We start from the raw sequence: 143194 nt of genomic DNA on the forward strand, positions 1-143194 counted from the left end.
GACCCACATCACCAAGAGCTCTCTTCCAGGCTCAGGGGCACCCTGGCAAACAGACTCACGCTGACCTTTGAAAAGAAAGCCTGTGCTGTAAGCTACGCCACATCTTGACCAGCGTTCCATCCGTCTGGGATCTTGCTGCTGGCGAACTTGCTGCTGGTGCTGAACGTGGGCGGCCCACGCGGGAGGCAGGGAGTTTCTGCTGTGAAAGTCATTGATCCTGATGACCACCATCTTCAGGGAATGCCCTTGTTAAAAAAGAGAACAGGAGTTTTCCAGATCTGCTGGATGATCTCCCTGAGTCTTGAACTGCCTCTCTTGTACCGCCTCGCCTCTGTCTGTCTCACTGTACTTGTGCAACACGCTGCAAGTTAGACTCAACCTCCCTAGATCTTCAACTTGCTTCGATCCGGGTGGGGTGGGGGCTGCTGCTCGTCAAGCTTTGTTACGTATGAGGGGGGAACCTGGATCTGGGGAGAGGAGGAACCACACTGCCCTCTGATCATGATTCGATAACGCCCATTCCGGTTTCTTTGCCTTGGAGCTACTTCTGGGGGTTGGAGCGATGGTCACCGCTGAAGAACTTCAGCACAAGGCTTCTTGCTCTTGGCATTCCCTGTTTCTATCTTCGAGGGGACCCATGCTGACCTTTGGGTGCCGAACAGCGCGCTCCTGGGCAGTGACACCCGTTTGTCATGTGTGAGATCACTCACCAGCTGCTCACGGTGGCCGCACCGTCCAGCCTTCCCTTCTGTGACCCCCAACCCCTCTAGCCAAAAACCACTCCATCTCATTAGAAAGCCTTTTCTCTCCTGCATAAGCCCAGGGGATGCCACAGGGTGGAGCCAAAGTCGCAATAGAATTAGCATCTCGAGGCCGGCCCTGTCCTTGGGCGCTCTTGTCTCCACACGGGCCAGAACCCAGAAGGTTCAGGACTCCCCCTACTCCCCTGGGACCATTTCTCCCCAGTGAGAAGAAGTGATGCATCATTTAGGCAAGGTCACACAAACGACCTTATCCAGGGTGTCTGAAGAAAGATGTGCTCTCTGTTGACCAGAAACGCTTTGTTCCAGAATACTTTCCACCCAGCCCTCCTCTGGCTGGCCACCTAGCAGAGCTTCCCCCAACCCAGTGAGGGCAACCACTTGACCTCTGGCAGGAGAGCTAGGCAGGACAAGAAATTGGTGATGCTGGGCACAGTGAGGGTGCACCCGCCCCACTCCCGTCCTGCAGGCTCTTGCCAGCGCTGCATGCCAAACAAAGGGAGTTGGTTGACACCCCCTCCCCGTGCTCACTACTTGGTCTTTTCGTTGTGTGCCCTGCAGCTGAACATCTATGTGTATGAACTCACTCTGCATACATATGCGCATAATATATATGCACATATATATATGCAACTTGAAGCAGACCATCTCGTGGGCCACTTGTCTCCCATCCACACACACACTGTGTCCCCCGAGTACAAAGTGGGATCACCTTGACGGATGTGGAGTGGGGCCATGTGCAGCACTACTCTCCATAGACCTGGACATTGACCACCCCCACAAACACACACCCTTTTGTCTAGCCCCGGGCCCTGGCTTCAGTCCGTCTTTGCCACAGGAGTCTACAACCAGCCCTCCAGTCCCTCGGCTGTCCTTTGTGTTGGCCTTGCCGCACAAGAAGGTGGCTGCTTCCTCCCTCCTTTTTCCGACACTGTAATTATTGTTTTACAATTGAGTGCCTTAATAATAGTTTACAAATACTGTGTATTTATGGGAAACTGGTAAGCTCACACCTTCTGTGACTGGGCCTTTGCCTTGGCGGTGGTGGTTGGCGTGAGGGCTGGAGCTTGCCCTACCCCGTGCTTGTGCTCATCTGCTGTGCAGTCCTATGCAGGGGGTGGAGGGGTCCTCCCCACCCTACCACTGTCCAAGGAGCATTGGCGGTTCCTGCAGGCGAGGCTGGCACTGGCTCACCGTGTGTCCCGCAGTAGCAAGGAAAGCACAGAATTTGGTTCGATAGCCAGCCAGGGGGTGGCACCGTCCCCCTTCCCCCTCATCGCACAATTGTGCTCTTTAAATAGAGATGTGTTACCACCTAGGCCTCCCTGTGTTTCCTCCTCTGCTGGTGTCCTGAGCTCACTGCCACCAAATGTGGGGACAGACACCAGCCCCTGCAAAATGAGGAGCTAAGATAAGTTCTTTGGTTTTCAGAAGCTGCCAGTGGGTTCCAGTGTGTTGCATTAAGATATTGATGATTTTTTTAATTCTATTTTTCTTCGTGTTTTTTTATATTATATATTTAAAAGGCAGTATCTTTTGTACTGTGAATTTGCAGTAGAAGATGCATAATGCACTTTTTTTTTAACTTCTGTTGGTGTGTACTGTAATAGTCTGTGTGCTTCTTGTGATGAAAATAAACTTGTTCTTTATAAACGTCTGACGGCGTGTGAACTCGTGCAAAAGGAAGCTGCTGCTTCAGTCGTTGCCAAGACAGTCAACATACCCGCGCCATCCTGACAGCCAGTCTTTACTGAGCACCTGCCTTGTGCTAAGCCCCATGGTATAAAAACCCAGATACATTAGACGGAAGAAAGAACAAAAGAAGCCAATGTTAACTCCTCCAGGAATGGTCTTGTTTTTCCTCCCAATTTGATGAGTAAGGAAGCAGGCCTGATTGTGGGTGGTCATTTGGATACCCAAAAAACCTGTCCCTGCCAGGGTGGGACTTGGGCTCTGGGTGGGCACCTCTTACACGAAAGCAGAAAGCTAGAGTGTGTTCAACACCACCGCCTGAGCTAGTCCAGCCACAGGTTGTGGGAGAGGAGACTGTGGAGGCTAATGATTCTGGAGGCCAAGGCAGGAATCCCAGGGACCCTCAGTTGCTGCCCACAACAAAGGCTTCTCTCGTGCCCAGGCCCCAGTGCACTGCAGGTCAGGACCTTTTGGGGACACTCCTCCTTTGGGGACTCACGAAGCTGAGCTACTCTCATTTTTCTGTTTTTTTTTTTTTAATTTTTATTTTTATTATTATTATTATTACTCCTACTCTCATTTTTAAACCCTGCTATCTTGGTGTTCTTTGCTCTGGCTGTGTAGTCGGGGGAAAGAGCATGGGGCCTCACGTTCACTCTTCACTGCCTTTAGATGTGATACATCTGTGTTTATGCTGTAATGGGCGAGACCTAGTCAATGTGGTCCCCGCACTCCCGGCTGCCAGGACCACTGGGAGATGTGAGGTACACACGTGCTTGGCGGGCACTGCTGTTGGCCACAAGTACCTTGGCATGACCACTCAATTCCAGTGCCTGTGGATCCAAGAAACCCTTTGTTGCATTCACCTCTGCTTGCTGTGTCTGTCACCTGGACTCACAGGAGACTGATGGATAAACCAGAATGCAAACGGATTACTTGAGAGCAAGACTTGAAGCTGTCAAGCAAGTCCCAAGTACTCTCACTTGCCAAAGAGCACACTGAGTCCTCGAGACAAATCAACATTTGAAGCCAAACTATGGTTAGGAATTGTTTATGGAGTATGAAATCAAAGCAAAAGGTTAAGGAAGGGGGTGATTCCTGTGGTTAGTGCCAGCTCGCTGCAGAGCAGTCCTTTCTGTAAGACGTTTGTGAAACCAAACCACTGAGGGTCATGGTTCAGGACAGTCTTCATCGTTGGCAAGGCTGGGGATGCCTCCTAAATTCTCTCCAGGCTCCAAACATGAATCAGAGCCTGGGGAGCGGGGCCCAGCGCTCCGTGCGCTCCTGATGGATTCCCTGGGAATTCTAACGGCCAAGCACAAAAACCATCAAAATAAGAGTGTGATGCAATGGGGCAGGCTTCCACTTTGCTAGCTATGCTCACATTCCACACATGCTTCCTCGAGACAACACCCACATCCCCCTAATGGAACCCGGGCGTTCCCAAAACTCATCAGATACTCCGCTTACCCAGGGCCCTAGGAGAACATTCCTCTCATTGGCTGATTTTACCCTGGTTTCATTCTCAGAGTAATGAGCCTGAGGTTGAGTGTAATCCCAGGTAGTTTTGTAGAGGAGGACTCCTTGCTTGCTTGTGTTGATGCCTGGAGAAGCCCCTTTTGGCGAGGCACTTTCGGGAAGCTCCAGAAGGCAGGGCTTGGAGAATGACCGGTGTTTCAGAAGGATTCACATCAGGGGTCCCGAGGCTCTTTTTAAAGATGTGTGCCAACAGCATCCTGAGTGAGCCCTGCCCAGAAAACAACAGCCACGCATCCTGTACCCTAGCCCGAGGGAGAAGATTCTAGCAGCCCTTCTGTGTACCTGGCACTTTCCATCAGGAATCCCAGAGTCCCTCCAGACAGCCCTGTTGGTGTGATCCGCAGCTCACGCTGAAGAAACAGGCCTGCCGAGGGCAAGTGGTTTGCACACGGTTACATCTGGGAAGTGGTGAAGCTTCCTCCCCACATAAAAACTTTCCCAGGGCTGTCCCCACCCCAGAAGTAGAAAAAGCAACCCAAAGGTGCATCTTGGTCTCCCTATAGGTATCAGCAAGAAAACACAGGAGTCAGGAATGAAGCCTCCAGCCCTGGAAACACCTGACCCATGTCATGCTCCAAAGGCTATTTGGACAACACAAAGTGTGCGCTCTCTTCCAAATCCTGTCCACCATTGTTTGCCTTCAAAGTGAAACCGCTTGTGCATCCTGGAGTATAGTTGTAAAGGGTCCCCTTTCAGCTCAAAAGTCTTCTTGTCATAAACTGATACAGCAAATAAAATGTTGGTGTTTACTGGAGCAGCCTCCCAGCATAGGAAAGGAGGCCTAGGGCCCTGATGCTAAGACACAGATTCTCCTGCAGGTGGTATGTTGGAGGTGGTGAGCTCTCTCTAGTTTGGAAGTCGGATATGAAAATAGGTTAAGAACAATGCTACCTACCTCGTGGAGCCAAGAATTTGAGAATTAGCTAATGTACGCAACCCCCTTCGGCCTGGCCCACCATCTGTGCTGTATCATGCTGGCCGTTCTTGGTACTAGCAGCAGGGAGGGAGGAGGGGGAGGCAGGAAGGAAGTCACCTATGCTGAGCATCTACTACTTTCAAGTGTTACACATATATTACCGAGTTGGTCCTCATAATGGGTTTGACCCCTTCCACAAACGAAGAGGTGGGAGCTCAGAGAGGTTAGGGAATGTGGGTCAGAGCCACATAGCCAGAAAGGGACAAAAATCCAGGGTACCTGACTTCAAATTCATATACTTTCTACCCTGCCATCCTCGCCCCAAAGAAAATAGCCCATAGTGTACTTAGGGCAATGCTGAGCACGTAGTAAGTGCTCAATAAATTTTTGATGATTGTGAATGAGTGAACAAATGAAGGAAATATGGTCCGAAAGCGAGTCCTAGTTCCATTCACCAAGGTCTGGAAAGTTTGGGGACACCCATGATTGCTTAAACCAACTCCCTCTCGGGCAGGGGGCAAAAAGCCTGTCACCTTCTGGACCCCAACAAGGGCTTGGCACATTGGACCAAACCTTAGGTCAGCACCGGGCATCACCTATGAATCTGAGAATCCCGAGTTTTTCAGAGTCTAGAAGGATCTGAAAGGCCACCCAAGCCCAGATCCCTTTATAACACCCATCCATTCCGGCATTCTCCACCCCCACCCCCATTCGTGGCTCCCCTGCCATGTGCCAGGCGTTGGGGACAAAGAGGAGGCCATCTGTCATCCCTGGGGGTCCTGACAGCAAGCCCTTCTGTAAAGGACAGGAAGAAAACACACCACCTGCTAAAAGAAATGGAGCCAGACAGGTAGGATTCCAGGTTTGTGTCTTCTCCTCCTCTTACCCATTTTCCAGCATCTCTGCAACAGGGTTCTGTAATGAAAAAGGAAAGTGTAAAGATTTAATGAAAGGATGCTTTTGTAACTGAGCTGAAATTTGCCCTGTAAGCTCCCGGGCTCATGGCTCTGGGGGACTCGACACAGCATTTTCCAGAAGGTCTTTGCTCCCCTCTGATGAGTAAGCATGGCTCCAGAACAGACAGAGTGCTCCCAGCCTGCAGTGGCTCCCTGTCCTGCTCTGTGAGCCTCTCTGGGCTGCTCAGGCCTGCCCTCTGAGCATCTGGGGGCTGGTGATGCAGCACCCAGGGTTGGTTTCACAGGGCGAAGACTTTGCGCGGGACTCTGCACTTACCAGGGTACTGCGATTGGTCTAATGCTCTGCTTGCCACTCTTTTGAAATCCCTAATAATTTTTTCTTTTTTAAGATTTTATTTATTTATTTGAGGAGGGGGGGAGAGGGAGAAGCAGGCTTCCAACCGAGTAGGGATGTGGGGGCTGATCCCAGGACCCCAGATCATGACCTGAGCCAAAGGCAGACGCTTAACCGAGCCACCCAAGCACCCCTAAATTTCAGTGTTATTTGTTACATAAAGTACTTAGAACAGGTCCTGGCACAAAGTAATCCTTTGTGAGTGGTTGCTGGAACAGTGGGGAAGACAAGTGGTTAGACCCACCCACAGATCAGACCCTGTTGATGGGCCGCTCCCCCCACCCCCCTACAGCCTTAGCATCTCTCTGAAGGGCCGAGGGAAGCAAACCCAAGCTGCCTGGAGAAGGGGGAGGAGGACTCCAATGCGTTGTGCGCACACATCGCCCCCAGCCCCTCCCTCTGAAGCCTCAGAGGACAGAGGGCCAGGGCTCTGCCTCTCTCAGGATACAAACATCGCCCGTCCCGCGACCTGGACCCGAGCGGTTCTTTGCAATAAGCCTTTGGGGAAGGGAACGGCGTGGGCGGCCTGGGAGCGTGGGCTTGTCCCTGCTTCGATCCAGAGGCACATCCTGTTCTGGCGTTGCCATGGCACAGCCAAACATCTGCCACAACAGACGGCTGGGGCCGGCGGCTGGCAGCGCGGCCGCTCGGGCACGGGAGGCCGGGGTGGAGCACACGCAGGACGGGGCAAGACTGGCGCTGGACACTGACTTGGGAAACCTCCTGGAAACCGCCCACCTCCCCGGGCGCATGCACGTGCACGCGCACACTGTGTCTGGAAGGCTTCCGGGACCGGCGCGTTTCCCATCGGGAACAGTTCCTGACTCCTGCTGTGCTTCCTGAAGGTCTCAGAAGATCCCAAGCGCACAGCCCTAGCAGGACTGTCCCTCCACCTCCAAATCTGAATTCTTATCCTGGTCTAACTCACAGCCAGCCTCCCAGAACTGCCCTAGGTGGCCCCATCTGGCTTCCAAAATGGAATTTGCTTTCCTGGTTGTTATTTTGTGATTAGAAAGTAAAACACAGTCATTGTATCAAAAGCACATGATGTCTACAGGGACAGTAGTGGCCCTCCTGGTGTATGAGCCCGCCGCTGGCTGTGCCACACACCTCTCCCGAGAAATATGCACGCATAAAGGGCTTAGAATGTTACCAGGCCTACGAACGTGCTATAAACGCATTTGTCAAATAAAATGATTGTTAATATCTGATTCCATACATCAGACTGGCAACACAGGTATGAATACATTTCCTACCGGAAGAAACAGAAGCTAAGATGAGTGACATCACCTGCCTAAGGTCACTAAGGCATGTCTGACCTGGATTTGAATCCAGGTGACACCGACACTAGAGCTTTAAGCCCAGAATCGTCCAACACCAACAACCCCTTCTGCTGCTTTTCTTCATTCTAGAATACCTCGCCAGGTCCCCTCCTCTCTTCAGGCCACATGCCTCCAGCTCTGACCTCATTCCTGCTGGAAGCCTCAAGGGGTCCAGCTGAGGTCACAGTTCTGGCCCTAGACTCATGGAGGCCACACCCTGTCTGGGGCCTTTGCGCTCTCCTCACCCATTTGCCTGTGTCCTGCCTTCCAAGGCTTTCAGCACTCTCTGCTTGTTGCCTCCCAGGGCCTAGACCTCAGTGACGTCACAGCTCTTCCCTCCTCCCACTTTCTCTGCCCCGCAGTGGAGGCTTGGTAAAGTTAGTTGTAACAGGTGACACTGCTGGCTTTGTTCAGATGAAGACTCAGAAGTTAAATGGCTTACCTAGGTCACCCAGCCAGAAAATGAACAGAATTCCAGACCCACCTCTTCCAGAAAACCATCCTAATAGCATGCCCCCAAGTCCAGAAGAGAGGGCTGTTTAGTCCGAGCACCCCATGGGCATGTATAAGACTATGAGTCCCTTAGGTTGAGCACTGGGTTGGGTTTATTGTGGCCCACCCTGTGCCGGACATAATAGGCACTCAATAAATACTTGTTCAATGAATGGTTACGTAAATAAAATGATGAATGATGGAGCTGACCTCTTTTCCCCTCTGGAGCCATGAGAGGTTGGGGGGAGTTAGGCAGACCTGGTTGAATCTTTCCTCTGCCACTTCCTGGCTGTGTGACCTTGGCCAGTTACCTAACCCCTCTGAGCCTCCACTTCCCTCTCTGTAAAATAGGGTTACAGTCTGTGGGGAGGGGTGGAGATGACTTACAATGACTGTACAGAGTAGATGTTCAGCAAACAGCACCGCAGAGAGGTGATTCAGGCCCGGAGTCAGGCTGCAAGGGTTCCCAGTGTGAGATCCAACACCGACTAGCTGTGTGGCCCCAGTGGCCTTAGTCATTTTCCTTCTCTGGATCTTTTTCCAGATCTGTCACTTGGGGATCATAACAGCACGGATCACTTGAGGTGGTGAGGATTAAAGGGGAGTCCACTTGGTAAGTCCCCCAAAACATGGGCTTCTGTGATTTGGGGTGAGTTCTCCCACTTCTTCTACTCAACCCGAGGGCCTTGCTCCATGCCAGGCACACAATAGGGGCTCAGATTGCTGGGGGAACTGAAACTCATTTCTGTGGCCCTTTGGCTTTGGATCCAGAGAACCGAAGCAGCTCCCAGAACACCCTTCCCACATGGGCAGGCTCTGGGGTGTTTTTCCATCAGACCTCCCGACTTGGTGGAGCCTTGGCCCTGTCACTACCTTTGTGTTGAGTTCAGTGGAGCTGGGATGGCAGCCGCTCCTCCAGGAGAGCCCCTCCTCACAGAGGCTGGAGAGGAGGTGGGGAAGGCTGGAGTGGGAATGGAAACCCCTCCAGAGTCGGCCTCACACCCCAAGGGGAGGAAGCTACTTGTACAGGAGAGCAGGCCTCAACCTAGCACCACTGCTCCTTACTGTGTGCCTGTGGACATGTCCCCCCACCTCTCTGAGCCTCAATTCCTGAACAATGGGCTGTCGATGACATGGGTGGCCCCTAGAATTATTGAGAAGTCGGTGAAGAGTGAAGCATACAGTAAGTGCTCCATAAATGTACAGGCACTGCTGTCTCAGCTTTTCCTGTAGAACTCTTGACTTCCACAGATGGGGAAACTGAGGCCCAGAGAGGGCCAGTGACTTGTCCAAGGTCACAGAGTCTGTATCTTGCTGGTTCCAGCTGTGGCTTTAACCATTCTCCCTGCTCAGTCCCAAAACAACAGCAGGGTTGGGCTTCTGGGTCGACCAGGCAGGGGTCTCCCTAGAGCAGAGGGGTTGGGTGGCAGGTGGTGGTGGAGAGCAATAGGAACAGCCCCCTTTACCCAGGGCCTTGTTCTCTCATTAAATCCTACAAACTCTATGAAAGTGCTATTGTCATCCCCATTTTACAGATGAGGAAACGGAGGCTCAGAGAGGTGACTGTCTCTTGCCCAAGCATACAGTGGAGTAGGAGGCTCTTGACCCCAGCCCCAGATCTGTTTGTTGAACGAAGGAAGTGACAGCCACCAGTCCAGGGACACACAGTGAGTTACGTGGTTTCAGGAGCTCAGTTGGCCTCCCACACCTGGGAAAGGGAAGTGAGAGGAACACACAAGGTCAGGCACCTCTGGGCTTAGTGGGTTATTAGCAGCTCCCGAAGGGCAGGTGGGAAGGGGCCCTATCACCCATTCCCCTTCCTCCCCCTGAGGGTCCAGAAGCCTCTCGGGGGTGCCCAAAGGGTGTCGGGATGGCTTCTGCAGCCCCAGGGGGCAGGGAGGGGTCACCCTGGGCCAGATGGGTAGACTCGGGGCAGCCCTGCCTTCTACCTGCCCCCCCCCCCACAGGATGCTCCCCTGCCAGCCGGCTCCACCTCCTCACAGACCGCTACACACGGACCCCAGGCACCACACCCCTTCTCCCTGCCTGGCCCTAGTATACAGTCTGGAGGAGAGTGGGCATGGTCCACACCTCCTGAGCCCTCCAGCCTCCAGGGCAAGGGTCCTAGCTGCAGGCTGTGTGTGCCTACCTGCCTCCAGGGGCACCATCTGTGGCAGGGTGGGGGGCATGGCCAAAGGCCAAGGCAAAGAGCAGGTGCACTTAATGCAGGCAGGTTCAACAGGCAGGGTCTGAGACCTGCTCGACAGTCTACACCAGATCCACCAGCTGGTCTCAGCATCCCAGTGGCACAGGCATGTCTTATGTATGCATCCGCACTTGAGAGATGAGAAGCCTGAGGTCTTAGTGGTTCAGCGTCTCCGAATTTCACAAAGGCTCCATCTAGGCCAGAAGGGCCTGCTCTGGCAGCCAGTCTTGTGAATCTGCAATAGTATGATCCTGACGACCATTTATTATGCTCTTACTGCATACCCTACACTTTGCTAAGCATTTAAATATGATCTCGTTAAACCTCACAGCAACCATGAGACGGACTAATGCCATTACTCTCTCCTTTTACTTTTTGTTTTTTGGTTTTGTTTTGGTTTTGTTTTAAGATTTATTTACTTATTTGAGAGAGAGAGAGCACACGGGTGAGGGTGAGCAGCAGAGGGGAAAGGAAGAAGACTCCCCACTGAACAGGGAGCTGAAGCAGGGCTCGATCCCAGGACCCTGGGATCAGGACTGAGCCTAAGGCAGATGCTTCACCCACTGAGCCACTCAGACGTCCGTAGTCTCTCCTTTTTTTTTTTTTTTTAAGATTTTATTTATTTATTTGACAGAGAAAGACACAGCGAGAGAGTGAACACAAGCAGGGGGAATGGGAGAAGGAGAAGCAGGCTTCCTGCTGGGCAGGGAGCCCAATGCCAGCCCAATCCCAGGACCCTGGGATCATGACCTGAGCCAAAGGCAGACGCCCAACGACTGAGCCATCCAGGCGCCCCTAATCTCTCCTAGTCTCTGAGCCATCCAGGCGCCCCTAGTGAGGAACTGGAGGCACAGAGAGGTAGAGTGACTTGCCCAAGGCCACACAACGTGTCTTTGGCAGAGATGGAAATCAAAACGGGGTCTGCTCATTTGCCAAAGCCTGTGCTCATTGCCAAACTGCTCCAATGGTGCTAAAATGACAGCAGAAAGTCTTGCTCTTTTTCTCGGTCACCTCTGGCTCCCCGACCAAGGAGGAGGAAGAGCTGGCATCCAGTTCTCTCACCCCATTAGCCTCTTCTCCCGGAGGGATGTCACTGTTCCAGGCCCTGGGAAAGTTCTCAGTTTACAGCTGCAAGGAGGCAGCCCCAAGCTGGAGACAGGGAAACTGTATTTGCATTCTTTTTTTTTTTAAATTTTATTTATTTGACAGACAGAGATCACAAGTAGGCAGAGAGGCAGGCAGAGACAGGAGAGAGGAGGAAGCAGGCTCCCCGCCGAGCAGAGAGTCCGAAGCGGGGCTCAATGCGGGGCTCGATGCGGGGCTTGATGCGGGACTCGATGCAGGGCTCGATCCCAGGACCCTGGATCATGAGCTGAGCTGAAGACAGAGGCTTTAACCCATTGAGCCATTCAGGTGCCCCTGTATTTTCATTTTCATCCTTTAAAAGCTGTTTGAGTCCTGGGAGCTTCAGGGAAATAGGGACAGAGGGGGCCATAGATTTCTTCCAGAAATGGTCTCCTTTTCTTTGCACTCCCTGGATAATTGTGTTGAGGGTCAAGAAAAATGACTGGTCTTTTCTCACTGAACTGGTGGAGGGGAGGGAAGGGGGACAAACGTCTGTTTCTAATTCATGGGACAAGGTAATATCTCTGTGGCTCTTGCTTGCCCTGGGTGCTCCAGAAGCCTCTTGGTGTCCTGATCGGTGTAGGGGACAAAGAAGCAATCCCTTCCTTGCCCCTTGCTGGGCCGTCTGCTACTTGGAACCAAACCCTAGAGGTAGCTGCTCAGCCTCTAGTTGGAAGACCACCGGGTTAAAGGGCTGTTTCAGAAACCAAAACGCTTAACTTCTGTTTTCTGGGAGTGTCGAGGAGCAGGCCGGCAGGATGAATTTATAAATGAGAAGCCAGCTTCCTTCCCTCAGTGGTCCTACATGCGGGCGTCCTGAGCCTCAATTTGCTACCTAGTCTGCTCCATTGCATGCCCACCCTCAGGAATAGCCAGAGCGGAGAGCAAATCATGATGGCGTCCTGACGATGTCTTCCCGGTTCTTTCTCTGGGCATAAGCATCAGATAATTGTTATTCCATTGTGTGGTTTCTCATATAGGAGGACACATAGAGGGGGAGGGCTCAGTCACTGAAGCGTCTGCCTTTGGGGGGGTCATGATGCCGGGGTCCTGGGATTGTGTCCCATATCAGGCTCCCTGCTCAGCGGGAAGTCTGCTTCTGCCTCTCCTGCCGCTCCCCTGCTCATGTGCATGCTCGCTCTCTCTCAAATAAATACATAAAATCTTTTAAAAAAGAAGAAGAAGAAGAAGAAGAAGGACGTGTGCATGGGTTGTTTCCAATTTCCTACTATTGTAAATAATGCTGCAGGGAACACCTTTCTGCCTAACGCCTCTGTGGCACCTGCCATCCTTCCCTTAGACCTGATTCTCGGAAATGGTAGCCTCCCTCCAACGGGGGCCCCACACTGCCTCATAGCCACGTCTTCAGGAAGTTGCCTGCCCTGTGGAATCACGGTTGGCCTGCACAGTGTGGGACTCTCAAAGCTAAATCATAAACAGCATCGCAGTCTCTGCCTTGGGCTTTTGAATCTCACCATCTGGGTAAGTCAGCTGCTGTGCCATGAGGATACTCCAGCAGCCTGAGGAGGTGCACATGTGATGGGAAACTGAGGCACCTTGCATCAGCAGCCACACCAGCTAACCAGCCATGTGGGTGAAGCAACTTGGAAGGGGTGTGGGATCTCAGTGAAGCCTTCCGCAGAATGCAGTCCTGGTTTCACCAGACCGCAATCTTTTTTTTTTTTTTTTTTAAGATTTATTTATTTGAGAGAGAGAGAGAGAGAGCAGGGACAGAGGAAGAGAATCTCAAGCAGACTCCCCATTGAGCACAGAACCTAACACAGGACTCAGTCTCACGACCCTGAGATCATGACTTGAGCCAAAACCCGGAGTCAGGTGCTTAACCACCTGAGCCACCCAGGCGCCCCCACCTCCAACCTTCTAAGAAGCCCTGACCCAGAACCACACAGCTATGCAGCTCCCAAATTCTCAACCTGCAAGAGCTGATAAATGATTTTGTTTTAAGCCAGTACAGTTTTGGGTGGTGGATTTTGCAGCCAGAGGTAACTAACAGACAAAGAGTTGAAGACCAGAGCACTTTTAAGAATCATGATGGAGAATGCCATTTCTCCTTTCCTCTTCATTCTGCTGGATTGTCAGCTCTGGCTCTGATGCGGAACTGGTCTGATGATCTAGAATGACCTCCCCATACGAGTTCCCATCAGCTCTGGGGACGCGGAGTATATTTGGGAAGCCCCAAACGTGACCAACAGCCATCTCCATGCTGTTCCCTCATGAAGACTGATTTCTGATTAGTGGCTGTGGGCATTTCCAGGGAGAGATGGTCACAGCCCGTTAATGTGCCAGCAAATGCATCAAATAGCCCAAGCCGGGCAGCAGAGAAAGCCCAGCCTATTATCAGTTAATTGCCCCTTTCTTTCTCTGGATTCTCAGAAACCTTTTAAGGAGGGTCAGCAAAACCATCTGGCTCATCAAAGAGTATTTCATCAGAAGTCATGCAGCCAGAATGAGGGTTATGGTGAGGAAGTCGGCTTCCATTCCTCAGGCTCACGTGCTTTTATCTAAAGCTTACCCCCGTGATGCACAGACCCAGGGAACCTGCTTGGGTACTTGGAGAAACGTTGAGGGTTCCATTCATTTAATCACTAGTATGTTTGGTTAATATTTATTTAGCATCACAGACACTCAACAACACTATGTTGAGAACATTCAAAGGCCTGAAAGTCATGGTCTTTGTGCCTGACGTTCACAGAGGCAGCAAATGAAGTACAAAGTCCGTAGGTGGTGGTGTTCATACCATGTTCCAGTCCCACCTATAACCACCTACAAGCTGTGTGACCCTGGACAGGTTTCTATACCTCTCTGAGCCTCGATTTTCTCTTCTAAAAAGGAGAAGATAATAATAGTATCTGTTTGCATGTTTTGAGGATTAAAGGAGATAGGCATGTGAAAGGATCATTATGGGCCCTAGAGCTTGGCATGGGTTTAACCACTGCGGAGAGTGTAATTGTTAATAGTAAAAAGTCCCACAGAGCCACAGACAAGCCCACATCACGAATAAAACAGACCCTGGGGCACCTGGGTGGCTCAGCTGGTTAAGCGTCCAGTTTTTTATTTCTGCTCAGGTCGTGATCTCAGGGTCCTGGGATGGAGCCCTGCATTGGGCTTCCTGCTCAGCAGGGAATGTCCTTGAGACTCTCTCCCTTTCCCTCTGCCCCTCTGCTTGCATTTTCTCTCTCTCTCTCTCAAATAAATAAATAAGTCTTAAAAAACAAAAAAAGACCCAAATTTGAATCCCAAATGTGTGCCATGGATCAAATGCCTTCACCCCTCTGAGTTTCGGTTTCTGTTTTCTTTTTTAAGATTTTATCTATTTATTTGAGAGGCAGAGAGTGAGCAAGTGAGGGAGAGAGTACAAGCTGAAGTAGGCAGGGGCAGAGGGAGAGGGAGAACCAGGCTCCCCACTGAGCAGGGAGCCCGAAGCGGGGCTTAATCCCAGGATCCTGGGACCATGACCTGAGCCAAAGGCAGACGCCTAACCGACTGAGCCACCAGGTGCCCCTCAGCCTTGGTTTCTTGATCCATACAAAAGGTCTAATCGATGCCCCTCACAGGGCTGTTGTGCAGATTAAGGAAGGCGGTGAGTGCATCTAGGTGTTCAGCACACAGGAGACCCACAGCACATGGAAGCTATTTCTATTAGCAAGGAAGATGGTCAGAAAAGAAAATCATTGCAATATAGTATGACAAATGCTGTAGAAAAGGCCTTTCAGTGGGTTTTGAGGCGTGGGTGTGGATTTCTGAGGAAGCAGCTGGCAGTCCGTTTGTGTACTAGGACCTTAAGGAACAAGTCCTCCTTTGAATTTGGGGCAGGAACTCTGGCTTCAGGGGCAGGACCCTGTGTGGCGAGCCCGTGCTCCTGGAAGCCCGGAGCAACCAGGTTGTTATTAAGAGTCTGTCAGGGGGTGCCTGGGTGGCTCAGTGGGTTAAGCTTCTGCCTTTGGAACAGGTCATGATCTCAGGGTCCTGGGATTGAGCCTCGAATTGAGCTCTCTGCTCAGCGGGGAGCCTGCTTCCCCCTCTCTCTATGCCTGCCTCTCTGCCTACTTGTGATCTCTCTGTGTCAAATAAATAAAATCTTTTAAAAAAAAAAAAGAGTCTGTCAGATCAGGGCGCCTGGGTGGCTCAGTTGGTTGGGCATCTGCCTTCGGAGAGGGTCATGATCTCGGGGACCCAGGAGGGAGCCCCATGTTGGGCTCCCTGCTCAGGGGGGAGTCTGCTTCTTCCTCTCCCTCTGCCCCAACCCACCCCGCCTGGCTCATTCTTTCTCTCTCACTCAAAAAAAAAAAAAAAAAAAAAGTCTGTCAGACCAGGGGAGCCTGGGTGGTACAGTCAGTTAAGCATCCGATTCTTGGTTTCTACTCAGGTCATGATCGCAGGTGAGATCGAGTCCCGCTCAGCACCTGCTGAGGTTTATTTATTTTTTTTAATTTTATTTGTTGGGGCACCTGGGTGGTTCAGTGGGTTAAGCATCTGCCTTCAGCTTGGGTCATGATCTTGGGGTCCTGAGATCAAGCCCCGGGTCAGGCTCTCTGCTCGGCAGGGAACCTGCTTCTCCCACCTCCTCTGTCTGCCGCTCTGCCTATTTGTGCTCTCCCTTTCTCTGTCAAATAAATAAAAATTTAGAAAAAGATTTTATTTATTTATTAGAGGGGGCAGAGAGAGCGAGAGAGAGAGAGGGGGAACACGTGAGTGAGCACGGGCGGGGGGAGAGGCCGAGGGAGAAGCAGACTCCCCACCGAGCTGGGAGCTTGACTGGGGCTCAATCCCTGGACCCCGAGATCATGACCTGAGCTGAAGGCAGATGCTTAACCGACTGAGCCACCCAAGCGCCCCTGCTGAGATTCTTTCCCTTCCTCCGTCACTCCCCTCATTAGTGCTCTCTCAAAAAAATAATCTTTAAAAAGAAAAAAAAAAGAGTCTGTCAGACCAAGGTCCAAAATTCAGCTCCACCCCTGCCTTAGCCAAATGAAATTAATCAATGCGGTTAAACCCATTTGCTTCTCAGTGTCTTCTTCTGTAAAATGATGCTGGCAATGGCGGTGGTATGTGCTGAGCGCCAGCCGTGTCGGACCTTGTTTTAAGTACTTTGTATTCACGAACGCACTGAGTCTTCATGACAGCCCCACGAAGAAGGTGCTATTATCATCTCCCCATTTGACAGATGGGCAAGTTGTGGCACAGGGAAGTTAAGTCACTTACCAGCAAGTGGCTAAGACTGGTTGTAAACCCAGGTCCTCGGGGTCCTCCACCAGTGCTCTGAACATTTTAACTCTGCAGCTTTCCACCCACATGACATGGTTTGGGAGAGGATAAAATCAGATGACACGCACATAAAATGCTAAATGCAGAGTCTACAATATATGTGTGGTGTGCCCTGGGAAGGGAGCTCCTGGCGTTTTCCGCCATTCTTTGCAAGCCTGTCTTGTCCAAGGAAGGTGTTTTTCCATCCCTACGTATTTTAGAAAGGTCATACATACCCCTTTCCCTTGCTGGCTGTCAGATATACAGAGCAGGACGCAAAGAGGATGGGTGAACATTTGAGGTCTCCCCCACCCAGTGAATCGTGAGTTCTCAAAGAGCCTGCATCCCCTAGCTTGCTGGGTGGGTCTTCCGGCCATGCTCCAGGCTGGACACATTTCCATGGAGCTTCTGAGCAGTCAATTATATGTCCACCAAGCTAGTGAGGCCAAGGGCATGGCCAGGGTCTCCCAGTAGACCACTGAACACAGGCCGTGAATACAGCCCTCACCTCATCAGCTGTCTTATTAATTATTGTTTCTGCTTTAGGGACTACAGATGGCAGACGGGGCCTCATTGCATGGTGTAGGAGAAAGAGACCAAGCCTTGACTTCATGGCCTTGGGCAAGCTTCTCCAAGCTTCCATTTCCCTGTCTGTAAAGTGGGAGGATAGGGGCTATGTATCAGTTAACTACTGCTGTGTAAAAAACCACCCCAAAGTGTTAGCGGCTTAAAGCAACATATATTATTTAGCTTGGTGGTGGGTTTGCTCTTGTGTCTGTGGTCAGTTGAAAGGTTGATCATGGCTGGATGGTCTAGGGTGTCCTCACTCAAATGTCTGCTATTGGTGGCTGCTGGCTGAGGGAGACAGGACGTGTCTGGGTCATAAGACTGTTATCATCCAGCAGGCTAGCTGCTTCTTCCTGGGCTTTTTCGGGGTGGCTGGGATCCAAGTACAGCAAGAGAGGGTAAGCTCCACACACAAACAATTTGCAAGTCATTGCATGTGTCATATTTGCTTGTGTCCCATTGGCCAAAGCCAGTCCCATGGTCAAGACCTGAGTCAGAGTGGAGAGCAACTGCAGGGACAGGGACGGGGCTGGATGGAAGAGAATAATTTGTAGCCATTTTTGCAGTCTTACCTCAGTGACCCTGCCAGGGATATCAGGAAGAACAAACGAAAAAGGATATAGTTCTCAGTAGTAACTAAGTTAACAGAAATCACTTACTGGCTTGGAGTAACAGCTCAAAACAGGTTGAATGAATAATCCTCACTTTCCAGGGGAGGGAACTGCTGTTCACAGAAGCTGATCATTTAACCAGGGTCACATAGCTAATTCTTGAAAACAATTGCACTCAGAACCCAGGGCTGTCTGATTCCAAAGGTCATAGCCGTCCGTGTGGCTGTTTTCCCCAGCACGTGCAATTCAGTTCAAACATTAATAGGAGCTAAGAGAAGCCTCTATCTGGGTTACAAACCCGGTTTCTCCTGTCCGACCATGAAGGTCTGGCCTCATTATTTGAAAGAAGCCAGCTGACTCCTGGTTGCTGTCTGTAGTCCAAAACTGGAGTACAGCTGAGCCTGGCACAAAGCAGAAACCAGGGAGCATTTGCTTGAATCCAAGAGAGTGACGCTTCTTCCCATAAGAAGTCGTGTTTGCACGCACATACCAAGGGAGAGCTGCTTTGGCTCCCAAGGGGCGAGTAATGCCTTCCTGCGACTGACAGTTCTGGGGGCAGGAGTCTCTCTGTTTCAGAGGGCTGTTCCCCCTTTTCAGCTTGCCTTTGGGAGAAATCATTTCCTCACCTCTCAGAAAGGGCCTTGGCACTTCCTTGGGGAGAAAACAGACGATCCTCTCTCTCGCTCTTCTGCTTGGGAAAGGCAACAGCTGCCAGGGGAGCTGTGATCAAAACCTGTAAAAGAAAAGGGAACATATTCCAAACCATCTGAGAAAGGAGCTCCTGTGCTCCCCCCGCCCCCACAAGGGCTCCAAGCCTACTGTGATTTACCCTGGTGTGTTCAGGAATTCTCCACCCTGTAGGAGAGCATCTGTAGGAGAGCATCCCATCCTGCAGGTCCCAAGTGTAGCTCTGACGCTGGAGAGTGTGAACATGTGGGCATGTTCGACTGGTTTCTTTGCTTTTGTTTCTATCTGGAAGTTTCCATAATTAAACAACAACAGCAACAAAACCCAAAAAACAGCAGTAACTCAGCAATTTGGAAGCAGAGGTTGCAGAGGGAGAAGGCAGGCACTGAAGTCAGAAACATGCAAGACAGAGCTGTATAATCTCAGTTCCTTCCTCTCCTAAAACCTCAGTTTCCCCTTCTGTAAAACAGGCATGATTGTAGGCCCTATCTGCTAGGATTGCCGTGAGGATCCCCTGAGATTTTTCCTGCAAAACCCCAAGCCCAGTAAGACGGTAAAGCTGCCCATGTCTGTGCTAGGGTCTCTCTGCCTTGCTGCTGTTGGCATCTGGGGCCTCATACTTTCTCGTTGTGGGGTGGGATGGAGGCTGTTCTGTACTTTGCTGACATTTGGCATCATTCCTGGCGATCTCATAGTTGTGGCCACCAAAAATGTGTCCAGATACCGTCTGATGTACCCTGGGGGCAGGGGTGGGGTGTGTAATTGCCCCAGCTGAGAACCAAGGTCCAAGCCTTTATCTTTGTTGCTAATTAACAGTAATCCCCTTACTGTGTGGAGGAACACCCGCCAAGGTAGACTCTAGGGTGTGTCGCTCATGCCCCAGTAAATGACAAAGGCAGCTGTAAAGTTTATTGCCCCCACGATGGGATTTACACAGGCGAGCGCCGTGGGTTTTTTGGGTACCCAGAGTCATCTCTGAATTTTGAAAAATCTTCAAGGAGCTTGGGGATCTTGACAGAACACCTTGAATATACAGCATTCTTTCACCCTCTTCGAGAAGGTAACATTTTAAAAATTTCAAACCATTAAATGCCCTTCACAGAGACGTGAGAAAATACAGAACAGGAAATAGAAACAGGAAACTCACTCATAACTTGAATGTTGTCGCTCAGAGAGAATTTCTATTACTGTGGTGGGGGTGTGTGTCCATAGAAATGGGACATAAATGCTTTCTGACCTGCCTTTTTCATTTAACAGCACATCTGGGGCAGCCTTCCGTATGGTCAAGCAACCAATCGTCTTCCACAAAATTCTTTTCTAGTTCCTGCGTAACCACCCATGGCTCCCCGTGGGCTGAGGGTTAGTCAGGCTTCACAGGGGAAAAGGTTGAGGTCATATTTGCAGCAAACCAGTCCTTTGTAGATGTTATCTGTGCAGGTGGGGGCCGGGGACCACAGACCTCGTGCAGGAGGAAGGCGGGATTGGATTCTGGGAAGTCCTGTTTGCCTCTAGGATGAGGAACAGACATTTTTGGCTGCTGTTCATTCTTTCCAGGGCCTGACCACAGCCTGTCTTTCTGGTCATACCCCCCATTAATTGCATTCTGTCCCATTACTGCACTGGAATGTATTTACCTATCCTCTGGTTTCCATCAAGGGTTGTTTCCTGAGCAAAGAGCAATAAATGTCCTGACCCATATATGCTTAATCCTCATTATTGGCGGACTCCATATTTGCAAATTCAACTACTTCTTAAAAATTTCTTTGCAGCCCCAAAAGCCACACCTGGTGTGCTGTTGGAGTCATTTATGGGCACATGCATGTGCAGAGTGGAGGAAACGTTGTCATCCAGCATGCCTGCCACTGGCTGAGGTCCAGCAAGGCAACAATGTTCGGCCCTCTTGTTTCAGCTCTCCTAATGTTAGCATGTGTCCTTTCACTGTACACTTAGTATTTGTGTGCATTTTTGGCATGGGTGTGCATTTAGGGCATGATCTGCTATTTAATATAGCCCCCAAGTGTAGGGCTCAAGTGTAGTCTAGGATTCCTAAGTGGCAAGGAGGCTGCAGTGTGCCTTAGGGAGAAAATGTTTGCATTAGATAAGCTTTGTTCAGACAAGAGTTACAGGGCTATTGGCTGTGAGTTCAATGTTAGTGAATCAACTATATAAATATATATTAAGGAACAATGTATGTATTAAATAAGGTGCCTTCAAACAGAAACACACATAAAACAAGGTTTTATATATATGTATAATATATACTATTATATATTATATTATCATATTTTATTAATATATTTTAATGAATTTAATAATACACTAATAAATCATTAATTATAAGTTGTATCATATTTATATATTATTTAATAATATATAAATATATAACATAAAATATAAAATATATAATTATATATAATATAATATAATAATATGAATAAATTGTATTGTTTGATATATTTGATTTTATTAAATTTAAATAAAAATCTATTATTCAATATTTAATATCATATAATATATTAGTATATTTAATATATAAAACATAATAATAAATTAAATAAGTCAACAAATTTTAATGATACATATTTTAATTATATAAGTATTATATAATATATATAATATTTTATATATAATACAATTATATATATAATATGTTTTTTATATATATTATGTTTTTAAAGATTTTATTTATTTATTTGTCAGAGAGAGAGAACACAAGCAGGCAGAGTGGCAGGCAGAGGCAGAGGGTGAAGCTGGCTCCCCGCTGAGCAAGGGGCCCAATTCAGGACTTGATCCCAGGACCCTGGGATCACGACCCAAGTGGAAGGCAGCCGCTTAACTGACTAAGCCACCCAGGTGTCCCAAAACAAGGTTATATATTGATTGGTTGATGAAAATGCCATGACCGCAGCCTACAGGAACCTAGCCCTGTATGTCCCCTAGGAGCAATGATTCAATATTCAGTAATGAAGTGTTTGTGGTGACTTTATTATAGAGTATGACAATAGTAAATAATGGGAATTGAGTGTATTGTTGCATCCAACCATGATTATGGCCTTAAGATAAATTTCTGAGAATGGAGTTACTGAGCTTAAGTAGAATAGCCCTACTGAGAGGTCTTTTGAGTTTGTATCAGTTAGCTCTGATTATGCAACAAACCTGTTTCCCCTGTAAAATGGAGATAAGAAAAACCATATTAATTTTCATCTGCTTAGGATGAATAGTTCTGGAGCTAGAGCCTGGCAAGTTGGTAACACTGGGCCTAGTGAGAAGTAAGTACATGCTTAATAAGTACCAATTCCTTTAGAGTATTTATTTGTATTCAGGATCTGGGGCAGGTGCTCTCACAAACATAATTTCAGGTTAGTTAGCATCACATTTTCTTGCCCAGTGAAGAGATAAGGAAACCGAGGCCCCAGGAAGTAATGTGATTCACCTAAGATCCCAGGGTCAGAAGGACCTGTAGCAAGGCCGGTCATTACACCAAGGCTTCCACCATCAGCTCAGTCGATCCTGGGGATCTTGCATGGACTCAGTGCTAGCATGGGCTGGGCCCTGTGCCAAGTGTGCAAACCATTTTCTCATGGATGCTCCCACATCATGAGGTGGTGTCAGAGGAAGCTGAGTAGGGAGTGGGGATGTTCATCCCTGCTGGGTGGTCATGAGGCTGTCCCCCCATTGGCATTGGTGGAGACCACAGGAGGAGTCTAGATTTCTATCCCCACCTGATGAGATGATGTGCATGTCTCTCTCCACTAGGGTGGCCTCAGAGGAGTCATAATAGAGAGGCAGGAGTTTTGCCACTATCTGATATAGTCCTCAATGTATGTAAAGAAAATCTTTAAGACAGTTGTATAACAAACAGAGCTGACATAAAGGGAAATACATTTGCTATACTTCACTTGGACTGGTAAAATGACACTGGTAGATGGGGAACACATCTATAGATATATAGAGATAGATACATAGATACAGGCTCATCCTATCTATCTACCACTGAAAAAAGCCCCACACAGAAATAAACTAAAAAATACTAGGGATAGATCAAAATGGAATTAAAAAAAAAAAAAGTTCAAGTAACCCACAAGAAAGCAGAAAAAAGAAAATAAGACAAATATAAAGTAGAACAATCACAAAACAAAATGTCAGATTAAGCTGTAATGTATCATTGCCTTAAATATAAATGGTCTAAATACATTAATTAAGAGATGGAGATTGGATAAAAAAATATGAACCAACAATATGCAACCTATAAGAAACTCACTTCAAATATATCAGTATAGGCAGGTTGAAAGTAAAAGGAAGGAAAAAAGATATACTATGGAAACAGTAATCAAAGGAATTCAGGGTGACCATGTTAATATCAGATAAAGTATATTTCAGAGCAAAGAAAACTACCAGGCAGAGAGGGACGCTCTATAATGATAAACGGGCAATCCCCCAAGAAGACCTAACAATCTTAAATGTGTGTACACCAAACAACAGGACTGCAGGACATGTGAAGCAAAAACTGATAGAATTGAAAGGAGAAATAGACAAATCCATCCTTATAGTTTAAGATTTCAACATGCCTCTCTCAACAATCAAAAGAACATCTTAACAAAAAAATCATCAAGGATACTATCAACTGACAGGCTCTGATTGGCATTTGTAGAACACTCTGTTGAAGCGCAACAGGACACACATTCTTTTCAAGTACCCACAGAACACATAGCAACACAGACTCGATCCTGGACCATTAAAAAGAAACTCAGGAGATGCCAAGTGGAGTGTGTGCATTTTTGATAACTATGTACATCTGTTGACTGTACAGTTTGAAATACTAGTTTTTTTTTTCCCATCAGGTTTTATAAAAATGCAAAAACAAAACAAATCTTTGGGGCACTTGGCTGGCTCATCGGGTAAAAGCATGCGACTCTTGATGTCAGGGTCGTGAGTTCAAGCCCCACGTTGGGTGTGAAGCCTACTTAATTAAGATTTAAAAAATTCTAAGAAAAGAAGCTTCAACAAATTTTAAAAGAATTAAACTGTACAGTGTGTCCTCTGATCATGATGCAACCAAATTAGAAGTAATACCAGAAAGATAACAGGATAATCTCCAAACACTTCAAAACTAAATAACACACTTATAAATAATTCATGAGTCAAAGAGGACGTCTTCAGGGCAATTTAAAAATACATTGAACTGAATGAAAATGACAATACAATATCAAAATGTGCGGCACACAGCTAAAGCAGTACTGAGAAGGAATCCTATAGTACTAAATGCATATCTTACAAATGAAGTACTAAATACATATAGTAGATAAAGTCTCATATCAATAATCTAAGCTCCTACTTCAAAAACCTAGAACAAGAAGAGCAAAATAAACCCAAAGTGAGCAGAAGGAAGGAAATAATAAAGAGTACCAATCAATGAGATGGAAAATAAAAAACAATAAGAAAATCAGTGAAATGAAGAGCAGTTCTTTGGAAGGATCAGTAAAATTGACAAATCTCTAAGACTAACTAAGAAAACAAGAAAAAAAGAAGACACGACTTACAAATATCAGGAATGAAACAGGAGCTATTACTACAGACCCTCTAGGCATCAAAAGATAATAAGGACGCTCTACAAACAACTCTATGCACATAAATTTGGCAATTTAAGTGCAGTGGGCCAATACCTTAAAAAACACAAACTACCATAAGTCACCCAATATGGAATAGATAATTTGAATAGCAAAAAAACTATTAAGGAAATTGAATTTGCAATTTAACTGCTCCCCCTTAAAAAAAAAAAAAAAGTCTAGATCCATATGGTTTCATTGGAAAAGCCTACCCAACATTTAAAGAATTAACAGCAATCTACACAATCTCTTCCAGAAAATAGAAGAGAAGATAAACACACCCCACCTCATTTTATTAAGGCAGTGTTACTCTGCCTTATCAAAACCAGGCAAAGAGTACTAAAAAGGGAAACTATAGATCAATATCCCTCATTAGTTTAAAAACAAACATGCTTAAAAACACATTAGCAAATAGAATTCAGCGACATGTAAAAAGAATTAAGCACCATGACCAAGTGGAATTTATTACAGGGATACAAGGCCAGGTCAGTATTCAAAAATCAATCAGTGTAACCTACCATGGTAATAGGCTAGAACAGAAAAATCATATGATCATATCATTTGATGTAAAGAAAACATTTGACAATATTCAAACCTATTCATCATAAGAACTCTTTCAAAAAGTAAGAATAAAGAGGGAACTTTATTATTATCGAAAATAAAACTTTATTATTAAAATACTAAACTAAACTTTCACAACTTGATGAAGTGTCTGTACAAAGAAAATCTATAGCTAATATCACAGTTCATGAAGGAAGACTAAATGCTTCTGCCCTGAAGTCAGGAATAAGGCAAGGATGTTTGCTCTTACTATTTAGTCAACATAGTACTAGAAGTTCTAGCCAGTGCAAGAAGGCAAGAAAGGGGAATAAAGGCATAAAGATCAGAGAAGAAAATAAAACTATCCCTCTTTATAGATGACATGATGGTCTGCATAGAAAATCCCAAGGAATCTACAAAACACTTCCTGGAACTAATAAGTGAGTTCAACAAAGTTGCAGGATACAAGTTAAACATACAAAAGAAAGAGTTGTATTTCAATACCCTACCAAGGAACTCATAGACACTGAAATTTAAAAATACAATGCTATTTATAATCATAAAAAAATAACTTAGGTGTAAATCTCACAAAACATGTACAGGATTTATATACTAAAACCACACAACACAATGAAAGAAATCATATGATATTATTGATTGAAAAAAAGTATAGTAAAGTTGCTGTCACTTCTTCCCAAATTGATATATGGGTTTAACAATTCCTATAAAATCTCAGATTTTTTGTGCAGATGTAAACAAGATTATTATAAAATTTATATGGAAAGGCAGTGAAATTAGAATAACTAAAACATTTCTTTAAAAAGTATAAAGCGGGGGGCGTCTGAGTGACTCAGTCAGTTAGGCATCTGCCTGTGGCTCAGGTCATGACCCCGGGGTTCTGGGATCAAGTCCCACGTTGGGCTCCGTGCTCGGTGGGGAGCCTGCTTCTCCCTTTCCCTCTGCTGCTCCCCCTGCTTGTGGTCTCTCACTCTCTCTGTCAAATAAATAAATAAAACCTTAAAAAAAATTTATTCAACAAAGTTATATTTGGCTGGCTCAGTTAGAAGGGCGTGTGACTCTTGATCTCTGGGTGGTGAGTTTGAGCCCTGCATTAGGTATAAGGATTACTAAAAATAACTTAATAAACTTAAAAAAAGAATAATTTGACATGGATCATGGAATTCTTAGATTTAATACCAAAAACGTGATCCAAAAAAGGAAAATCAACAAACTGAATATCAAAATTAAAAATATTTTCTCCACAAAAGACTACATTAAGGCGATGAAAAAAATACTACCTACTGGGAGAAAATTTTGGAAACCACATATTCAAAAGAGGATTAGTATGTAGAACATAAAAAGAATTCTTAAACTTTTTTTTTTTTAAGAACTCTTAAACTTAACAGTCAAAACACAAAAGTCTCAGTTAAAAAAATGGGCAAAAGACAAGAAGAGAGAAACAGATGGTAACTAAGCATATGAAAAGATTTCAGGGGTGCCTGGGTGGCTCAGTCAGCTAAGCATCCAGCTTGGTTTTGGCTCAGGTCATTATCTCAGAGTCATGAGATCAAACCCCACATCTGGCTCCATGCTCAGCAAGGAGTCTGTTTCTCTCCTTCTGCTACTCGTCCCCCCTCCTCTGTGCTTGCTCTTTCGCTTTCTCTCAAAATAAATAAATAAAATCTCGTGTGTGTGTGTGTGTGTGTGTGTGTGTGTGTGTGTGTGTTTAGATTTTATTTATTTATTTGACAGAGAGAGACACAGCAAGGGAGGGAACACAAACAGGGGAAGTGGGAGAGGGAGAAGCAGGCTCCCCGCTGAGCCGAGAGCCTAATGTGGGGCTCAATCCCAGGACGCTGGGATCAGGATCCAAGCTGAAGGCAGATGCTTAATGACTGAGCCACCCAGGGACCCCTCTTTTTTTTTTTTTTTTTTTTTAAATGAAAGATTTCAACATTGTTACCCACCGGAGAAATGCAAATTAAAACCACAATGAGATACCACTATATACCCATAAGAACGGCTAAAATAAATAATAATGACAACACCAAATGCTGGTGAAGATGAGAGAAACTGGATCGTGTATGGATTTCTGGTTTGTTTTTTTTTTTAAGATTTTATTTACTTACTTGACAGAGATAGAAAGTAGGCAGAGAGAAAGAGAGACAGAGAGGGAAGCAGGCTCCCTGCTGAGCAGAGCCTGATGTGGGGCTTGATCCCAGGACTCTGGGATCATGACCTGAGCCAAAGGCAGAGGCTTTAACCCACTGAGCCACCCAGGCGCCCCTGGATTTCTGTTTGATAGGGGTATAAAATGGTACAGCCACTCTAGGGAATAGTTCGGCAGTTTCTTAAAATACTAAACATACAATTATCATGCGACCCAACCATGGTACTATGTGGCAAATTTTTTTTTCATAGAGAAATAAAAATTTATGTTTACACAAAAACCTGAACAAATGTCTGTAGTGTTTATAGCAGCTTTTTGGGTAAGAATCTGCTCCAAACTGGAAACAACCCAGGTGTCCTTCACGTAACGAACAGTTAAACAGGGAAATAGCCATACCATGGAATACCACTCAGAAGGAATAACAAACAAAGTACTCATATGAGCAACAACCTAGGTACATCCCCAGGAATTTATACTGAGTGAAAACAACAACAACAACAACAACAGTCCCCAAAGGTTGCATACTATATCATTTCATTTGTCATTCTTGAAATGATGGAATTAGAGAAATTGGGAACAGAGGAGTGGTTGCTTGCCAGGAGTTAAGGAGGAGGTGGTTAGGCAGGAAGTGGGTGGGGCCATGAAATGGGGCTGTGATTTTGTGGTTTTGGTGATGTTCTGTATCTTGACTGTATCAGTGTCAACATCCGGGTTATACTGTACTATCATTTTATAAGACGTTACCACTGGGGGGAACTGGGTAAAGGGTACATAGGATCTCTTTGTATTATTTCTTACGCTTGCATGTGAATCTACAGTTATTTCAAAATAAAAAATTTAATTAAAAAAAAGGCAATCCGGGGGAACCTGGGTGGCTCAGTCCGCTGAATGTCTGCCTTTAGCTCTGGTTGTGGTCCTGGGGTCCTAGGATTGAGCCCCACGCTGGGCTCCTTGCTCAGTGGGAAGCATGCTTTTCTCTCTCCCTCTGCCTGCAGCTCCCCCTGCTGTGCTCGCTCGCTCTCTGTCAAATAAATAAAATCTTAAAAAATAAAATAAAATAAAAAAGGCAATCCATCTGTAGCCACTCATTTCCAGCTCCTAGTCTGCAGACAGGTACTCAAAGCAGGGAGAATTGAGATTTATTGATGTAGCGTGAATTTTAATATTCTCTGAGCTTTGTCCTCTTCTGTCACTCAATTAGGGGTCTTGCCTGCTGAGATTACTCTAGAGGTTTCTAGTCTCTCATGTATTTAATATTATTATTTGTTAATGCTTCCACTGGGCTAATTCACTCAGCTTCCAGGTTGCCTGGGCAACCCAAGACTAATGTCCCCATTTGGTACAAAGAGAAACCAGAAACACGAAGTGCTGAGGAGCTCCAAACGCAGGCTTCCTAATACTTTATTCTGCATACATGAGCGGGCGCACCTGTGGTGTGTAGCATTCGGAATCACTCTTATTTTTCCTGATCATTCAATTCCCCTTCATTTAGCACACATCTTAGGTCATTTCAGAAACTACTGGCAAAAGACTCTAAAACCCAGCATCTCACCTTGGACTGGAGTCCCTTCATTTAAGGGCCAGCTCAGGCAGAGCCAAGATTACCTTCAGACTCATAGCGGCTTTGCTGTGGATTCAAGAACAGGGAGATGCTGGGTTTTTTCCGGGCAAAGGGTTGCACAATCTTCCTGCTCTTTCTGGGAGTAGCAGCTCTCAGCTGACCACATCCAGGACAGGTGTGGGGTGGGGTGGTGAGATGGCCTTGTTTCTTGAGTAAGAATCACCACTCTCAACCTGGGGATAAAACTAGGAATTGAAACAGGCACCCGGAAGGCAAAGGCCTCAGGAACTTTCTTTCTCAGTGTAGTCCAGTCCTCTCTGGTACTGTCATCTGGGGGAAATTGGCGTCATGGAAAATTTTACTTCTGATTTCATCATTGAGAAAACTGGGCTAAGTGAATCAACAAGTTTTAAACATCTGCTGTGTGGCAGGCACTGTGCAGGATGCTTTGCTGTGCCTTAATTCACTGAATCTAGATCTTTCAATCTTTAAAACCCCACCCCGAAGTAAGCATTTGGATGAACCCCACCATATAGATAAAGAGAGTAAGGCCAGAGAGGGGAAAATGATTTGCCCAAGGTCATGAGGTGGGTACGTAGGGGAGCTTGAAGTTAAGGCCAAGGCCACCAGGATCCAAAGTCGCTGTTTTTTCTATTCTTTCTTGCTGCCATAGAGGCAGTTTAATGGAATGACTAACCCACAGTGGGTCCAGAGTTCTGCCATTAGAGGGATGTGGCTTTTATCTTTAGCTCTGCCTGGCTCAAGTTGTGTGAACTTGAGAAATTAATTTCTTATTTTCTTCACCTTTATAGATGGGGATTAAGAATCATTTCTGCAGGGACACCTTGGTGGCTCAGTCGGTTAGGCATCTGCCTTTGCCTCAGGTCCTGGTTTTGGGGTCCCTGGGATGTAGCCCTGAATCGTCGTCTACATGCTCAGTGGGGAGTCTGCTCAAATTAATAAATGAGTTCTTAAGAAAAAAGAATTGTTTTTGTAGCCATTGGATTGTTGGAGGAATTTCAGGAGATTTTGTGTTCAAAGCACTCATATAGTGCCTGGCAAATGTAAGTGATGTTCAATGTAAGCAATGATCTGTTCCCAAAGAGTAAGTTAGTTTGGTTCCCGGTTCCTTCGCAAAGCACTTGCATCAACCTTCATTTCCCCCCAAACCACTCAGAGCTCCGCTGCTAACAATGCCCTTGTTTCACTAAAAATAGGAATCATGATAACAGCCGATGGTTTCTGTGCATGACCAAATTGCCTGGGTGCTTCCCCAACTTCACCTCATTTAAATGACATGAGCAGCAACAGCTAGTAAGTTGCTGTGGAAGGGGTGCTCCTGTGAGTGGCTGCTTGAAGGCAAAAGAAAACTCCCCCCCCCCACCCCGCCCTTTGCCAAGGCCCTGCAGTGGCAGCATCATTTGCTGAGGACTCATCACAAGTTAGCCAGCCTGCTAAGTGCGTTACTGAGCTCACGGAATCCTTCCGGAAGTGGCTGCCACAATCCCTATGTTACTGATGAAGAAACTGAGGCCTAGAGAGGATCAGTAAGTTGCTGTTATACCTCTTTTGGTTTGGATGGACCATAATTTACCTAACACATATTTCTGAGGCTAATGCTTAGGATGAAAAATGCGAAGATGCTTGCTTTGGGAAGTAGCCACCCCTCGGCAGGCCTGCTTTGTTCATTCAGTTCCGAATTTCGGTAGTTCCGAACTTGGTTATTTCTGAAAGGGGCTCTGACGAATAACAGGACAAGTTTTCGCTAAAGATCAGGAAATTCTGGCCTGAAGAGGTGAAGGGAACTGACACAGGACACAGTCTGATAGCAGCAAAGTTTGGGACTCGAATCAGCTGCTCTTTGACCTGGGCGGCCCAGCTACTGAGCAAACGGGTGAGGGACTTTGGCCGGCAAAAGAAGGGAAGAACCTGTTCCTCACCTGCGAAATAGGGTCAAGACGGGACCTCCTTAGGGAGTGGTGTGGCCAAGCCCAGGGACAGCCACCCTGTGCTAGGAATGCGACCACGGAAAGCGGAGGGACGGGTGGAGTGCTAGCAGTCCCCAGAGGTGGTGGTGGGAGGAGGGTGTGATGGGAGAGGGGGCGGAACTTTGGCTCGCAAAGGTGGGAGTTGGAGAATTCGGGGCGGGGCTTGGAGATTCAAGGTTTAGATAGGCAGTGGGCGGGGCTTGTGATGCCGAGAATCGGGTTGGGTCCGTGGGTGGGGCTTCCAGCAGAGGGGCGGGGTTTTGTGGCGCCGTTGGGCCAGTTCGGACGCAGTGGGAGGGGAGGAAGGCTTAGAGAGCCAGGAGGCCTGCTAAGGGTTTGGATGGGGCAGTGGGCAGGCTCAGGGGAGCTGATGTTCCGGTTTTGAGGGGGTCTGGAAGCATCTTTGAGGATCCGGGGGATGTGGCCCTACAGAGCCGAGGCGGGCCAGTGGGCGGAGCTCCCGGTTCTGAGGAGCAGCGGGCGTGGCTAGGGAGCGCCCATGGGCGTGGCCCTCCGGCTTGACTAGTAGGCGGTGCGTGTGCTTGGGTACCGCCTTCCTCCGCAGCCCACCGGCATCCCTCGGCGCGACCAGAGGGGGCGCTAACGAGAGTGGGGCGTGTAACCAGGGGTGGGAAGTGGGCTTTCCCTCCCGGAAGTGGGCGTGACGGGCCGAGCCCTAGGGCCCTTTGGTTGGGCGCGGCGCGGGGCGGGGGCGGAGTCTGCGTGCGGCGGCGGTGGCGGCGGCGGCTGCCCGCGCCCCTCCCCCGCGCGGTGCTCAGTGCCAGGCGGGAGGCGGCAGCGGTTAGAGGCTTCGCTGGGCTTTGCAGCCGGGACTTCGGCGGCGGCGCCTCAGGCATCTCGGCCCTGGTGAGCAGCGCGCGCCTTGCGGGGCCGCTCGGGAGCGAGCTGGCGGGCCGACCGGTCCTCTCAGCATGTGCCGGCGCCGGCTGACAGGAGCCGGCGGGGCGTGGAGCAGGGCCCAGTGGAGGGGAGTGGGCTCTAGTGGGCGCGCGGGGCGCAGACCCTTGGGCCGCCCCCTCCTCCACGGCCGGTGTGCAGCGGGTTGGAGCAGGGGCTGCTGCCGGAGGTTCGGGACGGAACCGCTTGGCCTGGGGAGGGTGAACCGGGATCCCTGTGGGGAGGAGGCTGCCCAGGGGCGGCTTTCGGGGGTCCAGACGCCTCCCGGCCGGTGAACAACCCCGGGTCGGGTGGGGAGGAGCTGTCTGAGGAAGGGTTTTAGGGATTGGGGACCCGCCTGGCTGGGTGGGGTCTGGGGTGGGGAGGGGCTGTTCGGGGTTAGGGCGCCGAGTCGGGGGCGCCGGGCCTGGGGGCGGGGTTTGAGTTGCCCCAGGGAGCGAGTGGGTGGGGGGCCAGGGGACCGGCTCACGTGGGGCCAGGGCGAGCTGGGGCCCTGCGTGGGAGGGGCGAGGGCGGCGGTCTAGCCCGAGGGTGGCTGGCTGTGGGTGCGAGGCCGGCTCCGGGTCCTAAAGATCTAGCTCGGGGGTCGGGAAGGGCCGGGCTCGGCTAGAACTGGAGTAATGTGGTCGGGGGCGGCTTGGGAGAGCGAGGACCCGAGCGGTGGGGAGTGGCGGGCTGGGAGGGCCAGGGCTGGCGTGGGGGGGCGGGGGGAGAGCGGTTGTTGGGAGAGGAAGAGCGGAGCTGGAACGCGGCAGGGTTGGGGGACTGGAGCGTCGGAGTGAACCGGGTGATTCAGAGATGTGCTCCCCTAATAGCGGAGCAGCTGGCGAGGGACGCAGTCAAAAGGAGCGAGGTGCAGGTGGGGCTCCGCTGCGCCTAAATGACTGGTGATGAGGTCAGATGTAGAGGGTGGAAATGCAGGAACCCAGCTCTCCCTCCCGCCTGTCCCCACCGGCGCGCACACACCAGCTCTCTGTCTCTCAAATGATTTGAATGTGTTGGGGGAAGTGGCAGGCTGCTAGGGAGAGCCGAGAAGAAAGGGGCTTCCTCTTGGAGGGAGGCGCTGGCCCTGCCGTCCTTTTTTGGGAGTGTTCAAAGGGTTTTGATCGCTGGAAAAGGAAACGTAGGCTTTACTGCATCGTGGTTTAGAATCACATCCTATATTTGGCCTTAATGTAGGCTGCCCTTGTTTTGTGGCGTCTGAAGTACTTGCTCTACATGTTGCTAACGTGGGATTCAGGGTGAGAAGCAAATTGCAAGTTGTTCATCTCCCCCAGGGTAGAAAGATACAAAGGCCTTTCTTTCCTATAAGACATTTAAACAGAATTGGATGTAGTGAGTGTTTTTAAACTGGTACTGAGTGGCCAATGTCTTTACTTTTGGTAATAGTTATTACAAAATATTAGGCCCTTTTACCGCAGCCATTCTGCCTGGGATTACATTCTAAAACAGTACTTGTAGGGCTCTTAGTCACTCTATATAATAATGCATTTCATTGTCCTTATCTGGCAGAATTCTCTCCTAACACCAGGGCCTGGTAGAATAGACAAAAACATGATTATAAGCAGTTGCTTTGTACCGTCTGTTCATTTGTGAAGGCAAGTAGATATCTGTTTATATATCTTCACTTTCTGCATTCCCTATAAAACTGAAGAAATGGGAAAAATCTGTTTTGGCCTTGATTTTGTATATTTCAGAAAATTAACTTAAGGAAAGTCATTTTTTTATATTTTATTTTTATTTTTTTGAGTGGAGATACACTTAAGAGACAGTGTGTGGATGTGAAGTCTGGTTAGTAACCCTTAGGTCTGAGAGGTTGCATAACTACTTGGGGGGAAGTGAAATAAAACTGGGAATTCTGTTCAATGTTAGGCCTCCATGACATGCACTGTTTTGTGGTAGGTGATAGTCATGTGTACTGAGGATTGAACAAAGATTGGTATAAAGGTCGGGTACACACCTTTTTGACAAATGCAGAATGTGCCTTGTCCATACTTATTTTTGATTATTTGTGGAAGGTACAGTGAAGCCTGTTGAATTTTAATAGACACATAGCAGTGAGCTATCACACTGCTCACAGTATTGAATATTTCATGTTCATTTGTTACTTTGCCTGCAGATTGTGCTAATTAGCATTTATGTCTGTTACTTTACATAGTTCTGGATTAGGTTCAGGGTGGCACATAGTACTTTTTAAAACATTGTTGGATTTTTTGATTTACATTTTATGTTTAATGCACCTGTCACTTTTGGGACCTACTCCAACCATGAGGAAGAGAATCACACCAGTGTGTGAAATGGAATGTTCAAAAGGATGAATTATCAGCTCTCAGTTATGTAACTGGAATGACAAATTATTTAATACTTTGATTTGTCACAAACTGGTGCTTTAGAAACTTTTTTTTTTTTTAAGATTGTATTTATTTGTCAGAGAGAAAAAAGTGGGAGAGAGCGCACATGCAGGGGAAGCAGCAGGCAGAGGGTAAAGCAGGCTCCCCACAAAGCAGGAAACCAGACTTGGGGCCCAATCCCTGGATCCCCGGATCATGATCTGAGCCGAACGCAGACTTTCAACCGACTAAGCCACCAAGGTGCCCCTAGAAACAGATATTATAACTGGGCTGTTTCGCCTTTGACTTTCTCAGAGGTGGAACAGTAATAAATTTGGGTGCCTCTTTCCTATGCAGGGTACAAATCCATGTTTGTTTTCCATTTGGTGACTTCCCTGTGTTACTCTGTTTCTGAGTTACAAAAACTTTTTCGTACTTCTCTGTCTTTTTCAACTTAAATGTCTTTTCTGTATTAAAACATGGAAATCCTCATGAATATTTCAGTATGACCTAGTACCTAGAATCTTAAGTAATAGAATCTCTCTGGGTTTTCTTTGCCCTAGTTTGGATCCTTTAAAATGAGTGAACAAAGTTCTTTATTCCTTTTTGAGAGCTTATTTGTACTTCAGTAATACATAATAGAATCTTTTTTTGTTTTGTAACTTCTTTTTGAGATATAATTCACATACCATACAGTTCACCTGTCTAAATTGTACAATTCAGTGGTTTTTATTATAGTCACAGAATTGTGCAGTCATCACCGTAGTTTTAGAGCATGCTCATGAGTCCAAAAAGAAACCCCGTACCTATTAGTGGTCCTCCAGCCCTGCTGTTCTCCTCCCTCCCCCGTTCTAGGCAGCCACGAATCTATTTTCTGTCTCTGGATTTGCGTATTTTGGACATTTCATATAAATGGGATAATTCATATGGGGTCTTTTGTGTCTCTTATTAAGTATAAGGGTTTTCAAGGGTTATTTATGTTTTACCATGTATCTGTACTATATTTTTTTAATGGTCGAGTAATACTCCACTGTGTGGATATACCATATTTTGTTTATCCATTCATTAGTTGGTGGTTGTTTGGGTCTTTCCCCCTTTTGGCTGTTACGCATAATGCTACTATGAACATTCCTGTACAAGTTTCTATGTGGACTTGTTTTCATTTCTCTTGGGACTTGCTGGGTCATATTGGTTACTCTGTGTTTAACTGTTAGAGGAACTGCCAGACTGTTTTCCAAAGCAACTGCATCATTTTACAATTCCATCAGCATTGTATAAAGGTTTCAGTTTCTCCTCGTTCTTGTCAACAGTGTTACTCTCTTACTTTTTGACTCTAGCCATCCTAGTGGGTGTGAAGCAGTATATCATGGTGGTTTGATTTGCATTTCCCTGATGGCAAATGATGTCCTGCATCTTCTGAAGTAATTAGCAGACAATTGAATATTTTCTCTGGAGAAATCTTTATTTATATTTAGATGCTTTTCTTATTTTTAAATTGGATTATCCTCTTATTGTTATGAGTTATTTATATATTCCAGTTACGTAATATCTTATCAGATGTATGATTTGCAGAATTTTTCTCTGATTCTGTGAGATGCCGTTTTGCTTTCTTGAGGGTGTCCTTTGAAGCACAGAAGTTCTTAATTTTGGTAAAGTCCAATTTATGCATAATGGAGTCAGTTGATAACGGAGTTAGAAGTTAAACCTTGGGTCCCTGGCTGGCTCATTTGGTTAAGCATTTGCCTTTGGCTCAGGTCCTGATCTCAGGGTCCTGGGATTGAGCCCCTCATCAGGCTCCTGCTCTGTGGGGAGCCTGCTTCTCCACCCCCCACCCCCATCTCTCCCTCTGCTTGTGCTCTCTTGCTGTCTCTCAAATAAATCTTTTTTTTTTTTTTTTTTTTTTTAAGTTACTTGACCTTAAGTCACATCCCCACCAGTATTTTGGTTCTATAAATTAAAAACCAAATGTGAAAGTGTTAGGAAACGATTTAAATTAGTTCTGTATCATAAAGGGTTCATCAGGAACATGCCATTCCCCTGTTTAAATCCTCTGGTGGCCTTCCACGTCCTGTCTGTGGTTAAACTTCAAGACTTCTTCATGTGGCTGTGGATCAGGGTGTCTCTGATTTCGGCCTGCCTCACCTCTTGCTACTCTCCTTCCTATGTTTTCATCTCTGTTGCTGCTTCCTGAAACTTCTCAGGCTTCAGACCATCTTGTGATGAACTTACCCTCCGCCCCAATCTGCTGAATCCCTCTTGTCCTTTGGGATCCTTCATGAAACTTTCCTCATCCCTGTGGGCAGACATTGTCCATGTCCTCACACATCAAACGTTCATCACTACTGTCTGCTGCAGGGAACTAGACCTGAACTTGAGTTTACTGTCTGAAAGCGCCTTCCATAGAAGCCAGAATATGAGAGAGAGGTACCTGACACGTTATACCAAGATTCCCTTGCTCACAGCTTGGTCTCCGGTGCCTTTGGGTTATTTGCTGAATGAAGGATTATTGAAGTTAATTGGAAATATCTTGAGGTCAGTGAGTTTCTCTGATGATTATTTACATCTCTGTTGCCTGTGTAAAGTAACAAAGTACAGGGGTATTCCCCCCCTGTCTTTCTGGCACCCAAGTCCACCTCTTGCCAAAAAATTGCTCAGATGGAAAACCAAGCATTTGAAACATTTTCCTGAGGGCAGAACCTTCTCATCCAGGTTCTTTCCCCCTAATGAAAAGTGCCTTCTTAGTAGGACAGATGGCCGAGGAACATTTTTAGTTTAGTATAACTTAGCCACACCAAAGGCAGCAGGCCAGCCCTGATGGTACTGAGTCAGTCAGTACTGGAACCACCCCTGTGTACACCTGATGATGGGTGTAAACTAGGTTTTCAGGGCAAAAGCCTTCTTGCCTTTCATTCTTTTGTTCATGCTCTCTTGCTTCTCTCAGAGAAGAGAAAAAAAAATGTTTTGTGCTCCGATGTTCACTCTTAATAGTTTCATTGAAAATACTCTGCTTAGTATCTCTCTTTTTTTAAAGATGTATTTATTTATTTTAGAGAGAGTGTGTGTGTGCTGGGGTGGGAGGGAGAGGGAGAGAGAGAACCTCAAGCAGACAACATGCTGAGCGTGGATCCTGATGGTGGGGCTTGATCTCACGACTTCAAGATCATGACCTGAGCTGAAATCAAGAATCGGACGCTCAACTGACTGAGCTACTGAGACGCCCTGGCTAGTATCTTGAGAATTAGGAGAAACCAGCTGGCCATTTGGGAACATTGCTGCTGCTGCTGCTGCTGCTGCTGTTTTTCTTTTAAAGATTATTTATTTATTTATTGGACAGACAGAGATCACAAGCAGGCAGAGAGAGAGTGGAAGGGGGAAGCAGACTCACTGCTGTGCAGAGAGCCTGATGCGTGCCTCGATCCCAGGACCCCAAGATCACGACCCGAGCAGAAGACAGAGGCTTTAACCCACCGAGCCACCCAGGCACCAATGGCTCCACTTCTTAATAGCTGTGACTGCCCAGTTATCCCACCTCCCTGAGCCTGCTTTCTCTTCTGTGGTGAGGGATGCTAATGGTTCCTTACTGGACTAGCAAGTAGACCATGAATAAATTTGTATTCCCTCTGTCATCCCTCTTAACGTCTGTTAATGAATGGAACAGGGGAGAATCAAATAGAGTAAGTCTAATACATTTTACTTCTGAAATTAAGCTATTAATGTATGGATTCCCACTCCCACCTCGGCATTTTAGACTTTGAATCAAACTTGAATTACTGAAGAGGGGAAGACTGTCTAATTTTAGGTTAGGAAGGTAATTTTAAAGATGAGGCAAGGTTTTGTTTTCTTTTTGCCTCTGTCTGTATTAGAAATGTCTATTTAGACAAGGTTCTCTTATTCAGGGCTCCTTTGTATTCAGTCTGTCTATTTTAAGGAAAAATGTTTAGTTCCTGGAAAAGATTGATATCTTTTTAGGGTTTGGAAGGAGATTGCGCTGCAGTGCCTAAGACTCTCATCTGGTTATAATGTTAATGGCAGTGTTGTGATAAACTAACGTTCTGTGTGGGAAAGAGCCTCAGTAGCTACATGGGATGTTAAACTGGGCCTGTCATATGAATTTCACATTAGTAACAAAAATGGTTCCCCCTGTTTGCCACAATAAAGAGAAATCATGTCAAATTAATGCAAAGGTCAGAGTGAGAGAAAGTAGAATACAGATGGATATATTTTGTATGACTGAAGGCAATAATTTCATAATACATATCCTCCCCCTTTGGTCATGAAATTGCCTATATTAATTTTTTTAAAATTATGAACATGGATCATACAAAGCGCCAGTATCTTACTACCTTTTTTTTTCTTTTTTAAAAGATTTTATATATTTATTTGACACAAAGAGATCACAAGTAGGCAGAGGGAGGGGGTAAGCAGGCTCCCTGCTGAGCAGAGAGCCCAATGCAGGGCTCAATCCCAGGACCCTGAGATCATGACCTGAACTGAAGGCAGAAGCTTAACCCACTGAGCCGAAGGCAGAGGCTTAACCCACTGAGCCACCCAGGTGCCCCTCTTGCTGCCTTTCTAAGAATATATCATTTTAAGGTGTTTGGGAGATTATTTCTCGAGTCTAGAGGTCCTCATTCTTTTTTTTTTTTTTATTTTTTATTTTTTTTTTAAGATTTTTTTTGTGGGACTCCTGGATGGCTCAGGTGGTTAAATATCTTTCTTCAGCTCAGGTCGTGATCCCAGGGTCCTGGGATAGAGTCCTGCGTCGGGCTCCCTGCTCAGTGGGGAGCCTGCTTCTCCCCTTGCCTCTGCTGTTCCCCATGCTTGTGCTCTCTCTCTCTCTCTCTCTCTGACAAATAAACAAAATCTTTGAAAAAGAAAAAGATTGTACTTATTTGTCAGAGAGTGAGTGAGAGAGCAGAAGCGTGGGAAGCAGCAGGCAGATGGAGAGGGAGAAGCAGGCTCCCCACTAAGCAGAGAGCCTGATGTGATGTGGGGCTTGATCCCAGGGTCCTGGGATTGTGACCTGAGCCAAAGTCAGCCGCTTTACTGACTGAGCCACCCAGGCGCCCCCAGAGGTCCTCATTCTTGGCTATCCATGAGGATCATCTGTAGACCTTTATAAATACATCTGCCGGATCATCTGTAGACCTTTATAAATACATCTGCCTGGGCTTGTGCTCCCTGGTGATTCTGAATCACAGAGTGGAAAGTACCTTGTTGGTCAATTCCTCCTCTTAACGGTGGAAGGTACTATTGTCATAGGGGCATGAGAGACTTGCCCAATATCAGGAACTTAACTGTTCCATCCCTCTTCCCCCAACTGCCTTCCACCTCCTTCCATGTGTCTTGTGAAATTTATTTTTAGAGTTGGTTGTGTCGAATTATAGTGTCTTGTCAATTTTTTTTTTTAAAAACAGTGTGAACCTGATGTACTTTCTCTTCTCAGTCCTTGACCGAATGCACCAGTTCCCTCTTAACCTTACACCACGGTCTTTTGCCAGACCTCCTCAACAGAGTTTGCCTCTTCAGTTTATCATCGCTATCAGTAGTTTGTACCAATGTTTGTGTCTTTTTTCACATCTTTAGAATGTGCATGTATTTTATTTACCCTATCAGATTTGTCCAGATATTCAGGTCTTTTAAGATGCTTATCCAAGAGATTCCTTGGATCTCTTGGATAAGCCTTTGGTAGATTTGATTTCTTAGTTTTAATGTAAAAAAAATCCGTTTTTATTTCCTCAGTCTTATAATCTGACTGTTAGTAAACAGTCGTTGTAGGTATTTATCTCAAAAGTTTCAAAGACCAATTAATATTGCAAAGGTGCCTTTGCATTGTGTCTTGCCAGAATAATCGGCACCATTAGGCCATATGCATATGGAGACACTAATTTTGATAAGAGCAACACGCGGGTACTGGAACTACACAGATTGTAACAGGCATAGTGAAAACGCTTTAGGATCAGCAGAAGTTGATCACAGCTTTACAGTGTGGTTTTTCTGGCTCCATGGAACCAAGACAGACTGGGAATCTGGGCACAGACAGGGCTGTTTGGTGCAGGAGCCTTTTTTGCCCCATTGTGGAGTCAGATGTGTGTGCCTATATTCTGAGAGGTGCTGAGGTCTTCATGCTGCATGAACAGAGATGTAATTTTTCAGTTTTGTGAAAGGCTGTAAACACATATGGGAAAGGAAGTGAGGGGAGAGTGCTGCCTTTGGAGGGGGTGTTTTCCACTCTTGATACTGTAGGGGTTCTTGACAGAATTCACAAGCACCTACCTCCTCCTCAGGACAAATGTTTACTCACCCTTGTTTGCTTACTTCACATGAAAGATAATTAAATTCCTTTTCATAATGGTCAATCATTTTTTTCTAGTTAAAGATTGTAATTCCTTTCATTCTTAGGAGCTTAAAGAATTGAGCCTGACTTACAAATGCAAAAACTCAAATGCTGCGTGAGTGCTGCCGAGAAACACATGTAAACTTGAGCTGTCCTCTCCCTTAAGCGGAAGAATTTATTGGGAGACCCATCACTTTACAAGCTAGACGGTGAATTAATTTTGTGGTTAGTAGTGTCTTTAGCTAAACATTGTCATCCTGGTTTTTCTTGGCAAGCAAAAGAGGGGCCCCGGCCAGCAAGGGCCGGCCATAGCTCCTGTGGGTGGTATTCAGTAAGATGCATGTTGTCTGTTTTAGAAATAGAGTAACCTTGGACTTCCTTTCTTATCCAAGCTGTTGCTGCTTTACACTGCTACTATAGGTAAAGATAAGTTAGAAGTTTTTGGTTCTTTAGTACCCTGAGAGTTTCATTTTGTTCTTACACCACATAGAGATACCTTGCATGCACTGGGCTGAAATTGTCACGAGGAACAAATAATGGGTATCACCTGCAAAGGATGGTTGTGAACCATGCGGTTTTCTAAGACTGAATGGTTGAGAGCCCAGATGCAGTTTCTGTATTGCAGGCGCTGTGTTCATTCAGTCCTCAACCCGGAACTGGGTTGTGTTCCAAAGTTGATCTCAGCTATTTGGAACTCAGATGGCATTTATGGTATAGATTTAGAATTACAAGTGGTGGGCAAGTTCCCAGCCTAGACTGAAGAAATGTGTTTAATTCACAGCCACAGGTTTTTCACCTTTTCATGGTGATCGTGGAGTCCTGTAAAACAGAGGGGAGGAACCGTGTTCTACCCCGACCAGCCCGTGCTGGCATCTGGTAGCCTCCTGCCCTGGCAGCCCTCCACAGGCTTCATCCTCCTTTCTTCATTGGAAGCTTCTGCTCCCCTGTTAAGCTGTAAAGCATATGGTTCAAATTCATTTCTACTAATGTGTTCCTGGATTGCCACAGTCACTTCTAGGCTACCACTGTTAGTAGCCTAGTTGGTACCACTGTTGCTACCACTGTTGGTAGCCAGTGTTAGGATGACTATGGGCTTTAATTAGATTATTTTCCTCACATCTCTTTATCCTTTCAGAGGTACAATATTAATATTTTTATTGTTGTTAATTTCTTTTTTCTTTTTTTTTTTTTTTTTTTTAAGAGGAAATGCGGAGTGGGGAGAGGGAGAGAGAGTTCCACACTGAGCGCAGAGCCAGACTCGGGCTTGATCTCACAACCCTGAGATCATGACCTTAGCTGAAATCAAGAGTCAGACACTTAACCAGCTGAACCATCCAGGTGCCCCAATATTAATACTTTTAAAAAGGAATATTCCTGTTATAGATCATCTCTCTAAAATTTTGGCCTTCAGTCAGTGCAACAAGGTTTCAGGGGAAAAGTTGAGCTAAGGCGTGTGGGATCAGGGAGAGCCTATATAGAGAGGCTAGCTCTCATACCTGGAATCAGGAAGAAGCCTTGCCTGCTTTTGAAAGGTTCTTCCTGTTAACCTCTAAAACAGTTCGTTTGCTTTTTTTTTTTTTTTTCCCCCTGAAATACTCATGATCCCTTTTTTCCGTCCCTTTCCTTTTGGAAACCGCTCTGGAAAGGGTGTTAAGTTTTAGCAGTGACTTGGTTTCTGTGACCTTTGAGGAGTGGATCAGGGCAGGGTAATGGCTGTAAATTGGGTCGGCCTGTACTGGCCAGAGCTAGGCACTGATCTGTGTATTTCTGTTCCTTATCAACTCTTACCAAAAAGCCCCTTCAAACAATAAGAAATAATTCACCTCTTTTTATTTATTTATTTATTTATTTATTTATTTATTTTACAGATGGAGATCACAGGTAGGCAGAGAGGCAGGCAGAGAGAGAGAGAGAGGCGGAAGCAGGCTCCCTGCTGAGCAGAGAGCCCCATGCGGGGCTCGATCCCAGAACCCTGGGATCATGACCTGAGCCAAAGGCAGAGGCTTTAACCCACTGAGCCTCCCAGGCGCCCCTCACCTCTCTTTTTTCGTTGTTGCCTGAGAGGTTTGGATTGTCTGGTTTCCAAGAACTCATTCAAACATTTTTATGTATTAAGTATTTTACTTGCTTTTAAAATGTGTAATAGTTTAAAAAATATGTTACAGACTTCTTCTAGCCCTCAAGTGTATAATTCCTTTTTTTTTAAAGTAATATCTATGCCTAATGTGGGGTTCAAACTTAAAACCCTGAGATCAAGAGTCATGTCTCCACCGGCAGAGCCAGCCAGGTGCCCCTCAAGTATATATTTTTCAATACTGAATTCCATGTGGGACTGAGCTCCATGGGAGTTGAGAGGACAAGGTAGGTGTTGGAGAGTCAGCATCTATGGGACATGGAGTTGAGGCCCTAAGGATGTATAAATTAGCACTTGGCTGATTTGGAACAGGTGTAATAGAGGAGGAATAGTGTAAGATGGATAGAGGAAATGGCCCAGATTGTGGAAGTCATGATAATAGACTATATATTCTATGTATGTAAAATATAAATATAGCTTTGATATGGAGTTACAAAGGTAGATGAAAATGTAATTTGTGGATGTCACTAGTGTTAAGGATTCCTCTGAATTATATTTTGGGTTAAATGATTAGAAATTTAAAAATATCTGTATGGAATTACTTTTCAGTTTGTGAAAGTGAGACCTAATACCACTATCTTTCACATTCCTTGAAGGCAGAGAGTACTCTGCATTTTCTGTGTCTCCTTTCCCAGCATGCTGCCTGGCACACAGTAGGTGTCCAATAAATGTTAGTTGAATAATTGAATTTCATTTTTTTTTAAAGTTTTGTGTTTTTTTTAAGATTTTATTTATTTATTTGACAGAGAGAGAGATCACAAGTAGGCAGAGAGGCAGGCAGAGAGAGAGAGGAGGAAGCAGGTTCCCCGCCAAGCAGAGAACCCGATGCGGGGCTTGATACCAGGACCCTGGGACCACGACCTGAGCCAAAAACAGAGCCTTTAACCCACTGAGCCACCCAGGCGCCCCTTGAATTTCAGTTTTAATGTGATATGCTTGCGGTAGAGATGGTCAGTCTTCCCATTTTACTAGACGATGACTGTGTTGAAGGGGGCATTTTCTGTGGTGTGGAAGGATTACTAATTGTACACATTTACTTATTAAATTATTTAATGGTAATCCAACCCCATAATTTTCATTATAGATATGTAACCAAAGTGTGTATGTGTGTATGTACATGTTTGTTTATTAGAACATGTTTTATTTGTAAAGCACATTTTGGAGCTCTAATTATTTACAGCATGAATTTTGATGAAAAACAGGGTGACATTACATATTGGTGCTTCATTGCAAATTTACTTTACTGGCTTCTTGAATAAGTTAAAAATACTGGTAGTTTGGGGTTTTTAAGTCTTTTGTTTTGTGGTTTAGTTAGCAGCTTTGATTTTAGAAGCAATTGAAGTAACATCTCTGTGGAAGCATGCTTTCATCTGGTGAGTTTTTCTTAAAATAGCTATGAAAAGAACCATAATTTGTATCAAGATGAGGATTTGATAGTTAAGGTAGACATGGAGAAAATTGAGCTCTCTTTCCTTTCTCCTCTCAAGTTTCTTATCCTTTAATGCATTGACTGGCTGTTCAGTGTCCCTAGTGGGTCCTGAGGGCCCTCCAGGCCAGCCTGAGGGGAATCACAGAGCCCTTTTTAGAGGCTCCTGGGCTCCAAGGTTTTAATGTGTTTGCATTCGTCTGACTTGAGAAATGGACATAAACTGGGTAGGGCAAACTATGTAGTATTCCAACTGTTGAATCATTTGGGGGTTCATTTGTGCGTTTTTAAAAAAGATTTTTATTTATTTGACAGAGCGAGAGAGAGTGCACAAGAGGGGGGAGCATCAGAGGGAGAGGGAGAAGCAGGCTTACTCCTGAGCAGGGAACCTGATGTGGGACTCCATCCTAGGACCCTGGGATCATGACCTGAGTCTAAGGCAGACTCTTCACTGACTGAACCACCCAGGTGCCCTCATCTGTGCATTATTAAAGTTTGAAAAACCATGGGCTTTCGTTTATATTGTATTAGTGATGCGTGATCACAAAGAATTGTTTTGTAGTTGTAATAAGTGATCATAAGAATTGTTCTGTAGGGGCACCTGGGTGGCTCAGTTAGTAGAGCATATGACTCTCTCTCTCTCTTTTTTTCTTTTTTAGTAGAGTGAGAGTGAGAGAGGGCATTGCCCGCACAGGGAGGTGGGGAGGGAGAGAGAGAATCTTAAGCAGCTCCACGCCCAGCATGGAGCTGGCTGTGGTGGCTCAGTCTCACATCCCTGAGATCACGACCTGAACAGAAAGAGAGTCAGATGTTTAACTGATTGAGCCACCTAGGCGTCCAGAGCAGTCGACTCTTGTTCTCATAGTCATGAGTTCAAGCAGCATGTTGGGCATTGAGCCTACCTTAAAAAAAATCGTTTTGTAATTGCGTGTGTGCGTATGTGTGTATTTCTGGCAATTTTTAGAGATTACTACTAATTTTAAATTAGGTTGTTTTTTTTTTTTTTTTTTTTTTTTGCTTGTTTGTTATAAATGCAGTCTTTTAAAAGAGTATTAGGGATGGGAAGCCCCCTGATCTTTATGCTAGTCTTCTACTCAAAATACTTTAAAGAGGATTCTTCTGATTTTCTTTTTTTTTTTTTTTTAGATTTTATTTATTGATTTGACAGAGAGAGATCACAAGTAGACAGAGAGGCAGGCAGAGAGAGAGAGAGAGAGAAGCAGGCTCCCTGCTGAGCAGAGAGCCCGATGTGGGACTCGATCCCAGGACCCCGAGATCATGACCCGAGCCGAAGGCAGCGGCTTAACCCACTGAGCCACCCAGGCGCCCTCTTCTGACTTTCTTTTGAGGCATGTAGCAATTGTTTTTTTAGTTCTGTTATGCAGTCCAATTAATTTAACATAAAGAATTGGCTAATTTTCTTTTCAAATCTTCATTCAGTTTGGAAGGAAAGTAGAATTGGGGGTTGTGTTACATACAGATTTGCCAACTAGAAGCTTCTAGTAATAGAATATTCACTCTCAAAATACTTAGCCCAACTGTTTTCTCCTCAGAGAGGGCTTTATTTGTTTATCTCACTTCCCTCGAGGTATGTTCATTTTATTGGTGAAATGAAATGTATGATGTTTTTTCCTTAAGAACTGAGGTCTTTGGAAGGTAGTGGGTAGTGGGAAAGTATTTATTTGCTGTAACTGCATTTTCCTCAGTGAAGTTACATTCTTCCCATTTCTTATACTTTGTTGTAGATACTGATATTCTGTGGGGGTTTTTGTCCTCTACTCCTTTTGAAGAGAGGTGTGCAGATAACGAAATAATTTGTATTTTTACAAAAAGGATGAGACAAAATGATTTGCCCAAGGTGGTAAGATTTTAAGAGTTATACTTTCCTCTTTCTATAGGATGTCTGAAAATTCTGAGACATAGATTTATATTTAAACAGTATTAATTTCATTTTGAAATCACAAGCTCAGTATGTTTACCTTCAAGCTCTGGGTATGTCTGTGGGCAGAGTACCTTAATTTTAAGCCATGACTCCAGTTATTAATCTGAAAAGGAATGATACATAATTTGAATTTTTTCCCTATTTTTTTTCTTTTTTCAAACACCCTACTTATAGGGAGAAACCTTTTTTTTGGGGGGGGGGGTCAGAGAGAAAGAGCACAAGCGGGGAAGAGGCAGGCAGAGGGAGAAGCAGACTCCCCGCTGATCAGGAAACCTGATGTAAGACTCAATCCCAGGACCCTGGAATCATGACCTGAGCCAAAGGCAGAAGCTTAACTGACCGAGCCACCCAGGCATCCTGAGAGAAGGCTCTTTGAAGTTATTACTAAGACGTGGTTCTTTGCCCTGGCTGTTGACTCCCTTTGTGTGTGCTTCTCCATCCCAGCATTTGTCCCAGCAGCACATTAATGTTAGTGTAAATGTTTGGTTATAATGCATGTCTTTGAGCAGATTGTAAGCTGCATGAGAGCTAGAGCCAGGTCTCCTTGCTCAGCATTGTGTCTGCCATGTCTGGCATGATCCCAAGCACATGACCAAAGGTCAATAAATATTTGAATAAATGAATGATGAGGAGTAAGGACCTATTCAGCATTCACAGTTGTGTGTTTGTGTTTGTATAACCCTGTGAGGGCTAGTAACTAATTGAGTTCTCAGTGAATTTTGTGTCTTTTATTGGAGGATTGTGGGCTGGCTCCCAATGAAAGAAGCATTTCGTATCGATTTGTAGGCTTCAGATTACAGTAGGAGCCCCAGAATAATATGGTAGTCGTCCGTTTTGTAGATGAAGGAACCAACAACCATAGGCAAAAATGATTTAATGGTTAAGTGACTTCCCACTCTATCTGGCTGTTCCCTTAAAGCATTGTCAAAAGTAAATGTTTTGTCACTGCCCAGGGTATAGGGTATTAAAAAGGGAAGACAGATTCTTCAGTGAAAGGTGATTACTTTGTTTTTTTGACATTGCTCGTTTTGTCTATGCCTACCCTTACGAAGATCTTCATAAAAATGTCTTTTTAAAAAAACCTCAAAGATCTGGGAATCCAGTAATTTTGTTTCCTGATACAAGTATAGTGGTAAAGAATTACTAAAATTTTATCCCAAGAGTAACTCCATCTGACTAAGTGCGAGAAACAGACTTAGCAAGTTTGAACAGTCATACAGTGTGCTTTTCACCAGTTGTTGATAAGAGAAGTAGGTCATCGGTACAGAAAGAGTATTTCGAAACACATTTATCATTAGTTTTTAAGTGAGATTGCTGGGTCAGTCATGTCTGTAAAAGTTCTGCGGTTGATATGAGAACTCTTGGGACTAATTTGGCTCTTTGATGAGAAGAGGTTTAGCTTCTGAGTCTAGTCTCCTGTGGTACGCTTGAGGGAGGTGGTGTAGCCTCTGATTCTGATCGGCAGTGTTCTCTGGGCAGTGTTCTCTGCCTGTCTCTCCGTCTCTGTGATGGAGGTTTCTTACGCAATTCTTTTTTCAAAGCCGCAGGGATGGGGAGAGGTGGTTGTGTTTATGAAGATGCTGGTGATAAGCAGCAAATTGGGAGAATATGAGGAATAGTGAACGTGTCATCCTTGCACATGACCGTAGGAAACAATCTGCTCTTATTTTGGTAGTGCAGTAACAAAAATATACTTCTGTTGTTGAAGAGCTGGAGATGGCCCCTAATACCTTATAATCTCATGTTTTAGCACCTGTAAAATTTCTGTAATGTCATATTATTATTTATTATATTTTAAGTGAGAGGTCCTATTAGGGCATCATTTAGTTGATAAAGGGTCTCTCTTTAATTCAAGTGTGAGAGTTAATTTGAAGATTTTTATTTTTTGCATTTTATTTGTTGCTATTTTGCTGTTCATATGCTGATTTCATTTTTAAAGTTTTGGCTTTATTGAGGTATAGTTGACATGAGATTGTGAGATGTTTGAAGTATACCTTGTGGTGATTTTTTTTTTTTTTTTAAGATTTTATTTATTTATTTGACAGAGAGAGATCACAAGTAGACAGAGAGGCAGGCAGAGAGAGAGAGAGGGAAGCAGGCTCCCTGCTGAGCAGAGAGCCCGATGCGGGACTCGATCCCAGGACCCTGAGATCATGACCTGAGCCGAAGGCAGCGGCTTAACCCACTGAGCCACCCAGGCGCCCCTTTGTGGTGATTTGATTTATGTTCTGTAGCTCATTTCACTTCTCGTCAGACTTCATTTTTAGCAGTTGTTTTCATAGCTTCCCATTCTACTCCAGGTCATCAGTCAGTGAGTGTTTATGTCACCATCAGGGGTCCTTCGCTTCTTTCTCTAACGGCTTCATAAAATGACTACAGAATTGCAAAAGGTAAAAGTAGGAGTTCTTAGAAAGCTTTAAGAAGTATAAACCTGTTTACTATACCTTGCCTTTTAGAAGTTGCCCTTGATATATAGATTCTAGCTTTTTATGTGTGTCCTTTTGTGCATTTCTCTTAGACAAAAAAGTGCATAGTCCTCTGGCATTAAGCCTAAGGGTTTTCAGTCGGAAGTAAAGATTTGTTTCTTTTGGCCTATTTAAAGCTGTTTGTCTCTCAGTCTTTGAATGTTTACAGCCAGTTTCTATATTTTTACAAAACGTGAGCAAAATGCGATTTCATATTTAAAAATCGCACAAACAGGCCAAGTGGAACTGTGAACTGTTGAGGCAGCGCCGCCGCAGAAGAGCCCTGAGTGGCATATTGGCTGACGTGGGAAAGCCAAATTGTATGTATGATGGGGAGTTTATCATTGAAAAAGTATGAAACTTCAGGGGGCGGAAAGTTGAACTGCCCTGTATTTTGTGGTTCAAGGTCATTGTGTCTCTCTAGAGGTCTTTTATCTTTGGGCAAGTCGCATAATGTTTCTGTGCCGAAAATGAAGGGCCTGGAATTGATGAGCTTTGGAACATTTTCCACCCCAGGCTTCTGTGAGGACTGAGTCTGGATGCTTCTTGGTGGATCTTGTGTTTTCTTTTTGTTCTTTCCTGGAAAGATTTAAAAACTAAAATGATAATGGGTCACTGAATTGAAACAAAGTACATTTATAATCGATGCCTCCTTCTTGGTATTTTGCCCATTACCTGTATGAATAATGGTAATGGGAGGAAAGTACTTGGAAGGCAGGAATGAGGGTGAATTTCCCCCTTTGTTCTTACCATTCTTGATGTCATAATAAATTTGAACCAACATCAAGGCTGTTCCGTACTTGCAGTCCGTTGTCTTAAGTGGTCAGCTGTTTTTCTAGGGGGGAAAAAGGTGGGTTTTTTTTTCCCAGCACCTCAGTGTCATCAGTGGAGTCCACATCTCTTTTAGCCATAGCTGCCGTGTATGAGTTCTGTTGTGTATATGACTTTCTTTTGTGCTTTGTAAGAAATGTTGCATGTGGTCTTTTTCCTTTTTTAAAACAACTTCTGTTCAAGTAGGTAAATTTTGGCATATTTTTTTTCTTGGAATGTGTCATTTATGAATCTGTTAATTAAGAATTGGCTGCAGTTAAAATGATTTGTTAGATGCATTCAAGTGTCACTGGTAGATTTTATTTAAGAAAATTCAAAACACCTCGGTCATCTCATGTCCACAATTGGTGAATGTTGAATTTTTGTATTTAATCGGAGCACCTCCCATATTTGGTTTGCGTGTCTGCTCTCTTGTGAATGTCTATTCTACATAGGCTCACATATTCCATTTCCGGCTTCCTAAAAGCAATTTTAACTATTTGTATTGCCATTTAAATAGCTGTTTTTACGACATTTGTTTCCTCATCTGCGATCTTACTTGTCATTTTCTTTTAAATAATGCATTCAATCTCTCCCACATTGAAAAGTGCCTGCCATTAAAGCAACAACTTAGAACATGTTCTTTCCCTTTTGGGACATTCTGGAGTCTTCCTGTGGTTGCTGCTGGCAAAAAAACACTCTGTGAGCACTGGGGTAATTGATGCTCTGGAACAGTATCAGCAAATGTGCTGGGCAGGATTTTGCTACTAGTAGGGGTTTTCCTGTATGTGTTCCTAGCAGGATGTGTTTCCTTTCATATGAACCATAGAAATACATCTGCTGGAATCTTTAAACAGATAACTTCTCAATAAACAGGAAAATGTCAAAATTGTGGTCATTTTTTTATGAGATGGATGGAAGTAGACAGAATAGAGAAAATGTAACATTTACTCAGGTGTTTTGAGTGTATTTCATTTGGTACCATTACAGTATAAACAGCCTGTCTTGTCTACATTTTTTCATCTAACACCCAACACATTTCTTTTTTTTTTTTAATTTTTATTTATTTATTTATTATTTATTTGACAGACAAATCACAAGCAGGCAGAGAGGCAGGCAGAGAGAGAGGAAGGGAAGCAGGCTCGCTGCCGAGCAGAGAGCCCAGTGCAGGGCTCGACCCCAGGACCCTGGGATCACGACCCGAGCTGAAGGCAGAGGCTTTAACCCACTGAGCCACCCAGGCGCCCCACCCAACACATTTCTTATATGGCCTATGAAAAAATTTTCTAGATATAACTTGGCAGTACCTTAATTGAGACTTTACACTCTCGTAGAGGTTAAGGATTAATCACTGACTGTAAGATGGCAAGTTTTATTCTGAGTATGACTTTTTGCAAACTTTCCTCTGACACTTATAATGTAAGTTTGGGACACCTGGCTGGCTCAATACGTACAGCATGCAACTCTTGATCTTAGAGTTGTGAGTTCAAGCCCCATGTTGGGTATGGAGATTACTTTTAAAAATAAAATCTTTAAAAGATAAAATAAGTCCCTAAGCCACAGAGATAGGCTTATTTTTAAGAGCTTGTTCTTGGTTAAGATGATCACCCAACATGTAAAGAAAATTTTTTTTTGTTTCCTTAGATGAGCTGTTAAGTATTGTGAATGTCAGTAGTTAGCTTTTAGTTTTTTTTTTAATTTGAAGCAAAAACAGTATATTATCAACTCATCGGAAATCTTTGTGGAAATATAAATTTTGTGCAGCCATTATGGAAAGAAAATGGAATGTAAATTTGTGCAGCCACTATGGAGGGCCCTCAAAAAATTAAAATTACCTTATCCAGTGATTCCACTTCTAGGTGTTTATCCAAAAGAAATGAAATCACTATCTTGAAAAGGTATACGTACCCTCATGTTCATTTTAGCCTTACTTGTAATAGCAAGAATTGGAAACAACCTGTGTCCTTGGACAGATAAATTGATAAAGGTGTGTGTGTGTGTGTACACATATACCACATCTCCTTTATCAATTCATCTGCTGAATATAGGTCTATAAAATACACATATGTATGTATGGGTATGTATATGTATATATATAATAGAATATTGTTCAGTCATAAAAAGAAATTCTGCCATCTGTGACAACATGGGTGGATCTTGAGGGTATTATGCTAAGTGAAATGAGTCACAGAGAAAGACAAATACTATATGATATCACTTACATGTTTTTTTTTAAAGATTTATTTTAGAGAGATTGTGCACATGGAGTGGGGGAGCAGAGGGAGAGAGAGAGTCTCAACCCGACTCCCTGCTGAGCACAGAGCCTGACATGGGGCTCTCTCATAACCCTGAGATCTTGACCTGAGTTGAGATCAAGAATCGGATCCCTAACTGACTGAGCCACCCAGATGCCACCACTTATGTGGGTTTTGAAAACAAAAAGAAACAAAACCAGAGCAGAACTCATAGAAACTGAACAGTGATTGCCAGAACTTGGGGGAGGGGGGAGGTGGTTGAAATGGGTGAAGGTGATCAAAAGGTACAGACTTCAGTTATAAGATAAATAAGCCTTGGGGATATAAAGTGCAGCATGGCAACCACAGGAAAGATTTTAAAAATTTTTAAAAATAAATTTATTGTGATAGTCACTGGCCAGTCAAGGCCTAATAATCCTCTTTCTTGGCCTTCAGTATTACTTGGGGACTTGGGCAGTAGAGATGTGGGGTTCCCAGGGCCCTTGGGTGGCTTAGTTGGATAAGCATCTGCCTTCCATCCAGGTCATGATCCCAGGGTTCTGGGATTGAGTCCTGTGTGGGGCTCCCTGCTCAACAGAGAGTCTGCTTCTCCACCTACTGCTCCCCCTACTTGTGATCTGCTCTCTCTCTCTCTCAAATAAATAAATCTTTAAAAATAAAATTAAAATAAAATAAAGTAGGTGTTTCAATTAAATTTTACAGAGAGCATTTCATAGTTGAGCCTCTGCTCTCAACGTGTTCTCATATTGTCTTTCAAAGTCATCAGTTTTTATTATAATGAAAACCATTTAGGATAATCCCGTCTTGTTAGAAATGTAGGTAGAATGATAATTTTCATATTGTAAGGGTTTAGGTGAGGTTTGTAATTCCTACATTTTGTGGAAATTAGAAACCATGTCGCATTTTCTCACATCTAAAGTCAATTTATTTTGAAGTCTGTAAACATTTCTTTGGGTTGCTTAGTGAATGACTTAATGCTACATCTTCTCTCTCTACTGCTGTTGATGATCCTGTAATTGCAAAGAAAAGGCCGTACACATTTTTAAGAGTTTATACTTGAAAGACCTAATGAGCAGGCAATTTCTCCAAGGTTGAACTCTGACAAGAAATTTAAAATTATACCTAGTATTTCCTTGGACTTGGTGTCTGTTGTATTAGTTTAGGATTTTTTTCTGCTTAATTTAATTGAAAATTTGATTTCTTTATAAAGTGTTTTAGTTTTGGGGGATACTTTAGTTGTATAATTTAGGATAAGATTATTTAATAAAATAACTCCTTTGGTTGGATGATATGACATCTTAATTTGGAAATGCATAGCTGAGCACTTAAAACAACAGTAAAATACTAATGCCATTTGATAATGCAGGGGAATTGAGAAGTTGAGATAGATCTTATTTTTCCTTTGGGGGGACATCAAAATGTAGTAAATACTGTGCTAAGATAGGTGAACATAAAATTTTGTGAAGGTCTCATGATAACTGATACTAGTTCTCTTATGTGAAAGTTAAACTCTTGGCCCAGGAATTGATGGGTTCTTTTCCCTCAGTTAGAGAAACCTATTAGGGGACTCTTCAATAATAATGGTTAACATTTATTGGACAGTGCTTACTATGCTTCAGAGTCTGTGCTAGGTACTGTGCAGTTATTTTTAAAAACCGTTTTGTTGAGATACATGTTGATTCTCGAACAACATGGACCCCTTGTGAAGTAAAAAATCTGTATATAACTTTTGACTGCCCCAAAACTTAACTGTTTACAGCCTACTCTTGACTGGAAGTCTTACCAATAACATAAGCAGTCAATTAATACATATTTTGTGTGTTCTGTGTTATATTCTGTATTCTTACAGTAGAGTAAGCTAGAGAAAAGAAGTGTCACTAGAAAATTATAAGGAAGAGGAAATACATTTACAGTCCTGTACTGTATTTATTGAAGAAAATCTGCAAGTGCACCCATGCTGTTGAAACCCATGTTGTTCAAGGGTCAGCTGTAATTCACATAGCATACATTTCACCCATTTAAAGCATACAGTTCAGTGGTTTTTAGTATATGTATTCACAAATACGTACAGCTATCACCATGGTTGAGTTTAGAACATTTTCATCACTTCAGAAAGTTTCCTGTACTTGTTAGCTATAACCTTTTATTCCCCTGTTATCATCCCCCCCCCCCCCCCCGCATCAAACAACCACTAATTTACTTTCTTTATCTGTCAGTTTGCCTCTTCTGGACTTTCATATGAATGGAATCATAAAAACGTAGACTTGTGATTGATATTTTGTGATTTACTCAACATGATATTTTCAAGGTTCCACCAAGTTGTAGTGTCTGTTACTGCTTCATTCCTTTTTATTGCTAAATAATATTTCATTGTATGGTTATATCACATTTTGTTTTCCCATTCATTAATGAGTATCCAACCTATGGGTTGTTTCTTCCCTTTGGCAGTTTGTGAATATACTGCCAAGAACATTCACTTGTAAATATTTGTAAATACCTGTTTTCAGTTCTTTGGGGTGTATTTCTAGGAGTGGATTTCTGGGTCATGTGGTAGCTGTTTAAGCATTTCAAAAGCTGCAAGACTGCTTTCCAGAATAGCTCTACTATTTTATATTCTGCTAATAGGCTTCTGATTTCTCTGCATCCTCATCAACACCTGTTCTTCTCTGACTTTTTGATTCTAGCCATCTTAGTGGCGTGAAGTGATTCTTCTTTGTGGTTATGATTTACATTTCCTTAATGACTAATGACGTCCAGTATCTTTAAATGTGCTTATTGGACATTTGTATATCTTCTTTGGAAAAATACCTATTCAAGTTCTTTGCCCCCCTTAAATTGGATTACTTGTCTATTATTGAATTGTAGGAATTCCTATAGTCTAGATGCAGGTGCCTTATCAGATACATGATTTGCAAAAAATTTCTTCCATTCTGGTGGATTGTCTTTTCACTTTCTTGATGATATCTTTTGAAGCACAGAGGATTTTAACTTTGATAAGATCCAGTTTATCTACTTTTTATTTTGTTGCTTATGCTTTTGGTGGTGTCATATCTAAGAATTGTTTGTCAGATCCAAGGTCATAAAGGTTTACCTCTGTGTTTAATTCCAAGAGTTTCATAGTTTTAATTCTTTTACAGTTATGTCTTTGATCCGTTTGAGTTAATTATTTTATATGGTGTAGGACAGGGTCCAATTTCTTTTGTATATGGCTGTCCAGTGGTCCCAGCACCTTCTGTTGAAGACTGTTCTTTCCTCATCCAATGGTTTTAGCAGACTTGTTGAAAATCACTTGACCAAAGATGTATGAATTTATTTCTGGACTTCAAATTTCGTTCCATTGATTTATATGTCCGTCCTTCTTGTAACTCCCTGTCATGATTTTCATTGCTTTGTAATAAGTTTTGCAGTCAGAAAGTATGGGTCTTCCTAATTTGTTCTTTTTCAAGGTTGTTTTGGTTATTTGAGGGTCCCTTGCAATTTCATATGAATTTTAGAATCTGTTAATTTCTATGAAGTCAGCTGAGATTTTTTTTTTTTTAAGATTTTATTTATTTATTTGACAGAGATCACAGGTAGGCAGAGAGGCAGGCAGAGAGAAAGGGAAGCAGGTTCCCCGCTGAGCAGAGAGCCCGAGATGTGGGGGCTCAATCCCAGGACCCTGGGATCACAACCTGAGCCAAAAGCAGAGGCTTTAACCCACTAAACCACCCAGGCACCCCGTCAGCTGAGATTTTGATAGGGATTGCATTAAATCTGTTGATCAGTTGGGGGAGTGTTACTTTTTTTTTTCCCTTTTAGTAGGCTCCATGCCTACTGTGGGGGCTTGAACTCATAATCCTGAGATTAGGTGTTCTTTGCTCTATCAACTGAGCCAGCCAGGCTTCCTGGGAGTATTGTTATGTTAATGTTAAGTCTTCTGATCCATCAACTCTGGATGTCTTTCCATTTAATTGAGGTCTTCTTAATTTCTTTGAGCAGTGTCTTGTAGTTTTTCACCTACTTCCTAAGTATTTTATTCTTTCTGATACGGTTGTGAATGGAATTGTTTCCTTAATTTCATTTTCAGATTGCTAAGAGTGTATAAAAATACAATTGATTCTTATATATTGATCTCTTATCCTGCAACCTTGCTGAACTTACTCAAATAGTTTTTTAGTAGATTTCTTAGGATTTTCTATATGTAAGATCATGTCATCTTTGTTCAGAGATAGTTTCATTTCTTCCTTTTCAATCTGAATGCCTTTATTTCTTTTTCTTTTCTTATTATCCTGCCAGAACCTTTAGCACATCACTGCATAGAAATGGCAAAAGTAGACATCCTTGTCTGGTTTGCGATCGTGGAGAGAAGGCATCTTTCATCATTGAATACTGTGTTACCTCTGGGTTTTGTTTTGTTTTTTGTTTTCATAAATTTGAGGAAATTTCCTTATATTCCTACTTTGTTGAGTGTTTTTATCAGGAAAGTGTTGGATTTTGTCCAGTGCTTTTCTGTGTGAGATGATTGTACAATGTTTTTTTTTATTTGATTGATATGTTACATTATTTGATTTTCAGATGTTGACCCTACCTTGCATTTCTAGGGCAAGTCCCACTTGGTCATGGTATATAATCCTTTTTATAGGTTGGTAGATTTGGTCTGCTAGTATTTTGCTGAGGGTTTTTGCATCTGTATTCATGAGACTTTTTTTTTTTTTTTAAGGATTTTATTCATTTATTTGGCAGAGAGATCACACGTAGGCATAGAGACAGGCAGACAGAGAGGGGGAAGCAGGCACCCTGTCGAGCAGAGAGCCTGATGCGGCCTCAGTCCCAGGACCATGATCTGAGCTGAAGGCAGAGGCTTAACCCACTGAGCCACCCAGGTGCCCTGTATTCATGAGACATTGATGTAGTTTTCTTGTGATATCTTTCGTTGATTTTGGTATTAGAGTAATACTGCCCTCACAAAATTAGTTTGGAGGTGTTCTGTTCTTTGGAAGAATTTGTGAAGAATTGGTGTTAATTCTGTAAATATTTGATAGGCTTCAGTGACGAAACCTTCTGGACCTAGGCTTTGTCAGATGATGCTTTTAATTATTATAGGTATTAGTCCCTTCATTTTATAGAAGAGGAAACTGAAGCTCAGAAAGATTAAATAATTCGCTAATAAGTGGCAAAACTAGGATCTTAATCTGAATGATTTTATGTCAAGTTCTAGGATAGTAACAATAGCTGACATTTACTGCGTAGTTATGTGTCTCTAACCATACAAGGTGCTCTGACGTATTAATCTCCTGCTACAATCCTCATACCAAGTGCTCATTTAATAATAACTTTAACTTCATACGTGTTGTACCCATTTTCAGATAGAGAATCTGACACTGACTTGCCCTGTTGAACCTTGGCCAGGAAGTAAATGATAGACCTATGCCTCTCACTCACAGGGCTGTCTGACTCTGGAGCCTGCCCTCTAAATTGCTTTTCCCTGTAGTATTCAGCAAAAGCAGCTGTGCCACGTGTGGACAGCTGACCCCAGGTCAGGTTCGACCTTGATTGTAAATGGGCTCATACTGTCCCTCAAGTTCCACTTGGACAGACGTGGCTTCCATCAGCATAGAGCTCTGGAAGTACTGCCTTTTCTCACTGACTCTGCTGTGTAGCTACCACTCTTCTCCATGGTTGGAGCAAAAGAACCTGTGTATCATTCTGACTCCTTGTGGTTTGGATGAAAGTAAGTTGTCACCATGCGTAATACAGAAATGACTTCTAAAGGTGTTTTAGTATGGATGTCAGCCAGCAGATTTGCATAATGTCTTTCACTGAGGACATTCGAAGCACTTTATATATTTATATTCATATTGTTGGTGAGATTAGATGGTATCTAGCCTATTTGAGTAAAGAGGGAAAGTTGTCTCTCTTTTTTAAGTTAAAGGCCCTCCTCAAGATGTCCATTCATATTTCCAAGGTGGCACAAAAAGCTGACCTGATACCTTGTGCGGGTGGAGGGGCTGATTGAGTGGTGGAGCTCACAGAGGGAGGTGAGGTCTCATCTGCACAACAGTGGGGTGGGTAGTACCCAGACTTGGCAGCTGGTGTTCTCTGGGAGCCCAAGAACAAAGGCCGGGACCCGGCTGTACAGACCCAGGTGGTAGGTGGTGCTTGCTCATACCTGTGCTCACCTGTGCTTGCTGATGTTTTACCCAGGGCCTGCAGCCTGGCTTCTGCTGAGGCTGGCGAGGGGCAGTCCCCTCACTGTGCAGCACTGGAGGAGGGTATCTGAGTATCTAGCTGCTCTTAATTTAGGCTTTCACTCAATTTTCTCTGCAGCCTGTTTTCCACATCCCTGTCTTCAGAGATAACACAGCTTTTCTTCCGAGTGCTCTGGGGTTTCACTGTGGGCTTCGGCAGGCATCCTTTTGTGAGCCTCTCCTTCTGAGGCCCTCAGCTGAGTGGAGAACATTCACACTTCAGTTAGTTACATGTGCGTGATCGCTTTTTGTCTTCCCAGATTTTCTTGTCACATTTACTCTTCAGTCAGTCACCCCCACATTTGCTCTTTTGTAGGCTTCTTTCCAGTGTTCTTTCTCCTGTCCTTGGTGTTACCTACTTTCCTTCCTTTACTGGCATTTTATTAGGATTTCAGGAAGGGGTGGAGATAAATATATTTCTTTTGTAAATTACCTCTTCATGTCCTTTGTATAACTTTCTACTGGGATTTTTATGTTTTGAATCTATAAACACTTCATACATGAACAATAATAACTCTTTGAAATATGGTACAACCCTTCCTTTCTTCTCTGTTAACTTACTTTTGAAACACTTGCTGGAAGGTACTGGTGGGGAGTTTAGCTTTTGCTAACTTGTGCAGATGGCTATATAGGGAAATGGATCCGGAGACCATCTGGCTATACATTGACTTCTGTATGGATGTGATTTTCTTTTGGTTTTCACCAGCTCGTGGAAGCTGTCTTACCTATTCATAACTTGAGAAATACTCATACTGTTTCACAAGTGACATGACTCTGGCCAAGTGGAAGCGAATCCTTTGCCATCTCCTCTACCAAATGCTCTAAATGTATGGTCCTGGTAGTCAGCTGGAAAGTTCTGGCAACAGCTGGGCTGAGGAACATGGGTGCTCAGCTGCCTGCCAAGCCTTTGTTGCCTCAGCCCAGCCACATGCCCCAGGCTTGGAAAGAGGCCACTTTTGCACATGCCTTGGAAGGGTAGAAGGAGGCTCTGGCAAGTATAAATGATCTCTCTCTGCATTTAGCAGTGGGCCCAGAGCCATGAGGAAGAGAATCAGAGGGAAGGAATTAGCAGCAGCCCACCATGTGTCCCATTTGGCATGAGTAGACAGGTGTTAACCTTCCTCTGCATGGTGATCGGGGGGTGCTGGTTTTCAGCTGAGTTGTCAGGTTTGACAGTGTTCCATTTCCTCTCATGTTTTCTCCAGGCCCCTTCTATCCTAGCCAACATGAACACAATGTCCTGCATATTGGCAGACAGGAAAATTATATTGGCTGCAGTCTAGGGAACCTGGACCAGGTGAGGCCTTGCGATCCCAACGCACGAAGCTTTCAGTGCACATGTCTTGGGATACCTAGTGGAATGTGGAGTCTGAAGTGACCCACGAGGAAGCCCAGGAACACTAGCTTGGTGTCACTTACCCTTTCCCAAGTCCCCTGGTTACTTGGGAAATGGCTGTGGTGAGTGATCAGCTCTGACATGAAACCTGTCCATTTCCCCTCCCTGAGTTTTTCTTTTCCTCTGTCTGACTACTACTGCTATAATAATCATTCTGGAACTTTCTCAGGCTGGTTTACTGCCACAGTTCAGCCAGCACCTTGCTTATAGCTTCTTCCCATCTAATATGTCCTGTGCTACTCTTAGACCTTTTGTCATTCTGAATAGCACTTTTATCACATTGCTTTCTGCTTAAACCTTTGCTGTTCTTTCCTAGGATCTGGCTTTTGACCTCTCTGGTGCATTGGTAAAACTGTTAGCACTTAGGACCAGAAGTCCTGTTCTAAGGTGCTCTGATACTCTTCCTATGTTGGAAGGCTTTTGAAGACAAGGATGGTTGCTTATGTTTCTTGAATTTGCCACTACACATAGCTGGTCTTAGGGCACAGTCCTCCGTGAGAGAGCCGATGTCTGGGGAAAATGCTTAAAAACTGAAAAATCACCTTGGCAGACTGAGGAAAAAGCCACAGTATCATAACTTTTGGGGGGGGATTTGCATTAGTTTCAGATTCACCAGATGACTTCTCTTTGGAGTTTTCTTTAGCAATGAAAGGAAAAGGTTGGAGTGAATTATCTTCCAGTTCCCACCCAACTCTGAAAGGCTAATTTTCCTTCATTCTTTGCCTTGATCTTTCTCCTGAAATTAAAACTGATGAGCTGTTTTTGGATCTTGAGTTAGGAATTTTTCATTTCTTTGTAATTCTTTCCCTGACGCATTTTGTTTTCTCTGAGTATGTGCTGCTCAAGGAAATTTGGGTTTGCCATTTGGCTACTTTTTAGGAGAGCAGACAAAATGCCATATTCTGATCTTTTTCCCCCGTTTGGATTTTAATGCACTTTTTGCTCTTCCACAGACACAATGAGGCGAGTGGTACGACAGAGCAAGTTTCGACATGTGTTTGGACAAGCGGTAAAAAACGACCAGTGTTATGATGACATCCGGGTTTCTCGAGTGACCTGGGATAGTTCCTTTTGCGCTGTCAATCCCAGATTTGTTGCCATTATCATAGAAGCGAGTGGGGGAGGAGCGTTCCTTGTGCTCCCTTTGCACAAGGTAAGTAATCTGATTTTTCTACTCTCTTAGGCACCCTCTGGTAATCTTGATTTATTTCATAAGAGTGACTTAGAGGATTGATAGTTCCCTAAGACTTGTGTGATTGTGGAGACCATTAGACTGATATAACTGAGGCTTATTCCACACACTTCACTAACCACATCAGTTTTTTCTAACAGAATCCTCAAACAAAATGATGAACTCTGTTTTGGGTGTGCCTTCCCTGGATGAAGAGATTATCATAAGGATACTGTGAGCATGGGCAGGCACAGGCATTTTATGATTTGATTAGTAATCATCCTTTTTTTTTTTTCAAAAAGTGCAATTTTTAAAAGAAGCAGAAATTTTTAAAAAAGATTTTATTGAGAGAGAGCACGTGTGTTAGCAGGGGGAAGAGCAGAGGAAGGGGGAGAGAGAAAAAATCTCAAACAGACTCCACGCCCAGCGCAGAGCCTGTTGCGGGAATTGATCATAACCCGAGTCAAAATCGAGAGTCTGATGCTCAACTCACTGAGCCACCCAGATGCCCCTGAGCAGAAAATTTTAAGTTAATCTTCCTCCTCTTCTTCGCCTCCTTTCTTTTCCTTCTCCTCCTCCTCCTGTGAGGTCAAGAGGATGGAGACTTCTTGGTTTTTTGAATGATAAATGGGATGAGACCTTAAGAAAATGTTCCAAGCAATGGAGGTTTTAAGTCTGGACAAGACTGAGTTTCAGCATAGAATCTAAGCAGTGCAAGTAAGTGGTAGAAATAAAGGATCTTTACTGAAAGTTGTTATGTGTGACCTTCAGCCTTACTGGGCTTCCCAGTCTCCTAACTTTAATCCCTCCAGTGAGCCCTCTCCAATATGGGGGGAAAGATAGGAGATTTGTGAATTTCTGATTGTTCTTGAATATTGTAGATGACATTCGGTACTTGCTTTAACAGGAAATCCCAGGACTGCAGATCCGTGGGGGGTTGGGAGGGTGGCTGTGGAGAGAGCAAGCGAGCCTGCAGAGTTATTTTCTGGTTGGCTTCTAGGAGGAAAATAAGCTTGGTGACTCCTGAGTTCTAACGATAAGGGCTCAGGACTGGTGAGGATGCAGGTGTTGGGTCACATTACAGCTGTTTCCACTCTGCTGAGAACCTTGGGTCTCCATGAGTCTGAGCCATGTATATTAGGGGTACTCATCATAACGGCTTGGGTGATTCGGAAAATGGTTACAGTAAAGTGAATTTCTGTCAAAGTATTGTTTCCCATTCTATTTTGATGTTTTTTCCTAGGGAAATTTCTCACTAGGAAAACTTCCAATTCCTCTATACTTTACTTTCTTTCAGATGCTCATCACTGACTTATTTTAACATCTGATTTTTACTTTAGTAGCCAGAATGATGTGATATTATGCAATAGGACCATCTCACTACAGAAATAGTAGATGGATGCCTTTAGGGAACAGATTTGATTAGTGTTTCCACACGTACCTTCTTACTGACAGAGTTGTTGATACATTTTATTTTTTTTATTTTTAAGATTTTATTTAGTTGACGGACAGATCACAAGTAGGCAGAGAGGCAGGCAGAGAGAGAAGAGGAAGCAGGCTCCCTGCCAAGCAGAGATCCCGATGTGGGACTCGATCCCATGACCTGGGGATCATGACCTGAACCCAAGGCAGAGGCTTTAACCCACTGAGCTACCAGGTGCCCTGTTGATTACATTTTAAAGGAGACTCTTTTCTTCAGTCGAAATTTTAATTTTCTACTCAGCTTTATTTTTGTGGAGAAAATTACTGTTTAGTGGCAAATAATGCATTACAGTATTACCACTGCTTACCTGACGTAGATCGGGAGTTTGAATTCAACGTCAGCTGTGTGTGGTGGGTCTGTGGTGCCCATCTGAGAGGCTGCCTTAACTGGTCAGCCAAGATCAGGCACCGGAGCACCATGATGTATTTTGGAGTTTGAGTTTTTATTCTCCCTTTTATAGAGTGAGAGATCTATTTAAGACTGATGGATTTATTTGCTTATTTAGCTTCCAAGAAATGGGACAAGCCAATTAAGCACAAACTTTTGAACGGTTAATCTTCCTCTGAGTTCACATAGTCTTGAAGTTCCACATCCACATAAGGCTGTGTGCATGCATCTTTGCTTTTACAAACCATGGGAAGCTTTGAGTTTCATTTATATCATTTAAGGGAGACCTATATGCAGTTTCTAAGCCAACTGGTTTTTATGATTTGATTTTCACTTGCATTAGTATTTTGTTCTTTTACCAGTTGTATAGGAATTAAGGTAGAATAAGTTGCTTTAAAAATTGCCCATTTTGGAAGAAGTGTTAGTTTTTGGAGAAGCCTCAAGAGTCATTTTCCCAGACTGTAATATGGTCTGTGTGGCTTTTTTGCTCCTTAAATACTAATTTGTTTTGGAGGAGGTGACATTGGCATAAACTAATAAGCCCAGCCATCGGAAATAAGGCCAGTACTTGGTATTAATGACTTTTATAATTGATGGGTTCACAGGTACTATGTGGGATTTTGTGTATTAAAGTGTCTGTATTTTAGCCCTGAGGGCCAGTGTGGCACAGAGGAAGAACACGGGCTTGGCTCAGTCACAGACTTGTAGTAGGACATGGATGTGTTACTCTTTCCTTGCTACAACTTCAGTATCTGGATAACTTGGAAATAGTTTTAAAGTGAGGTGCTGCTTTTGTTTAAAGCTAAAAACAACCAAATTCTTACATATAGTGTGAAGCGATAATTGAAATTAAGATCGCAAGAAATGATGCTCTGGGTATGTACTGGGCTCCAGTATGTGTTGTCAGCAGTCTGGGATTCCTCTACACATGAATTGTAGGAGATGAGCATGGTTTTTAATAACCACCTCAGAGACTTCTGTTAATGCCCCCCAGCCCCTTTTTTTCTGGTTATAAACAGGCAGGTGAGTTTTGGTGGTGCTTTTTGGGCTCTCTGTTCCTACTAATACCGAATATGCATGTACTGATCTTGAGACGAATTGTGACTCTTCCACAAAGGTTCCTATTTAAAAACATGGCCTCCCATGAATTTCTCTTCAAAGCTGGTTAGTGTTGGCAGTAAATAGGGCTGCTTATTGCTGCTTGATGAGGTTTGTGTTTAGATTCTGGGAAAATTGTGATCTCTCTGGACTTAAGTGGGAAGAGTAGTAGGGATAAATACATTAAAACACATAGATAGCAAGAGGCAAGCTTAGGAATGGATGTGTATTTAAGTGTATGGATATGAGGTTTTTGTTAAGGTTTTATTAGGGAAAGTGGGATTGTAGGAAGTCGCTGCTAGAGGACTACAGAAGGTACTCAGCCCTGAGGTGGGGTGGTGTAGATTAGCACACGTGGTTCAGGATCTCTTTCGTAATGCTCTCATCAAGCTATGGCATGCCACGCTGTCATGACTTTCAAGGTGTGGCTTCATACATTTTCTTATTATTTGGTCTTTCAGAGGATGAATAATAGCAGTCTTGCAGAACAGAAGTTTGCTTTGTGGTTTTGGCTCTGAGGGTTTTTCCCCCCACGATTACGCAAGCTGCCTTGTATCAAGAGCATACAGGTTTCAGCTCCCTGTGCACTGTACCGTGTGGGCACGAACAAGCCTCTCCTGTGTGGAGTAGCCACACTGGTGATGTGGGATAAGGCGTTCCCATCCCTGTCATGAGCCCTCGTGGCTCATACACACCAGTGTTTGTGGGAAGGTGCGTGTGTTTGTGCGCGCACGCGCTCACACGCACATACACACTAAAGCTTCAAATCACAGTGAACCTGTAAATCCTAACTTAAAACAAGGGTGGGGGGAATTAATTAGAATTCTGTGCTCTTGATCTCTTAACAGTCCTTAGGTGGAGGGTACAAATCGGAGGGCTCCCATCTTCCCTAATTGCTTTCTCCCTTCCTCCCTTGACGATTCTTACTTTAGGCTATTGGAGCGATGGCTGACTTCATCCTCCCAGTAACTGCCTCTGAGGTAGCTCTGCGCTGGGCTCTGGAGGGCTGGGTGTGGCCAGGCCTCTGTCGCCCTTTTGGTTAACTATCCCCTTCTAGCTTCTCTGGTATGGCTGTGCAGTACCTTCTTGCACGTAGTTACTTTTCTCCCATTTGTTTTTGGAACTGAGTGTAGGAATATTTGAAACATGGCTTTATATATGTCTGTGAGCTATCTTTTCAACTCATCTGGTAGTCTTTCTCAGGTAGGGTTTTGTGAAAGAATTCAATCCCATGGAAAATCATTTCAGTAACTATTTTCTTAATTCTCTCAAGGATGGGGCATGCTATGCCTTCTAGATGCATGGGAGAGAAATTAATTCAGTACATATATATTTGCTGCCTTAGAGCATTAGGACTTAATTTTCTCATAGAACCTGGGCTGCCAAGGTCTGTTTTAGAGTGTTATTCTGTCATATTTATTGAAGAAATCTTGATTCATTTCAGTCAGAATTCTAAGTACCTCTTCTTACTGTTCAGTATCCAACTCAGATGTTATTTCTGATTCACTGAGTCAGTGAAAATCATCCTTTGGCTTCCCTTGGCTGCTTATCCATGCTGCTGGTACCACGTCCTGCATCATTCCATTGTACTGTAATATTTTTGTAGCCACTTAAAAGATAAGGGGAGAATGATTACAGTTATATTCTCTTGATCTCTTGACATTCACTTGGATGGAAGATGCAAACCAGATGGCCGTTTGTGTGCTAGACCTCCAGGATGGCCTCCAGAGATTCTCACCTCCTTCTATTCATGCTGTAGTGTGGTTTCCTCCCGCATTAAACAGGGCTGAACTCTGTAACCACTGGGATATGCTGGATTTGATGGCTTGTGACTTCTGAGACTAGGTACTGGAAGCATGTTGGCTTCTACTTTGTCTCTCTGGGATGCAGCCTGCTTTGAGGAGACCTGAGCAGTTCTGTGGAGAGTTCCATGGGACCTTCCACTGATCGTCTGCGTTGCTTGACAACCCTGTGAGTGAGCTGTCTTGAAAGTTGGATCCTGTGGCCCCGGCTGACACATGACTCATGAGAACCCTGAGCTAGAACCACCCAGATAAGGTGCTTCTGAACTCCTGACCCCCAAACTATGAGACAATAAATATTTACTCTCATAAGCAGCTAAGTTTTAGGGTAAATTATTAAGCAGCGATTTGATAACTAATTCATGTATTCTCAGAATATAGCTCTTGACTCATCATGTTAGGTCACACAATGCATGAATAAATGAGTTACTTACAGTCACCTAAAAGGCCTTCTGGGAGTTTTAGGCACTCTTTGCATATATCTTTCAAACTTTCTATACAGAAAATAAATATATACAGATACATTCTTAAATAAATCTTAAATGAATAATTGAAAGGTTCTATACAGTAGCAAGAGGTTCTGTACAGTAGCAGTCTTATCTTATGGCAAGATTTGGTTATCCTGTGTTCCATGATACTATCCTATAACCTAAAAAGATTGTGTTATGAGGTCATAGTCACTGTCCTATGTATAACTTCAAATTATGTTATTTGTTTTTGGGAAAAACTCTGGAATGTTAATGATGGTGGGACTGACAGTGGTTTTTATTTTCTACTTTATCATTACCTGTACTTCAAAATGTTTTGCAGTGAATTTATTACATGTAAAGATTATTTTAAAAAAATTATCAGTAATATTATCAGAGCATGTATAAAGAGCTAATTGTTCTTTAGGCCTTAATGAAGTCTAAAACAGTACTTTAAAAAAATCATATTCGTTTGTTCACATACTCATTCCTTAGATATTTGAGTACCTCCTTTGTGCCAGGACCTGTGTTGGATTCTTGGTCTTAAAAAGCTTTGGTAACAGTTGACTTTGATCTCTTTGATGGGGAGCGTTGTGTGTACATAGAGTTCTCTGACACAGTGATGAGAGATGAGTTCCAACTGAGGCTCTTTTTTTTTTTTTTTTTTTAAGATTTTATTTGTTTATTTGACAGACAGAGATCACAAGTAGACAGAGAGGCAGGCAGAGAGAGAGATTGGGAAGTAGGCTCCCTGCTGAGCAGAGAGCCCGATGCGGGACTCGATCCCAGGATCCTGAGATCATGACCTGAGCCGAAGGCAGTGGCTTAACCCACTGAGCCACCCAGGCGCCCCCCAACTGAGGCTCTTAAGTCAAGGAAGACGTCACAGAAAAAGTTCTGCTGGAATTCAGGCTTCTCCTGCGTGTAGGAACTAGGGATGAAACAGAAGAGCTCAGCTGATTTGCTAAACTGATGAATTTGAAGAGGTGCTCAGTTCCCAGCAGGACAGAGAATGAAGTGGGAGCCACATTCCCCCCTCAGATTCTAAGATCTCTGGGTGTAGAGATGGGCGTTCAGTGAAACTGGTGAAATGGAATGTTCAACTGGAGGGATTAAGAGGAGGTGAAGGATAGCTTTTTGGTAGAAAAGCCATTTCTTTTGTCCTTTTTGTCCCATCACGTCCATTGTAAATAGTGCAAAATTAGTGTTTTCCTCCATCATTATATGGAGAAGAACCAGAAAATAAGCAGCACTCTTCCACATTTTAGGATATTGTTGTAACTGGATCCACATAGCATCTTTCTTATGTCTTCTTTAGGAAAAGGCAACGACTTCATGTCATCTTCATAAGAATATGACTCCAAAATGACCTCAGAATGTGCTTGGAGGGTCCCCTTCCTAAATGGTCTGAGTCGATGCACAAGTAGGGTTGCTGTCGCACCTGTGTTCTGCAGGTGTGGGGATTGAAGCTCAGACTCAGTGTGGGCTCAGAGCTCCAGGGTCTTTGTGGATTAGAACCTGGGCCTCTTGGTCTATTTGATTTGTACATTTGTATTTTTGAATAACATTTTCCCCCCACTGAGTGTGAAAGATTTTTTTTGGTGGGAGAGGTATAGAAACTATGGTCTAATTGATACTTAATCCTTTGCATTCCTTCTTTCTCTGCCATTAGAATGCTTAATAACAAAAACACTAGCTTGTCAGGGCTTTGGTTCTGTCAGCTCTGAGAATTATCTTAAGGTCTGGAAAGTACTGGACCTGTTCCCTGCCTCGAGGAGACAGCCACAGTGAGGAAACCGCTGCCCTTCACATTATGGAGCGCTTCCTTTAAGCGCCAGGCACCGTGCTGATAAGTGCCTTCTTTCATGGACTAGTTCAAAAGGAATGGCAGTCTCCCGATGGCGCTTTTCTCTGTGCCCCCCCCCCCCCGCCCCCATCACTGCTGGCACCTGCTGGATTTGCATTGGCTGCATCTCCCCCTTACTGCACACTGCTGACAGGCAGTTTTCATTCCCACAAAAAGCAGTGCTCCAGTTTGGACAAGGGTAGCAATGCCAGTAGCCCTTTGTACAGATGTGGGCGTTTGGCACATGGTCGCTTTGGTGTGACGGGCAGGGAATTTTATTCATTGCCTGTGTCCTGATGTGTCACGGGATGCCCATTCACTGCCTCCTGAAATAGACGCTGTCTGATGCGCGGAGCACCTTACACTGTCAATTGTATGGGCGGTGAAAGGCTGCGAGGCGGGGGTTAGGGGGGTGGAGGATGCAGGGGGACGGCACCAGGTGCAGAACAATGACTTCCAAATTATGTCACGAGCTGCCAGCCGCACGAGCACTGCACGGCCTCATTACCACATGAAGTGCCACAGAAGGGCCCTTTCATTTTCTCCCAGTGACTGTTTTCCACAGTCTTGCTATGGGGGCTTTTAGGGGGGATACCCTGCTCACCCCCAGTTAACAATGGAGCACAAAGTCCTGGCAGAAGGAACCTCACAATGTACCCTGGGGCTATTTTTGATTACAGTGAGTGGTTGTGACTCAGAGTGTGCCCTGGCCGATGACGGCTTCCACCCTCCCCTCCCAGTCCTCCTCCCCTGGAGATGAGCAGGCAGCCTGTCCTTTGTACGTTTCCTTGGCTGGCTTCTCCTGCTGCTGCAGTTCGCTGATATGTCCACAGCAGCCGGCTTGTAGGCCTGACAGGGCTCTGACAGTGGTTTTTACCATATATGGCCATCAGAGCTCTGGGGCTGTCAGCTGGCCAGGATAATTTCCTTCCTTTGCTTTGATTGGCTGCTTGGTGGCTCAGAGAATGGTGGGATCTGGGAGCATTTGGTGAAGGGAAGCCACTGAGTCAAGTGCAAAGAACGTTTAACTCTTTGCTGATTTTCTGGAGCTTGAGTCTGTGCTGAGCACACAGGCAAGTGCTGTTAGCAAAAGCCCTCACTGTGTAAACATTATAACCAAAGTCTGGCAAAGCAGTTGAGAAAAGGTTTCCAAACACATGTTACTCTGAAATAGACCTAGGGTTTAATGGACAAATACCTACAGTCCTGATTTGTCCAGAAGCCTCCTTTATAACCATATGTAGCAAATTTTCTGCTGCCGAGTTGAATATCTGTACTTGGTGGGGTGGGACCTGAGTGGAGTCCAGGGGAAGCGGAGCTGGGAGGGTGAGTGGTGGAGCACGTGTTGGCTTTCTTAGAGGACCAGTGACTTGGGTTTCTTATCTGGCTAAGCTTTTAAGTTGTGAGTAAATGATACAGTCTACAGAACTGGGTCTCTACTCCCATCCTCCTGCTGTTCATAACTACTGCACGAAGAGAACTGCAAGGCATTTACCTTTAAAAAAAAGTTACAGTATTTTTCTGGTTTTCATCTCTACTTCCAGGAGGGTGGATTTTTATTCTGAAGCTTGTGCGTAACCCCCTGCAGGGTTTGGACTGAAAGGGGGTAGCTCTGGAGTTCTTCGTCATTCACAGAGGGTCCTAGGGGAGAAATCCCCAGTGTCATTCACTGAATACAGGGGGTTAGGCAACTGATTACTCTCCTTTCTGATGTGAAATTGAACAATTTGTTTTAATTTCCTGTATTTGCACTGAGGTCAGTAGTTATTTTGCTTTTTCAGCTTTTGCTTTTGAGCTGAATTTTATGTTGACTAGGTTCTACCTCATCCTGGATTCCTAGTTTGTGTTTATTTTCAGACCAGAAGTATGTGGAATTTTGTGTCTCTAGTGATGAGGTTTTCACTTTACAAATTGTTAGGAAATACAGTGTCTCTGTGCACTATGGCATATTTAGGCGTGGTTGAGCAAGGAAACGTTAACTTCCAGTGTTTTGCTTTCTCATTTTGAAATCCATAGTTTTACAGTAACTTCTTTCATATTCTTAAGACTTTTAAAATGGTCTACGTGGTATTAGACCCAGGTTTTAAAGAGGACCTATGATGCCAAATAATTTGCTTGGCATTTTTTTTTTTTATGCCCATAAAGCCTGTTCTTTGCTCACAGGCAAATGAGCTCTCTACAGAGCCACACTGCCTCTCTCTGGCAGCTCTAGGATCTCACTTCCTTGACAGGACTGGGTAACCCAATCTGTGTGCTTGATTCCAGGGCGCCTCTGCTTACCCTTTTGGTTCCCTTAAAGTAAAACCACACCAGGCTGTATTAGTCCCGGGTGGGGAGCTGCCCCTCTCAGTGGCCAGCTTGTCAACAAGACATATATTGTGTATCTCAGTCTTGCCGGTCTGCTGTAGAAGTCCGTGTCATGTTCTCTGTGCCACTCTGCTATGTCCCACGATCACAGACTCTGTAGCTTCTTCATGTGGAGCAGTAGGGCCTGAAGAGATTTCAACAGAACATGTCTCCACATAAATAATACTGATAGAAGAAAAAGGAAGTTGAAAAAAACTTCAGTTGACATCCTTTGAACTCTGCACAGTGTGAATGGAGCTCTTATGCTTGGGCTGAAAACTTTTCCTTTGCTCCGAGCACATGTTTGACTTACCATTCTCCTTGTCGAGATTCAGAAATTCTCAGGGTATTACTCTGAGGCCAGTAAGGAGTCATTAACAGTGCCTTACAAAAGATCTTTTAAAGTACGAACAGAATGATAAAGTTATTGAACTCTGGGCATATAAAGTTATTTACCAGCATTTTTTCTCCCTAAAATATATAAATATGAAGTAGGGACGGAAAGTTTGGAAAATCTTTGTCTCTTGTTCCTTGAGTCAGGATAGGGAGGGACTTTTTAGGCATTTATATCCAAAGGTAGTGAAGTCAGGCTGGATAATAAGCACAGATTTCAAAGCAGTTGGATGAGATGACTGCAGATCAGAGGTTGGAAAGGCGCTGGGAAGCTGCCGTGCAGAACTGGATGAGGGCGACGGTGTGGACTGCTGTCAGAAGCCCACACCCTGGAGCAGTGTGGGTCTGCATGACTGAACTCTGGGATGTCAGCTAGAAAAACCTTGTAAGAGGGATAAGTGGAGCATCTTAAAGGAGAATACTTGATTTGACTAGTGGAATTAACATGTGTCACCTTTCAACACTGTGGAAGTTTATTAACTTTTTGGAGACCTATAGGTTATTGTGAGAAACAGTAAGCCTGATGCTCAGCGTTCTGTGTGGCTTTAACAAAAGCGCACATTTGAAGGACCCACTAGATGCTCCCTAGCCCCAGTTTGGTAGCATCTTCAGCCTCATACTGAGCAAGCGAACATGTGGATCGAAAACGTTTATCACTTTGGGGGTGGTTGTTACGTTAAGAAACAGTCATTCTGAATGATCTTTTATAGAATGCAGAAGTCATGTGGGCAAGCTTCCCAGTGCTGAATTTTGAGAGTTTGGGAGAGTGAAAATGTGTGCAGGTTCCTTTGATATACTATCAGCTCCTTTAAAAATACATTGCAGAGGGGTGCTTGGGTGGCTTAGTGGGTTAAAGCCTCCGCCTTTGGCTCAGGTCATGATCCCAGGTTCCTGGGATAGAGCCCTGCATTGGGTTCTCTGCTCAGCAGGGAGCCTGCTTCCTCCTCTCTCTCTGCCTGTCTTTCTGCCTACTTTTGATCTCTGTCAAATAAAGAAATAAAATCTTAAAAAAAAAAAACACATTGCAGAGTGGAGCTCCTTTATAGGAACAGATGTGTGAGAAGACTTCTGTACACTTCTGTACATGTGTCTTTAGAGTTTCTTGATTGCACAGTACTGCCCTTGGCATGTAGGATGAGTGCACTTTGTGCACTTCTAAGTATGGATTCCTTTTTGACATGAGGTGTGAGAAACTAGTAAGATACACTGTGATATGTAAGTGGCAGAAGTTACAGTTTACCATCGAAATTGATGGGAAGTGTCTTTAACAACTAGAAATGTCATGTCATAAGAGTTACAGTGAATTTGGTATGCCTCAGGAGGAATGTGTTTGCAAGGTTATTTAAAATCACAAACATTCCTTCTTAGAGCAGTTAGATAATGTATTTACTGGTGCTTAAATTTTGCTTTTTACTTCCCTTCCACAAAAATGCCTTTTGGAGGAAAGTGTTGCCTAACTCTGGATTTAGTTGAAGCGTCAGTTTCCAGGAGCTCTTTTGAGTTTTGTGGCTGTTTTGAAAATTTTGAGAACTTTCCCCAAACCCAGAGTAAATGATAGTGCTAGTGTCTAGGTGGTTTTCTGCCACTATGAGGGTTGCTGGCTGGAACATGTCAAAGCCATCAGCCTCAGCTCGGGCCAGCCACATGGAAATTGTGCTGTCACACTCTCCCCTGTGCCAGCTGTACATACACTTTGGAGGCTGAATTTTCCCTGGGGCTCATGTTGCTGGGCCCTGGGCAGGCTGCTGGATCTTTTAGATAATGGTAGTCCGTAAGCCAGTGCCCTGACCTATTTCACTAATATGTCACAAGTGTATGAACTAGGCACAGGGCCAGCGCCCTTGGTAACCTTGGTCATTTTGCTACTTGAGTTGACTTGCTGGCCATTCCCACCACTTGGAGTTTTAGCTAGAGAGGTACAATAAAAGCTCTTTTGTGACAAGTGGCAGGGACTAGTAAGTAATTGATAACTTTTTAAATATTATTTAAAGCAGGGAGTCTAAATGGTGGCAGATTGTTCTCAGCTAAACTTGCAATTCCATGGTAGAAAATGAGTGATACTCTAGATGATGCAGCTGATGTGTGACACATCCTTAAGAAGACGGTGACCTGACTAGTTAGTAAATGAAATTAATCTGTATGTAAGTCTTGGAAAACGGATAGGTGGTACTTAAAATAAAGCACCATTTAGTTGAAAAAAAGGGGGGGGCATTAAATTCTTGTAACTCTTTTTTTCTAACCTCAACATTCACTTACATGTGCTGCTTAGAGGTGCAGGTGAGCTGTGTTGTCCCCATGACTGGCAGTGGGTGTCCCTTCTGAGTGGTCCTTCACAAGCCAGCAACTAGACGTGGATGCCTCGGTCTGTTCACTGCATGACGAATGAGGACGTGTCATGTGTGTGAACGAGAGATGCGTTTTCACTAGATCCTCGTGCACAGTGTTTCTCAGAAATGATGCGTCCACATCTTTACCATATAAGGCCAGTATTGTATGGTTTCCTCCAGTTTCCATGCACTCGCGCTCTCAGCAGTTTATAATTGCCCAGCTCTGCCCTTTTAATAATGTACTCATTGGATAAAATATGTTGTGCTTTTCTTTTGATTGATTTTGTTATGGGTAAGAAGCTGTTCAGTGGTGTAAGCCCTTGAAGTCGAGATAGCTGACCCTGAGTTGTGTGTGGTGAGCCTCCTGTCTGTGAAACAGTCAGTGCACATTTAAAATGCCAGTTCTCGCATTGCTTCCCTTTTTCGTTCTTTACCACTATCAGACATTTAGTCGATTCCCTTTTTGTTCTGCTGCAGTGTGATGCTACTTTCCCTGTTTTACTTGTTGTAAGGATTTGTGATGATGTTACAACCAGAGGAAACAGCTGTTGGCAGGATACCATTTTTTATTAACTCTGTTTCTGATGACCAGCTGCCAGTAATTTTAACATGACTTTCATGCCTTTTTCACAACCCGTAGCCTAATGGGAATTTTCTTTCCCTATGAAAATCTTGTATGGCTGGCTGGTCAGTGATGTTCAGATCTCCCCTTCTTCACTCCATCTCTTTATTTAGAAAACGGGGATAATAAAGTTGCTGTATATCATAAAGCAGCTTTGTGAGAATGAAGATCTAAAGGTCCTAGCATGAAATACAAGCATTCTAAAAGTGTTAGCTTTTTTTTTTTTTAATTCAATTTGTTTGCTTGTTTATTTGAGAGAGAGTTCTCTCTCTCACATGCACACAAGCAGCAGGGCTTAGGGGGGGATGGAGCATAGGGAAAGGGACAAGCAGACTCCACACTGAGCACAGAGCCTGACTCAGGGCTTGATCTCATGACACTGAGATTATGACCTGAGCAGAAAAAACCAAGAGTTGGACCCTTAACCAGCTGTGCTACCCAGGCACCCCGAGTGTTAGCTATTCTTACGAGTACTTGTTCTCGATAGGAAGGAGGGCAGTTGGTGGCAGTTGCTCTTTAAATGACATTCAAGTTCCTGTGAAAACGTTAGGCTCTTGAGTACTTTGATGCTTTGGACTTGTGGGCACTAAGCCGAGAACGGCAGCTAGGCTTACTATTATTCTTAAATGTCTGACTTGACTGAGCAATACTGCCACTAACTTTACACGAGGATTGTATAATTTTCACCTTAAAAAGAAAGTCATTTCATAAGCTTCTCAGAATTAAGAATAACTTGTGTTAGTACTTCCAGATTGCCCTCAAAATTACTGTGTATCTGAACAAAAGCTCTTTTTAACCCAGATTGGAAAAAATTATTTTGTGTCCTTGGAAGTTCAAAGTTTAGTGACTATACTTTGCCGTCAAAGATGCCAGACGTGGTTTGCTAGGGAGAGTGTTAGGGTGCAAGGACTCAGATAAAACAGTTCAGATAGACAAACATTTTTACCTTGGGAGTGAAGATTTTTTAATGTAAAGTTAATAATAGTACATTCCTGGGTGCAGGATAACAATACATTGGTGTGTTTCTCCACTCTATTGCATTTTAATTATTTTTTTAAAAAATAGGAAACAAAGTAAGAGGACACTCACAAAGTTACCGGCAAGATTAAACAGATGTTAATATTTTGCCCTGTTTGTTTCATACCTCCTGTTTTTGAAAAACAATAAAGTATAACAAATGTAGCTAAATTTCCATTCTTCCTTCCTCCTCTTCTCCTTCACCAGAGGTAACCATTTCCTCAAACCTGGGATGTGTACTTTCATTACATGTGTATCTATCTGTCTATAGGTTATTATAGGTTATTATTTTATATGGGTTAAACTTTTATGTAAGTGATACTTATTTCCATACCAGGAAAGCAAATTGCTCTCTGCTTTTTTCACTATTCCCAGCAATGCTGCAGTTAATATCCTTTCTGTGTAAAACATGGGAACCTTTCTTACCCACAGACCACCCGGTGCTCAGGGGTGGGCATCTTCACCTCCACCTGTTTCCAGATTGCTCTCAAAAGGTATTGCAGCAGGAGACTGTCCTGTGAGTTCCTGTTTCCTGACATCCTTGGCAACACGTGTATTAGACGTCTAAATTGTTGCCAGTTTTAATAAGTCTACAGTGTTACCTGACCATTTTAATCCGTAGTTCCCTGGTTACCAGGGAGAGCAGTATTTTTTCTTAACACCTATAGGCTGTTTAGGTTTCCTTCCCTGGGAATTCTGTGCTCATACCATTTGCTGTTATTCTATTAGGTTATTTGTTGACTTTGTCCAGTCTGGATGTTGCATATATATTTTCTCTGTCTGCAGCTTGTCTTTCCATTCTGATTATGTTTTTTGAGAACAACCCACACTGCAGAATTTGGTTAGGTGGTGGTTGTTGCGGTTGTTGAGTTTGCATCAGTATTTGTCATTTGGCTTCCATTTATTCGTACACTGTCCTTTGTGTCAGGGTGGACATGCCTTACGTAAGGAGTTCAGTGGTGTTCCTCTTTTCTGTTCTCTGGGAAGTTTTGTCTGAGGTCTCTTCCTGGAGTGTTTGGTAAAGCCCTCCAGTAAAACCGTCTGGGCCTAGTAGCTTTTGGTGTTCATGATTGACTGGGAGGTGGGTAATATGTGGACTTCTGTTCCTGGTTCTTTCATGGTTTGGGGTCTATTCTGGGTTTTTTTTGTTTTTTTTTTTAAGATTTTATTTATTTATTTGACAGAGATCACAAGTAGGCAGAGAGGCAGGCAGAGAGCGAGGAGGAAGCAGGCTCCCTGCCGAGCAGAGAGCCCGATGCGGGGCTCGATCCCAGGACTCTGAGATCATGACCTGAGCCGAAGGCAGTGGCTTAACCCACTGAGCCACCCAGGCGCCCCTATTCTGGTTTTTTATTTACTGAAAAAGTTTTGATTTTTTTTTTTTCTAGGAGATTGCCTATCCATCTGATGTTTTCAAATTTATTATCAGATGTTACTCCTAGTATTTTCATGTCTTGTCAACTTAGACCGTATTTGTAAGTTACATGCTTTTTAAAATTACTGGTATTAGTGCTTTCTCTCTTTTCCTGCTCTGTCCTTTTGTATCACTTTGGCTTATTATTTATTTCTTGTTAATTTCTTCTCATAATTTTACATTCTTTGAGTGTTTTTGTATGTTCTAACTTCTCTTTAATTTTCAGACTTTTGTATATATGCATTTAAGGCTACTGATTTTCCATTAAGGAGATCTGTTTTAGCTCTTTCCCACAAATTGTTGTGTGTTTATTCATCAGTTTTAACTTTTTTCTATTGGCCATTATAATTTTCTGTGTGAAGAATTTAATAAATTTAGAACTTTTTCAGATGCCTTGGGGATTTGGGGTTTATATATTTTTCTATTAATTTTTACTTGAATTGCATTGTACTCTAAAAGTGGGCTACAGGATATTGATTCCTTGGTATTTTGTGAGATTTGCTTTGTGGTATCCTATTGGGTCATTTTAAAAAGGCAATATTTAATGTGTGCATGGAAAAAAATGTTTATTTTAAAATATTGGCTCCAAGGTTGGATAAGTCCATTAGATCAAGCTTGTTACTTGCTAGAGTCATCTATATTCATGCTAATTTTTGTCTATTTGCCTGAGAGTAAGTCTTCGTTAACATCTTCTAACATTATGGCTTTGTCATTTTCTCTTCCTAGTTCTCTCAACTTTTGCTGTAATTAGTTTGAATCTATGTAGTTAGATGAGTTAAAGTTCATAGTGTCTGTAGCATCCCAGTGAATTGTTTAAATGTTATGTAGTGATAGTAATCTTTAATAATGCATTGCACCTTAAAGTTTGTTCTAGCATGGCTGGATGGCACATATTTTTATACCCTTACCCTCCTTTAGTGACCTTCTTGGTTTTTAACTCAGTAGTTTATGATTTTTTAAACATGCCTTGTAGCTGATTTTAATCTAATCTGAGACACACCGTCTTTTAGCTGGTGGATTTAATATAATGTTCATATTATTTTGTATGCTGTATGTCATAATATAAAACGGACACTTGTGATTTCCATTACGACCTGTGTGAGCAGTAGAATGCTACGGGGTGGCAGGTAGTAGCGTCAGGGCTGGGTTACTCCCATGGCTTCTGTGAGGATGCAGGGAGGGAGAGAGGGAAAGCCACGTGGCTAAGGTGTTCTTTGGCATTTCCTTCTTTAAGGAACGACATGATCAGGGATATGATAGAGTGGGTCCCAGCAGTTGTTCATTTTGGGGTAAAGCATATGGAGCCTTTCAGGTGCTGGGAAAGTAGCAAGTCCTTTACTTTGTCTCCAGTTAATTCTCACAAGCTCTTACAGAAGGAGTTGGAACTGTCTCATTTTGCAGATGAGGAAATGAGGTTGGAAGATGAAGTCATTTGGCTGGGGCCTCAGCTGGAAAAGGATGGAGCCACGATGCCAGCCCAGGCCGTCTGGTTCCCAGCCACTCATGCTTTGCTGCCTGTCAGTGACCCAGAGGGCCCCTCCTTATAACAAACACCCCCATTCTATATAATGTGTTGGTTGGCATTTTCTTCTAGGATTCCTTTTTTGTGATGCAGTTCTGGAGATCCAAAAGGGGGTGAATCCAGTTTGCAAGGGGATGTGAGCATGTGAAAATCCCAGGCTTTTAGGTCTGTGGACAGGGCCATCTCCACACCTCAGTTTAGAATTATTCTTTCTCAGTAGAAAACTTTCCCACAGACCGTGACCCCCACAGGCCTGGTTGAATGCCCCGCTCTGTGTCCCTGCCACCCATGCCTGTCCTCCTGGAGCATGTCTCGTGCTGCACTGGCACCGGTGGTTTGATCGAACTCCACGTTCAGCCAGGATGGAGCTGCCCTGTTCACTTTTGTATCTCCAGTACTCAGCGCAGCGTCTGGCCCCTAGAAGTTCATAAGGGACACATATTTGTAGTTCTTAATGGTGGAGTAAATTAATATATTATGCTCATATGTATTATATATAGAACTAATAAGAAGTGGCAGTAGTTTTTTATTGAGTATTTACTATATTCTAGGCACTATACAGGCTTACCTCATTTACTGCACTTCCCACATACTGTGGTTCTGGTTTTTTTTTTTTTTTTTTTTTTTTTTTTTTAAACAAACTGAAGGTCTGTAGCAATCCTGTGTGGAGCACGTCTGTTGATGCCATTTTCCCAGCACCACTTGCTCACTTTGTGTCTCTCTTTCTCACATCTTGGTTATTATTGGAGTACTTCAAACTTTTTCATAACTGTTAGGTTTATTACGGTTTGATGATAGTTGACATTCTTTAGCAAGAAAATACTTTTTAATTAAGGTCTACACATTGTCTTTTTTTTAGACCTATTGCTATCACATGCTTCATAGATTACAGTATGGTGTAAATAAAACTTTTATGTGCACTGGGAAATCAGAAACTTCACCGGACTCACTTTAATTGCAGTGATATGGACCAGAACCTGGCAATATCTCTGAGGTGCACCTGAAATTAAATTTTTTGCATACCTTACACAGATAATTGTAATACTAAGTTATGGTTTGCCAAAAAACTTTATTTCATCTAGTCCCTACAGTAATCTTGGGAGATAGGTATTCTTGTTACTCATATCACAGGATGGATGAAGCTGAGAGAGATTGTATGACTTGCTTAAGGTCATCTGCTGTTGAAGTAATTGAGCCTGGAGTTGAACCCATATCTGTCCAACTGGATACTTTGGTCTTTGCGTTTAGCATACTGCTTCTCTGGAGGTTCCACAGTTGAGCCAAAGCGGAGAAATCATAGAATTTCTTGATCTTGAAAAATTTCCGAGAAGCCTTGCCTCACTGTTGTGATGACTTGCAGTAAGAGGAGAATAACAACAACAAAAAATAGGTTCAGTCTTGCTTGGCAGTGATTCCTTTTTGTATGACTGCTTTTAGAGCATATAGGACCTTGGCGTGGACTGGCATTAACCTGTTTCAAAAAGGAAATAGCTTTTATATATCTGTTGTTAACAATAGCATTTGTCTTGATTAACACAAAATCAGCACGATAAGCCAGATTGACTTGTTAGATTCAAATGTATAATAACATGGGCATATTGTGATGGCTGCTTTACCAACATTGAAAATTGTATTCTTAATGTGATGTGGACTAGATAATGGGTGGGATCCAAGCTGGTGTTAATTAGATCTGGCTGTCTTTTCTGTTGATTGAAGAGAGTGCAGAGACTGAGACATTAAAGTATGTCCTTTAGCCCCTGAGCAATAGCTAGAGCTTTTCTTTTGATTACCCTAACTTAGTGTGCTCACAGGATGCCATTCATTTCCAGAACTGGTAATTTATTATATTCAAGGGTATTAGTTAATTATATCAAAAGTTATATTTAACATTTTAAATAATACCAAGGGTTTTTTTAATAGTAAAAACACATCTGTAATTTACAAATTGTATTTTGGTGAAAAGATTTTGTATTTTCATTTGCTCTATTAATGTAGTCGATTAAATAAAACTTCTGTGGTTCTAGAAATTTGGATTCTTTTTTTTTTTTTAAGATTTTATTTATTTATTTGACAGACAGAGATCACAAGTAGGCAGAGAGGCAGGCAGAGAGAGAGGAGGAAGCAGGCTCCCCTCCGAGCAGAGAGCCCGATGTGGGGCTTGATTCCAGGACCCTGGGATCATGACCTGAGCTAAAGGCAGAGGCTTTAACTCACTGAGCCACCCAGGCGCCCCTAGAAATTTGGATTCTTATAATTTGGTGGAGTATGCTTGGCCGTCAATATTTCTAGAAATGCAGGTTGACAGTTCTACTAGTTGACACTGACTGATGTGAATGTCATCATATATAGGCCTTGGAGAGTTTGGGGTGGAGGTAGCAAAAGAAAAATGGGTTTGAGAGAGCACACAAACTCTTTGGTGTTGGTGTTTACTTAGGAGATTTGTTTCTCTCTCCTTTCAGACTGGTCGAATCGACAAATCCTACCCTACAGTATGTGGCCACACAGGACCGGTGCTCGACATAGACTGGTGCCCACATAACGATCAGGTCATTGCCAGTGGCTCAGAAGACTGCACGGTGATGGTAAGCTCCCAGGGTGTTGCAGGCACACAGGCCAGTGAGACCCACCCACCACTTCCAAAAAGAGTGTGTGTGCGGAGGCTGGAAAAGTAGAAAGTCATAGCGGTTCTGATTGTCCACTGGATTATACCCTGAGTGACATGAAAGCATATCTGTAGATAAGCCTCTTGTAAGCCCTTATATCAGAGACATTGTACTGTATTGTTTTTCTTCTTTCGTATGGGTGTGCGTGTGTACGTGCTTACTGATGTTTGTCACACCTGCTCTGTGGCATTCTGTGAATGCCATTGATCCACGAGTCCGCTCCCTCCCCCAAAAGGAGAGAAAAAACTGCTAACATGAATGGCATATTACAGTGGAAAGTTACACATAAAAAATGCCGAAGATTACACATAAAAAAAGGGATATGTAACAGATAACTGGGGAATAGTAAAGTTTTGCAGTGAGTTAAGTGTTTCTTTCCAAGCTAACGTCAGAAGGTATGTTCTATCGATTTGGACCCTCTTAAGAAAGTCCTTTTTCTGCAGATAAACAAACAACATCAAAGACATTTGAGTTCTTTACATTCCCTCATTTAGATTACAAAAGTAGAAATGTGTGGAACTGGGTTTTGGGATACTTTTTAACCAAAGCTGCTTATTCTTGATTATGTTCTTCTTAGCCTTAAAACGTAATTATAGGTTTGGATCAATTCTTAATCCTAGCCCAAAGTATGTTTACCATAAGTCCCTCTGGGGAGTAATGCCCTAAGGGCAGAAGTCAGTGAAGGTGTCTCTCTGTCAGATGCAGCAGTCTTCTACATGTCCGGTGCAGGACTTGGAGACCCACACTGCTATTATTTCCCTCTTCATTTTCTGTCGCCTGAGCCAGACTTAGGAACATTGTGTGGAAAGTTTTATTAATTAAAATTATTTTACATAAATACAAATTAATTCCTGAACTGTGTCATTTAAACATTTACCCATTTTTCCTCATGGATTTTTGGCCGAGGATAACTCCTCCTGTGATCTCATAATTTTGGCAGCTAAGTCATATTATAATGAAATATGCTGCTGTTAAAAGGAATTGTTCTGCTTGGTGTGCCTTGCTAAATTGATCGTTTTCATGACTGCAGACACATTTTACTAAGGGAAAGGAACATTATTGAGACCACTGATGCCAGAATCTTAAACTGAGACTTAACTTCTCTTAGGAAGCGGGTTTGATTCATCTTCAAAAGAAACCCCTTTTTTGTTCTAAAACATGCTAAGCAGGGAAGAAAGTTCAGTGGAATGAATACCCTCTCACCCCCACCCAGGTCAGGAAATAGATCTTCACCCTCCTTCTCAGACTCTTCCATGTGCTGCATCCCTGTCATAACCCTTCCCTCCCTCCCTCCCTCCCTAAAGTAACCACTACTCCCACTCTTAAATACTTAACTTCTTGCTGTTCTTCATGGTTTTAATCACCTCAGCAAGCATTTCTAGACAGTGTAGCTTAGTTTTGCTGGCTTAAAGAACTTGATTTGTCTTCTAAGTCTTTCGTATATCTTGTAGGTTCCTCCTCCATTATTTTCTTGTCCTTAACAATGAATCTAATGAAGCCTGACCTTAGACTGCACCTTTCGCTATCTAGTTTTTGGTGATTGCACGCTAATGGTGCAGTTCAACATGCTCCTCTGTCCTCTGAATTCCCTGCAAATTGGCAGCTGGATCCTAAAGTGTGATCAGATTCAGGTTCGGTCCTTTCAGCAAGACTGTATAGTTGGTGTTAATGTTCTTCCTTCAAGAGGCCGATGATACCAAGATGTCTAGTCTTTGTTCTTTTTTGATTTGTGCACTATCTGTGCTCACCACTCCGATGCCACAAATCATTAGGGGGTCACGAAATGGTAATGTTAAATTCTGTTATTTTGTTTTCAGTTTTTAGCTGGTAAAATTGTAATTGATTGCCCAGTAGTACTGTTCAAATAGGAAAGTAGGATAGATGTTTGATTCTTTCCTTTTATTTACCCAGTTTTCAAGATAATGAATTGGTTCTCTGTTTTTCTCAGAAGATGACTGGTTAGGTTCTCCCCTCCCCCACCCTCTACCCCTGCTTCCATTTCATTTTGAGCTCATGGATTTGAACATATTTAGTGGGTTTGATTCATTACGATTCTTACCTCAAAGCTCAGGTCATCCAGTCTTTGTTAGTGGGAACTTCTTCAAGTTTCCCCGAGTTCTTTTGACAAACCCTATTTGTTTTCGGTAGCTTCCCTGCTGTTTGGTATGTGAAGGTATTCTGGCTCATCTTGGACATCTCTTTACCCACACTTCATATCAGCCATTTCTCCCAGAAGCTCTGGCTTTTTTTAATGGAGAAATGGAATTTCTAGATCAGTCTGGGTGCTGGGAATGCTCATTGTTACCATGTGATCATTTGTTTTTAAAGATTTTATTTATTTGTTTGAGAGAGTGAGCAAGCCAGAGCGAGAGAAAGCACGAGTAGGGGGAGGGGGCAGAAGGAAAGGGAGAAGCACACTCCCCAGCGAGCAGGGAGCCCAGTGTAGGGACTCTGAAATCATTACCTGAGCCAAAGGCCCACGCTTAACCAATTGAACCACCCAGGCGCCCCTTTGGTGATCTTTTTTTTTCCTTCTTAAGACTTTGTAGTAAATGGGGCGGGTGGGGGGGGGGTGTGTGTACACACACACACACACTTTCAAGGATAAAATACGTTGTGACTTCATCTTAATAGTCCCTGTTCAAATTCTGGACTATCTAGTTGGTTTTTTTTGTTTGTTTTTTAAGATTTTATTTATTTGAGAGAGAGAGCACAAGTAGGCAGAGAGAGAGGGGGAAGCAGGCTCCCTGCTGAGTAGAGAGCCCAATGATGCGGGGCTTGATCCAAGGACCCTGAGATCATGACCTGATTTGAAGGCAGGCACTTAACCCACTGAGCCACCCAGGTGCCCCATGGACTATCTAGTTTTAACCTAACCTCTTGAATATTGCATCTTTATCTCTCTTCTTCCACACTGAGAATATGGGTACTAAAGAACTCAGAGGGTGAATTAGAGAGCCCTGCTCTGTCTTGTGTGCTTTCATATTATAGATACGACAGACTCAGCAAAAATACTGTTACAACCACCAGTTAATGATTACTAAAAATAGTTTTATAAAGCCACAACTTTTTACTTATGTCCACCTCTCTCTAGTCATTTAGATCATCTGAAGCTCCTTCCCTGGTGGATTCTAGACCCCAGGATGCTAGAACCCAACCAGAGAGTAATCCCTTCTGGGACAGGCCCCACACTGAGGAGAGACTGCAAAGAATGGAATCAAATAGAAAAGGCTCATGGAAACAGTACTTTTTAAGTCCTTCTATGTAGATAGTAGCTCCTCAGGGACCTTTAGATTTGGAGGTGAGTTTTTCTGAATATAAAATCTCAGCTCACATCATATCTAAATACATTATTCCATTTTCTTTTGGCATAAAGTGTTCCTGTCAAAAAAAATTTCAGATAATACAGTTCTCTCTCCTTTATAAACCATATATTCTTTTTGCCTAGATGTTCATAAGATTTTTTTTTCTTAGAATACAGTAATCTTGGTAGAATATTGTTGGTTATTCTGACTTGGAATTCCTAAGTTGATGGTATGTTCTTTCAGTATAGGGTTTCAGGACTTTTTTCTCCTTCCCAGAATGTTTTCTCAATTATAGTCCTTCATATTTGCTCTATTTTTTGGCCTTGGTTTTCTTCTTTAGGGGCTCCTCCTGTTAATCCATATGCTTTGTCTTCTTTATTATCTTCAGTATTGGTTAGTTTCTCTCCCAACTTTTTTTCGTGATCATTTATTTTAATTTTTTAATTAAAAATTTAGAAAATTAAAAAAAAAGATTTTACTTATTACGTATTTGAGAAAGAGAGAGAGAGAGACAGAGCATGCACATAGAGGGAGAGTGATAGAGAGAAGCAGACACCCCGCTGAGCGGGGAGGCCGATGCAGGGCTCCATCCCAGGACCCTGAGATCATGACCTGAGCCAAAGGCAGACTCTCAACCGACTGAGCCACTAGGCACCCCTAAAAAAAAATTAATTGAAATATAGTTGACACACTGTGTTTGTTATATTAGCTTCAGAACTTTAATCTTTTTTCTGCTTTTTACCTTTTATTTCTTGGGGGGCATTATTATGTTTTTGATAATGTGTTCTTTCTTGGTTAGTCTTCACTTCTAAAGTGATTTTTCTTTTGTATCTGATTTCAAAAAACTTTTGCCTCCTTTTGAGTTTTTCAAGTTCTGACTTTATTTTGTTTTGAAATAGTGATTGTTTTTCACTAGTTGAGGACACCTTCCTTGCATTCTTCTGTTGTCTATAGGACAATATTCTATGCCTTGTTCTCTTTGTTTCTTATAGTAATTTGGGGAACTTTGGCTTTTTTTCCTTATTTTTACATGCGTTCAGTGGTTAGGTGGCTCAGTTCATATAGCCAACCTAACTTCACAGAGCTCCCCCTTCTGTCCGTTTCAGGCAATGTTCAGCAGCATGGTGACTTGCTCCAAGATTTCCTGGCCTGCTTTTATTTGGCCTTTCTCATTCCTTGGTCCCTCTTATTTCTGTCCTTCTCAGATTTGATTCCATTCGTTGGAATTTCTCCTCATTGTGGGTCCTGTCTCAGAAAGAAGCCCTTTCAGTGGTTCATTTCGAGTATGGGGTCTAGACTGAGGTCTGGATTGCTCCAGCCCCTTCAGACTTTTGTATTTCAGGTTGCTGTCCTCACCTGCTGTTGGGTAGGGCAAAACCTTTCCCAGTGGCCCCTGCTTCTCTCATGTTGGCCTGTTATTCTCAGGTTTGTGAAGCACCCCAGTGCTGCCCCATGATGTTTCCACACAGAGACCCGTGATACACAGGTCATATGGCTGTTGGTGGTTTTCTTCCTTCCACTGCGTTTGGGGGTTATCACCTAGTTCTGGGTTTTTGTTCTGTTAATCTGTTTGCTCTATGTTTTTATGGAGAGACTTGAGAAGATCCCAAAACTGTGCTTGCTGCTGATGCCACCATCCTTCTGGAATTTTCTAATGTTCCCTTTTGTTGGTATTGCCAGAGTGAACATCTTATAAATTGAACAATGCTTTGAGATAAATCCTCCTAGTTTGTGTTTTTAAGCCCTTAAATGTGGCACTGATATTTTAATTGTTTAATATCCCCCAAATCATTTGTTACTATTATTGGGGCAATTACAAGAAGCTTTTATAACTTAACAGTTGAAGTGAAATTTTAAAGAAATAGCTGATTTTCTCCTACTCTACCTTCTCAATACCTCATTTTCCTCTTTGCCCTCTTGAAAGTGCACTGTATGATAGATAATCTGTTTCAAACACAGCACTGTTTTTCAGTTTTATTTTTAGTTTATTATTATATATTGCTTTATTATATATAATTTTATTATGACAATGATTTTTTTTTAAAGATTTTATTTATTTATTTGACAGACAGAGATCACAGGTAGGCAGAGAGGCGGCCAGAGAGAGAGGAAAGGAAGCAGGCTCCCTGCTGAGCAGAGAGCCCAGTGCGGGATTCGATCCCAGGACCCTGGGATCATGACCTGAGCCGAAGGCAGAGGCTTTAACCCACTGAGCCACCCAGGCGCCCCACCAATGATTATTTTTAAAGTAATTTTCACCTCCACCGTGGGGCTTGAACTCACTACCACCCACTTTACTGATTGGAGCCTGTCAGGCATCCCAATACCTTTTTTTAAAAAGGAGAAATGCGTTCAGTAAGTTTCCCAAGCCTAGGCTATTGTTAGTAACCCAGGAGCTACAAATAGTAGGTAGCATAACGAGGCCTCATTCTAGTAGGAGAAGAATCCCAAGATAAGCTCAACATGGGGGATTTGGAGCGCATGCAGGCTGCTTCCATGCCCTCAACCTCAGCTGCCTTACAGGTAAAGTAATAGTAACAATAACCACAGGAAGGAAGCTATACATATAAAACGTTTAGTATTTTTTCAGTATACCTGTAGTGGGTTCATAGCAGTAAGAATATCTTTAGCAAATACTCAGTTAAAAAAACACAATAGAACCACTTTGCCAAATGAACTGTAAGAGAATTAAGGTTTTTTAAGGTTTTTTGTTTTGTTTTGTTTTGTTTTGTTTGTTAAGAAAGAACATGTGCCTGGGGCAGGGGTGGGCTAAGGCTAGTGGAGCGAGGAGGGGCAGAGGAAGAGAATCTTAAGCAGGCTCCATGCCCAGCACAGGTCCTGTTGCAAGGGCTCCATCACACAACTCTGAGATGATAACCCAAGCTGAAATCAAGTTGGACGCTCAACCCTGTGCCACCCAGGTGCCCCTTCATTTATTTTGAAAGCTTTTTGTATTTATAGTTTTAATTCCATTAAGTCCTAAGCATTTAAGCATTGATTTGTTAATTTGGCAAGCATTGATTCAGTGACTGCAATGTCCTTTTGATTGTAGGTTTATGCTGATGGTATATTCATCTTTTACAGATGACTTTTTTTAATTTGGAAAAAAAAATTAGTTGTATTTCCTGTTATAAGAACAGCAGACAGCACTATACAGTAGACTAAGATTTTCTAAGTAAAATAATTTTTTTATTAGCATATAATGTATTATTTGCTTCAGGGGTACAGGTCTATGATTCATCAGTCTTAAACAATTCACAGCACTCACCATAGCACATACCCTCCCCAGTGCCCATCACCCAGCCACCCCATCCCTCCCACTCTCTCTACTCCAGCAACCTGCAGTTTGTTTCCTGAGATTTAAGAGTCTCTTATGGTTTGTCTGTCTCTCTGGTTTTGTCTTGTTTCATTTTTTCCTCTCTTCCCCTGTGATCCTCTGCCTGTTTCTCAAATTCCACAGATCAGTGAGATCGTAGGATAATAGTCTTCCTCTGATTGACTTATTTCGCCTAGCATAATACCCTCTAGTTCTATCCACATCATTGCAAATGGCAAGATTTCATTTTTGATGGCTGCATAATACTCCAGTGTGTGTGTGTGTGTGTGTGTGTGTGTGTGTGTGTGTGTGTATTTCACATCCTATCATTAATACAGATGACTTCCGGGATGCCTGGGTGGCTCAGTGAGTCAAGCCTCTGCCTTCGGCTCTAGGTCATGATCTCAGGATCCTGGGATCTAGCCCCACATCAGGCTCTCTGCTCAGCAAGGAGCCTGCTTTCTCCTCTCTCTCTGCCTGCCTGTGATCTCTCTCTCTCTCTCTCTCTCTCTGTGTCAAATAAATAAATAAAATCTTTAAAAAAAAAAGTACAGATGACTTCTTTAAGTGGTCTAAAAGTAAATTATATTGGTCTAGTTTACCTTTAATTTATTACTTTTTGAAGCAGTGTCTTACACTGGCAGAAAGCAATTATATAAATCCTCCTCCCGGAAATTATAATCTGCTTCTAGGTTTTCCAGACTTCTCATATTGTGAGTTCTTTTCTCCAACAATACCTTCTCATAGAGAGTTTTAAAGATTGTGGCTACTAAGTATTTGACTTGGAAAAAGTTTAGCTCCAAGAAAATACTACTGTTTTAAATAATACGAAGAGCAGCCAAGTTAAGTTTGGTGATTGATACTGACTCACCATTGTTCCTTATCTGCAGGGAGTAATCCAACACAAATGTAAGAAATGGCTGACTTAAACCGTGAGTTGCAGTCATCGTTTCTTCCAGAATCTGGGAGAGGGAAAGATCCTGGAAACAGCGTATTTGTGTTACCCGTTTCCGCCTAGCAGTTCAAAGGGACACTTTTCCCTTCTCCCAAATCAGTCTTACACTAGAAGTCAACAGAAGTAAACTCCCTATTTTGCACATCGTTGCTTCTGTGACAGGTTTTCCTAATAGAGTTTTTGCCTCTAAATACAAATGGGAGTGGTGTTGTCGTGGGTGAATCCCTCGGTGGTTCTCAGACTTCATGTTCTTTCCCCTTTGTGCAGATTGCAGCCCGGCCCTTTGCCAGCAGGTACTATAACCTGGGGACATTCGAGATGAGCTCTCAGTCCTGGATTTTCCCAAAACTAGTGTTGTTCTCACCGGCCTGGTTCGTGGAGGCAGTTTCTGTGGGGAAGCCTGTGGCTCTGCAGCTGCCGCGGGCTCGGTAAGCCCCCTCCTGTCTCTTGAGGAGGCTTCATTTGCCCTTTGGAATTGGTTTCCTTAGCATTTAAAAAGTGTAGGGCCTTTGGTGGGGAGTAGCCCTTTTTATGGCTAGAACTCTAGTACCTGGGGGCGATTAAAGTGGAGAAGCAGTGTCTGGAAACGCTTCGTGTGTGCTTTAGATTTGCCCTGTGTTTGAGACACAAAACCATCAATGAATTGTGCTTCAAAATTACTCTTCGAGAGAAACCCAAGTTCCTTAATTTTCATCACTTTTTTCTCTTTTCTTTTCTTTCTCCCTCTTTCTTTCTTTCTGTCTGTCTGTCTGTCTTTCTGTCTTTCTTGATTTTATTTTTAAGTCCTCTCTACACCCAGTGTGGGGCTTGAACTCACAGCTCTGACTGAGATCAAGAGTCACAGGCTCTACTGACTGAACCAGCCAGGCGCCCCATTCAGCACTTTTTTCTTACTGGAACTGTTCTATAGAACGGTCCTTTTTTACATTTTCAGAATTTCACATGTTGAAAAGGATTCCATTGATACATTAGTTCATGAACATGTGCTTCAAGTTATTTTTTTTTCCGGAACCATGATGGGTTTTTACTGATTGATTCACTTTTTCATCTGGAAGCCCTTGGGGAGTGATGACGTGTTTTGTTTTGTTTTGTTTTGTTTTGAAACACAACATTGCCATAGCAATGTCTAGTCCAAATAGAAAATTTGAGGAATACACAGTATTATTTAAAAATCAAAGCAAAAATTCAAATGGAGGAGAGAGAGAGAGCTTGTTATCCCTGGTGTGCTGAGATGCTCAGTGTGTGTACAGCAGAGGATGGTTGGTGCCTCTTTTCCTCTCCTCACTGACAGGTTTTTGAAAAAGCTCTTTGGTTTTAGAGTAGTGGCTTGAGCGGCTAGACAGGAAACAGAGAAAAGCTAATAGACCTGTGTTGAAATCAGAGCTGTTCTCCTTTGTGCTGATCGGTCTAGGCCTGTACTAGAGCTTTCACACATCATATCTTGGATGTAAATTAAATAGTTGGATACAGTGCTGAGTCAGTTTGAAGACAAGGCTTATGAAAGAAATTCTGGTGTTCACACCTAAAAATATATGCGTGGTTCTAGTAAACAGCAAGAAAAATAATTGTGAACATAGTAAGCATTTTTTTTTTTTTTTTTTTTTTTTTTGGCCAAGCCAGTGTTTTACAAGCCCTCATGTGCATGATTACATTTAATCATTATAGCAGCAAAGTGAGGCCAAGAGTATGTCCCATTTTACAGCTTACGGAACACCACCCCAGACAGCAACTGGTTTGTCAGAGGTCACGCTGTTTTCGGTATCTTCAGTATCTCACGTAAGGGGAGTGCTTCGGGTAGCAGCATGTTTTAGCTCTTTTCGTGTGTCCTTTAACACCTGTATGGAGAGCTGCTGCTGGCCCCATACCAAATAAGGAAGCTGAAGCTCCCAGAAGTGAGGTCTGTTCTTAATGTTAACACAGCCAGTTGGTATCCTAGCTCTGTTGGGAGGCCGTGTCTTCTGGCGTCCAGGCCGGCGTCCTTTCTGCCACACCAGGCTACATCCCAACTTATGCACAAGAAGACTAAACTTGTACCAAGTGGGGGTTCTGCTTTGTTGTCCCTGTGCTTCAGGAGCCAAGACTTCTTCAGCCCAAACGAGAAGGCCGTTGCCTGGAAGCCTCAGACAACCCTACAAAGGGCAGAGAGCCACATCACGATAGGCCTTTGAGTAGGGCCAGTGGGTACCAGCCAAGCAGTGTGCATGCTTTATGTGGAAAAGTTTATGGGTCTTCAGCCCTTTTCCACAGTCCACAGTGCAGAACACCACCACCTTTATTTACCAGCGAAGGCAAGAGTTCCGTCATCTTTTCATTTAGTTTCACAGACTTTTCCAGTCACTGACACCTCCCACTGTAAATCCTCAGGTCTGTATTACTCCTTCCTTCTTTCCTCTTCTTCCTGTCACCTAACTTCTGTTCCTTGTTAGAGGCCATCCCCTCAGAGTCTTCCTGGATGCACCAGACTGGAGAGCAAGAAGTTCACTTCATGACACTTGGCATTTTTATGCAGTCCTTGTCTTATACCTGTGTAGCTTTGGTTACATACTCTGTGTGGTTTCCTGGCACATAATACAGGCAGCAGCAATGGTTAACACTTAGGAAGAGCCTGCCTTATGACAGGCATTATTCTAAATAGTTTCTTACTGCCACATTGCTTCTCAAAACAACATGTATTGAAAGCAGATTCCTTATTTCCCATTTTAAAGATGAAGAAATCGTAAAGCTCAGAAAATTTAGGTCAATGTCTCCAAGGTTATGTAGCTGATACAGGGCTGAATCAGGAACTAGGCAGTCTGTTCTAGTTCTGGAGTCCATGTTCTTGACCACTGTACTGTTCTGTCTCTGACTGTATGCCAGGCACTGTTCTAGGGCTTACAAACTCATGTAACTCCCACAGCAGGCATAGAAAGTGTAAGTATTCAAGTTTCCTCTGTGCAGTGACATTGAGTTGTTTGTCCAAGATCATCGCTATAAGTGTTCCAGGCAGGATTTGAACCAGGATCTGTTTGGCTCTGGAGCCCATGGCCCAACCTTCTACATCATACCACTGGTCTTTGATATTTGGTCTCTTAGAAATCTCTGCTTTCTGTTAGTAAACCCCTCAACAGCAGAGCCTGTGTGTAGTCACCCCTTCCCCTCTTGCCTGGTAATAGGCCTGCCTTATAGAGGCTACTCAAGAGATATGCTGTGTGAATGAGTGACCGAGGTGGTAAAATGGGTTAGAAACCATTGAATTTGCAAGGTGAGATTAAAAAAGGAACAGAATTTCCTCATTAAAAAAATTACATAATAATTGTTTTGCTCCATCATTAAAATTTCCTTGCAATCCAAGGAAAACATGGATGGGGAAGGAGATAGGAAAAGGTAAAGTCCCATTATGGGCTCTGCTTCTGCCCTCATATTTAAGATTGGCAATGCTGACTATTAACAAAGACTTACCTCACTCCACGCTTCATTAGGGATTTAGAAAACACAGTATTTAGTTGTGGTCAGAGTTGAATACAGGGTGCAGAGGTTTCCGGTCCTTGTAAGAGAAGCCAGCAGCCCGTGGTTGTGGTGCCATCTGGAGATGGCAGGTGGTGTTACCACTCCTCCAGTTCTAAGCCCAGGTCAGAATTCGGTTTGGAAAATGCATTTCCTGTTGAGTCACTAAAGTCCCATTTCATAATAGTTTCTCTGTGACTTTAGGCTTTGATCAAATCAGTTTTCTGTTCTTTCTGTTAAAAAAACAAAAAAACCCAAGACCTGTTTTCCGTTCAGATAGTTAAGTTCAATTTGGAGTTGTTTGACTAATCATAAACCCTTCACTAAAAGTGGGCGTGTATCAGGATGAAAGCAAACCTATGATGCTGGGGGTGGTAAGCAGCACGGGTCAGTCTGGTGGAGAGAGACAAGGTAGGTTTTCTTTTGCCCTCTGTGCTTGTTCACAACTGCATTGTTTAAAATTTGCTGAATGGTGAGGGTTCAGGGGAAATCAGGTGACGTCTAGACTTGGGCCCTTAGAAGGCACATTTGTTTTGCCATGATTGGCATAAGGGGTTACAGTTAGCCTGGGCAGACTTTAGCTGTAAGAATGAATGATCACTTAATTCGTGACTTTTTCCCATTCTTCAGGATGGCAAACTTTTTCTTCTAATTTTTTGCAGGACAGCAGAACTGAGCTGAACCTTAAACACTCATCTAATCCAGATCTCTGCCTTCCCTAAGCAGTTGAAAACAGACAGTTGTTTGTCTCCTTAAAAATCCCCAACAAAGGAAAATTCTGTTTCTCACTTGTTCCACTGTTGAGCATGATTTTTCACTGGCAAGTTCTACATTTTCCACGAACTAGTTCCTTAAAAATCTTTGGTGGTAAATTTACTTATTTTAATATATTAACTTAAAACATTTGAATTGTTTAGTATATTTTAAATATAAAATATATTTTAAATATAAGATATTTAAAATATATTAACTTACTTAATGTGTTTTAATCTCCATATACAAGAAGATAGTTATTTTAAACTTTAGCCTTTTCACAAACTTAAATATTACTTAATGTCTTTTCTACAGGATTCTTAGTGCTACTCAGCTTAGTGGTGTCTCGTTTCTTTCTTCTTAGAAGGTGTCTCTTAACCTGTTAGAATTCAGGTCTTCCACTGTCAAAGTTTTTTGTCCCTTCTGTCTAATGCTTTTCCCATCCCCATCCCCCTCTGCCACCCAGGCATGTCCCCAGCTAAGATACGATGAATCTTCTGTGTGTCTCCACCAGTCAAGAGGATTTTTTAAACTGCTTCATTGAACTATAGTTCACATACAGGTCACCCACTTAAAGTGTACAATTTAAGGTCTTAATTTATTCACAGATACATAAAACCATCACAGGAGACAATTTTAGCACATTTCATCACCTCAAAAAGAAACCCTGTATCCATTAGCTATTCCTACCTCTGAGTCACTAGCACTAAGCAACCACTAAACTACTTTGTGTCTCTGTGTATTTTTCTGTTCTGGACATTTCATATACACATAATCTTGTAATATGTGGTCTTTTGGAGCTAGCTTTTTTTATTTAGCATTATATTTTCAAGCTTCATCCATGTTTTAGCATGAATCAGTACTTAGTTTCTTCTCATGGACGAGTAGTATTCCATTGTATAGCTATATCACATTTTGTTTATCCATTTCTCAGTTGCTGGACCTTTGGGTTGTTTCTGCATTTTGGCATTCATGAGTAATGCTGCTGTGAACATTCGTGTACAGATTTTTGTGTGGACAGATTTTTGTGTGGACATGTATTTTTATTTCTCTTGCATTACCTTGGGAGTGATATTGCTGGGCCATATAGTAACTCTGTGTTTAAACATTTGAGAACTGCCAGACTTTTCCCAAGTAGCCACACCATTTACATTCCTACCAGTGGTGTAGGGGGTTCTGATTGCCCCCCATCTTCACCAGCACTCACCGTCTGTCTTTTGATTATAGCCTCCCCTTGGGTATGAACTGATGTTTTATTGTGGTTTAGCTTTGCGTTTCCCTAATGACTAATAAAGACAAGCATGTTTTCATGTGCCTTTAAACTATCTGTCTGTCTTTCTTGAAGAAATATTCTATTTAAATCCCTTGCCCATTTTAAAAATTGGGTTATTTTCCTTTCATTATTGATTCGTTGAGTTTTTTATATATTCTTTTTCACTGTTTTGATTGTGTTCTTTGAAAGGCAGAGTTTTTAATTTTGATGAGGCCGGTTTATTTTTTTCTTTGTAAGATTTTTCTGTGCTAGATATTTCAGAGCTATTATGTATATTTGTATTTTCCAAATGTAAAATCACAGAAAACATGGTGTTTTAAAAGTGACACCGTCCCTAGGAGCCCTGGTGGGTGGAGTTTGCTCTCCCCTCCAGAAAACCCTGGCCTCACTGGGGGCTGTCACCCCAGTGCTGCTTCTCATGGGTGCTTCACTTGTTTCCTATTCTTCTTTCATTGTTGTTGTTGTTGTTGTTGTTGTTGTTTCTCCTTCTGTGCTGCTAACTGGAGAGTTTTGAATTTAACAGGGAATTTAAAATAAAATCTCAACTATTAAGTATAAGTGGAGAAGCAAAATTTTGTAGGCCTGACAGGTGTTCTGATCTTTAATATTTTACTCCAATTTTTTAAAAACCTGCATAGAGTCAGTGTACAATATTCTTTGGATCTTTCATCCAAAAACCAGTGTGTGTTCTGTTTATACAGAGCAGGTCAGCAAACTGGATGGTCACAGGAAGGGTGACAATGAAAGATCATCCCTCACGATCCCTCTTGCTTTCTTTCCCAACAGGTGTGGCAGATCCCAGAAAATGGACTTACCCTTTCCCTGACCGAACCTGTGGTGATTTTAGAAGGCCACTCGAAGAGAGTTGGCATCGTGGCCTGGCATCCAACTGCCCGCAATGTCCTTCTTAGCGCAGGTAGGAGAGGACATTAGCCAGTGTTCTGATGTGTGCCGGGCACATCTGAGGCAGCGCACTGGGACTCGATGATGAGGGGCCGAGATGGGGTGGCTCCCGGGCCCCGCTGCCCACATGCACACAGCTGTGTGTTGAAGGCCACTTGGGGAGTCTGACTCAAGACTTCTTCCCCAGAGAAATGAACAGATACATTCTTACCTAACATTCCAGCAGATTCATGGCTCCTGTTGGGGGCCTTTCCTGGACCACAGTTTTAGTTCACTCCTTTTATAGCAGGAGGATCCCTGGTAGGAACCTGGGTACCAGCTCTGAATGTTATTGCCAACTTCAGGCAGATCTTGTTAGTCAAATCTCCTCCTTCTGTTAAAAAGATACTTTGAGTTTTCTCCTTATATACAAGTAGTATATGTATGTTATAGAAAATATATGTAAACAAAAGGGGAAAATAAAATCATTTGTAATCCAGCTACCACCCAGAATATCATCATTGATGTTTCTTTCCAGAAGGTACTTTCGTGCACATAGATGTGCACATAGATGAGTTTACCTACAAAGATGGGTTCAGGAACTTTACATGTGACCTGCTTTCTATGCTTAGTGGTCTCCTGGTCCTGTTTGTGTGTCATTAAATGTTATTCCTGTGATTCTTTTTTAAAAGATTTTATTTATTTATTTGAGAGTGAGAGAGCTCGAGAGCAGGGTGAGGGTCAGAGGGAGAAACAGACTTCCCACTGAGCAGGGACCTTGTTGCAGGGCTCAATCCCAGGAATCTGTGATTGTGACCTGAGCTGAAGGCAGGCACTTAACCATCTGAGCTACCCAGGTGCCCAATTCCTGTGATATTTTTAACACCGCCATTAGTAGTCCATTAATATTCCATTGTCTGGATACCTTCATTTATTTCATTAGGCCCCTATTTTGGGACATTGAGGTTTTCTGGGGGTTTTTAAAATTTTTATTTATTTATTTATTTATTTTAAAGATTTTATTTATTTATTTGACAGAGATCGCAGGTAGGCAGAGAGGCAGGCAGAGAGAGAGGAAGGGAAGCAGGCTCCCTGCTGAGCAGAGAGCCCGATGCGGGGCTCCATCCCAGGACCCTGAGATCATGACCTGAGCCGAAGGCAGAGGCTTTGACCCACTGAGCCACCCAGGTGCCCCAAATGTTAGTAAAATTTTAAAGATCTTTCCCCTCACCAATAAAAAGGAGGGGGACAGTTGAGTTTTTAACTAGGAATAGGGGGTGTTTATGATATAATAAGGTAAGTTAAAAAACACCAGGTACCTATTGAAACCAAGGGCTACTTTTCAAAAAAGATGCTATCTAAAACTCTCTTTTTAGTTAAAATCACAAGTCACTCTACCTGGGAACCCTCCTGATGTTCTACTCAGTCTGATAAGGAGATAAAACAGTTCCAGAGGTGGAATTCCATCGTGGAAATTTTTCTGCAGCCCCTTGTCATTGAGGTCGAACATCAGCTGACTGATCCCCATTCTGCCTTTCACAAGCAAAGGAGAACGGTTGATGGCAGTGTTGTGCATATTTTACGACTACATGATCCATCCATGGTGGCTGAAGTTACACATTTGCCTCTGGTGCACAAGGCAAAGGAAGGGTCAAGTCTCACCCCAGGGTTCAGCTGCAGCTTTACTGTTGCACAGGCTTCCCCCACCCCCCAGTCTCCTGTTTCTAGCCCACAGACAATTTAGGTGTCTGGATATCAGTGGCTACGTTTTTTTTGAAGTGCTTACAAAATTGGCTTATTGGCAAGAATTTATCTTCAGGATATCCGTCCCTTACTTTGCTTCCTTGTCCTGGAAGCAACAAATGGCACCTGCTTTTTAAGGAGTCTTGGGTGAGGCACCTAGGTGGCTGAATCAGTTGAGCATCTGCCTTTGGGGCAGGTCATGGTCCGAGGGTCCTGGCATTGAGTCCCTCATCGGGCTCCCCACTCAGCCCGGAGCCTGCTTGAGAGTGTCTCTTCCCATCTGCCCTTCCTCACCCCCTCTCTAAAATCAATCTTTATAAATAAATAAATAAAAATAAAGGGGCCTTGCGCCTGATGCCTGAAGGAAAGTGGAGTCGGTGAGCAGAGGGGTGTGGCTGCATCAGCCCTCTGGCCTCTTCAGGGATCAGCTTCTGAATCCACACACCTGCTTGGTTACAGTTTGGACTTCGATCTTGTCCTGTTTCTCTCCCCTTTTAAAGATAAAGACCTGTTGTGAGCACATGCATTTCCCTTCCGCTTACTTGATTTGCCATGCTTTGATATAAGACCATGTTTTATAGTATTATTGATCTGAATAACCCGCTTGTCCCACATTTTTGTTGCGTGTTCTATACAGGTATTTAAACTCTTTATTTTTAGTTCTGCTGGAGAAGAAGTAAACCGTATTCATTCTGATGTTGGTTTTACTAGAAAAGGGAAGCTTAAGATCACTGGCCCCAACTAACTCTCAAAAAACATGGGATTTTATTTTCTTAGAGTTCTCTTGCCATTGCTTTTTGTTTGTTTCAGATGAACCAAAACTTAGCAAACCATGTTTTCCCTTTAACACATTTCTTTTATATAGATGTCTTATTTCTTTGTCGCTTGAGTTTCTAATTCCCAGCAAGTAAATAGAGCCACTTAAAATCAGCGTCTTTCTGTGCGTACGTCCCCTCACTGTATTTGTAGCTTTCAAGTGTTGCTGTACAGGTGTTTCTAGTTTCTGAAGGGTGTGGCTTTGCTTGCTTTCAGGCTGTGATAATGCCATCATCATCTGGAATGTGGGGACAGGGGAAGCCCTTATAAACTTGGATGATATGCATTCAGATATGATTTACAACGTGAGCTGGAACCGGAATGGCAGTCTGATCTGCACAGCTTCCAAAGACAAGAAAGTGAGAGTAATCGATCCTAGGAAACAAGAGATCGTTGCTGTAAGTATGCTTAGGATAAAACCCCCCATCTTGGTACCACTTCAGTGAGTGTGAACTTGTTAAGGCAGCCTATAGAGGCCTCGCCCTGGTCAGCGGAGCCCTGTGTGCAGGTGCCGGACCGGGAATCCATGGAGCCTTATATAGGCTTCTGCCTCCCAGCCACCCTCCAGAGCTGGGCATTCTGGCATTTACACAAGTCTTACCTCTCGCTTGGTGACCATTTTTCACAAAGAAACAAATTTTTTATCAGTTCACTAGAGGCCCTGAGAATTTACAAGTCTAGATCAGCTAACCTAAACAGTCAACTGCATTCCTGGCTCAGTGCTCAGTACTGATCCCCGCCTCTTCCTGCCCCCATCGTCAGAGTACCTCACAGAGATGCCACAGGTTCTCTTTAGCTCAGTATCTCAGTTTCTGCCACTCAGAGTAGGCCTCAGCAGACAGAAGGTGGGCATTTGGAACTTGAGCTGGGGTTGAAACAGCAGGTACTGGATCCCAGAATGTCTTGCATCAGCCCTGGTCTCTGGTCCTGCATTTGCCTCACTCTGGAAGGTGCTGGTTCTTTGGCAGTTTTACCTCTTAAGAGTTGGGTGGCTGTTGTGACTAGTGCTTACTGAGCACTGGGGACTTGCCTGGCTTTGCGCCAAGTGCTTTCTCCACTAGACCCTTCCAGGGCTCACTACTAGTGCACTCTCAGTGAATAAATGAAATTAAGGAAGGGGGTTAACTGAACTAGACTTCCTTTTGTCCAGTGAATTTTGTAGACAGCGTAGGGTATATCCAACTTCCAGGTTATCCTCTTGAGAAACGGACATCTGGCAGTCCTTTCAGGTTTTTTATTTTTGCAGGGCCAACTTGGGTTGGCAGTAAGGGCATGGTGAAGGAGTGAGGCTTTTGAGTCAGCTCCTGGCATCTTTGCTTGCTCACTAGCTGAGGACCTTGGCCAAATTGCATAGTCTCTTTGTTTTCTCATCTTGGGAGGAAACTTACACACACACACACACACACACACACACACACACACGTGTGCATGCCTGGTAATCTGAATGGCATGGGGGCATGGGTTGGATTTAGTGTATGAGCCCCCACTCTCCCACCCCACCCCCTCACCTCACCTTTCTTGCAGTTTGAATATAATATGCATATTATTCTTGGTCCCCCAGGAGAAGGAGAAAGCACATGAAGGAGCAAGACCCATGAGAGCCATCTTTCTGGCTGACGGGAATGTCTTTACCACTGGTTTCAGCCGCATGAGTGAGCGGCAGCTGGCTCTCTGGAATCCGGTATGTCCCTTCCCAGCCTTTCCACTGGTTTACACTTGAGCTTAAACTCTTTTCTGAGCAGATTTTTGGGTGGGTAAATGGATTATAGGATTCTTAGTGTAGTTTTCTGAACTCCTGCTGGTCTTAAATTGGGTGGACATTCTCATCCTCACTGGAGACTTATTGCTTAAATGTATTACAAAAATGCATTCTTGATCCTCTCAAGTAGTCTCTGTTGACTACATTTTTTAAAAAAGAATGCACAAAAAAGCCAGTGTTTGGGACTTGGAAAGCAAGTTCCGCATTTATTTTATAAAGAATTTGATGAAATGTATAATCAAAATAGTCATGCTTAGGAAAATGTTGAGAATAGCATAAGTGAAAAAATAACAAAACTGAATATACAGTATGATCTCAGTCTCTGTGTGTGTGCGTGTGTGTTGGAAGGAAGGAAGTAGACAAAAACGGTCATTGTTTTTGCTACCCATTGGACGGTGGGATTATGGAATATGGGATGATTTTTATGGTCTTTCTGTAACTTTAACAAAGAATGTGTATTTGCAATAAGAAACATTTCTTTTAAAAAAGAAAATGGGGTGCCTGCCTGACTCAGAGTGTGTGACTCTTGATCTCAGGGTCATGAGTTCAAGCCCTACATTGGGCATAGAGCCTACTCTAAAGAAATACGTTTTTTTTAAAAAGTAAAAGAAAAAGAAAAAAAAAAATAGCCACAAACGACAAGGGCCGTCTGTCTCATCTTTGTCATGGAATCACACCAGTGTGTACATTGATGTTGTCAAATTGACAGTTTTCAGTGGGTTGGAAAATCAGTATTTATGTGTTTGAGTTGGCATCTACATGTATGAATATTATATGTGCATTGTTAAAAGCTTCATTACTCTAGGAAATTGCTCAGGTAATTAGGGATAAAAGAATGATTCCCCTTGTAAAGTATATGTATACAAATATATATATTTGTATCTTTTTCCCAGAAAAATATGCAGGAACCCATTGCTCTTCATGAAATGGACACTAGCAATGGAGTATTGCTGCCCTTCTATGACCCCGACACCAGTATCATTTACTTATGTGGAAAGGTAAACAGTCATTTTAATGTTTCATATTAAATTTAATCTTGCAAGAGGAAAAATATCCTTCAGAGATTTAGTAGATGGGCAGAGCCTTATATCATTTTAATATTTTAATTTGTCTGATTTCTGTGTGTGTCTTAAGCTAAAATAAGGACCAGTGATTTTGGTGTGTTTTCAGTCTTGAGACTGGACCCTTTGAACTTGTCATTTGTGTGGTAATAACATACTGCGTTCAGGACTTCTGACTGCAGCAGGGATGGGGCTCTGGTGTTGGGGCAGATGCTGACAGGGATAGCTTTAGCTCAGGCACTCTAATGAGAAAGAGGACACGCTGATGTCCTTTCACCTCTGGTGCTGTGGGATCCGGGATTTTAGATTGCTCTGTAATGGTGTGACGAATGAGTAATGAGGTCGCCGCATCTAATGCTGAAATCCGCGGAGGAGCCCTCCGTCGGCATGTAGGTCCTTGCACCACATGCCGCAGACTTGTAGGGAGAATAGTGCTTTGTGGATAGGAGCTTTTGAAAGCCTCGGAGATGCTCCAGGATGTTTTTCTTGTTCCTGGAGCTCAGCATTAGGGCCCTGAGCTTGAAAAGTATGTGGTCTGCCCAGTTTCAGAAGGTGACACTTGTTACAGGAAGACCCCACACTGAAATCAGAAAGCCTACCTTCCTGCCTTACAGTCTCCCTAACTACAGTGTTGCTAGATTGATGACGATGATGATTTCTTTTTAGTGGGCAGTAACCTGAAAGTTCCTTATACTTTCGTAGGTTCCGTTTTCCTTAGAATTTCTGTAGTTGAAATAAATGAATTAATGCAACTGGAGCTGTTGATGTATTTGCCCCAAACCTGTTAGATGGCCCCTTGCTAGGTAAAGCCAGAGATGTCTCACTTCTCATAGTTGACTGAGCATGCTCTACATTGTCATAGATCAGTTGCTTAGAAACTGGGGTCTTGTCTGTTTCCTGGAAAGTCATTTTACTTCAGATGTTCACAGCTGCCATAGAGTACATCAAAACAAAGAACAGGAGCGGTTACCCAGATATTATTAACATGAGGTGGAAGGTTGTTTTGAGTATGCAGGAAACAGATAGTCTGTGTTTAGCTTTTTCACCATTGCTTTAGATATTTACATCATTGAAACAAGTAGAAACCATGCAAAATGAAAGACTTGAAGGCAAGGGCATAGAACTGCCTGGTTATTTATATCACACGCATACATACCAAGCATGCTGCTTCTGGCAGGCAGCCTTGCCTTCATTGTTCAGGTTGGTATAATTGTGTGACAGTTAGTTATACTTGGAGAGGCTAGCATATGCTTCAGATCTTCAAAAACATCTGACCTTTCTAAGCAAATGTGTCACAGAGTTTGACACACGGTTACGAGAGAGCACTGACTTCCGAAGTTAAAGGATACTCATGTTTTAGTGAGTATCTTAATTATGAATTAAGAATTACTATGAGTTAAGAATAGTGAATTAAGAATGATTTAAGAGCTGTTTATTCTAATTTTTCTGAATTATAAAAATCTTGCTTTTTATAGTCATCTGATTGGCTGATGTCAGTGCCCTCAGGTCTGTGAACGACACCATTCTGTTGCCAGTGAGAATCAGTCACTGCCTTTTCCACAGTCCAGACTTCTGTTTGTTCTTTGAAGTTGAATTGCAGTTGCAGTTGCTTGGCCAGAAACATTGACATTTTTGCCCTGACTCCGACTTAGTGTCTAGGCTCAGTAGAGCCAAATTTGAGGCTTTAGCAGGAGGCGGAGGAGACCGTTTGAAGGACATTCTAGCATCTGATAAGTGAGGGCTTGCCTTGCCAGGAAGAGCAACCATCATATCCTCTTCCTCTGAAGAGAAAGCAAAGGTTGGCCACTGAGGCGGAGTCCCAGTTAATTGCGGGGCTTAGAGGGGAGAGAGACCCCACTTCAACCAGATGCTTTAAGTAACATTCAGCGTGAACTTGTCTCTGATTTCTCGTAGGGTGACAGCAGTATCCGCTATTTTGAGATCACAGATGAATCCCCGTACGTCCACTACCTCAACACATTCAGCAGCAAGGAGCCTCAGAGAGGGATGGGCTACATGCCCAAGAGGGGACTCGATGTTAACAAATGTGAGATTGCCAGGTAAAGAGTCGGTCTGGTAAAGTCTTCAGATTGTCTGTGCTGCCTGCTTCACAAGAGCAGTATCTCCACCAGTCGTGCCCGGAGCCAGTCTGTGTGCCCTTTATGGTGGCGTGGACTTGGTATTTCGTTTCCTGCCCACACTTAGGAACACGGAGTTTTATTTACTTTTTAAGAAGATTTTATTTATTCATTTGAGAGAGAGAGAGACAGGAGAGAGCACAAGCAGGGGGAGAAGCAGAGCTCCAGCTAAGCTGGGAGCCTGATGTGGGGCTTGATCCCAGGACCAGGAGTTCATGACCTGAGCCGAAGGCAGACTACTCAGTTGCCCGGGAACATGGACTTCTACAACAGTGAAGAACCTTTCAAAATCATTTACTTGAATTGTGCCCCTCCCCAGTCTTCAGACTACGTAACCTGCGGTGCATCGATTAGCCGAGGCGCACTGCGGACTTAAAAACGCAAATACTGTAGCCTTCATCTCTCGTCTTCAGGCTGAGGCTGTGGCCAGTGTCCCTGGGAGGCAAGCAGGGAGAGCCTGCCCCTGGGATGGAAAGAAGAGATGGTTTTTCTGCCCTGTTGGGGGACAAACAGGTTCCAGACTGAACTGTAGACCTCGTGGATCCTGTTAGAGAAGCCAAAGACCGATAGCTTGGTGTTGGGTTAACTTGATTCAGGAAGTTCAGCTGTGTTACAGAATTCCTGCCTCTCTACCCCTGTGGATTTTTCAAAAATTTTATATTGCATAATGCTGGTGGTCTTCTAAGGGATAGGCCTTTTTCTCCTCCTAGTCAACAAAAGATAGTCCCCGAGACTCATGAATGACTGACTGTCCATTTAAAACAACAGAATGACTAGCACTGCACTATCAGGCCTGTGGTCATACCGCACATTTGTAGAAAACTATGTTTATTTTTTTTTTAATTTTTTAGAATTTATTTTAGAGAGAGAGAGCGCACACATGCAGCGGGAGGGGTAGAGAGAGAGAGAGAGAGGGAAAGACAGAGATCTCAAGCAGACTCCCCACTGAGTGCAGAGCCTGACGTGGGGCTTAATCTCATGATCTTGAGATCATGATCTGAACCAAAGTTGGGAGTCGGGCACTTAACCAACCAAGCCACCCAGGTGCCCCACAAAACTGCATTTCTATGGACATCTGCCTAACCATGCTGTACTAGTCACATAAGTAATACATCTTTGAAAAATAAAAATAATTGTTTTTTTTTTTTTTAAATACATTTAACTCTATACCTGGAGTTAGTGAAGGAAAGCTGTCACAGATAATTCAAAATTATGGTGTAAACCAATCTCATCAAAATATGGTTCAAAATAGATTGAATCCAAACTTAAGATTGCCTCCAGTATTTGGGAAGGCCTTTATTTTACTGTCATCTAACAGTTTAAAAGACTATAAGCACAGTATTCAGGACACCTCCTACGTAGGAAGTGTCTCTTGAGCGTTCGTTAGATGCTGGACGCTGTGCTGAACGTGCTGCCGCGCTCGGTCCTTGAGCTGCCTGGCGGTCCCAGGGCAGTCTTTTTTGACCGCCAAGCTGACCGCAGAGGTTCCCACTCTTCCCACATTTTGGATAATTTCAAATTTTTCTTGAGCGTTAGACATGATGTGGTTAACTTGGATGCCAAAATTTTAATCTTAAGATTGTTTTCCTTCTTAAAAATCCTCTTTATGCTGACAGATGTTCAGTCACCTCTAGTTGGCAGAAGACCTAGCCTCCAAGTCATAGATCGTTGCTGTCTAATACTGGGTGTTTGCTCTCTCCTGACTGCTGACTTGGTGACTTCTCCAGAAGTGACTCATTGTCAGTGGTGGAGGTTCCACCATGGCAGGTCAGCCCCCAGATGACTGGGGTTGGACCATCCCCAGAAGCACAGACAGAATTCTCCTGGTTCTTGTTTCTAGTCCACCATTTCCTAGCACAGTTTCTCTTGGCTTCTCTTTTTTCATCTGGAAAATAGGAACACAAAATGTACCTGTTCCCCTGGTAGATCTGCTAAGGTGATAGGCAAAGCATTTCGTATCCCATACAGCAATGTAGAAGATTAGTTTTTGGTCAGGAAGCCTGTTGTCTGGCCTCCTGTTTCACTTAATACAACTTTGCCTTTATTTCCCCCTTGAAGATTCTTCAAACTTCATGAGAGGAAGTGTGAGCCTATCATCATGACTGTTCCCAGGAAGGTAAGTGCCCAGTTTCTTAGGCAATTCATGTTTTAAAAGATTTTTAAAATTCCAGGGCTGTCTTCCTAAGGATTTTCCCAAAATGTCTCTGTAGTCCGACCTTTTCCAAGATGACCTGTATCCTGACACAGCGGGGCCTGAAGCAGCACTGGAGGCAGAGGAGTGGTTTGAGGGGAAAAATGCAGATCCAGTCCTCATCTCCTTAAAGCATGGATACATTCCTGGCAAAAACCGGGATCTCAAGGTGGTCAAGAAGAACATTCTGGATAGCAAGCCCACTGCAAATAAGAAGTGCGACCTGATCAGTGTCCCCAAAAAAACCCCAGACACGGCTAGTGTGGTAAGAACTACAGGAGCTGGAGAGTGAGCTTGGCTGGCTCAGGGCTTTTACTTATTTTTTTAAAGATTTTTTTTTTCTTTTTAAGATTTATTTATTTATTTATTTGACAGAGGGGGAGAGAGAGCGAGATCACAAGTAGGCAGAGAGGCAGGCAGAGAGAGAGGAGGAAGCAGGCTCCCTGCTGAGCAGAGAGCCCGATGTGGGGCTCGATCCCAGGACCCTGGGATCATGACCTGAGCCGAAGGCAGAGGCTTTAACCCACTGAGCCACCCAGGCACCCCTTTTATTTTTTTTTTAATTTATTGAGAGAGAGAAATCACAGGCAAGGATGGGGCAGAGGAAGAAGCACAGTCCTTGCTGAGCTGGGAGCCTAATGTGGGGCTCGATCCTGGGACCCTGGGATCATGACCTGAGTTGAAGGCAGATGCTTTAACAGTTGAGCCACCCAGGTGCCTCAGGCTCAGGGTTTTTAGTGAATGAGAATGAGAATTTTTAAGAACCTTCTTGGTCACATGAAATTTATGAGCTTGTGGCCACTTTTGGCTCCTTTAGCTGTGTTTTTTATAATGACCAGGGTAGAAGTCAGTCTACTACCATCTTAGAGAAAGAGTGAGTGAGAGAGAGAGAGAGCAAGCAAACATGAGTCAGGGGCAGAGGGAGAGGAAGAAGCAGGCCCCTGGCTGACCAGGGAACCTGATGTGGTGGGCTCGATCCCAGGACCCAGGGATCATGACCTGAGCTGAAGGCAGACACTTAACTGACTGAGCCACTAGGTGCCCCTGCTTGGGTATTTTCTTAACTGTTTCTCCCCCATGTTTACATTGATGTCTGATTGGGGTAGAAATGAAACATAAGAGTGTGGGGCTGCAGGTGCTGGGAAGAGAAGGTCCCAGGAAGGGGAAAGCGTGGTAAGAGGGTTCAGGGGTGCTCGGTGTTATGGAGAAAAGCATCTGGTGGTGAGTGAGACTTAGCAGCAAAGATGGTCTTGGGCCTCTTGGCAAGAACCGTTTCAGTGGAGTGGTGGGAACCGAGAACCTGATGTAGGAGACCTGCATGGCCCCTGGGGGGTGCTGCTGCTGCTGGGGGAGAACAGGGTCTAGCTAGGGAGGACAGGGTGTGCGTGGGGAGTTGGTGGGAGTAGAGCAGGATCCCAGGGAGCCAGAGGAAGGGCAGTGAGTTGTCAGTGAGAAGGTGTGTGGAATGAAGAGCCAAGGTGCCTGGAGGAGCTGCCGCTTTGGCCGTGACTGAGGAAACCACGTGGGGTGCCATGGCTTGCAGGGTTTCCAAATGAATCACCTCCACCTGGGAGAGACTGAGTCCTCTTCAGAAGAGTTCTAGCAAGCAGGGCAGGGGTTTTAGCTCCTAAGAAGGACCCTTCCTGAGAGATAGTAGGAGCTCTGTAGCTTCACCTCTGACCCAGGTCACATAGACTTTACTCCTTATGGGGTGCCTGGGTGGCTCAGTCGTTAAGCATCTGCCTTCAGGTTGGGTCTTGATCCCAGGGTCCTGGGATCTGGCCTTTTTTCGTGCTCCCTGCTCAGTGGGAAACCTGCTTCTCCCTCTCCCACTCCCTCTGCTTGTGTTCTCTCTCTTGCGGTGTTTCTCTCTGTCAAATAGATAAATAAAATCTTTAAAAAAAAAAAAAAAAGAATTTACTCATGACATTGCATGGGGTGGCTGCATGGGCTGTGGGGCAGCCCTGGAAGGACTGGTCCTGTCCCACAGTTCATGTCCTGAGTCTCAGTGCAGGTAAGTGCCCAGGCACAGGGAGTGGGTGCAGCGCTGTGGGAACCTGGTTCTGCTGTGGGCGGCAGGTGGACTGACCAGCCGACAGCTTTTACCTTTTCTTCGAAGGCCCAGTTTGGTGCCTGTGGCTTGCCACTTCCAAAGTAGAAAATTAGATTATATGCCTTATAAATTCTCAACTGTGGTAAGGTTCGTTTACTGCGTTTTAGTAACCTCTTGTCTCTCCATCCCCCCCGCCACTGTCTTTTCTGGTTTCCTTAGCAAAACGAAGCCAAGTTGGATGAGATTTTAAAAGAGATCAAATCTATAAAAGACACAATCTGCAATCAAGATGAGCGCATTTCCAAGTTAGAACAGCAGATGGCGAAGATCGCAGCCTGAAGGTCCACCCCCAACCCCCACAATGGGAGCAGGAACCTGTGCTTGGTAGCTGGTTGTTGGCGTGGTCCCAGGGAGGGCGAAAGGGAGGCACTGCCATTTGGAGACATTCCGTGTCACATTTGTCAACCAGCGATAGGCCACATTCCAGTAAGAACTCAATTCGTCTCCCAAATTTGCAGAAACAAAATGTGATTTAAAAGCTGAGCTTTTTATCAGAAAGCTTTTTTGATGTTTTAAGTGTTATGTGACTTGTCGAACTTTTAAAAGACAAAAGTGCTACTTTTAAAATCCCAGATACTCTGAATTTTAGAAAACCAACCAATTCTGATTCAGTGTCGTGCCCAAGTACCTTTTTTTTTATAAACAGGGACCAATGCCACATTGCTTTTTGTATTTCTTTTTTTTTAATGTTGCCAAAACCAAAAGTAGCTTTTTTCCCCCTTGTACTTGTATTTTGCTACTTTGCAGTATTTGTGTGTGTGTGTTTTTTTTTTCCTTAATTTGAAAGGGACAGCACTGTGTATGTTTATAAAGGAAATGAAGATATTATTTTGTATACACATTCATCTGAGAACAATCAGAGCAGTAGCCACATGGTGCTGGCTCGTTTGCAGCACAAACCTGGTCATCCTCATGACTACAGAAGGAAGACTTGAAAAATCACGTGGGTTCGCATCACCACCCTCTCCTTTAATGGAGTCTCTGATCAAAAAAGCTCCTATTGTATTGCTTCCTTTCTTTCCTTTCTCTTTTCTAGAAACTGGGTGGTTGTACCAGAATGGAATTTCACTTCTTGGTTATCCTGTGCTTCAGATGATTATAATCTAACCTAAACTAGCATGTGTTTCTGCAGTTTTGTTATACACATAGAATCTATTGCATTAATCACTTTAAACATCATCTTTCAGGTTTCAGTCAATACTTGACAAGGGTGCAGGGGACAAGAAGCCACAGAAGCCACTGTGCGGTGCTCCCTCTTGCCCATTTCAGCAGCTTGCCTATCTCTTGAGTACAGTAGGGGACTAAGGCCTAGGGAAACTGAAGGGGAGTGCGTGCCCTCCCCCGCCCCCCGTGATCCTCTGCTCTCCCGCACATCCCATGCCGACACTGTGCTGTGCTGGAGGCGGCAGCAGCTCTCCCTGCACCACCGGAGCCCCTGCCCTTCCCGTGGTCTCATGGATGCAGCCACCTCTCTCAGGGCTCCCCCAGCGTCCTTCTGTCCTCCCTGCCTTTCAGCCCTCCCCACGTTCAGCTAAGAGGAGGCTGGAGGGCGCTATTGAATATTGAGAGTGAGGAGAACCGTCTAGCATGATGCAAGACCAGGGGGTCAAGGCTCTGCTGTAGCGGTAGTGCGTACAGACCTGTCCCTTCGCGCGTTCTCCACACAAACCAACCTGCCGTGCCCCTCCAGTCACACACAGGCTCCCCAGATGCAGGGGCCAGCTACTGAGCTCTGATGACCTGTTCCATTCCTAAGTTATCCTGAACTTCTCTCCCATTTCCATGTTCTCGTTTTGCATGCTTGAGGAACAAGATTTAAGGAATCTCTGGGAAGGGCTGAGTGAGTGTGGTTGAAGACGAAACGTACAGTGCCAGTGGGCCCACCCAGGGGCGCACTCCTGCCTGTTCCTGCCGGTGTGGGATGGGACTGGCGGGGAGCATCTGTAACTGGGAGCCAGGATGGAGGTGGAGTGTGGCGACAGGGGGTTGGAATGCACGGCCAAGCTGGGGCTAATGTCCGTGTAGGACAGGTACCGTGTTTTTACCCAGTGTTGGGATTGCTGTCTCCACAACTTCTGAATGTTTGGTGTGGTTGTGTGTGGTTGTGTGTGTGTGTGTGTGTGTGTGTAATATTGGAGTGGATAATGTGATGTGAGGAAAACAATAATCACAGTGACTTATAGTCAAACCTGTACATGTTTCTTTGTCAACGTAATCTGAGGACCTTCATTTTTAAGATTGAGAAATGTTTTACGGTTCTGATACCAAATTAAGTAAAGGAAACTGTTGATGGTGGTGGAACACCATAGCGAATGTGGTTCAAAGAGAAGACAGAGGGCAAGGAGAAATTACCCTGATCTTAGTGTGTAGCTTATGACTTATTTAATGAACAGATGCCCAGCCAGGCTTGGAGTCGGCGCCTGAAGCTTTGTGGATTATTCTTCCTGTTGTGTCTTTTCCTTTTTTTTTTTCCCCCTTCTTTTTCTTCTTAAAGCCGTGCTATCCCAGAGGAAAACCAGTGAATTACTCCTAGATCGGCTCTTATAGAGCAGCCATAGTATTCTGTCAAAACACTTGCTTCCATTTTCAAAGATAAAAAGTCATTGATTACAAAATGGTGTCCGTGTTTATTTCACACCCCAGCTGTCTCTGAGGCAGCTCACAGCCTCTGTGACTCAGTGGAACCAGCTGTGCGACTGTTCTCACTAAGGGTGACTACAGGGGAGGTGGGGTGGACCGCTGCACTCCCACACCGGGGGAGGTCGAGTGGGGTATAGTGGAGTGAGGGTTCTGTGCCGGGGTCTAGCAGGCCTCCAGCTTTTACCAGGGGTGGGATCTGGGGAAGATGATCTCATCTTTAGGCATCCCTTTCCTTGCTTTGAAGGAGCGATACGAATGCCACGTCACTCGGAAGAGAGATACCCGCACCTGGCCACACAGAGAGCCCTCGCCACTGTGCTTGGCTCACAGTGTGACTGCGACGAGCTGAGTCCCTGACCGTGCCTTTGAAAGCATTGCTGCTTCAGTACAAGTACGGCCCTCTCGGCTTAGCTGTGATTTTTATTCCAGCAGAGGGATTCAGGGTCATTTGAACTTCATGGCCTTTTTAGCTTCCCTTTTCACAGCAAAATAGCATCTCATGACATTTCAGTGATTGTAGCAAGGAATCACCCACCTTTGGTTTTTCCAAAGGTTTGTGAACATGAATGACTGGCACAAAGCTCCCCCTCCCCAAGTGTGTTTTCCTGAAGTTGCTGTCATCTGTGAGGAGGACGGCAGCCGGCTTCGTGGTCAGCCCATGCGTGGCTGCAGGAAGTAGAGTCGGCAGATGCTGTCTGTGCCCCTCCAGGATGCCCACGGTCAGGGGGCAGACACGTGTGCGTGGTGTTGACAGCTTTCTCTCACTTCGGCTGCCTTGCTTCTATGCCAGAAGACCTAAAGGTCACCATATCAGCCCCAGACGGCCAGCCAGGCCCCACTGAGAGAGGACTTCTGTTTTTCTAAAGGCTACTTCCTTTGCTGTTCTTGGTGTCCTGTGTCCAGAAAAACTTCTGTTGGCTCTTAAGAATATGTTAACTCTTAAGTGACCCTTCTCTTTCTGCTAGCACGTTAGAATATCATGAAGCCATCAGTGGGCTCGAATGTGAGTCATGGCCAAGGACACACCTTTCCCTCCTTCTTAAGACAGGCAGTATTGGACAGTGCCCTTTGTTAAAGCCCTTCCTTCGAGGCTGGAGGGGGTGTATGCTTATTGGCACAACTTTCCAGAGGGCAGTGTGACAAGGGACATCTGAAGTCTTCAAGGTCCCTACCTTTTGGCCCAGGGTTTTCACCTCTGGGAATTTTGCCCCAAGGAAACTCGTAGGAGAAGAATTAGCAGAGGAAAAATTAGTTTAGCAGGCTTGGTTAATTAACCAGCCCAGGACCGATAGCTTTTGACGAGCCCTCTTAAGGATCTACACATATACAATGTATATTTAGGTGTTGAATAAACACAAGTCTTGTTGCTACATGGAGGTACCAACTGTGGGTAAATTTTATTTTATTAGATTTTACTGAATTTCGTATTTCCCATAAATGTCCTATTCCCAGAGAGTTAAAATTAATGTATGAATGATGAGTTAGTGATATATTGAAAAAAAGCGCCCTAAATCCATGGGGGAAGGAAGTGGTGCAGAGACATGAAGCAGCTCTGGGGGCGGGGACTCCGTAGAGCCGCCCAGCGACGCCTGTGTATGTTCCTGATCTGGTCAGTGGTTAAATGGAAGGAAACTTTATTTTCAAGTTTAGAAGAAAAATAAGTCCTTTTCTATCTAGATTTTAGTCTGGGGAGAACGTTTTAAATCACAAAGGAAAAACCAGATTGACTCCGTAAAAATCAAATCATACAAGATTTTTGAAATGTTGAAAAAAGTGAAGGTCACGGAAGCTGGGAAATAGATTTTTCAACCAACATGACACGCAGCAATACGCGTTAATATTCTTCGTCTCGGCCCCGGCCGCCTGCTCTATCTGAAGGGGCGGCGCTCTCACCTCCCCAGTGGGGTGCGTCCGGCTGAGGCCGAGTGGGCTGTTGGGCCACTGGCGGCCGGCCGGCCTGCCTGGCCCCAGGAGTTCAGCCTATCAGCCCATCAGCAAGCGGTTTGAGGAGACTGCTAGGTGACACTAGTCAGAATGAGCTTTGTCTCCTGATGGCAGGTTTCTGGAAGAGGTGGACTGGAGAAGTGGGGAGGAAGAAGTTGCTCCAGGTCCAAAAGTAGTCAAGGGTAGGGTGGCTGCCGAGTGTGCTCGGTTGGCTGAGATGTGGAGAAAGGGGAGTTCAGAGAAGCTGCTGGAATCGGCAGCTCGGTGTAGCTTTATTGTACACGACGCAGCCGGGTAAGAAAACCGATTTTAAGGGCCCAAGTTAGTAAGTGGGGGGCTGGGGGTGGAGGTGTGTTCGGCTGAGGAGCGCGGCTCAGGTGACCCGAGAGCCCTGCCTGTTCCCGCTGCCCCGGGAGCCTGGAGTCAGGGGACAAGTGAATCACTGGAGTGTGCTCGCTCAGGAGGGCAGAAAGCACGGCGTGTGAGCCAAACCACGGGGCGCTTGGCTCCTTTGAGTGGAGAGGCTTTCTCGCACTGTCTCAGCCTGGGTATTTTTGGAAAGGATGACAGCGGTGGGTTTGCAGCAGCGCTGGAGAGAGGATTCAGGCAAAGGCCTAATAGGAGGCGGGAAAGCTTTGGGTCGAACGAGACCAGCGGTCATCGGTGTTGCAGAGGGAAAGCGAAGGAGCCCATGGGGTGCCCGGTGGTGTGTGCGGTGCGACGCAAAGGAAGTCCTTTCGCTGCAGTCCAGGTGATGCAGATAGACTAGTTTCAAGCGGTCACACCCAGGGCGCCTGGGGGCCCCGAGGGGCTGCAGGAGCTGAGGGGCTGGGTTGCCGGATGGAGCCTCACCTCCACCGGGTGCCCCTCTGGGCCGGAGCAGCAGGCCTTGCCCTCATCATAGCCCTGCTGTCATTACTTCTCTCCGCCCCCACCATACACACGAGTCAGGATTCTGCTGTCTTGGCATTTAGTGGGTAAATAACTTCTTTTTCCGGTGAGGGTGTGAAAGTGCTGGAGAAAATGGTCGTCGAGCAAATGACCCAAGTGGTCCAGCTGTGTTCGGTGTGTGACTGAAGCTGTGTGCCCTGACGGTCGCAAAATCAGCCGCCAGTGTTTTAGCAACAAAATCCAAGCTTGTGGGCTGCACCGAGAGGTCTGAGAACTGGGAAGTTGCCCCATAAACAACAGGAAATTGTTGCAGGTTCATTTCCGTGCCAAGATGATACTTGGGTTGTCAAGAGGTAGAAAAGGCACCTCATGGTTAACAAACTGCGAGACTGCATATGGCCCCCCTCAACTACAGTTGTCTGAAACAGGAAAAGGAGTTACCACCCCGGCCAGTTTCTACTCAGAGCTGTGGATAAAAATGCCGCAAAAGGTGGCAAGGCAGCGAATTCCATATAGCCATCTGGGCACCTGCCAGAAACTTCCCCTTGTAGAGAGAACAGACCATTGTCTGAACAGCCTTGTAGCTGGTTCCTCTACCCCCACCCACCTGTTCCCTTTTTTGCTTCCAGAGTTATGGTTTCTAGAACAATCTGTCAAGATCTCTGAGGGGGACGCAAGTGGTTCCCCTTATCTCCAGGATAAAGTCCATGCTTTTCAGCCTCCTCCATGAGAGCCCGCTTGACTTGCTCCCTGCCTCGCACCCCACCTGATTCCCGTCTCCTTTCTCCTATGCCACCATGGACTGTCAGCTACTTGTGTGGGTTGTAGCTTCATGATACACACATACCGCAGATGCTTCTCACACTGTTGCTGTCAACCCACTAGTCCTTGTCCCTGTCATCTCTGATGTGTACTAGCTTCTGTGCTAGGGTTCACCAGAGAGACAGAACCAATAGGATGTGTACATACAAAGAGATTCATTATAAGGAACTGGCTCTTGGTTAGGGAGACTGGTAAGTCCCAAGGTCTCCTGTCAGCAAGATGGTGACCCAGGAGACCCGATGTTTCCATTTGAGTCCAAAGGCAGTGGAAAAAAACAGTACTCAAGGGTACACAGGCAAGGAGTTCCCGCTTAAGTACCCATATTTGTTCTTTTCAGGCCTTCACCTGATTGGGCGAGGCCCACCCACGCTGGAGGGCAATTTGCTTTCCTCAGTCTAGGGATTCAAATGTTAGTATCTGGAAACACTCTCACAGACGAGCCCAGGATATTTGCCCAAATGCTCTAGATACCCTAGGTCCCAATAAAATTGACATAAAATGTACTATCACCATAAAATGTGTTATCACATCTTCCAAACCAAACTTCCTGCTCCCTTCTTTAATCTCTTCTCAACACAAAGACCAGAGTGCCCATTTAAGGTGTTAAGGCAAATGTGGCAAACTGAGGCCCACAGGCCAAAGCTGCCCTGCTGGAAGTTTCTGTGGAGCCCACAAGTTAAGGATGGTTTTTTATGTTCTTAAATGGTTGGGGGCGGGGGACTTTAAAAAATAGTGACAAGTAAAAATATGTGAAATTCAAGTTTTTGTGAGCATGAAGAAAGTATTGGAGCAAAGCCATTCCTGTTTGTTTTAAGCAACATCGATGGCTGCTTTCCCTTTACACCTTCAGAGGTGAGTTACAACAGAGACTCTATGACCACAAACCCTAAAATATTTACAATTTGACCCATTAAGAAAGAGCTTGCTGACCCCCATATTTGGAGTCAAAACCCCCTATGGTTCCTCCTCCCACTCAGAATAAAAGCTGACCTCACATTTGACTGGCCCAGCTGCCTCCCTGACCTCCTCTCCTGATGTCCCCTTGTTTTCAGGAGGCCTCCTACCTTTGATATTCCCATGCACGGCTCTCTCCAGACCACCCAACCTTCCTCCATCCCAGCATCTTCGAGGCTCACCACTTCACTCTCCCTCTTCTCCCATCTTCCCCATAACACTTTATTTCCACCAGATCAATCAAATTCAGTTGAGACTTTGACTGTCTCCCCCGAACTGATTGTAGACTCCACAAAGGAACTCATTTCATGCACTTTTATCACCAGAATCTGGCAGATTGCTTTTAAGAATATTTGCTAGAGTGAAACTTCTCTAAAGGCAAGTGGGGAAAAGCAAAAATGAACTATTAGGATTTCATCAAGATATAAAGCTTCTGCACAGCAAACAGTTAACAAAACCGAAAGGCAACCTAGGGAATGAGGGAAGATATTTGCAAATAACATAACAGATAAAGAGCTGGTGTCCAAGATCTATAAAGAACTTAAAAAACTGAACACCCAAAAAACAATCCAGTCAAGAAATGGTCAGAAGACATGAGCAGCCATCTCTTCAAAGAAGACATACAAATGGCCAACAGTCGCATGAAAAAAATGCTTCACATCATTTGGCATCAGGGAAATACAAATCGAAAGCACAATGAGATACCACAACACACCAGTCAGAACGGCTAAAATTAACAAGACAGGGAACAACGAATGTTAACAAGGATGCAGAGAAATGGGAGCCCACTTACACTGTTGGTGGGAATGCAAGCTGGTGTAGCCACTCTGGAAAACAGTGTGGAGTTTCCCCAAGAAGTTAAAAATAGAGCTACCATATGACCCAGCAATTGCACTACTAGGTATTTACCCCAGAGATACAGATGTAGTGATCAGAAGGGGCACCTGCACCCCAGTGTTCATCACAGCAATGTCCACGATAGCCAAACTGGAAGGAGCTGAGATGTCCTTCAACAGATGAATGGATAAAGTTGTGGTTTATATGTAAAATGGAATATTACTCAGTCATCATGATGAATACTTTACATTTACATCGATGTGGATGGAACTGGAGGGTATTCTGAGTGAAATAAGTCAATCAGAGAAATGCTATTATATGGTTTCACTTACATGGAATATATGAAATAGCACAGGATCATAGGGGAAGAGGGAAAACAATGGGAAGAAATGAGAGAGGGACACAAATCACAAGACACTCTTGACTCTGGGAAACAGGATTACGGAAGGGGAGGTGGGTAGAGGAATGGGGTAACCGGTGATGGGCATTAAGGAGGGCACGTGATGTGATGAGTCCCGGGTGTTCTACGCAACTGATGAATAATGAACCCTACATCTGAAACTAATGATGTACTATATGTTGGCTACTTGAATTTAAATTTTAAAAAAAGAAAAATATTTGCTGGGGGGGACCTGGGTGGCTCTGTCGGTTAAGCTTCTGCCTTTGGCTCAGGTCATGATCCCAGTGTTCTGGGGTCAAGCCCCAGGTCAGGCTCCCTGCTCTTTGGAGATCCTGCTTCTCCCTCTCCCTCTGGCTGCCGCTCCCCTGCCTGTGCTCTCTCTCTCTTTCTCTGTCAAAAAAAAAAAAAAAAAAAAAACCTTAAAAAAATACATATATACTTGCTAAGTGAATGAATGAAAACACATTTTGGGGATGGAGACACATTAACGGATGGTCTGCACGACAGTACTTTGCTTCCAGAATGTGACCCTCCCCTGGCTGGGCTAATGTCCCCTTTGGAGCCACCTCCTGTGGTGCCAAATCGTGAGTTTCCCCTTATAGAGGCCTGAGATGTGGGGATGCTAGGGAGCAAGCAAGCAGGCAGAGCAGGTGTGCAGTGATGGAGAAAAGGCTTCTGGGTTGCTTTAGTTCCCTGAATCCATACAGAAGCTCCATGAGCTATCTCAGGAATCCTACTGCCACTTAAGCCAGGTTGAGCTGAGTTTGCAACCAAGACTCCGTATTCGTGCCGGCATTTCTCCTTCATTAGAGCCCTTGAGGTCTGAGATCCATAGTTCTCCATCACTGTACCACCACGCCCAGTGCTCGGGGTGGCCATCAGAGGCATTGATTCCTTCAAATGTTACTGTCGGAAAAACCAGAGTCTGGAGCACATTTCTATATTTGATTACCCTCTGGCCTTCCAGGTCTGGCACCAGTCCCTGCGCTGGCCACTCTCCAGCACCCACGATGACACAGTGAGCCCTGGGGAGCCCCTATTCTCGTTTACTCTGGAGGGACAGCCTCGCTCTGCAGGCCTTCATCCCAGAAGCTGCTACTGGGGCTGCCCAGAGTGACAGCCAGAATCCAGGGCTCCCCAAGGTTCTGTTCTCATTGAGAAGGGGAATTGAGTCCCAGCTGCGATGGGCCCCAAAGTGGCCATTTCCTCTTTAGATGGTTCAAATCAGCAAATCACAGCCTGTGAGCCCTCCCTTCAATCAAAGAGGATGTGTGTGTTGGGAAAGGGCGGGGAGGGCTGGCATTAAAACAGCTCTGTTCTCTATGAGATCTTTGCTTTCCTTTGAACAGAGGATCCTCATGGTGGAGACTTTTCTAGCTGGATGCCTGTTTGGTAGGAAGCTGTAGGTTTTGTGGTCTGGTCTGGCCAACCTGGGCTCAAATACACCTGGGCCCTTCCCTGAGCCTCAGCTTCCTAGGAGGCAGAGTGGCTACTGTAGAAGGCAGGCATGATTCTAGGAGATGTGACCCCATTTCCCCCCAAGTTTCCCCCATTTTCAGGGAAATGGGCGACTTGGAGTGGGGGCAGAGAGGGGCCATGGTGAGTTCCCAGCAAAATTATAAACAGATGTTCAGATCTCGGCTTGACCTGGCCTGTCAGGTGCAGTCTTGCCCATTCACAACATTTCAGGATTTCACAAGTATTTAATTTTTTTCCCCCTCATTTTCCTCAATAGCCAAATGCATGGTTGACCAGCTTACGCCTGGTAAATACCAGGTCGAAGTTAAGCTTTGCTGGCTTTCCTGTCTCTACATGGCGATTGTACTTGTCACTGGAGTGAACAGTTACCTCCTCCACTCACCACCCAGAAACAAAAGAGGAGCGAAATGCAACCAGACAGGCCCCCACCCAGCTGGAGTGAACTCCACCACGTGGCAGCAGCAAGCATTCTCACCCATCGGCTCATGTAAGCAAGACTGCATTTAGTGTGTGGAAGACCATTTAGGAGGGTCCAAGTATAAGGAGGTGGGAGATTGCTCAGATATCAGATCTTTGGTTGTCCAAGTGGGGGACCCTGTGAGCTTTAAGAGAGGGCTGCTCCAGCAGTAATGGGTCAGTGAACCCCCTTGGAGCACATGTTTGCCAAAAGGCCTGTGAGTGGCCCTCCGGTCCCAGGCTAGCCCCACCACTGGGGTCTGTACAGAGAGGACGATAACACTCACAGGCTTTGCTGACTGCAGTTCTGGGTCCACACCCCAGCAGTTCACATGGGGACCACGGCATCCCCGTGGACCAATCGTAATGGGCAGAGTGTGCCAGGAGAAGCAGGAGAGTTTGTATATTTATTCAATGAACGTCCACTGTGATTGAATTTGGGCTCTGTAATCGGAGAGCTTAAACCCTGGCTCTCGCACTTACTAGCTGTGTGACCTCAGGCAAGTTCCTTATCCTCTCTGGGTCTTGGTTTTTTCCATCCAAAAATATGGATACTATTAATACTTCATGAAGCAATTGTGACAAATTAAATTACCAATTTGTTTAAATTGTTTAATTGTTTAATTCAGAGCCTAGGGCAGTGCTTGGCATGAAGAAGCTCCTGAAAAATGTTAGCCATTGTTTTTCTTGTATGTCAGGAGCTGTGCCTGGCCCACGAGATGCAATGGTGGGCAGTGGTTTCTTCTGGAGCTTGCAGGAAGAGAGATAGGTATCAAGGAATGACATGCATGTCAGAGAGGGAGGCAGTGTTCTGAGATCTCAGAGTGGGGTTGCAGGTTAGGAAAGGCTCTTCCCATGGAGATGGCAGGTGAACTGGGTCTAAATTGTGAGTAGGAGTTACTCAGGTGATAAGCAGTAAGGAATGCTCCAGGCAGAAGGAACTGTACATGCAAAGGTCCTGTGTCAGGAGGAAACATAAGAGGAGCAAAAAGAAGGCAGAGTAGAGAACAAGGGGGCATGTGAGCAACATGAGGCTGGAGAGGAAGAGGGGTCAAGGCATCGGCTGCCATGTTGGGCATTTGAGTCTTTATTCTAAAAGCCATGGGTAGGAGCACCTGGGTGGCTCAGTGGGTTAAAGCCTCTGCCTTCGGCTCAGGTCATGATCCCAGGGTCGTGGGATCAAGCTCCACATCGGGCTCTCTGCTCAGCAGGGAGCCTGCTCCCCCCTCACCCCCACCTCACCTGCCTCTCTGCCTACTTGTGATCTCTGTCTGTCAAATAAATAAATAAAATCTTAAATAAATAAAAGCCATGGGGAGGGGTCCCTGGGTGGCTCAGTCCTTTGAGCGTCTGCCTTCGGCTCGGGGCCGTGATCTCTACATCCTGGGATCAGGCCCCGAGTTAGGTTTCCTGCTCAACAGGGAGTCTGCTTCTCTCTCTTTCTCTCTCCCCCTCTTTCTCCTCCTCTTTGCTCTTCCCCGCTGCTCATTCTCTCTCTCTCTCTCAAATAAATAAATAAAATCTTTGAATAATAAAATAAAAGCAATGGGGAGTCATTGAATCCTGCATAGGGAGAGAGTTCCCACACTTGAAGCAAGGATTATTCATTGAGGGCTAAGGGGCCTGAAACCCATGGTGGGCTTTGCTCTTAAGTTTTAGGATAGATGGACTCAGGGAGTCAGAGGTGAAGCGATAGGGCTCTGCCTACATCTGCAACCTAGTCTCCTCTTAGACTCTGGTTATCCCTTGCGCTGTTTTGCACTAAGCATGAATGAGATGAGACAATCTCAGAGAAGCCAAGTGAATTTCCTAAAGCTACACCACTGCCTGGAGGCAAGGATTCAATTCTCCTCACTCTCCAACCCCTGTTTTTCTACCTGGCTAATTCGGTGGCCCTGGATGATGGCTTTTGACCTGGACACTCATCTGTAGGGCCCCAGAGGGCAAGAACAGTATGTGTCTTGTGTGCAGCTCATCCCAGTGCCTGGCACTTAGGGCTCACTAAATGTGCCCTGCCCTGAGAAAGCCCGTGGCATTGTCTTAAGGGGACTCGTGTTTCATTCTGCCCATTTGTGGGGGTACCCATTCATTCCTTATTCCAAATGGGTCTCCCCATAGCCAGTGTCTCATTTTTCTAGGTCAGAGGCCAGTAAACCGCAGCTTGTAGGACAAATGTGGCCCTCCACCTACTTTTGTAAAGAAAATGTTATTGGCTCACAGCCACACCCATTTATTACATACGGACTGTGGCTGTGTCCATGTTTCCACCCTGGAGTTGAATATTTGGGACAGATCCACAACGCTGAAAAGATGCAGTCTCTCTGGTCCTTTACAGAAAAAGCTCCTTGATCCTATTCTAGGGAAGGAGTTGCCCTCTGGGGCTTTCTATGATGTCTGAGTAGGTTCCTAACCGGCCCCCACCCCAAGAGAATCCTCCAGATTCGGGCTGAGAAGCATTTGAGGAAGTGATGGGACTGGTCCCATTGCTGTGGCCAAAGGGCCTTGGGAAACCACAGCTTGAAGCCCCAAGAAACACTGGGCTGGGCTGTGGGAGGGGCTGTCCCCCAAACCCCCTGGGCAGGTAAAGACAGAGAGGGTAAATGTCAAGTCATCCTGAAATCTAGGGAGTCTCTCAGGTCCTCGTGCTGCTTAACATCTCTGTTTCCCGGTCATAAAGTCGACATAGACGTCATTATATACACTTTTTTAATCTAAAAATATGGGGCAGGAAGACGTATGGGAAAAGAGAAGGGGCTGCCCATCCTTGGGCCACCCAGAGATGAGCACCCGGAGCCTTTCCTTCGGTGCCTCCTCTGAGCACCCGCCCGCACCTGAGAGTACCCTGTTTGCACATCTTTACTCCTGCGCGTGAGTGCTCTGTGCACACCCAGCATACGTGCGACTTTCACACCCGGATCGCGCTCCAAGGGGCGGGTTTCCATCAGGATGGAACTGGTCTCTCTTCTCCAGTGTTCCTCTCAAGTCAAGTATCATCGCTTTGCTCTCTGAAGGCATTTGGGGAGCCCTTTTCTGGGCTCTGCCTGCAGAGTGGAAACCTGCTCACTTTGAATGCTTGAATCTCACAGGGGTTAGGTGTCATGAGATGTGGTTATTCTGGTCTTCACGCGGATGGCACGGGCCGGAATCTTCATAGCGGTCGTTGCTCTTCGGCTAGCACATTCAGCTGCTCTGTATGGAGGCCGAGAAAATTAAGGCCATCCCACCTCAAGTTTAGCTGATGTGGGAAAAAGAGGCAGAAGAAAATCATTAAAATTCCTCACCTACTGACAAGCCCCTGAAACAGACAGAGTGGCTCTCCCCTGGGGACTCAGCTGCCCTCACCTTGAGGTTTTGCTAAGGACAATCCTAGCCTGACCGACCCCCTACTCCAACAGGTCCGACCAGGATCCTATAAGTCTACTTTAATAATTCCTTTAGGAAACTTTATCTCTAAACCTCCAAGATAGTGTCAACAATCATTCCCAAGCACATGACCCACTGATACACATCTAAAGGGTCTCACGAGAAGATTTTTATTACTGGGAATAAATAACCTTTCTCCCAACAATAGCTAGCCCCTCAAGGTCCTGGAGACCTTGCTTCCAAAATTCCTTAGAGACTAACATCATCCCTAATCCCCTTTGTCCTCACCCACCGCCAAGTCCACCCCTACTCTGCCTCTAAAAACTCTGACTGTAATCTGGTTCGGGGTCCAAGTCCCTATTCCGCTGTGCCGGATATACTTGGGCCCAAGCTTAAGCTTGTCAAAAAAACCCTCGTGTGATTGCATCGGTGCTTGGCTCCTTTGGTGATCTCTCCGACACGAAAACCCAGGCATAACACTCTGGTCTTACCTTGAAATCACGTACCTGCCCCTGAGTTATCCCCTTTCCTTTTGCTGGGGGCTTGCTGGCCTGAAGAGGAGACAGGCTGCGTGTGGCTACTCAGCCAGGACCATCGTGGGCCAGGGGGTGAGAGGGTGGGCTTTTTCCTCTTGTTGCCTGGACCCGGCTCTGCCCACTACTCTGAGTGACCTTGAGCAGGGCACAGCCTCACTTCGAGCCTCAGTTTCCCCAAAGGACTGCTCTGAGCGTTCTATGAGCTGATATGACGCAGTGTCTCGAGTGTGGCAGAGGCCAAGGAAATGTTAGGCATTTGTACTACGAGGCTTTGCAGGAGAGGAAGCCAAGGCTTGAGAGAGGACACTTGCCCAAGGTCATGCAGCTCATACGTGGCCCGTTATCAGCGCCCTGGCCTTGATTGTTGTTCCCCAAAGGGTCCTGCTCCGGGATGGTTTTCAAAGCTCACAGATGGCATAAAGGACCAGGGGCGGGTCTGTGGTACAGTTTCCTTTTCCCCAGGTTGTACCCGACCCTCCTGAGAAGAAGCTTGTGGCTGCTTCTGGGAGGGGGAGGAAGGGATGCATCTGGGGGATGTGGGACTCTGCCTCCGCTTGTTCTGGAACCCCCCCAACACTAGTCCTCCCACCCCAGTGCTGCAGGTGGGATAACAGCTTCAGATGCCACCCCATTCAGAATTTATCGAATGGCCAGCTCCCCTTGCACCGTGGCCTGGAAGGGGCCGGTCCCCACTCTAAGGTGACCAAGTCATTTATTTGCCAGAGACTTGCCCAGTTTTAAGCCTGAAAGCCTTGCATCCCCAGAGGTCCTTCAGTCGCAGGCAGACTGGGAAGGTAGGTCCCCCTCCTTTGTCTTCTGTATCTTTAGGACCTCTCCGTTTTTTTTCAGAACTGTGGATTTGGTTCAGGATGAGCTGGGTTAAGGGCTGAGGGGTGGGGGACCCAAGGCAGTCCCAGCAGAGGGACTGTCCCATCTCTGATGTACCTGGGGGTCTCAGTGTTCCTCTCTCTATACAGACTGGGGAAGTTTTTGGGAGCTTCCAGAATAGAGGTTCTTTTTTTTTTTTAAGGATTTTATTCATCTATTGAGTTGCGAGAGAGAGAGAGAGAGAGAAAGAGAGAGAGCGAGCCCAAGCTGGGTGGAGGGGCAGAGGGAGTGGGAGAGACAGACCCCCGACCAAGAAGGAAGCCCAATGGGGGGCTCGATCCCAAGACCCTGAGATCATGAGCCACTTCTTGGAAGATTCTCCTGACAGCCCCGTCCCCTGCCCAGCGTAGGGTAGGGGCCCCTCCCTAGCTCACCGCAGGGTGACACTCTGTTCCCTTGTTCACCTGCTGGCTTCCCCACCAGATGGAAGAGCTCCACGAGGACCGGAGCCTGGAAGAGCTTGCCTTCTGGACCTCAGAGCACCCAGCCTGACGAACGAGTCAGGCTGGGGAGATAAAATAAGCAGGTCTTGCCCCGGTGGAATTTGCCACGTAGCTCCTCAGAGCAGGTACTGCTTCTGGCTAAAAAGACCACCTGTGCCCCTGGAGGCGGATCCTGAAAGAACGGCTACCTCGTATCTGCAAACCTCGGGAAGGTCTGTGTCCTATGGCTTCTCCCACCCGGATTCCCACCTTGGACAAGAATCTAGAACCATCCTCATTTGCATCCGGTCACTCCCTTCCTTCCAGGGTGGGGCCCTCCTCACCCCTCTTCCATCACCGCGGGGTTGTGCCTCTCAAGCAGCCCTCCCCAGGAAAGCTTCCATGTGGTTTTCAGCATGTGCGTGGTTACCGGAACCCAAGAGGGCTCGGCAGGTCCCGGTCTTCTACTACCCACCCAGTCTCAATCCACACTGCCACCAAAGCTGTCACAAACAAGGGGGTGTGGGCCGTCACGTGGCCCTGTCTGAGTAACCACATTCTCGCTTCCTTCTTTCACACAGACCGTTGAGTGTTGGCGGGGTCCGGGACCACGGCCGGGGTGCCACAGCAGTACTCTGGCTGTGTGGGCTCTGTCCCGAGTTGCTACAGCAGAGAAGTCGCTTCTTCTGGGCGCTCGAGGCAGCTGTCCCATGCTCTGCTGAGCAAGGTAAGTGCCCGCTCACCCACCCACAGGAAGCGGTTGGGGAGGGCGGTAGCCTGGGACCAGCAGGCCCACCTGACAGCAGCGGGCAGCCCCAGCCCGGGGCAGGGCCTGAGCTCTGAACCAGAGCCCCGGGGCTCAGGATCAAGGTCATGGCCTTATTCCGCTGTGTCTTCTGGATCCTGCTGCCTCCCTCCACTTCCGTCCTACCCTCCCATCAGACTTGCCAGCACCAGTTGGCTTGAGGGAGGGGGAGGGTTTCTAAATTTGAAAAAAATCACAGAAATCAGGAACATGTCCCTAAAAATCATACGAGCCCTGCTTTCATGCAAGGCACAGGGAAGTGAGGGGATTGGCTCAGAGCAGAGGTAGGTGTGGATCTGGGCAATTCCAGAAAAGGGGAGGGCAGGGGCAGGCTGTATCCTGAGGCCTCTTAGGCTATGGGTCCATAACAATATTATCTCCAAAGTCATGTTTTTCATGCTTTTTATAAAGTTGAGAAGATAACACTAGTCTGTAGCAAATCATGAAAATGCTAGAATTAGGATACTAACTAATATTGCTAGCGAAAGAGAAAATAATCATGATTAGAATACATAAACAATGATCAGGGCTCCGGTCGCCTGTAATTCTCTTCCTCCTTCCTGACCCTCTTGTTTTCTTCTTTTCCCATCTCGGACTTCCAGCCCCCTGAGACCAGGTCTCTGGGTGGGCAGGGAGCTCAGGAGGTGACCCTCCTGGCCCCAGGCCCTTCAGCCGCTTCCTCTGGGGCTTGCCGGGCCGCACCCGAAATGGTAGATGCTTCCCTCACCAGGCTTGGCCAGTGGCCAGGGGAGATTGAAGCCCGGACGGCGGAAGGGACTGGGCCGCCAGGCTGTGCGCCTCCCGGGAAGCTTCGCCAGGCAGGAGCGGTGTCTTCCGAGGGGCCGGGCAGTCATCCAGGAATGCTGTGCCTCCCTTTTGCTGATGAGAAAATTGAGGCTCAAAGGGGAGAAGCAGCCACCCAGCGTGGCCTGGCTGGGAGATGGCTGGCCTTGGACTCGCTGCCCACCCCCATCTAGCCGCAGGACCCTCGTGGAGCCCAGGGTGACCCCAGCCGTGGTCTCTTGGTCTCCTTTGCTGAGCTTGAATGAGAGGACAGCAGTGGGACCTGGGGCTCAGGCTAGAAGGAGAGAGGATGGCTGGAGTGTGTCCGTGCGTCTGTGTGCTGGTCCATCTGCCTGTCCATACACAGTTCTTCAGACAATCCTCAGTTGGTAAACTAAAACCAAGTTTGGGTCTCTTTGAATTCATTTGTGCAAAATACCTTGCTTCCTCTATGCTAGGCTGCCGAATTCAGGGTCCGGACGGTAAAAGTTGGTTTTGTTTTGTTTTGCTTTGGTGGGTGCAGGGAGCAGAACAAATCTTAGCCATCACTGTGCCCTGTATTCCTGCACAGAGCTATGGAACAGTAAACAGGCGTATCTGCGGTATCAGTTTATGGAGATGGGTGGTAATTAGGTAAAAAAGCAGCCAGAAAGGGCTCCTTGATGGGGTCAGTGGCGACGATGAGAAAAGTCGGGAAGGGCAGGACGGCAAGCCCAGTGCAAGAACACACATGCTGGTTGCCTCTATCCCATTCCCGAGTCACCTCCTGCAATGGGCCTTTGGTGAGCCCCCAGGAGGCCAGGCCTGCCAGTGCTGGGGACCCGGTGGAGACCCTGTCCTCCGAAAGCTTGCAGTCTGGTGGGGGCGGTGGTGAGGCAGCACTGTGCCTGTGCCCCACTGGGCAAATGTCACAACACCGACTAAGTGCCTGCCTGTCTGCTAAGCCCTGAGCATGGGGCGTGAGCAGCAGGACATCAGTGGTTCCCATTCTCTTGAAGTTTATGGGTCAATGGGTATGGAGTGTCAGACAGTAAACAACATTTTAACGATTTAAACAATGGGAACGGTTAACTGTGCCTGAGCAATCCAGGTTGGCTTCTTGGAGGAGGCGTCATTTGCTCAGCTCTGGAGAACTAGCTGTGACTGTGAGTTGGATCTGGAATGAGAACAGCCAGGGGCAAGTTGCTGAGCCCTCTCCTACTGGGTGCATGACTCTAGGTGCCAAGTGGGTCTCGGTTTCTCTCTTGCATCTTTCACATGCAGTTAGTAGAGGAGGTGCTAGGGCCTGAGTGAGCCAGTGATTCATGCATAGCTCTTAGATCAGTCCCTGGAACATGGTCTACACTTGATTCCTGTGATTTGCAAGCCGGGGATGGCCTGGGGTTTGGTGTAGAGACAGTTTTCTAGGGCTCCCTATCCCAGCCCTCACTGTCAGACAAGATCAGAGGTACGTCAAAGCTATTCCAGGGTGGGATTTTTTCCAGGCTATGGCCCTGAATGCAGAATGACAGAGACAACAGCTTGCCATTATGGAGCACTTACTGTGTGCTAAACACTCAACCTGAACCAGCTCACTTCAACCCACAGCCACCCCACAACGTGTACATGCTATCATTGTCCTTGTGTTCCAGACATGGGACCTGGGGCTCAGAGAGGTGAGTTCAGTTGCTCAAGGTCACACAGCTTGTGCATGCCAGAGCTGAACCTTGATCTGGTTTGATGCTGGACCTGATCCTGAGTTGGGCCAGGGCCTGTCCTGGCTGCCAGGACTGAGAACTGCCCTGGGGTCAGCGGGGGGTGGAAGGAGTGGGGGACACCTGGGGCTCGGTTGACCTACTTGCTGATCTGGAGCCTCCCCTTCTCTCGGCCTGCTGTTCAATCCACACCCTGAGATGCTCTGTCTTTCCAGTCCCAAGCTTCCAAACTCCTGAGTGCAGGGATTCCCGGGATCCAGGATTCTGACTGTGAAGTCCCAAGCTTCTTGGAATTGCCATGGTGTCTTTCCCGAGCAGCGCTGGGGGTGCCGCCCGCAGCCGTGTCTGGAGCAGGGCATGGCCCCCCACCCCCTCCGCTGCCCCTGCCAGCAGCATGCCCCTCCACAGCCTGGGTGGGGCCCCAGCAAAGCAACCTGGTTTTAGGGTAAAAGACAGGAAATGGGCCATATCTGACCTACTCCGCTAGATAAGCAGGAAGACAGGACGGAGCAGCTCTTTGCCCCTCTCTCAGAGCCCCTCTCCTGTGGTAAGTGACCGTTTTCCTCCCTCTGGAGGGAGAAAGGTGTAAGGGGAGGGCTTCACCACTCTGAGGAATTGCCTTCAGTCTTTTGAGCCTTGCTGTCCTCATCTGTGTAATGGGAATCGTAGCACCCAGTGCTGGTGTGGAATGGTCCAGCTTTCTGATACGCCGTTCTCATTATATGACAATACATTGATCTTAGCAAATATTAAAGTCAGGATCTTACTTGCCAGACACAGTGCTCACACTCCGCCCCTCTCCTTGCCACCTGCACAGCCCCCTCAGAGCCCCAGTAACCCCGGGAGCTGGATTTTCTTCCTGTCGAATGAGCCGATGCCTGCCCAGCTGCAGCCTGGCTCATGGCTGTGGTGTTCGTGGTCCCTGTAGTCCCTCTCCCTTGAAGCCCATGGAGTGGCAGGCACCAGGCTGAGGTGACCAGCCAGCCCAGCTCGCCTGGGACCCAGGCAATAGGACGAGGGATAGGGGATGAGAGGTTTTGAGCACTAACAGCAGGAACACCCTGGACGAGGTTGTCGCCCCCAAATAGACCTGGACTGGGCAATGGGGCTTTCCTGGTGTGCCCTGTCTTATCTCCACACACACGGCGCTCTCTGCTCTCCTGCAGGACCCCATGGCATCTCTCACTGCCCCTGGGGGAGGTAGGGAGGCCACCACGGCCACACCTTCCCTGACCCTGAGCTTTCTCTTTCTTCTGCATCTCTGTCTGCAGCCCCGAAGAGGGTCCCCCGGTAAAACACCCCTACTGGATGCCAGATATCAGAGACCTTCCCTGCAGCATGCTATCTGATTCTCAGATCCATTCTTTTTTATTTATTTATTTATTTATTTGTCAGAGAGAGAGAGAGAGAGCGAGAGAGAGTGCGCGTGAGCGTGCGCATAAGCAGGCAGAGTGGCAGGCAGAGGCAGAGAGAGAAGCAGGCTCCCTGCGGAGCAAGGAGCCTGATGCAGGACTCGATCCCAGAACCCTGGGATCATGACCTGAGCCAAAGGCAGAGGCTTAACCGACTGAGCCATCCAGGTGTATTCTTTCAAGCCAGATTGCCTATTTTACAGTTAGGGAAACTGAGGCAACCTGCTAGGGTTACACAGCTGCTGAGTGGTCTCCCCTCCAAGCTGCCTGTGCATGCTGGGCATGGTGGGGATGGGCACAGGGAGAGGGTAGCCGCTCCTTCCACGCCTTCCTCCCCGCCTCTGGGCTGCAGAAAGTTGGGTCCTGACTCATCAAGGTGCATCCTCCGCCCAGGAACCGGGGGTGGAGCCTTTTGTTTTTGTCCCCACCCTGTCTGCTTCCAGGAAGTGGCTGAGGGCTCTGCCTTCCAGGAACCGAGAACTGCCAAGTGGGGGTGGTGGGTACAAGTCTTGGTAATTTTGAAATACGGATCCTAAAGTTCACCCTGCCTCCTCCACAAGCAAAGAGATAACCCCCGAGATTACCCCCAAGCAGGAACTCCACCCCTGCGCAGACACTCGCCTCCTAAAGGCGGGTTGGGAGGCAAAAAATGTTCATGCGCATGTGTGTGGGGGAGGGATACATTTATTAAGCCCCTACTGCAAGCCTGGAGCTTTGGAGTCCATCATCTGAGTCCATCCTTCCCTTAATAGCTCAATGAGATAGATGAAGATCTGTATCCCCATTTTACAGATGAGAAAACCAAGGCTCAGAAATTCAAGGTCATACAGCTTAGAAGGAACAGCATTGGGATCTGAACATGTTTTTGTCTGACCACATGGTCTGTGTCTCAGTCATAGCACCTAGTTCATATGGGACAGAACTTTCTGGATGAGATGGCCTTCAAGGTCCTTCTTCTTCCTCTTCTTCTTCTTCCTCTTCTCCTTCTTCTTCTTCAAGATTTATTTGTTTATTGAGGTGGGAAGGGCAGGGGGAGAAGGGGAGAGAGAATCTCAAGGAGACTCCATGTGGAGCACTAAGCTGACCGGGAGCTTGATCCCATGACCCTGAGATCATGACCTGAGCCAAAATCAAGAGTCGGATGCCTAACCGACTGAGCCACCCAGCTGCCCCAAGGTCCTTCTTATTCTTACCCTGCCTTTCTTCTCTCAACTGGGTCCCCAGTCCCAGCCACAGAAACCAAAACCAGCCAGCTAAGGTCTCTTCCAAGCCGTTGCTCCTTCTGCCCCCTTCAGCTAGGTCAGGTTTCTCCACAGAGCCTCCTGAACCTTCCCTGGGCCCCAGTCTGATCTCTGCCACTTACCAGCTGTGTGCCTTTGGGCAAGCTGCTTTACCTGTCTGAGCCTTATCCCTCCTCAGTAAAATGAAAACAGTTGTGAAGGCCTGATGTGTCTGGGGCCAGTATCCTTAAGTTTGGTTTAAGGAATTATTTTAAGACATGATCAGAATGACATTTTAGTTTTATTTTTTTAAAATATTTTATTTATTTATTTACAGAGATCACAAGTATGCAGAGAGGCAGGCGGGGGTGGGGTGAAACAGGCTCCCCGCTGAGCAGAGAGCCCAGTATGGGGCTCAATCCCAGGACCCTGAGATCATGACCTGAGCCGAAGGCAGAGGCTTTAACCCACTGAGCCACCCAGGCGCCCCAAGAGTGACATTTTAGAAACCAACATCAACTAACAGGTGAAGGAGATCAGGTTGAGCCTGGAAGCTATGGAACCTACGAGTAAGCTATAGTCACTCAAAGGAGGAAGAACAACTGGTTTGCTCTAAATTATGTGAGGTACAAGGGAAATATTGGAAACGACCAAGGCTCTGCTCCAGACAGTGCTTGGGATTGTGCCCTGCTGAGGGTATAATGTCCAAGAAAACCAGGAATACCTCAGTCCTGGCCCAGAACACAGCTGTCACTCCCCACAGGTTCTTCAAGTGCATGATTCTGAATCCCGCAAACAACCCACCAGTGCAGGGGGAGCATGAGGAGAGCACAGGTGTTCACAATGCCAGGAAGAAAGACCAAGGAGAGGGTTGAAAGGAGAGGCACTCTCCTTTCTGGCTGCTGGTCAGGGGGCAGAAGGGTTCCAGGAGAATGGGCCCCCAGGCAAGTGAGGTGACTGTCAGCTCCCGGAGGGCAGGACCGTTCTGAAGAGATGGGAGTTTTCTCCTGGCCCCAAATGGTACAGTTGATGGCTCTGGGCCCTTACAGATTTACAGGAGAGGCTTACTGATGGAGCCCAAGTAGCTGCCCTTTGCTGGAGCTTGCGATAGGAACGAAGTACTAAGGGCTTCGTTCGTAGGCATTGCCTGTTTCGACCTCACAATAAACTATGAGGTAGGTACCGTCATCCCAGTTGTGGAAATGAGGACAAAACCAAACAGAGACACTGAGAGAGGATGGGAAAAACTGAGAATCTGAAGGACAGGCCAGCCCTGTGTAGGGTGGGAGCCAATTCGAAGGAAAGTAGGAGAGAGGGATGTGGAGACACAGGTCAAGAGCAGACTCCAAAAGGCCCCAAAGGCCCAAACAAGGAGCTTCATCTTGTTGACCCATGGTCTCCAGACTCGCTGGCTTGTGGACCCCATCCGTGGACAATATATGTACATGGCTCTATCCATGAATTGTAAGCAGGCACTACTGGGCTCATGATAGGTGATGAATGTGTGCAAAACTAGAAATCACAAGGGTTGACATAACTGTCTAATGAGAATCTCTGAGAGTTTCTTTCTATAGCTCAGTGGACTATCTTGCCTACAGTTTTGCAGTTTGAATTACCAAGGGTAGGGAGGTAAAATTTCTAGGCACCATAGAGGAGAGTGGCGGGGCCCTCTGGAGGGACATATGGATGTCGCTAAATAATGATAGTTGCTCTTTGCAGGGGAGCCCCTGTGTACCCGGCATGCGCTGGGTCCTGCGGATGCTTGACGCTAGGTGCCTGCCCCATCAGACCTACTCTTGGCTCTGGCTGTCCGTCATCGCAGTAGAGGGGCCTTGGCAAGCCCAGGGGTGAGTCTGTCCTGATGTCCCTCTGTCCGTGTCTCCCCCCAGGTGCCATGTCTCTGCAAGTCCTCCTTCTTCTGATTTTGCTGGGCCCTGACAGCAGCCTCCAGCTGTGGGGGATAGGGAAGAATGGAACCCAGGAGGCCCCGGATGCCCTGCTCACCCGGGGCCGGAGACAGGTGGATGAGGACCAGGAAGAGGACTCGTATGACTATGTTACAGAAGGCACAGGCCCTCCAGAAACGCTTACAGATAACCCTGGGTCTTTGGCCCTGACCCCAAAACTTCTGGCGGAGTTGGCAATATTGGGGCATGGAAATCCTGAGCCAGACACTCTGGAGGTGGCCACAGGGGAGTCGGCTAGCCTGGATGCAGGAGGGGTGACCCTGGGGAATCTGAGCATGGAAGTGGCCACACAAGGCATTCCTGTCACACTGAACCCACTGACCAAAGAACAGGCCACTACATTACCTCTCATCACAGAGGCCCCATCCACAGAGGGGGCTCTGTCTACAGAGCGGGCCACTACTGAGGCCCTGTCCACAGAGCCAGCAGCCACAGAGGCACTGACCACGCAACCTGTGGACACAGAGACCCCGTCCATGAAGTCTACTGTCGTGGAGACCCTGTCCACAGGGCCAGAAGCCACGGATGCCCTGTCCACGGAGCCTACTGCCACAAAGACCCCGTCCATGGAGTCTACTGTCATGGAGATGCTGTCCACGGGGCCAGAAGCCACAGATGCCCTGTCCACGGAGCCTACTGCCACAGAGGCCCCATCCGTGAAGTCTACTGTCATGGAGACCCTGTCCACGGAGCCCACTGCCACAGAGCCCCTGTCTGCAGATCCAGCCACCACCATAGGGCGCCTAACCACCGTCCCTCTTGTGACCTCTGATCCTCAAAACAGCACCACTGTGGCAGCGGGCAATTTGTCTGCTGTCCTCACCAAACAATGGAAAAACAGGCAGCGTCTCTCCCCACAGAGCTCCGTGGCCCCCATCCCCACGGGGGCCCCGGACCGCATCCCTGTGAAGCAGTGCCTACTGGCCATCCTCATCTTGGCCCTGGTAGCCACAACCTTTCTCGTGTGCACCGTGGTGCTGGCCGTCCGCCTGTCCCGCAAGAATCACATGTACCCCGTGCGCAATTATTCCCCCACCGAGATGGTCTGCATCTCATCCCTGCTGCCTGAGGGGGGCGAGGTGCCCCCTGCCACGGCCAATGGGGGCCTGCCCCATGCCAAGAGCCAGGGCCAAAAGGCGGAGCCTGGGGAGGGCCGAGATGGGGACGACCTCACCTTGCAGAGCTTCCTCCCTTAACCCCTCCGTTCGTCCACCTGAGCAGGACCCTGGCTTCCTCACTCCCTCCAGGGCCCACCGGGACACCACTGAGCACCCAGGCTCTGTTCCATGGTCTGGGTTTCCCTGGGGCCCCCAGGGATGGGGACCTTTAGGACAGGGTTGCCCCACAGGCCTGAAAGGGGCTGGACTCCTGTAGCCAAAGCAGGACTGGTGAGCAAGCCACTTTGGTCTCCCTCCTGCCTCCAGTGGAGGCTGGAGAGGTCCCTCCACCTCCCTGCCTCCCACCTGTCTGGGCTCCCTCTAATGCCTCCAACCACTGAGGTCTCCTCCCCTGGCACCCAGGAAAGACCCAGAGTCTTCTGGCTGCGCTGGTCACCGTACAGGAATGGGCATTTGGGGGAGGGGTGCCGGGTTCCGGAGGCCTTTCGCAATCACCCCTGCACTTGAGGACAGCTTGGCTTTTCTTGGGCGTCAACCCAGGGAGCCCAGGGTGAGATCCTGGCCCGAGGTCTGGGGTGTACTTTGAGAGGGTTCTTTGAGGCTGTGTGGACCAACGAGCTTCCTTCGGGGGACAGAGGAACCCCTCTCTCGTCTGCCCCTGTGCCCACATTTTAGGGAGGGCTCTGTCTTGTTCACTGACGTGGCCCACTCCCCAGCCCAGAGCCTGGTACAGCACAGGCCTTTAATAAATATTTGATGAACAAATGATGCCTGAATGTCTCAGGGTATCAGGGTGCCTCCTTCTGGTGGGGATTGGTCCTTTGCTGTTCAACCCAGCCCCCTCCAGGAAGCCCCCTGTCCGGGCCTAAAGTTGACTTCAGCATTGTCTCTCGGACACTGGGACATGTTGGTACATCCTTGGGCAGCTGGGGAAGGTTTTAGGCTGTCATGGGGACACGGAGGCTGTTCCCTGAATCTACTTTATTCAACTCACCCGTGACCTAGTTCTGGCCTACAGAATTTGTCCCCCACCCCCTCAAATCTCAGACAGACGTCAAGGCCATCCTGCCTGGAAACCCACCATGACCTCTGCCTTCTATAGGGGGCCTGTCTCCCATTTAACACTCACCCCTCACAGGGCTGAGCACAGCTGCAGCCTATAAGGTTTCTGTACAAAGTCTGGGGCCAGCAAACCTTTTCTTAAACGGCCAGACCAAAAATATTTTACATTTTGCAGACCACGTGGTCTCAGCTGCAACTTCTCAACCCCATCCTCCGTCCTCGTAGATCAAATGCGGTGCTGGACGGTGTGTCCCGAATGAATGGGGTGGGCTAGGTTCTAAATAAAACTCTATTTACAAGCAGGCGGCAGGCTCTATGTTTGCTGACCCCCGATTTAAAGCATTGGGCAAGCATCCCGGTAGTGTGCGACGTTGTGATTTTAGCCCTAGGAGCCCCATATTGGGGAAACTCCGCAGCCCCAGCAAATCAGGACCACTGGCTGCCCTACTCAAACTAGGCTCGCCATGTGCCTGCGTTATTGCCTTTGGACCCACGCTGACCCCAAGGGTCGGATCAGCCCGCCAAAGCTGCCAGAGTGGCAGGAGCCTGGGTTCAGACCTGGGATCTTTCGCCTCCTGATGCTTCTCCATCACTCTGGGATCCAGAGAAGGAGCTGCTGTGACAAGCACTCTGTTTTACCTTCCGGGAGGGGAGTACAGCTCATCTTGGTGGACTGTTTCTCTTCTAGAAAAATACATCCAGTGGCCTCCTTGGGGCCGTGGATCCCTTCCCTTCAGGGTGTGGCCTGCAGAGAGAGTTCAAAGACAGGCTTGAGTCCCGGTAGGTATCGGCTGCAGCTGGAGATGGGGTGGGAGACTGGCCTGGCAGGAGGGAACGTGGCAGGCCCTGGGGGCAGAGTCAGAAGTGGAGGGATGTCGGCTCCTGCCCCCAACTCTCCAGTGTGACACGCAAGGAAGGCGTTCAGGGCATTTTGGTGGGAGAGGGGTGTCCACCCTGGGCCGGGGCAGCTGACCCTGGAAAAGGTGGGATTATGCATTAGGAGAAACATGGCTTTACTTGCCCTTTGGAAGTGATGAGAAAGTGATGGGGGACTCGACATCATGGAGCGGGGGACCAAGGCCGAAGGACTAGGGGGACATCTGAGCAATGTCACCTCGTCCTTCTGGGCAGGGAGCAGGTCCCCACGTTTCCCGCTCCACTGGAGGACACTGCTGCCCCAGAGCCCTTTGGCGGCTTTCCCTAAAGGCCCAGGGACTGAAGTGGGCGTTGGGGGATGACAGGTGCTCGAAGCAGCCACCAGGAGGCGACCGCCATCAGCTTTTGGAGCTGTTGAGAGCTGGAGCTTCCCAGTGTGGGAGTAGCAGGGGTTGCAGAAACAGGGACGGGCTGCAGACCCAGAACGAGGGCCCCTGGGGTGGATTTGTACCCAAGCGGTGATCTGTGGTGCTCGCCAACCCATCGTTGGTGTAAATACTCCCATGGCTGATTTTGAGTCACCAACTAGGCATAAAATAAATGATACAACAAAGGTAAATCCTCTCAAGAACATAGATAAAAGCAGAATGTAGTAAAATAATTAGGAAGTGATGAATGTTGAGTATTGGAGGTTGTTTGTTTTTTTTTTTATAATTTAACTTATGAAACAACTGGCTTACAAAATTCTGAAAAATCCAACAGTTGGCCCTCGGAGATGGCTATAGGCTGTCTCCCTCGTACCATTGTGCCCTCCTCCTGCCCGACCTCCCCTCGACCTTGGACTTCACTGCCTGAGTCACCCATTCTTCCATTTGGCACATATATTCTGAGCACTAACATCAACATGGCCACGAGTCCCCTCAGACAGCTTGGGAAGGAGGACTTGTATTCTTCTTATTTTACAGAAGAAGAAACTGAGGCAGTCACCTATCTCAGGTCACACATAGGATCTGGGACTGGAACCCAGACCTGAATCAGAAAACCCTGTTCCTACCACAATGTCGTGCTGTCCTGAAGGTCACAGCAGGGTTCTGGGGGAATGCCGTGCCCGAAACTCTCCCCACTGCTGACCTGTCCTGACTTCTGGAAGTCCCCATTAATCACCCTTGCATCTCCTGGTGGCTGAGGGAAGGCACTGATACTTGCGAAGGTGACAGTGTCGAGAACAGGTTGCAGTAATGCTGGGAGTCCAGGACAAAGAGAGATGGCAGTGGGAGAGGGCTGCGGAGTAGAGCCAGCATGTCCTGGGCATTTAGTGCATGTCCAGGCCCATGCTGAACACTTCAGCTGCATGATCTACTCAGGCCTCCTGGGATGTGACTGTAATTATTATCCCATTTTACTGCTGGGGAAACTGAGGTTCAGGAGGCTGGATCACTTGCGCCAGCAGGTTGCATTGCTAAGAAAGCAGACTCTGCTGACTTCAGCTCTGGCAGCAAGGAAGGAAGGAGGGTAGACAGGAAATCAGGAAACAGGGGCGGGAGAGGGGGATGCATACTAAGTTTACTCTAGGTCTCTTGTGTCTCCCGGGCTGGGTTGCCAGCCCTGCGGTGGTTTATCCGGCAGCTGATCTGGGCAGAGGTGCCTCAAACTTGCCCTCTATATCCTGCCCCATCTGCCACGCAGCCAGGCCACATAACTCAGCTATCATGGTGTGTCCATGCTGTGCCAGGCACCATGCTAGCTCCAGGGGATGCCATGTGGGCTCCTGGCCTGGAGGGAGAACTAGAGATTCATCAAAGGATCACCTAGAAAAATAGAAGATCGTGGTGGGGCCCAGAGCCCAAAAGGAGGGGTGCTGGGGGCTGTGAGCATGTGCAATGTGGCCAGACCTTGGGTGTGGGCTGGGGAGGGGTCAGGACAATGTTCGAGGCTGGACAGGTGCAAAATTTTGAGGGTGGTTGTAGAGAGGAGAATGTTCCAGGGACTGAGGACAGTGTAGAGAGCAGGGTGGGGGCTTTGGGAGAATGGTTGAGCGTGGGGCGGCAGGAAGGAGCCAGAGTGGCTGCAGGGGAGGGGGGAGGTAGGCAAGGCTGCGTGACGGTAAGAAGGCCTGAGTCAGCGTGGGAGGCACAAGAGGTGGGGGATCGAGAGATAACTGTGAAGCAGGAAGGGTAGGAGCTGGTGATGCACTGGCAGGTGAGGAGGAGGGAAGCGAATGGAAATCTCGAGTGTCCTATGTGAGCATCATCAGTGGAAGGAGCAGGTTGGCTGGAGGGAAGGGCTTTGGCCCTGAAGAGTCTCCAGGGTCCGGTCTGGTCCATCTCCAGGCGGAAGGGTCAAGAAGGCTGGCAGAAGAGATGCTCAACATCATTAGCCAATGACAGCCCCTGTGAGATGTCACCCCGTGGCTCCGGAAGGGACTACCATTCGAGGCCCAAGGTACCATGCGCTGACGAGGCCGGGGAGAAGCCAGAACACTCCCACGTGGCTCGCGGGAGTGCAGCAGGGCGCAGCCACGCAGGAACCAGTGTGGCGGTTTCTTATTAAGTTAGTCGCGGATTCCCCGTGTTGCATGTTCCCCAAGGTGCATATCCGGGAGACTTCGAAATCCTTTTCCTAGGCATTTCTGCAAAAGAATGAAGACGTGTGTCCCTACAGAAACCTGTATGCAATGTGTATGGCAGCTTTATTCATAGTAGCCCCAAAGCAGGAAACAATCCAAAGATCCGTCATCTGGTAAACGGATGCGTGAACAGTGGGACCTTACTCGGGATAAAAAGGGGCGAGCGGTTTATCCATGAGCCGATGGGGACAAATCTCAAACACACGGTGAGTTAAAGAGGCCGGACACAAAGAGCTATTTGAATGCTATGTGGCTTCCATGATACAAAGTCCAAGAATGGGCAAAGCCGATCTAGAGTGGTAGAAATCAGCTCAGTGGTCACCCTTTTGGGTGATGATCTAGGAGGGCCTGGAAGGAGGCTTGTGGGGTGATGGGGACATTGTCGATCTTAGTCTGGGTGCTGGTCACACGGGATCCTCCTCAACTCTTCTCGTCTGACTGATGCGTTTCACTGTGTGGGAAGCGCACTCCAGTGCAAGCAAACGAACAAGCAGGCAGGCAGTGGGTTCCTGAGCCTGGGCACGCCTGTGGGTCGGCTCAGATGAAGGAGCACGCGTGTTCGGGGAGGGCTTGGACATCTGCCCCAGGGAGGCCGGAAGAGACCACAGTTTCTGGGGTCACCCCACCCGTGTCCTGCCTAGATGCAGCCCTCCTTCCCTTCAGTGGCTTCTCCTGTGCGCAGACGCCGTCACTGACTCCCTTCCTGGTGCCTGACGAGAGAAGATATTTCCAGTCTTGTCATTTGCTGGCCATTGACCTAAATGTTTCATGGTCTGGACAGATGACCTCGTCACTCCTCATTCCTCCTCACACATGCTTCCTGCTTCTGATCCATCACCTCCTTCCATTACCTCTCTCTGGGGCTCAGCTCCCCCAGGGTCCCCCAGGCATTTTCTGAGCTCACGGTTGATCTAGCCTTGCCTCTGGGCTCCGTTTGTTTGTCCCTCCTCTTCCTGATTCTTTGCCCTGAGCCCTGGGACAGAGACTAGACTGCCTGGCCAAAAGGTAACTCTAGTTTGTTCTCCTCCCTTCTGGGCCTCCATCTCTCCATCTGTAAAATGGGTGTCTGCGTGTCTGCTCATGCCACTGAGTGGCCACTGTTCACTCGCCTGTTCTTCCCGCTCAGGTGGGAATCTCACGAAGCCAGGTCCTGTGGGTCTTTCATGCCCTAGAAGGCTCAGGAAGGAGACAGAAGTCAAGATGATGCCACGTATCATCTTTGCCACGTAGCCTCTCCGAGCCTCCCAGTCTAACTTATGCACAGTCAAGTGCCCCGGGCACAGTGAATGGTAAGGGTGCCATTAACCTTACAGAGGCAGGAGAAGTAATGTCAGCCGCTCACTCCCAGGTGCCAACCGTGAGCTTATTCTGTGCTGGATTTGTTGTCTGTGTTTCCTCATTTCATCCTCAGCCTGTGAAGTAGGTCCTATCTTTAACCCCGTTTTACAGATAAACAAACTGAGGTTCAGAGAGGTTCCATGACTTGCCTGAGGCCACACAACTTGAAAAAAAATCACAGATCTGGGATTAAACTCTTAGACTTGCTTGGAAGGGCAAGAAGCTGGCTCCTTGAGGAAGGGCTGGGAAAATCCCCCCAAATCTCCAGAGCTCAAAGCCATACCCTTGACCTGACCTTCCCTCCGCCACAGAGCGGAGTCCAGCCTGGAGGTGAATCCACAGTGGAGGACGGGAGGTGCTGGGAAGCAGCCACTGGGTGCCCATCCTTGGTGTCCTGCTGTGCCAGGGACTGCAAAGGGGCGGTGGGACCTGAAGCCAGGGACAGGAATGGGATTGCCCTGAAGAGAGTGTGGTCCTTTTCCAACATGGCACTGGTTAGTAATGGTCAGGAGGCTCTCAATCCCCACGGGTGGCAGGGGACCAAACACAGAATGACACACAGCTCCTATGGAACAACCCTTCCCAATGCATTTCCCCGTGGATAGCTCAGCTGCACCGCGAGGCAGCTCACAAAAGTTGAAACCGCTGTGTATACGGTGGTGTGTGGATTCAGGGTCCAAACGCAGTTGGCCATGAGGTCAGGCGAGCTCCTCAGGTGGCTCTGCCCCCCGCCACCTGGCTGTCAGCCTTGGCCTCTGGCTCCTGCACTGACTCTGCACACAGCCCCCTCCCTGGCCCGGGATGCTGCATGCTTGTGGGCAGGGATCAGGACTCAGCCTCCAGCGTGACCCCGGCACAAAGCAGGCGATGGGCAGCGTTTGTGGAATATTCCAGCAGCCGGGATAGGCATGAAAGTGTTTTCGAAGGACAACAGGGGAAAATGCCTGTGATGTAACATCACGTGGACTCGGAGCCTCTGTCTTCTCTTCTGGGAAATGAGATAATAACAGTATCATCCCACGGGGTTGGGGGGGTGTCAGGAGGCTGAATGAGACGGGGCTGGAGGCGAGGAAGTGCCTGATAAATCACAGCCAGCAGGATTACCGAGAGTGGAAGGAAGACTAGAAGGAGGTGCACCAAATCTTTGAGAGGAGAGCCACCCGCTGTGTAATGATAGGTGAACTTTCTTTGTTCCTTTCAGATTTTTCTGTGTTTTCTTTGTATTGTTCAACAAATGGAACAAAACCATAAGTGCTGGGAACTTGGGGGTCCCAGCTTTCCCCGCTGGAAGGGGGAAACCATCCTCGACTTACTGCTGCCCACATGGGAAGACTCTGAGCCCGTGGTCCTCACCTGGGGGCGACTTTGCCCTCCCCGGGGACATTGGCCATGTCTGTGGATACATGGGCCATGCTTCTGGTGTCGAACACATGGCTGGGGCTGCTGCTACTGTCCTCCCCCAGTGCTCAGGACAGCCCCCCCCCCACATCAAAGAAGTGTCTTGGTCCAAAAGGCCAGTAGTGCTGAGGTGGACACACCCTGCTGTCCCCACTGGGCAGTGACAGACCCACAGAGGGCCCCTTCCCAGAGCTTTCTGGAAACCCAGAGGGGCTTCTGTGTGCCAGCAACCTTGAGTAGCCTCCTGGGGACTGGAAGGCTGGAACTATAGCTGCCCCCGCTCTTGCTGCCCAGGAGCCTACAGAGATGCTGCCCACATCCAAGTTCAGGGGAGTGAGAACGCTGTCACTGGGCCTTGCGGTGGGACAGGCTCAGGGCTGACTTCCCCAGGAAAGGAGGAAGAAAAAGGCCTCTGGACAGGAGACCGGGGTGCCAAAGTGTCACAGACACAGACCCCTTTCCAAGGCACGTGAACCCTGCCAGGGAAGCCATGTGCACATGAACCACCCTCCCCTCCAGCGCTGGTTCTGTGCTGCCCCCTGCTCTCTGGGGTGATTCTTTCTTGAGACCCCATTGTCCAACCACTGGGTCCCCCAGGAGGGAGAGGCTTCGTATGATTTCCTGCAGAGTTTCAGAAGTGTAGGGGCAATATTCTCCCTCTCACTATTCTCTGGCCCATGAGTCTTCTTGCTCTTTCTTCTTCACATGCTCCTGCCTCAGGACCTTTGCACTTGCTGTTTCCTCTACCTGATGTTCTCTTCCCAGATGTCTTCATGGCTGGCGCTGTATTATCCTTCTGGTCGCAGCTGGAGGTCACCTTTTCAGAGAGGACTTCTCTGCAGCCCTGTCCATAGGCTTTCATTCCAACAACCCCTTTTTCCCTTCAAGGCACTGATGACAGTCTGCAGGAATGTTGAGATACCGATTTTTGCTGTGCAAGGGCAGCAGCCCCTATCCCTCGTATTCACTCTCCCCTCGTCACTGCCCAGTGCCTGGCACACAGTAGAGGTTCAAGGGACAGTTACTGAATGAACACACAAGCAAGGGAGGATTTGCGAAGGCGTGGGGAGGGAGGCAAACCAATGGGACTGACAAAAATGTAAGTACTGGGGGTGGAGACCAAGGGAGCCTTCGGTGTAGGGCTTGGAGTCTGGCAGTCCTAGTTCAAATCCTGGTTCCACTGCTTACCAGTTGCAGGATGGTAGGCAATTCTCTAACCTCTGGGGGCCTCAGCTTCCACACCTGTGAAATGGGGAGATGAATCCTTGCTAACCCTAAGGCCAAGGGAGGTAACCACATATGTGGCTGACACATTGTCGGTGCCCAATTGTGGCCCATCTGGGGAGAGATGGTCCCTGGCTTCAGGGCAGACCTGAACCACCTGAGCCGCACCATGGAGGCCTCCCTATCCCCCCTAAACCTCGAAGTCCCACCCCTGTGGTCTGGGGAGCAAACCCCCACCCTGCTGAGCTCTCTGTCGTTTGGCCTAAAATTAGCTCGCAAATTCCTTGGCTGCCTGGCCAGGGCTTCCAACCGACAATTCAAACCAGATGTTTCCAGCTGTTGGGGCCCATCCCCCCTGGCCAGCGCCCGCGTGTGTCCCTGCTCAGGGAGGTCTAACTTAACCCAGGGCGAGAGGGGCCCACTCCTGCTCCCAGGAGCCCCGGCTGAGTGGTAGGGGTAAGAGTGTGGAGGGGAGCCCCTGGCCTGCATGCACACCCCTCCAAGGCTGGGGGTGCCCCTTGCAGACTGGCCTAATGGCGTGTGGGGTGGAGGGGTGGGGCTAATTGCTCTGCCCCTTTCCATCCAGTAGCCTTATGGAGCGCCTGCTGTATGCCAGGCTTCTGTGTTCGCTGCTGTCCAGATGGTGTGATTCACGTTCTCCATCCCTTGTGTCACTTGGTTGCTGTTATTATCATTATTAGCATCTTTATTTAGTGCCAGGTCCCAAGGCTCATTGATTTCTACTAATAATCCCAGGGATGCGGGCTTTTTTTTTTTTTTTTAAATTACTATAACTCCCACTTTACAGATGAGGAAACTGAGGCCCAGAGGGTTGAGTAATCTACCCCAGGTCTCCCACCTTCAAAGCCACAGGACCCAGAAGTCCCTAAAGGGCAGGTGGTCTTGGGTGTACCTCCTTGCTGTCACCCCCCGTGTGGCCCTTTCCCACATGGTGTGTGGATCTGGATGTTGGGGAAGGACCCTCTCGGTGAGGATGTCCCTGGGCCTGGCTGCAGAAGATGGACTCATGGCAGCTGCCAGGAGCGGGTGGCCCAGCAGGAGCCCTCACCAGCCAAGTTTCTGGCCCCAGTGGAGTCAGAAGCTGGTGGTCAGGGTGGAAGGAGCCACAGGGAGGGCTGGGGACCAGGGTGGCTTTTGTGGGGACCTCATATGGACCCCTTCTCCTTCCCAGAGATGAGACCTAGAACCACCTTTTAGAGTCCTTGAGTGTGGAAGAGAAGGGTTTGATGCAAGGAGAGAAGTGGTAGAGGGTTTTGTACACATAGGAACCCATGGTTGGCCGTCTTCATCTACGGTAAAATCCCAATCCCCTGCCGACGCCCGCAGAGGCCCTGCGTGATCTGGCCCTGGTGCCCCCTGGCCTCACTTCCTCCCCACTGTCCCCTCACACTCTGTTCTGGCCACACCGGACACTTATGCTTTCCCACTCTTTGAAAATTCCAGGTACCCCCTATCTCAGGACCTTTGCACTCACTCTTCCCGCCACCTGTAATGATCTTCCTCTGATCATCTCTGGCTCAGTCTCTCTCACCCTCAGGGTTTTGCTGGAACATCACCCTCTCTCTGACTCTTCTCCTGGCCAGACCATATAAACATTAGTAAGTTACCACTTTGTCTTCCTTGTCCCACTAGAATGTCAGCTCCATGAGGACAGGGATTTTTATCTGCATTGTTTTCTGCTGTAGCCCTAGGGCTTGGGAAGCATCTGGCATGTAGTATGTGCTCAGTATATATTGAGAGAGAGAGACAGAGAAAAAGAGAGAGAGAAGGAAGGGAAGTAGGGGGAAAAAAAGGGAGAGAAGGAAGGTGGGAGAGAAGGTCCTAGTGTACAGTAAGGGGGCAGAAAGAAAGCAGGAGAAATGTGGAGTGATGAACTGATGATGCCTTTAGACCCCCTGAAGTTCAGCCCCTAGCCTCCCCACTTCTTCCTCTCAGCCAGCATCCTTCTGCTCAAAGTCGGGCAGGGGCCCCATTTCCAAAAGTGCTGCAAAGGAATTCAGAAGCATCTTCTTGATTCCTTCCTGTGATGTCATAGCAGGTGGGGCAGGGGCAGCGGGGACTTCCAGGAAGCGATCTGCCGGAGGGCACCCAGTGGGCAGTAGGTGGAAGAGGAGAGCAAGGCCAGTTGGTGGCCCGTGTTTACATTCCTGCCCTCAGATCTGGCTTCCCTGCGGGGACTAACGAGCCACGTAGGGAAATGTAAATGTTTACAAGGCAGACTGCAGCTGGCCCGGCCACTGGCCATCTCTGCCCCAGGAAGCCAGAGATCCGACAGGCTCCCTCTGCCCCCCTCAAAAAAATAGAGGGATGCAGAGGTCTTTTTTTCTTTTTTTTTAAAGAAAACTTCTAATTGAGTCGTAACCTACGTAAACCGCACACAGCTGAAGCATGCACCTTGATTTTTCCATATGCTCACACCCACGTAACCACAACCTGGGTCTAGATATTGTACATTTCTAGCCCAGGAGGTCCCTTTGTGCCGCTCCCCAGCCAACAGCCCCCCAAGGATAACTGCTCCTCTGACTTCTCTTCTCATAGCTGAGTTTTGTGTTTGTTCCAGAAGGTCATGTAAATGGCATCACCCAGAGCGTGTTCTTTTGGGTCCAGGTCTTTCGCTTGGTGTGTTTATGGGACTTCTCTAAGCTGAGGTCTCCTGCCTCTTCCCTGCCTTGCTGAGAAGTGCTCCACAATCTATGCATCCATTTTTCTCTTGGTGGATGTTGGGGTTCTTCCAGATCTTTTGCTCTTAGGGATCAAAGCAATTATGGACATTTTTGTCTTTGTGCAGATGTGTGTTTTTATTTCTCTTGGGTAGATACCTACAAAAAGAGATGGCTGGACCATCCGGAAAGTAGATGGCTAACCTTGTAGAAATTGCCAGACTGCTTTCCAAAGAGACTGTGCTATTCTTCTCTCCTATCCATAGTGGGTGAGCGTCCGGTTGTTTGCTGGGGGTGGGCAAACAAGGGGAAATGAGTGGAAAATTTATTCAGAATCACTGAATGACAGAGCTTGGAAGAGCTTCCCCTGACCCTTCCTGATTCAGGAAGGGAAATGAGGCTTGGTCACACAGTGTGTGGGGAGCAGAGCCGGGAGCTAATGCATTTCCAAGCTCTAACTTCCCCCTGGTCTTATCAGGTCAGCACCCAGTCTTGTTTTCTTGGAAGAGTCCTCATGTCAAGCCCTTTCCCACCACAGGACCTTTGCACTTGCTGTTCCCGTGGCCCAGGGAGCTCTTCCTCCTGCTCCTCGAGTGCCCAGTTTCTCTTTATCCTGCAGGCCTCAGTTTAGAAACTTCTTTGGAGACGCTGACCATAGTTACTAGAATAGATCCCCAGGCACCTGCCCCCACCTGCTTCTAAGCTACTCCATATCCTTTCTATGTCCTTGGTAGCATTCTGCAGTGCTGAGCTATCTTCCTGATTTGCCAGTTGACCGGGGTCTCATCTGGACCCTCTTCTAGGAGTTCCCTGAGGAAGGGGCCTGGTCTCTCTCTTCCCCCATGCAGGAGCTGGTGCAGAGCAAAATAATGTCAGTGTCTCCCCTCCCTGGGCCTTAGTTTCCCCATCTGTAAAACCATTCAGCCAGTGGATGGCATTTTTTGAGCACCTGCTGTGTCCAGGCACTGGGATTGGGGATAAGAGGCCCTGGTTCTGGATTTCAGAAGCTGACTGAATAGAGTCCTATGCCGATAGGGCCATGACGGCCCAGTGAGCTCAGTGCTCCAAGTGGGGAGCCTAGTGGTGCAGGAGCACCGAGTGGTGCAGGAGCACTGAGTGGTGCAGGAGCAGGGAGGAGGTTGCTGATCTCCCTTTCCAGAGGATGGGGTCAGGGAGGGCTTCCTGGAGGTGGTGACGATTGAGCTACAAGATACACAGGTGTGTGGTCAGGCAAGGGAGGCATGCAGGACAATGCATCATGGTTCTCTGTGCTTGGTACAGGTCCTGGCACGCGTAGGTGCTCAGTAAATAGCTGGGGAGTGTGTGAACCTCTCTAGGTTATGGGTGGGGAAACTGAGGCCCAGAGAGATTTCACGGCACACCTAGAGCTCTGGCCTGCCCAAATGATTCTGCCTCGTTGGAGCAACCCACTGGAGGCCACACCATGGGTGTCCCTTTAAAGGCCCAGACTTTGCTGTGAAGGGGCCACAGCTCAGGCCTCTCCAGCCACATGAAAGGCTTCAGATATTTTTGCCAGGAGGGCAGGACCCAGTGGCCTGAGGGCTGGGTAATTAGAGGTGGCTCTGAACCCAGCAGAAGCTGGAGCTGGGGGCTGTGGTGGGCCAGGCCACCCCAGGCTCCACTGGGGAGGACCTTGGCAGAGACTCAGGGTGTGGGGGGTTTCCCTCCCCTTCTCTGCCTCCTCGGCCATGGCTGTTCAGCTGGGCGGGAGCAAGCTTTTAATTGCATGGCAGACACAGGGTGGGGTCTCTGAGTTGCCTTGAGGCTGGATTATAGGTTGCAAACGAGTGGCCTGGCCTGTTCGGTGCCACGGGCCTGCCCGTGCCCCTTGGAGCCATGGTGGTGTGGGGCACAGGGACCATGCCTGGGCCCCACAGCAGGTCCCAGGACTGGAGAGTGTAGAATGTGAGACTCTCGGAGAGACGGAGAGAATGACAAGAGCAAACTCTCAGAGCATATGGTTGTCAAACCTGGGAATGCAAGTGGGGAGGTCAGAGTGGTCGTGCACATATCAATAAGCATTTATTGAGTACCTATTATATGCCAGGCACTGTCCTAGATGGTGGCATTATGGCCATGCACAACACAGACCCCTCAGACCTGGCTCATCTACTCTTTTTTAAAAAAATTATTTTTATTAAAATATAATGTATTACTTGCCCCAGGGGTACAGGTCTGTGAATCATCAGGCTTTTTAAAAAAAAAATTATTTTTATTAACATATAATGTATTATTATGGCTCATCTACTCTTAATCGATAATAACCTTCAGGAGCTGTTCTGAAGGTGCTGGGTGCCATCTACCTCAGGGCCTTTGTATGTGCTCTTCTCCCTGCTGGGAATCCTCTTGCGCCCTTGCCTTGCTAGATACCACCTCCTCCTCATCTTCATGA

General features: G+C 46.0%; 2 protein-coding genes across 3 annotated transcripts; both read left to right on the forward strand.

Annotated features, from left to right (window-relative positions):
• The first annotated feature begins 31153 nt into the window (after positions 1-31153).
• On the forward strand, positions 31154-107560 carry CORO1C (coronin 1C). Of its 2 annotated transcripts, none has more exons than XM_032847370.1 (11): positions 31154-31226; positions 59553-59752; positions 78954-79076; positions 93029-93158; positions 95900-96081; positions 97245-97364; positions 98336-98440; positions 100418-100563; positions 102700-102757; positions 102852-103097; positions 105105-107560. In XM_032847370.1, the coding sequence occupies exons 2-11, from the start codon at positions 59558-59560 to the stop codon at positions 105222-105224; spliced, it is 1425 nt and encodes a 474-aa protein (XP_032703261.1). In that variant the 5' UTR covers positions 31154-31226; positions 59553-59557; the 3' UTR covers positions 105225-107560. The 2 variants fall into 2 exon arrangements, with proteins under 2 accessions (XP_032703261.1, XP_032703263.1); XM_032847372.1 differs by lacking the exon at positions 31154-31226 and adding an exon at positions 40137-40153.
• A 13667-nt stretch (positions 107561-121227) lies between these two features.
• On the forward strand, positions 121228-130218 carry SELPLG (selectin P ligand). The gene is made up of 2 exons (XM_032847411.1): positions 121228-121304; positions 128381-130218. Exon 2 carries the CDS (start codon positions 128386-128388, stop codon positions 129652-129654), a length of 1269 nt encoding a protein of 422 aa, XP_032703302.1. The 5' UTR covers positions 121228-121304; positions 128381-128385; the 3' UTR covers positions 129655-130218.
• Positions 130219-143194: the final 12976 nt, after the last annotated feature.

This window comes from Lontra canadensis, unplaced genomic scaffold (genome assembly GCF_010015895.1).
Source record: "Lontra canadensis isolate GAN:19392208 unplaced genomic scaffold, GSC_riverotter_1.0 scaffold187, whole genome shotgun sequence".
Taxonomy (NCBI): domain Eukaryota; kingdom Metazoa; phylum Chordata; class Mammalia; order Carnivora; family Mustelidae; genus Lontra; species Lontra canadensis.

What these genes read in the sequence shown, in the direction of transcription:
- CORO1C (XM_032847370.1), top strand. Translation starts at nt 59,558, where the DNA reads ATGAGGCGAGTGGTACGACAGAGCAAGTTTCGACATGTGTTTGGACAA. An exon ending in CAATGTCCTTCTTAGCGCAG is followed by an intron (nt 93,159 to 95,899) that starts GTAGGAGAGGAC and finishes GCTTGCTTTCAG; the next exon opens with GCTGTGATAATGCCATCATC. An exon ending in GGAAACAAGAGATCGTTGCT is followed by an intron (nt 96,082 to 97,244) that starts GTAAGTATGCTT and finishes TTGGTCCCCCAG; the next exon opens with GAGAAGGAGAAAGCACATGA.
- SELPLG (XM_032847411.1), top strand. Translation starts at nt 128,386, where the DNA reads ATGTCTCTGCAAGTCCTCCTTCTTCTGATTTTGCTGGGCCCTGACAGC.